We start from the raw sequence: 137,221 nt of genomic DNA on the forward strand, positions 1-137,221 counted from the left end.
TACCACCACTGCCAGGATGACACGCATGGCCTTGTGCTTCTGGAAGCCCTGGGTCTTGAGCAGCGTGGTCACAATGACACTGTAGCAGAATGCCATGACGATGAAGGGCAGGCAGAAGCCCATGCTCACCTGCAGTGACAGCACCAGGATTTTGGTGTTGTTTCCCAGTTGAGCCGGGAACACCATCCGGCAGTATTCCTGCGATTCCACCTTGGCGGGCTCAGCGAACACCAACTCGGGCGTGGCGAGCAGCAGTGCCAGCAGCCACACCCCTGTGCACACTATCCGGCTGCAGCGGAGGCGCTCCATCTGCGAGTTGTGCGCCTTGGTGGTCTGCACGATGGCAATGTAGCGGTCAACACTGATGCAGGTGAGCAGCAGCATGCTGCTAAACAGGTTCACCTTGTAGAGGGCGGAGTTTATTTTGCAGAGGGGGGTGCCGAAGATCCAGCTGTGCGATGCCTCGGCCGCCCACAGAGGCAGCGTGACCAGGAACAGCAGGTCAGCCACTGCCAGGTTCAGCAGATACACGTCAGTCATCGTCTTCAGCCGGCGCCTGTAGTTCAGGTAGATCCACACCACGGCCAGGTTCCCGGCTCCGCCCACCAGGGAAATTAGCCAGAAGAGTGGTGGCTCATAGTGACTCCTGAATTCCCGCACCGACTGCCGGTCACACAGGAAGCTGTCTCCATAGTCATAGTTGTCGTAGTCGTCAGGGGTAGTCGAGGGGCCGAAGTAGGATGAATCCTGATGGGAAGACACAGTACACCTGAGCACACCTGAAAACACCTCTGATAAATAATCTGATAATCAATAATCAGGGCTAGTTACCTCTGTGATCATTGTTGTGATGATGTCATCCATGGAGGTCACGTTCACACTGAAGAGGTTGTCCATCTACAAACACAGGTGTGCAGGTTTAGAACAGGTGAAACGAGTTCCCAGAAAACAAACAAAACCTCCAAAAAGCAAAAGAAGAAAAAGGAAATAAAATCAAAAACAACAGAACAAAAAGCTGAAGGTGAAGCACCGCGCCGCGCCGCCCCTGTCTAGGCTCCGCCCCTGTCTAGGCTCCGCCCTCCAACTCTCAGTCACATGGTTTTGCGGTTTGTGGCATGTTGTTGCTGTTGCTCTGACTCAGGCTGTGTTGCTTCACTTGCTGCACGTTGTTTTTAGTCAAATTCAAGTAAAGGACATTTTCTCACACACAGACACATTTTTACTCTCTTTGAAGTATTTTCCCTGTGTTTGAAGTATTTTCACTGTGTTTGAAGTATTTTTACTGTGTTTGAAGCATTTTCACTGTGTTTGAAGTATTTTTACTGTGTTTGAAGTATTTTCCCTGTGTTTGAAGTATTTTTACTGTGTTTGAAGTATTTTCCCTGTGTTTGAAATATTTTTACTATGTCTGAAGTATTTTTACTGTGTTTGAAGCATTTTCACTGTTTGAAGCAGTTTTACACTGTGAAAAGTATTACTACTACTAAGTACTACTACTGCCACTAAGCACCGATCCCACACTGTAAAAATACTCCAGTACAGTAAAACATACTGCATCCTCACCAAAACAAAAGCCCTGACTGGAATATGGTGAACAAATTGCTGTTAAACTTTCAGTTTCTGTAACTCATTTTCATAAATTCAGATGTTTTCAGACACACAGACATCAAATTAAATTCATTTGATGACGATCAGGATTAAAGAAACAGCGTCTAGCTGAACTGGTTTCATCACACTGAGCTTCAAACTACAACTTGTTTGAATGTTTCAGTGATTACGAAAATGAAACTTTTACCAGATTAAATTTACTGAACATCACTAAAATCAAGCGCTTTGTATATATCGTATGTAAATCTGCCTACAGAGTACTTTCACCTTTAAGTATTTCAACACTGTGGTAGTACTACTTTTACTGACCGCAGAGTACTTCTTTAACTTCTGCTGAAGCATCTGTGAGTAACAAACCTCCTCTATGTTGTTATGCAGTAAAATCCTGAAGTGCAGGTATCTAATAGTTATTTACTGCCATGTTTCTGGTAAAACTAATAACTCGATCAGAGGAAATCTCAGACTTTGTGGCGATCTGACCTCAGATCTGCTCACAGCTGCATTATCACAGGATGGTTAATGAAGAAAAATCTGTTTAAGATCTGTTCAGAAATCTGAGTGAAAGCCTGCAGCTTTCCCCGTGAAATAAAGAACAAAGACAGACGGACAGACAGATGTGGACTCACCGTTATGCGTCTGTTCGTCTTAGCTGCGTCTCACAGTTTGCCGCTTTTTTCACTTTGAGTCCGTTAAACCACAAACTGACGTACAAAGACAGAAGTTACATCAGCTGTCAGAGGAGGGGCTGCAGACAGTTTGGCAAGAGGCAGAGCTGAAAACAGAGTGCTCAAACACCTGAACAGCACAAAAAAAAACCCCCAAATCTAAAACCCCCTGAGTCCTAAACACTAAAACCCCCTTAATTCAAAACCCTCTGAATCCAAAACCCCTTGAATCCCAACCCCCCTGAATGTGAAAGACCTGACACAGGACCTGAGAGATGCATCTGGACCTTTAGCTGATCCATCTACTCTTCACTGAAGCTTCATCAGAAATGGTCCCAGTGGAAGGGCGGCTGTCAGGAAGCCATTCTTAAGGAAGGAAAACAGGGAGGAAAGACTGAGGTGTGCCACATTACACACTGAACATCAGTGGCGGCAGGTATTATAAGGGGAGGGCATACTGCAGCAATGTCTGGACTGAGAACAGAACAAAAGGCAGAAACATCCAAAGAAGAACTTTGAATGTCCTTCAAGAAGCCCTGAGAACTGTTCCTGAAGACTACTGAAAGCCGCCGCAGAGAGTTCAGGCTGAGCTGAAGAATAAAGATCACACCAAATACTGACTTTCAGGCAGGTTAGAAGTGTACAAACTCTGTTTTTGCTCATATCCTGTATTTCCATGTGTGTTTGTGCATGTTTCAATAAATCACTCCACCCATTTTCCATTTTCATTGCAACATGTAAACAGATGAAAGCTGGCTCAAGACTTTTGCACAGTACTGTTGGTAAAAAAGAAGACCTTTCCTTGGTTCTAACTTGTTTTGATGGGTTCGAGAGGGTATATGGGTGAAAGGCCTGTTGGGAAACAAAGGCTTCATGACCTGAAAAACAGAGAAGCTCCAACACCACAAACACCAAAGAGGAAGTGCGGGAAAGCCAGTGAGTCTGGCACATGGTGGAAAATCAGCCCACTGCGCCGATCAGAGGTCTGTGTCACACACCAGGACTCACCCTGTCCCACATGCTGATACTAGCCTGAAGGTTTACCCAGAATGCCCTTTGTGACGTTTCCTGCAGTGAATAATCCGAACCTGGTCAAACATCCAGGGTACCAGTGCTGGTTCCTGCTGCGGGTTAACACCCTGAGACTGTTTGAGTGGGTTGGGTGTGAAACTGATTTGGAAGCAGTTTCTAACACAGCTTAAACATGTTTTCTCCCTGAAGTGCTCCTGTGGAGACCTGCTGCACTGATGAAGTTATGAAAAATGCTGAAAAAAGTCATTAAAATGTCTCTCTGTGCACGTGGTAGGCCTGAAACTGAAAATATTCACAGTATGAAGGTGAAACCTTGCATGGCCTCTAAGAACCAGCTAATAGTGGTGTGGGTGTGTGTGTGTCTGTGTGTCTGTGTGTGTGTGTGGGGGGGGGTGTCTGGTGTCTGGTGACAGATCTGAAGAAATTTGTATGAACTCACTCTGCTGCACTGCTGCACTGAAGGGAAATCATAGAAACTATTTAAATTCAAACTGTTTCCTGTTTGAAAGATCACCTTTACTTTTACCATTGTAACCATGACAGCAAACATTCACTAACATCATGCGAGACCTGATTGTTTTTGTTTTACAGATTTTCCCCAGTCTAAACCGAAACTGCCCCTGGCATTGTTACAGGGGGCTGTTCATCGTTTCTGCAGTGATGAATGTACCAGCTGTTATGATAGTATTAGTGAGTATCACTGAGGTCTGTGGTCACACACATAGAACATGTTGTTCTTCTTCTCTGCTCATCTCTACTTCCTGTTTAAGGTGACAAACAGACTGGCAGCCGTTTCCATGAGGATGTTACAGACACTCACCTTAAAGAACTTCTGCATAGCTTATCAGAGTTCACTGATAAAATCACACCAACTGGTGCTTCATACTGAGAGGTAAAGGCCCTATCAGAGAGAAGACCCCAACATCCACAGGGCCCCCTAAACACTTGGTGACAGTGAGGAGGAAGAACTCACTTTAACAGGATAAATCCAACAGAACCAGGACCAGGGAAGGGGTGGGAGGGGGAGGAGAGAAGAAAAGAGAAAAAGGAGAGCAAAGAGAGAGATGGGAAAACACAGGTTCTAAGATAATGACACGATGAGAGGGAACTAGGAAAGAAATACTCAGTGAGTGCATCATGGGAATCCCCAGCAGTCTAGGCCTATAGCAGCATAACTAAGGGATGGTTCAGGGTCACCTGATCCAGCCCTAACTATAAGCTTGATCACAAAGGAAAGTTTTGAGCCTAATCTTAAAAATAGAGAGGGTGTCTGTCTCCTGAATCCAAGCTGGGAGCTGGTTCCACAGAAGAGGGGCCTGAAAGCTGTAGGCTCTGCCTCCCATTCTACTCTTAAGTATCCTAGGAACCACAAGTAAGCCAGCAGGCTGAGAGCGAAGTGCTCTGACAGGGACTAGATACAGGACTATGCCTGTATCTAGTCCCTGTCAGTACTCTAGCTGCAGCATTTTGGATCAGCTGAAGGCTTTTCAGGGAGCTTTTAGGACAGCCTGATAATAATGAATTACAGTAGTCGAGCCTAGAAGTAATAAATGCATAAATTAGCTTTTCAGCATCACTCTGAGAACGGATGTTTCTAATATTAGAAATACTACACAAATGCAAGAAAGCGGTCCTACGTATTTGTTTAATATGTGCATTGAAGGACATATCCTGCTCAAAAATGACTCCAAGATTTCTCACAGTGTTACTGGAGGCCAAAGTAATGCCATCCAGAGTAAGTATCTGGTTAGACACCATGTTTCTAAGATTTGTGGGGCCGAGAACAAGAACTTCAGTTTTATCTGAATTTAGAAGCAGGAAATTAAAGGTCATCCAGGCCTTAATGTCTTTAAGACATTCCTGCAGTTTAACTAATAATTTAAGATAAACTTATGTAACAGAGACTGAAGCAGTTTGTGGACCACCAACGTGGGCAAACACGTGCCTGTGTGTGCCAGTGTGTGCGGTCACAGCTTGTCACGCAAAGCTGCACAGCGTGAACTCGCTGTCACGCTATGTGGCTGATTCCTGTTTCACTGACGTCTGTCACGAACTTCCTGTGAGACAGGAAAAAACAGCAGGGTCACATGACACGAGTTTCTCCTCCTTCCTCTTCTGTTATCACAGCCAGTCACACGTGTGATAACATAGGGACATGCGTTTTATTGACGACTGATTAGCTAACAGGAAGTGACTTATATTTTTAATATTATTAATAGTACCTGAACTTGTACATTTGGTTTGCAGTTTGTTGCAGGTCGATTAAATTGTATTCATGTGACGTAAATTCAAATAATCAATCAATCAATCAATCAATCAATCAATCAATCAATCAATCAATCAGTCAGCCAATCAGAAATTTAAATTTGTATTAACTGAAAGATTTTTGTTTTAAAATTCAGCTTTAAACTAAAAACAAAAGAATTTGGAGCTTTTATTGTGAAAGTGTCTAACAACAATGGATATTTTCTGTTGCTGTCAGAAAGTTAGTTAGAAAGTCAGATTAATCAGATCCGTGTGCCAATCTGTTTCCTGTACGGATAATAAAATCCCCTGAAAGAACCACCTTCTGCTTAACATCAGCAAAACAAAGGAACTGACTGTGGACTTCAGCAGGAAGCAGCAGAGGGACTACTATCCACTTCCCATCGATGGTGCTGAGGTGGAAAGAGTGGACACTTTCAAATACGTTGGAGTGACCTGTGCTGGACTCGTCACATCAGTGGCGGCTCTGCAGGTGCTAAGGGGGGACTAAGCATTTTACTGAGGGTGCTATGAAGGATCATTTGTTCTTTCAGTTCTCAACACACACAGACACAAGCTATTTTCTTGGGAGTGCTACGGGGGTGCTATAGCACCCCCTGGCGCCGCCACTTTATCACAACATCACTGTGAAGAAGGACAGACAGCATCTCTACCTCCTCAGGCAGCTGAGAGACTTGAAGCTCCCACTCATGGTGCTTAGGAACTTTTACACCTGCACCATCGAGAGCATCATGCGTGGGAGCATCACCACCTGGATGGGAAACTGCACCAAGCAGGACTTCATGGCCCTGAAAAGAGTGATTCGTTCAGCTGAGCGGACCATCAGAACCACCCTCCCCAACCTGCAGGACATCTACACCAAGCAGTGCAGGTCGAGGGCTATGAAGAACCTTAAACAGCCCGGCCACCCCGGACACTCTCTCTTCGCCCTGCTCCCATCAGGCCGGCGTTACCGCTGCCTGAGGACTAAGACTGAAAGGCTGAAGAAGAGTTTTTATCCACAGGCCAGCTGTCTGCTCAACTCTGAGCCCTAAAATGCACTATTATGTGCAATGTAAATTATTCTATTATTCTATGTATAGTGTGTATAATGTATAGTGAATTACTTATTTTATACTTCTTATTTATATATTTTTTTACTACTTATTTTCAGCTGCAGGTACAAAACACATTTCACTGTGCATTGTACTGTGTATAACTGCGCATGTGACGAATAAACATTATCTATCTAGAAAGAGAATCGTTCCACAGTGGGTTCTTCATTACACGAAGATGAACTAGAGAATCGTTCCAGACGCGCTTTTTAAAGCGTCCTCTGGGAGGCAGCAGAGGGACCGGTGGACTCTGAGGAGAGGAAAAGAAGTAGGAGAAGAAGCAGGAGCGGATGTAAACAGAGAGAAGCAGGTGAGTTTCAGTGAAGCTCCGGTCTCACCTGTGAGCTGATTTAATGACGTATTAGTGACGCATCGATCGGTTCCTGCGCTGAATCAGCTGGTAGCTCCGCTTCTTGACCCTCCCGCGCCTGCCTGTAACAACTACGCATGAACCCCAGGCGTGTGAAGACCCGTTTATGCTCGCCGTTCAACAAACGTGACGTCACATCCGTTTTGGTGGCGTTTGGGCCGCGCGGGCACCTCCCGACCCTGGTCGGACCGGATTACAGACAGATTTACAGCCGGTAGAGTACCGGCCTGATGGTTCTACCCGCCATTAAGTAATACATCAGCACAGAAGCTGCGACACTCACACAGAGTACACACATTATAGACTCTCCGCATCCCCCCGGCCTTCTGGAGGCTATCATTATGCAAACCCATTAACATCGTTTGAGAAGTGTGTATACGTACGTCCATACGCGCACACACACACACACACACACACACAGTCTGTAAATAGCTCAGTCCAAATATCCAATACTCTGACATCCAGTCTTACTGCATGTGTGTGTGTGTGTGTGTGTGTGTGTGTGTACCTGAGGGCTGTAAATATGTGGAGCTGAAAAATAATGTACTTTACAGCAGTTATTTACAGATTATGACATGTACGTAAGTAGGCTTTGGTTATAAATGTGTGTGTGTATATATGTATGTGTTTGTATCTGGGTAGAAGAATATGGTACATAAGTCAGAGTTCAGCAGTGGTACAGGCTTCAGGAAAGAAGCTGTGTGTGTGTGTGTGTGTGTGTGCGTGTGTGTGTGTATGGACCCCTCTAAAGTGCCTGTCTGATGGAATCAGCTTGAACAGGTGGTGTTGAAGGTGTGTGGAGTCTTTATGGATAGCGTTGTCACCCTCTTCACACAACAGTGTTAATTTTGCCAGCAAATTTTGATTTAGTTTTTGTCATAATTTAGTATCTGAATAGTTTTAGTTTTAGTCGACAAAATTATCCTAAGAATATAGTCGACTAAATCTGCAGTCGATTTAGTCGACTAAAATATAAAGGGTGTAATGCTTTTTCTTCAGTTCCCTTGAATTAGTCATTATACACACTTACACAAAATTAAACATTTATTAAAAGTTATGGAATATTATTAATAATATTAACATTAGCGTTTCACCTGATCATTAACACCACCTTACTGAGATAATAGGAGCGTTTTACAGCAGGACGCTCTGAAAGGTACAGGGCAGTGTTCAGGACTAAGATCAGGAAAGGCTAATCCACCGCGGTGTCAAGATTTTCTCTAAACACAAACACTAAACTGGGAAAAACACTTTACCCTGCGTGACATTAAAATGCTGACCTTTGCATGGAGATCTGGGTGACTGGTTTGCAGATGTTGTTTAAGATTTGTCGTATTTTTACCCGAGATAGTCGACCCAGGTGGTTTACACATTGTTTTGTTTGTCATGGCATCAAAGGACAAATGTGTCCATACATCGGCTCTTCTCTTTCTCCCTGCTCACATTGTTTACATAACTTAGTTCTATCGGAAGTAACGACAAATCACAGGCTAGTTTGTCCTTCCCGGGTTTAGAGCAAATTTGCGCAACGGTGCGTTTGATTGGATGTTTTCCTAACTTGTTCCACCCTGTCACAAAATTAAATAAGTTCTAATTGGATGTTTTCTAACTTGTGCCCTTTGACAAAATTAAATATGTTCTGATTGGATTTCGTCCCCACCAAGCAATTTCATCTTGTTTTCATTCGTTGACGAAAGTGTCAATTAATTTCGTTATCGTTTTTATCCTTTTAGGTAGTTTTTATTTAGTTATCGTCTCGTTATCGTCATGAAAAAAATGGTCGTTGACGAAAACTATGACGAAAATATTTCGTCAACGAAATTAACACTCTGAGTGGTGTAAAGGTGATCTGGAGACAGTGGATCTGTGCCGGTGATGTTTTGTGCTGTTCTCACAACACACTGAAGACCTTTTTGTCACCTTTGGTGCAGCTACGACACCAGGCTGTCCTGCAGGTTGTGAGGATGCTCTCTGTTGTGTATCTGTAGAGGTTGAAGAGCAGTTTTGGGGGACCCCAGTGCTTAGAGTGAGGGTGGAGGACGTGTGCTTGTGGAGTTCAGTTGATGAGAAAATCTAAAATCCAGTGACATGCAGGTGGGGGTGGGGGTATTGGAGGTGGGAGTGGTAGTGGGGGTGGGGGTCAGCATGAGTGTGAGAAGTTTCTCAATGATCTTACTTGGAATGATGGTGTTACTGGTGAGCTGTAGTCCACCCTAACATGCATGTTTGTGGCAGTGAGCGACGGCACCTTCAGCTGATCTGTTCGCTTGGCAGGCAAATTGGAGTTGATCCTGATCAGCTGGGATGGATTTCTCCATGTGAGGGAGTATCAGGCATCAGTCAGTCGGCCTGTAGCGCATGTCGTACACAAAGTCAGAGCCGGCTGCTTTCCTTGTGTTGTCCCTGATGGGTGAGTAGGAAAGGGGACCCTGGGTTGTCATCTGTGGGCTCATGCCTAGTGTGTGGTTGTTTCTTGCACCTATGAAAGAAGAGAAGCAGCTGAGTTCCTCTGCTGTGCTGGCAGAGTTGTTGGTTTGTGTGAACTGTGTGCTGTTTTCCTCAGCTCTGCCCTGCTGGAAGCTGAGGTGTCTCCTAATTTAAACGCACCTCCTGAGCAGCCGTCTGAGTTCACTGCTCAGCCGTGGTTTCTAAACTTTTTTTGTTGGGTGCCCGGGTAGTTCAGTGGTGGAGCAGGTGATCACATGTATATACCGCTTTGCGGTGTGGGCGGTGTGGGTTCAAGTCCCAGCCTGTCGCTGATTTGCCCGCGTGTCTTCCAAGTATCTTTCCCTCGTCTGTCCAGACTGCAAATAAAGCCAAAAAAAAAAATAAAATAAACTCTTTTTTGTTGACGTGACTTTGTCCACACAGAGGTTAATGTAGGACAGCACAGATGCTGTGTGTTCCTTCAGGTAAGAGAAGATTTTCGGCTCGATGTTTTTGTGTGCAGGGAAGAGGAGTGGGCGCATAAGGTGGGGCGCTCCCAGGTGGGGGAGGGTCGTGACCCTGTAAGCATCCTTTTTGATGAGGTAAACACGGCCCACATTACTTTACTGAGATGTGTTTGAAGTCACAGCGATGGAGGAAGCTCTGTCAGAATGAGCTCCCACAGGCGTCCCGGCGCTGCTGTGGGAGCTGCGAGCTCCACAGGCAGACGCAGCGGTCGCTGGGCGGACTCTCTGATTCGTGGTTGTGTTCGTGCACCGGCCCCGTGCAGCGTGCGGTCTCTGTGAATATCTGTTTTGAGCTCATACTTGATTTTCCTCACACTGATTGGTCCACTTACTGACTTTAGTGTTTGAGTTCTTCCTTTTCAGGGATTATTTTGAAAGAAACTTTATTTAAACAGACTCTGTTTCCTGGCTGCAGGGGTCAAAGGTCGGCGCCTCTGATTGTGATGTCATGGTGATGTCACAGTGATGTCGTGGGTGAAGCAGCGGTACCGTGACATCAGCCCCATGACCCTGCAGGTGGTGGGCGGGGATGTGAGCTCCAGCCTGTACTGCGCTGAGGTGGAGGGTGTGGCGGGGGGGCTGGTGGAGTCCTTCCTGGTAGAGCTTTATCGCTGTAAACTCTGCCAGTTCACCTGCGGCCTCAAAGCCACCATCAGCAGCCACCTGCTGCTCAGGCACCGCCCCACCACCTACATGGGTGGGGCCGAGGGTGGGGACGGGACCGAGGCAGGGCTCCAGCAGGGGGCGTCGCCCTATCAGCTGAAGCCAAGTGACGAGGACGAGGACTTTCTGCTCTACAACATGCTGGACAACATTAGCCCGCCTACCTGTGACATCAGCAGCGAGGGAGGGCTGCAAGTGGCCCACACCTGTGAGGTGATGATCACACACACACACATACACAACAAAATGATTTGGAGCTTTTATTTTGGAAGTTGTGAAGTTATTCTAATAAATTAATGCTCTGAGAAATACTGTGATAATCTGAGAAATTAATACTGTGATAATCAGAAAATTTAATAATCAGAGAATTTAACACTAGAACTGCTGAGGGGGGTCACGATGAGCCCTCTGCTGAGCGGTGAACGGCTGCTCAGCAGCTGCATTTAAATCAGGAGACCTCAGCTTCCAGCAGGTTCCTAAAATTCATTTTGACCGCACAGAAATTCATGTAAAACCACTATTGGCGTGCCAGGTTGCCCACCAACACTTAGTATTTCCACATATTTTGACACAAAGGCTGCTGCTGTGTGAGTGATAAATAAATATGCAGGAGACAACAGGAGCTGAAAAATGAATAATTACTGCAGGCTGTGCCAAATACTGATTTCTGGTTTTTAAACTTTTGTGAATGACTTGTTGGCCTATAAGCTGCCAGACATAAATCAAACGTCTCTGTCCTGAATGGTATCAGTTCATTCTGAGCCAGAGGTCTGTCCAGCGCACAGCTTTATAAAGATATCCCCCAAACAGCTCATTTCTTTATTTTACATATAAAGAAATTGGAGAGTCGCTGGTTTGAGCGCATGCTGTCGTTGTGTCCCTAGGCAAGACACTTAACCCACATTGTCTAAGTGTGAATGTGGTTGTGTGGTTGGCGTTTGGTGGTGGTCGGAGGGGCCGTAGGCGCGAATTGGCAGCCATGCTTCTGTCAGACTGCCACAGGGCAGCTGTGGCTACATTAGTAGCTTACCACCACCAAGTATGATTGAGGTGTGAATCAATAGTGCATGAAAATGTAAAGCGTCTTTGAGTATCTTGAAAAGCACTGTATAAGTCTAATGCATTATTATTATTATTATATAAACTCTACAAGCTATTTACCAGCTAAGAAAAGATATTAGAAATAAAAAAAAAAAAAACACACAGAAACATGGGAAATCACTCTGTGGCACAACACGGAGTGATGGAGAACCGGGCGGCTTTCCGGCTGTGCCGAGCAGCACGGGAAGCTGAACTGAGCATCCAGAGCATGGAGGAGTGATCCAAGCCGACAGAGTAAAATCAGATGGGTCTCAGTGAGCGTCTGAGGAGGAGCTGACAAACTGACTGTTGTAATTTTACAATTAATTTAGAATAAATTACTTTAAAAAGTGTTTCTTATGTTTTTATAAGAAATACATTTCAGGTTCATCTCCTGCAGTTTCAAATGCAGCCAATCAGCTCTCTGCTTTATACCAGGGCACGGCTGATCCACATTTCATCATAAAGTTCTGTTCTTCTCTAATAATTATTCATGTGTCACTGTTATTTGTTTATTAGTTGATTCTAATGTGCTTTTTAACTTTACAATCTTTTAGTATTGGGGGGGGGCTTTATTCGATAGTGTGGATAGTGTATTCGATAATGGAGAGAGCGACAGGAAAGGGGGATAGAAAGAGATGGGGGAAGACACGCAGCAATGCACCACAGGTCGGGACCGCCTGCCCCACCACGCAGCATACATGTTCAGCTTTACAATCTTTAATGAAATGAGTCATCATTAAAATCATTAAAATTAGTAAAACCTCTAAAATTGAATCTTAAATACTTGTTTTGTCAAATCTCCCTTAAAACGAGGAAAATTAGATGAAAATTTAAACTTCTTTGAGAAATGACATCACTGCTGTTGCTGCAGGACGGGCCCAGATGGACCCCTGTTGGCCACTCTGGTGTTAATAACGTGACGTGCTTATGATTTTGGCCTTTCAAATTAAAGTGAAAAATATTTTTATTTCAGTTTTATTTTGAAGGTGTTTTTAAAGCTTTTATAGTCCTTACTCCTCATAGCCCCATCTCCTGTCTCAGTGCTGTTTTCCTCCATTGTGTTGCTTGTCTGCAGGTCACCACGCTGTTTGAGGAAGAGGAGGAGGAAGAGGAGCAAGAGGAAGAGGTCTCCTCCATTTTCCCTCTGAAGGGGGGCTCCATGTCCTGTCCCTCTGACAGCCCCGCCTCCCAGGAGGAGACAGCGCAGTCCGCGCACCTCATGACTCTAGGGCTGTGTCGGATCTCTGCAGTCAGACCTCCTCCTCCTCTTCCTCCCTCCTCCTCACCACGCACACAGTCCCCGACTCCACCCGATAACCCCACACACCTGCAGGACAGCGGGGCTGACGATAGAGTGAAGGTTCCACCCCCCAACCTGCTGTGTCTACTTTGTCCACTGACGCTGCCGTCACAGCGCCTGCTCAACATCCACATCAGGTCTCACCGCGCCTCCGGCGGCTTCAGCTGCGTCCGCTGCAGCTGGACAGCCGACAGCTGGGAGGAACTGGAACATCACTGGAGGAGCCACTCCAGCCGGAGAAGGAAGAGGAGGAGGGAATGGGAGCAGCAGGAAAAGAAGGACAAGAAGAAAAAGAAGACGATGGCAGCCTGTCAGAGGACGTTCAGGAGCTCCACCCTGCAGAACGCTCCTGAAAAATCACAGAAACACGGTGAATATTCAGCTCAGCATCAGCTTATCGATCAGTAATCAGTCAGGACGTTAACAATGATCGGTTTTCTTCAGATGGATGGAGGAGCCAGCGGATTGGACAAGGAAAACAGAAGGAGGTGGAGCTTCCTGACAGGTAGATTTTTATTTTGAACCACAAAGGACTGAAAAGCAACTTTAAAAGGTTTAAAAACAAGTTTGAGTCTGAACGGCGTCCAGATGTTCCAAGAACAAGTCCACGGTGTCACGACTCACGACTGTCAGCCAATCAGAACGCAGCTTGTGTGTGTGTATGTTGGTTTCCAGACGGAGCAGCAGACCTCAGGCTGGATCACAGCCTGGCGCCACGGAGACCGCGAAGAAAGCCATAAGGATGAAGAACAGAGATCGCAAGGAAACGACGGCAGAGAACGGGAAGCAGACGGGTTTCAGTTGCTCGCTGTGTCACAGGTAATCATGTTACCCGTGGTCCCTCACTACACAGCTGCTGAGGTCATGTTAGCTGCTGAGGTCACGGCGTTTCTTCTCTGCAGGAAGTTCTCGTCTAAACTGACTCTGAGGCGTCACCTGGGCATTCACAAGGGAGAGAAACCGTTCACCTGTCCTCACTGCTCTTACAGCAGCCGCCTGAAGGCTTCACTACTGCAACACCTGAGGACTCACACAGGTAAAACTCACACACACACGCCTGAGGGCTCACACAAGCAACACACACAGTACTGAGACCCTGTGTCAGGTGACTGTCAGGTGATGGTGTGTGTCCTGCGTCTGTCTCCGCAGGTGAGAAGCCATACAGGTGTGCCGAGTGTCCGTATGCATCCATCGATCGCAGCTCTCTGCTCCGACACTGCAGGACTCACAGTCAGGAGAAACCCTACAGGTGTCAGCATTGTGACTACAGCAGGTAACACACCTGACACATACCTGTCCTCCCACCAACTCAGCTCTACTTAAACCTTGAACTGTGCGTTTGTGCTTTGATTGGACAGTGAGTTCTGGGTTGGTGCTCTGATGTTTTCATATCTGAATGCGTTTATTGTTAGTATGAGTAAACATTTGATGTTTTTTTGTTTTTTTTTTGCACATTTAAATTTTCTATTTAAATTTATGTCTGATTCTGATTGCTTGTGATGGTAGATGTCACTCTGACAGCTGTGGTTGCCACAGTAACAAGGTTGTTTTGTTTTCACGACAGTATCCAGAAGAAGAGTCTGGATCTCCACGCTCGCCGCCATCACACAGGCGAGGTGTTTCCATGCCAGCATTGTGACTACTCGAGCCCAGACCGCCAACTGCTGCTGAGACACATTCGCAGACACCATGCCCCCTCCCAGCATGCTGCTTTCTTAACATGAACTGGGAGGCGGGGCTCGATGACATCATTGTCCATGGTGATTATGTCGCAGGTTTATGACTGTTTTTATTTGTGGGTGTTTTTTAAAATGAAAATTAAAGCGTGTGAAAAATATTGTTTGTGTTCTGATTCATTCGCCATCATTGGACCTTTGACAGTGTGTGAAGGCTCTACTCGGAAAATGTCTTAATGAGTGTGTGCAATGATCATGTGACTTGACCCTGACAGTTGACAATCAGCTGATTATTGATCAGCAATACTAATTCCAATTGAAATAGTTGGCAAAGAGGAGCACTGGGAAATGCTGAATCTGATGCGTTTCCAGTTTGATTGTTTTGTGGTGATGTGCATTTGACTTGAAGCAGCGTGTACCTGCATCACCTGCTCGGACCTGATGTCGGACCCGCTGCTCACCTGGATGCAGGAGACCAACATCCTGGACTGAAACCTCAAATCAGAGAAGAAGAAGGAGATAGATTGTGCAGCCCTGTTGTTGTGGTGACCTGGTCACTGAATGATTGATCCATCGATGGATGGAAATCTCTTTAGGCTGATGGACTCCTGGTGCATTGTGGGAGGAAAAGCAGCTTCCTGTGTTAGAGGGTCGATACCTGCTGCTCTACACTTCATCTGCTTCACCTCAGAAGACTCATCACCTGTGTGTCACCTGTCTGTAGAAGACCTGTCATCTGTCACGTGTGTGTCACCTGTCTACCGTTCACCATCGTATTTATTAATGCGCTCAGAGAGCATTTCAAAGTTCTGAAGCTCGTTTAAACCTAAGAACTGGAACATGGAGTCCTGATAACTTTGATAACTATTTTCTGAATCACAAAAAATCTGAAAACAGAAGAAGACGTATTTTTCAGCCCAATTTGAAAAATGACCCGATAGAGCTCTGTGAGTGTAAACTGTCTCATCTAAATTCCTGTCCTTTTTTTTAACAAAAAAGGTACAAAAATAAAGCTTTGCGTCGACTTTTGCGTCTGTGTAGCTTCTCAGTCATCCAGGTCATGGTAGTCTCTGGAGCTTAAAAAAGGGCGACTGGACTTCTTTAAGTTTCTTGAAGATGTTTCACCTCTCATCTGAAAGGCTTCTTCAGCTCTAAATCCAAAAAGCTCTAAAAGACCCATGTACAGTGGGTCACCACTGTTGTTCATATGAATAATCACATGCACCAAGGTGTGAAAGAAGTCAGTGAAGCGTTGCTTTTGGTATCTGCTGGGACCTCTTCGTGGTTCTGTCCTTTCAGTCAGCTCTGAGGAGTCCTACAGAACAGCTTCAGCTGTGGATGCTGGTGGTTTCCTTATATGATCATTTATGATGGATGAAGTTGAACAGTGTGGCGGCAGGGTGTGGTTCAGGGCACAGCTGCAGGGGAGAGGTGGGGCATTGGGTTCTAAGAGGGGCGTCAGGGGGGATTAATTGTGTGTTTTTGTCTTGTTACGCAGTAGCTGCGAGGAGGAGAGAGGACTGAGTTGAGCTGAGGCGGATTCCTGCCACGCATGTAAAAGCTACAGAAAAAGAACACAATAAAAAGAGTACTGCGACATAGATTCTTGTTGTGTGTGTGTTTTGGGACTGACTGTAGGTTTAGTACTACAAACCGTTTGTAAACTCAAGGTTGTTGTCTCACTATGTGACCCACTTTCTCTGTTTAAGCAGTAGGATAACCACCAACAGAATGTCTCATAGTTCCTTTTAACTGTTGGATGAAGTTTCTTATTGTGTCCGTATTGCAGGAAGTGAGAACTAGCAAAGTTCTTAGGACCTGCTTTTGGTTCTTCAGCTCCTACTACAGGGTACTGTACAGCACAAGAGGAACCACTGAGTGATCTAAGTACACTATGACTGGTGCATGACCAGCAACCACCATATTAAAAAACACAAGTAAACACCTGTTGGATCAAAAATGTTGAAAAACACGAAGAAATGGATGTGACTTTGAGCCGCGCAGGTTTACTCATTCAGATCTCGAGATGGTTATTCATGCATTTATATCCTCACGTTTGGACTATTGTAATGCATTGTTTACCTGTTTTAGCAAACATTCCCTGGAGCGCTTACAGGCCATTCAGAATGCTGCTGCTAGGCTTCTGACTAAATCTTCCAAATATTCTCACATTACCCCGATTCTGATCCAGTTACACTGGCTCCCCGTGAAATTTAGAATACAGTTTAAGATTTTAGTCCTTACTTTTAGAGAGCTACATGGGCAAACCCCAGTTTATATCAGTGAACTCCTTCATCCAAATACCCCTTCTTGATCACTGCGATCATGTGATCAGGGACTACTGGCTGTACATTTTACAAGACTGAAAACGAAAGGAGACAGAGCATTTGCCTCAGTGGCTCCCATCTCTGGAACTCTCTCCCTGCCCATCTTTGAGCGACAGACTCATTGATGTGTTTTAAAGGTCTTTTAAAAACTCATCTTTTTAGCTTGGCATTTGTTTAATTGCTTTTATCATTCTATGTCCTGTTGTGAAGCACTTCGTGTGACACCTGTCTTGAGAGGTGCTATATAAATAAAGTTTTACTTACTTACTTATTCCCTCTGTCCTGTTCATGGTCTTTTCTTTGAGCAGTTTGGATGTAAAAACAAGCTGACCCACTGAGCTCTGAACACAAAAATCTAACCTGAAAAACAAAAAGATCAGTTTTTCCCTCTACCCCAAACTAATGAGGTGATTTAATGATTTGAGTTCAGTTCTAGGACTCAGCCAGGAAACAAAGTGGCCTATAAACAAACATCTGACCGTGTTTTCACTAAAAGCTCATTAACCTCAGTGAGGGCCCACATTAACCTGCAGCAATCAGGTCACATCTGATTCAGATGTTTATTTCTTCTCTAAGTGTAGAAAGTTAATGGATCATTCGACTCAATAATGCGCCGTCATCCATCGATCAGGCCAACATAAAGAGCTGCAGCCGGACCAAGCCAGGACAGAGAGCCAGCAGAGAGAGCTGGAGCCGACATCCTGCCAGCGTTCAGTGGACGTGCATCTGAAATTGTGCCATCATCTGACCGGCATCCTGCCAGCATTCAGCCAACGTTTGGCCAAAATCGTGCCATCATCCAGCTGGTACCCTGCCAACACCGAGTCATCACATCACACATCACAATGAGTCATGTTCACTCGAGCAGGACGTCGCCTCTCTGTTCGCTGGGAGGAAACTGCACTGACCATCATCACCATGTTAGGATGTCTAAACTGCTCCACCTGCCTGACCACTACCCCCCCACACACAGCACTCATGTGGAACCTCAACTGTTCCCCACCGTGGACGTCCCTGACCATGCCCACTACATCATTGGCTCAGTCATCCTGTTGGTTGGGGTAACAGGCATGCTGGGAAATGCTCTGGTCATCTACGTGTTCTGTCGCAGTCGGACACTGAGGTCACCCAGCAACCTGCTAGTGGTCAACCTGGCAGCTGCCGACTTCCTGATGTCCTTGACGCAATCTCCGGTCTTCTTCGTGGCCAGTCTGCACCGCCGCTGGGTGTTCGGGGAGCTGGCCTGTGAGCTGTATGCCTTCTGTGGCGCGCTCTTTGGCATCACCTCCATGATGACACTGACTGCAATAGCAGTGGACCGCTGTCTTGCTATCACGCAGCCGCTAGCGATGCTGGGTCGGGTAAGTCATCACAGAGTGTTGGCAGTGGTGGCGGGGGTGTGGCTGTATTCTCTGGGCTGGAGTCTGCCGCCATTCTTCGGGTGGAGTGCATATGTCCCTGAAGGCCTCCAAACATCCTGCAGCTGGGACTACATGAGCTTCACAGCCGCTGTGCGCACCTACACCCTTCTGCTGTTCTCTTTCGTCTTCTTCATCCCGCTCGCCCTCATCGCCGGTTGCTACTTTGCTATATTCCGTGCAGTGCGGCAGGCGGGGCAGGAGATGGAGCAGCTGAACTGCGGTGAGGTCAATAAGGCATACGAGCGTCTGCGCAGTGAGTGGCGGATGGCTAAGGTGGCTCTGGGGGTGATCCTTCTCTTCATTGTTTCCTGGTCACCATACTCTGCAGTTGCTCTCACCGCCACTGCCGGCTATGCCCACTTGCTGACTCCATACATGAACTCAGTGCCTGCTCTCATTGCCAAGGCTTCAGCCATCCACAATCCCATCATTTATGCCATCACACACCCAAAATACCGTGCTGCCATTGGCCACTATATCCCTCTTCTACGTGGCGTACTGCGACTGCAGGAGAAGGACCTGCGCTCCTCTTTCAGCTCCAGTGCCACGTCGTCTCGTTGTACCACTTTTACCAGCTCGCCAAAAGTCAGGCTCAACGCTGGCGTCCAGACTGGCCACTGGGGTAAGGACCATGACTCCTCTGTGTCTGACAGCGAGCCGTGCTGGACGGACATTGAAGCTGATGGCTTGAGTGGAAGATCAAAGAGGCAGGCATCCACAGAGGTCACCGCTGAGCCCTCTGGCTCTGCCCCACCAAGTCAGCACGGGGGGCAGACCGACACCAATTCACCTGACGGCGTCGTGATAGAGGCTAAACCTCTGTTGCTTCCCCTGTGATGCTGCTCACATGGCTCCATCCCCACTGGTTCAAGATTTTGATTGGATGGACTGAAAACATGATGACAGTGTGATGAGGGCCTTTTACAATGATGACATCACTGCATTGCTCAGAGTTATTATGCTGCTGATTGGAAAGTTGAGCTTAATGTGAAAATTAATTGATTTCCTTGTGATGTGATCAATCAGTTTTTCCCAATTGTTTGTTTTTGTGACTGAAGTTTAGGTCAAACTTTACTTCATCAGGAGTGTCAAACACTTCTCCCAGAAACTGTCATGACTGATTTATCATTGAGATTCAGCATTCACATTAATTATCAGGGGTGCTCACATGATGATGTATGAGCTGTGAAGTGTCACTTCCTGTTATGCTGAGTCTTTATTCCTTCAGCTCTCAGCAGTAATGACTTCATTAACTTCTTTACAAATAAGTTTTTTAAAGAAAATTAACTCCCCCACTCTGAGGTCACTTCCTGTTAAAGGGGAGTTCTTCCTTCCCACTGTCGCTGAGTACTGATTGGTGCTTTTTTTTCTCTCTGATGATGCAGATACAAATACATTTAATTTCAGATGGATCTGATTTATTGATAACTGTCTCTGGTCTGTAATGTTTGTAAATAAAGTTCAATTTAAACTTTATTACCTTCCTCCTCTGTTCTTTTCATTCTTCAAATATACTGAATTAAATCATATCAGTAAATCATATTTAATTAAATAAGTTTAAACTGCTTTTCATTATTAAACCTTTATCCCTCTTGGTTCTTTCCCCTTTCTTTTCTTACTCCTACTGCTTTCCTTTTCTCTATACAGTGATCCCTCACCTATTGCGGGGGTTACCTTCCAGAGACCCCCGCAATAGGTGAAAATCTGAAAAGTAGCAGCATTATACTATATATTATATATTTATATATTTTAAAGCTTTATAAACCCTTCCCACACTCCTATAAACCTTTCCTACTCTCTTACTACAACTTGAATGATGACGATGAAGAATTATGTAGCTGTGCAGTACTGATGGCGATGATGGCGATGAAGGTGATGACGATGACATGAATGTACAGTACTGCACAGCCAAGAAGAGCATTACAGCTCTTCTGAAGGCACCACTTCATCAGGTGCTTCATCAGGTGGTGCAGTATCTTTGCCCTCGGCCGTAACTTCTATTTCCGCTGAAGGCGTAGGCATAACTGATCTCTTTGTCCAGTGATGAACATAGTTATGGGGAGTTACATAAATACCTATATACCGCAAAATCCCACGATATAGCGAAAACTTCACAATACAGAATTAAATATATATTTTTAAAATCTACGATACAGTGAAGCCACAATAAGGGAACTGAGATAGAGTGAGGGACGACTGTATTCACTTAATTTTCTTTCCTCCTCTATCTTTATTTCCCCTTATCTTTTATTTTCCCTTTTTCCCTCCTCACTCTTTTCCTTACACCTTCCCTTTCCTCCCCTCTCTCCTTCCCTCCTTATTCTTCTATTTTTGTTTTGCTGGCCCCTGGTGGTCTCTTTGCTCTTCCTGCAGCTTTAATTCAGCTGTATGTTTAGTATCAGCTGTGCTGTTGTTGTACACATTAGTAGGTGCTAAACATATACAATTGTGGCCGGAAAAGGCACAGGAGGCAATGGGCTAATCAGACGGACTCAAATGCCAGTTAGTGAAAATGAGTTTTAGGTCTAGTTTTAAAAGACTCAGTAGATGGAGCAGATTGATTGTGAGAGGAATGCTGTTCCACAGCTGGGGGGTAAACACAGAAAATGCACAGCCTCCTCTGAGTTTAAATCTAGAGCTGGAGACAGTTAGAAGCATCCAGAGGGTCAGCTGAGGGGGTATAGGAGGTCAGAGGAAGGAGCCAAACCATGAAGGGCTTTGTACACAAACAGGAGGATCTTGAACCAGTTGAGAGAAGCTAAAATGGGTGTATTATGATCTATTTTTCAGGGGCCTGTAAGGAGCCTCACAGCAGCATTTTGGACAAGCTGGAGACAGGACAGAGAGGACTGACTGAGACCAGTGTAAAGGGAATTACTGTAGTCCAAGAGCGAGGAAATGAGAGCATGAATGACGATTTTGTGAGACTTAATTTTTGTTATGGACTGGAGAAGTTAATTTGTTTGTCAAACTTAATATTAGTCCAATATCACATCCTATGCTTGGCATAGGTGGATAGATTGCCAAGCTGATTAGAAACCCCGTGATGGAATTGGGGGAGCCAAAAAAGACAGTTTCTCTTTTATCGTCGTTTAGCTGAAACAATTTCTTTGCCATCCAGTTCTTAATGTCCTCAATGCATATGATGATACTATCCAGCCTGGACTAGTTGGAACTGAGGGGGAGACAGAGCTGAGGAATGGGAGTTTAGCAATCGGCCTGTAGTTATTTGGTAAAGTGGGTTCTAGGTTGTTCTTCCTCTGCAGGGGTTGAATAACTGCCTGCTTGATAAAAGATAAAAACAGTACCAGTAGACACAGAACTGCTAATGATGCTGAGCATGCTTGGCTCAGTAGTGTGACATCTTTCAGTCATCCAGGTCAGAGTAGTCACTGGAGCTTGAAAAAAAAAAAGGGTAACTGGACTTCTTTTTGTTTCTTGAAGACGTTTCATCTCTCATCCGAAAGGCTTCTTCAGTTCTAAAACCAAAAGGTGGAGAGACCCAGGTATTTAAACCCCAGTGGGCGTGGTCCCCTGGAGGTGGTTATGACCCGCTGTTGTTCATGTGGATAATCACATGCGCCAAAGTGTGAAAGGAGGCGTGGGTCATTACAATCAGTGGTTTCAGGTGAAACCAATCTGGGACTTCACGTCATTGTATCAAGTGACCTTATGAGGTCACCAGAACAAAAGTGTGAATGGGGGGGGCTCAGGACAGCATTGTCAAAATTATCAAAAGCCCACTGACATTAACTGTAAAGTAGCTATGAATAAAGTTTGAGTGGATTGAATGCAGCCTGCTAATCTGTCAGATTAGCAGTGTGTTCAGTGTGTTAGCAGTTAGCAGATTAGCTCTGTGCTGTTAATCCAGCTTCAGTCGCCATGGCGGACAGGAGGACCACAGTCCTGCTCTCAGGTATGTCCAAACTCGTGTTCCTCTTCAGCCTCAGAGTGTGAGGACATACAGTTGGATTAATGTCAGATTTATGAGCCGGTAATCTGGAAGCACTCGGCTGGTTCAAACATTTGAAATTGATTCTGTTTTCAGCTGAAATCAGACTTTGTGTTTAAAAATAATCTGACCAGAGTTTGGTGTTTCTCAGATTAAACTTTAATCCGACAGCTTTAATTCAAATGTGGAGGCGTTCATACTCCACCTGTGCTGGGATCATGTGATTCTCATTGATTTGTCAACTGACTGTATGGCTAACCCTAACCCTCTGGTCTTCATCTCTGCATAAAAACTAAATGAATGAATTCATGTTTGCGCCTCTGTTTGTTGTCAGTGCTGCTGTTCTTGTCAGTGGCAGCAGCGTTTGTGGAGGAGCTCGATGATTCGTGAGTTCAAGCTGAAAATTGAATTAAATTTAGATTGAAGGTGATACTTTTAACAATCTATAATCATTAATCAGTCTGATCGATCATGTTTTCAGCTTCATGGAGACAAAAGGAGATGATGAAATCTGGCTCATCAAGGTACAGACGCTCTCTGATATTACACTGAGTGTTTCATGCACTCTGTACCATGTGTAAACTGTATTTTATCTGTACCTCAACTTAACGATATTAGTAATCATACTATAATTTTATTATAATCTTTTGAATACATTTCATGCATTTGTGTATTTTCTGTCCCTGCTGTGTCTCACTGCAGTTTTACGCCCCCTGGTGTACATTCTGTAAACAGTTGGATCCGGTTTGGCATCAGATCGGATCAGAATTCAGGAGTCTCGGCTCTCCGGTCCACGTCGGCAAATCAGACGCCACTGCCAACACCGGTCAGTCACCGTCACAATAAAAGCACTAAACTGCCAACAAACTGTGATTAGAGGTCACACGTGTTGTTTCTGTCTGAAGGTTTGGCCAAAGAGTTTCGGGTCAAAACTTATCCAGCCATCCTCATGTAAGTTCTCACTGTGACATCACACACACATGAACCAATCAGATCCAGTGTCTGAAACTGCAGTTCCTCTAATGAACACAAGGTGCTACTTGATTACTGTGAATGCTTTGCAGCATTCTCCAAAACCGAAGGTTTTTGGAGTCTTCGGTCGCTAAAAACTCAAGCAGCGTTTGGGCTACAGACACCGTTCTGGAGATTTGTGCTATTACTTTTCTTTTTTGTAACCTTTATACTTTTTAAGATATTGAACTTTTTATAATCTTCATTTTTGCCATTCAAAATGAATGGGGAAGTTTCAAATCCTTTTCAAATCCTTTCAGGCTTTAAAAGCTAATAACTTCAGCATACTTTCAGCTAGAAAAACCATTTAAGCTTTAAAATGAAGCCAAGCCTTTCAGCTATTCAGGTATTACTTGGTGTTTCAAAATCTTTTACGGTTTAAGCACAGTGAGCATTTAAGTTTAAGGTGTTTTTTTCAGCCGTTTCAGAGTTTATAATGGTTGTGTATTGCGTTTGCTAGAGTGGGAGCCTGATTAGTAGAGTGGGAGGCTTCAAAACTTTCAGGTGGAAAATTTATTTTTAAACTGCCACTGTGTCCATACGCTTTGCGCTACAGCCATCATTTTATGCTCAAAATGTAGAGCTGCTTCTCTTCTTTCAAACAATGTGTCTCTAAACCCTGTCAAATGTACACTTTATAAACTGTAAGGGTTCAAACAGAGGGAGTACCTTCCAACTCCTTCATTAACATCCATAGTAATTTCAGAGAGGTGATTTTCTCCAAACCAGAAATGAGCACCTTTTTTAAACTGCTCCCACGGCCACACTTTTGAGCCCAGGAAAATAAAACTTACACCACTCCTTAGAGCAGGTCCTTGTGACGCTCAGTTCAAAAATGATTTTGATAGGAGCTACGGTTTTTGACTTAGAAGCAGTTATTTGACAGGTGCGCCGAGGCAAATTTGACAGAGTGCATGCATCTCAGCAGGTAAGCAGTGCACCTGGCAGGTGTTTTCAACTGGCGCATTTACAAGCATTCAGCTTGGCAGAGCTCTCCAATATGTATGCTTGCAAACCTCACAGCTTGTGTGACACTACTGTTGGCTCAGTGGTAGAAAAGGGGACCATCAATGCACAAGAAGCAGACAGAGCAGGTTCAAGTCCCACTTTACTCCAAACTTTAAAAATTTTCCATTGAGCATTCATTCACCAGCTTAAACTCTTTCAGCCAGATTTAAGCTCTTTGGAGCATTTCCTGGCATTTCAGCTAGAGACACCATTTAGGCTTTAAAATAAAGCCAAGCCTTTCAGCTATTCAGCTGTTCAGCTGTTGAAGCTCATTCATCAAATAAAGTTTCAGCTCTTTGGAGCATTTCTTAGCATTTCAGCTGCAATCTTTCAGCTTGCAGCATTCACAGTGCATTTTCTTCAGGAAATGCTTTTTCTAGTTTTAAACCATCCGGCTGTCTAATGGTAAATAAGGCTGTACTACAGGTGTTTTACCAGCTGTTTCATGTTTCCAGGTTAAAGAAAAATGTGAAATATAATTATTCGGGAGCGAGAACCAAAGAGGGAATAATGGACTTTGCTAATCGGATTGCAGGGTGAGTTCAGAGAGCTGACGTGAAAAAAGGTGATGTTTATCATGGCTGTGACGTCACAGTGATGTCACACAAACATTCTGTGTTTGTTGCTCAGGCCATTGGTTCGATCACTGAGTAGTGTGCAGCTCTTCCAGCATGCCATGAGCCGCCATGATGTCATGTTTGTTTATGTAGGAGCCACATCCCCACTGAAGGTACATGCACGCGCACACACACACACACACACACACACACACACACACACTTACACAAACACACACACAGAGCTGACTTGTGGTGTGTTTCAGGGAAACTACACGTCAGTTGCTGAGGAGCTGATCGTCCAAACCTACTTCTTCTCAGCCACCAGAGACATCCTGCCAAAGGTCAAAAACCTCTGACACTGCAGAAAAATTTAAATCACCTGGCTGAGCTGATCTGATTTACACACCTGGATTTCCCCTTTATAATAATATTCATACATTGTCCACTAGATGTCGTAATGATGTGGGCATCAGAGAGCACGTGCAACATTTTCAAGGGACACCAATTTGTTCCCTTCTGAGAGCATGTTTATGCTTGCAGTAACCGCCTGGTGAACAGCGCTGTGCAGCAAAAGCAAAAGGAAATCTGCTGGACTTTGGTGTCATTGTGTCTGTGTTTGTGTTTCAGGCAGTGTCTCTGGCCTCTCTGCCAGCTGTGGTGGTTTTTAAAGACGGGACCTACTTCACCTACAGCGGTGAGTTCATCTGAACCGTCGGATTAACAGAACTTGTTCTCTGGAACATTTGAATATTAAATAACTTCAAAAAATACAATACTGTGCACATGTCTTGAGCCACCCTTAATTTATTTATACTTTACAGGAAAATGGGGAAATAGGTGCAGAGATATATAAGTGCAGGCTATAAGGCAAAAACCGAGTTTGAAGCCAGTGAAGGGAAGAATAGATCAATGGTTCAGTTGGTCTTAAATGCTTCGTGGAGCAGGTGATAATGGGATGACAAGAACATGAAAAGTGAGTTACAATTAAGACATGAGAACATTAAAGTGTATACTAACAGTTAAGATTATTAGATGACAGTGAAAGTGAAAGACTTTTGAGATGAATTAACACCAAGGTTCTTAGCAGAAAATTAGAAATTCTTGGTGACCAGGCTGATGTAATGACCTCATCAAAGATGATGTCAGGGCTCAACACCAGAACCTCCATTTACCAGGATGGAGGTGGAGGAAATCTGAAGACATCTAATCATTAATGGCAGTGAAGTGTGCATTGAGGTGGGTGAGGCTGCTGACATTGTTTGGCTTGACAGATAAACACAGCTGTATGTTATCATCATAGCAATGGTAGGCGCTGCCTCTGAAGCTGTTTAGTAGATCCAGGGGTAAAGGACAGCAGGATTCAGGATTAACCAAACCAGTGAAATAAAACATTTTCACATCTTTTGTGAGGTGGTTGATGTGGTTAGTAACTCCTTTATGTGGAGCTTGTGAACATGGAGCTTTATGTCTTATCTGCCTTCAGCTCTTCTTTTCTTTCCTACAATGATGGATATGATCACTGTTCTAGGGTAACAAGTGACCACTGGAACTAATCTGGCTTTTAACAGGGCTACACTACTAAGACTTGATGCGCCTACACTAATTAACCAATTCACTAAGCCACTGATATCTAAAAAATGAGATACTGACACAGGCACATTAGAAAGGAGAACTGAAACCAGCTGCTGAGTTCCCATTAATGAACAGTGTGACTGTGGGAGGAGGTCACCAGCTGACAGCAGGGTCAGAAATGACACGTCTGTGATCAGGCAGGAAATCAGACTGATGCAGGGAGTTTATTCACAGGTCGAGAGTAGTTTCTCATTCACGAGTTGTAAAATCATTGTACCATCCAGTTTCATCTGCTCTTGATTATGGTGATACTGCATACAGTATATGCTTCTATATCCACCTCGAAGCCTCTTGATTCTGTGAATCACAGTTCGATTCATCACAGGTGATTCTTTTCACACTCACCATCGTATTTTATATAAAAGTGGGACAGTCCTCCCTCAGAAATCTTAGAGAGCAGCACTGTATGATGATTATTTACAGGCTCTGAATTTAAACCGTGCTTCACTGTCAGGTTGCAGGACATCTGAACATGAACTGAGCCTCTTGTTCACACTGAACTTGGAAAACTGGATTCAGATACTTTGCTGCTTACAAATGGAACGAGCTGCAATGAAACTGCATTCTGAGTTCACTGAAAGATTTTAAAAAGTTATATTTGTCTATTTGTAGCAACTCTCCCTGTTTTTCTTCATTAGTGTGTATAATTAAGGTGCTTATTTGCTGCTCTTCCTCGCCGCGGCCCAAGCAGCTTAGTGAGGCGCAGTCTGGTGTGGGTCTGGCTGAAGTAGATGGTGTGTGTTTGTAGCAGTAATGAGAGATGCCAGGTTTTCAGCCATCAGCTCTTTGAGACATTTGGCATTTTTTTATAGATTCAACTAAAGAAATGGATTTTTGTGACAGGCTGCTGGTAACAAAGAGCCTAAAGAGACAATGTAAAATGGGTTCTTTGCTCAGTTGTCTGTGATGCGCAGACACAACACTGTTCATCCCTGAGCTTGTAGCCTTTTTATACTTGAACATAAAGAAATAAGTGGCTCAAGACTTTTGCACAGTCCCATTCCTGTGTTAATTTGAGAGTCACATGATTGAAAGTCTGAGGATCTTGAAGGAGGCAGTCTGATGTGTTTCAGAGGAACGTGATGGGGACCTGAAGTCGTGGATCAACAGAGAACGTTTTCCAACCTTCTCCCAGATTGACAGCTACACTCTCTATGCCATGGGAGAGACAGGTAACGCAGTACACCTGAGTACTCTGTCACGTCATCAGGTAACTTCAGATGGAGCACTGAAGAGCAAAAACATCAGTACACTGACTCACCTGTTCATGATTTTTCATGTCAGGGAGACATTCACCTGAGCAATGATAAAAACCAGAAGCAGGCAGGTTTGTTTCAGGGTTGAGTCTGTTTGGGACGAAGTTCTGAAACACCTGGTTTTCATTCACTGGCTGCTGATTGGCTCAGGTGCAGTGACTCTACCTCTGTCCTGCAGGTAAACTGGTGCTGTTGGCACTGGTGGAGGAGAAGCACTTGTGTGAACAAAGTCTCAGGTAACCCCCATCTGTTATCATCTGTCAGGTAAATGTTCACTGCGAATATGCTGTGATGCTTTTCCTCTCACCGCTTCAGGTATAAGAGCCTGGTGGAGAATGTGGCTGCTGAACACAGAGAGACCTACACCAGGTTAGACTGTTATTCTGAAAAGTGCAGGAACCAGGAAAACAAAATCATGTGACTTCCCCTCTACCTTTCTCTCCTCCCTGCCTCCACCCCCTAATGCCTGACTCCACCCCCTCAGGAACATGTACTTTGGCTTCATGGCAGGCTCTGATTACATTAATGGCCTAGTGATGGGGTGAGTTTTTATCTCTGACATCAGCCTTATTGGCCTCCTGATTGGATGCCTCTGACTTGCTGTTGTTTCCATCAGTGAGGTCATCATTCCCTCATTCATTGTGGTCAATCTGTCCAATGACGGCTACTTCCTGCCCCCTGGTGCCGTGGAGACAGAGCGCCACCTGTTGGACTTCCTGGATGGTGTTCTGGACGGCAGTGTGGAGGTGAGTGAGGTGCGGTTCACCTGCAGAAAGGAAACAGGTGCTGGATTCTGAACATCTGTCTTTGTGCCTCAGAGTCATGGAGGAAATGGCGTCGTTCAGCGAGTCAGACGCCTCGTTTATGAAACCAGAATCACGCTCACGGTAAGTGACATCATCAGTCCCACATTCCATTTCCTGTCTGCGTGACTGTCCGGCCTCTCTGTCCACAGCCCATATTCAGCCAGGCGCCGCTGCTCGGCTGCTTTCTGGTTGGCTTCCCGCTTGCCATTGGCGCCTGCTTCTGTTACCTGTGCTGTAAGGCCCGCCCCACCATCGGTGGCGATGACGACGATGACTGTTTGCCGCTGTTAGTGCCTTCGCTGCAGGGCCCTAAAAAAACAAGCAAGAAGAAGTCAGACTGATTGTGAGGACCACCAGGAGGACCTCAGACCGATCCAGAGCTGCCCGTAGGCTGAGACTCACGGAGGAAGTTTTTCTTTGGTTGAATGTGAAATAAATCACAACTCTGTAAAGACATCTGCCTGAATCTGTCAATAACTGATCAATAGAGTTCTGTGCGGTGACTCAGAGTACCAATAAAATGGCTTCTATCAATAAAATAAAAGTAAAGCAAACTTTTTACATGAAACTTTTATTCCTTCATCTACAAATAGATCATTCATTATCAACAAAAAAGGAAGACGAGCGTGAGGAGAGACGATTCAAAAAATGAACCGGGTGCTCATTACTGAGCTGAAAACACAAGGTTGCTGTGTGACCATATAAGGACATCTCTTCTGTATGACATCATTCAGTTCCAGAGTATAAAAAAATGAGTGAAACCTACTCAGGAAGTACCGAACCCTACATTTCCTTTAATATCCACTGGAGAATCCAGCAGTGATTCAGTCCCCAGTAAACATGTTTACATATCAACGTTATCGGTTGCAAATGAGGAAAAATATAACAGGTCCACTTAAATGACTCAGAAAACTGCAGCCAACTTCCTGTTGATTCCTGCAGCCCTGAGAAACGGCGGCAGCCAGGGAAACTCTTATTTTGAAGGAGTCAGAGCGGAAGTTTGATACGCTGGGGTGCTAACAGCTAACACCGGAGCAGAGTTACCTGAGCGAACAGGAGTGGACACACCTGCACCACCGCCGCGGACGGACACCCACACATACGCACACACACACCGTCTCTCATGTTGCTGCGCCACTGAAGAAGCGTCTGGAAGCTGCCTGTGCACGCGCACAGTCTCCATGGCGACGGAGGAGCTCTATGAGGTGATGCGAGCTAATGCTAAAATGCTAACCGCTGCTAGCGGCGGAGTTTGTGAAGTTCCGAAAGTCGAACAAAAGTCGAACAAAGCGGGCAGGTACCGGCTGATCGAGTCCGAGGCAGACAGCCGGAGGGTTGTAGTCCAGAGGAAAAAAGTTAGCTGCTGGAGGGGCAGCACGTGAGCACAGTTAGCTTTCTGTTAGCTTCCCGGTAACCCCGCCGTGACCCTGCGGGGGCTCAAGGCTTCAGTCCGGCCACCGTGGATAAATGTTCTCCAGGGCATTTCTTATAAGTGTGATCCAGTTTAATCACTGCAGACGCGCTGATCAGTAATCAATAATCATAAATACTGTAACTTTTTATATTTTTTTATTGATCAGTGTGATGTCATCAAAGTATGTCTTATAGTGATCATTGATGGCTTCGCCCTCTGTGTGTCCTGCAGGTGGAGCGAATTGTTGACCGGCGCAGGAACAGGAAGGGGCGGGTGGAGTATCTGGTCAGGTGGCGAGGTTACGGCTCTGAGGGTGATACCTGGGAGCCAGAGAGTCACCTGTCCACCTGCATGGCGTATGTTCATGAGTTCAACCGCCAGCACGCTGAGCGCCACAGACATGGCACCCTACTGCGATCTACCCGCAGCACACCTAACCTACAGTGCAGCCCTGCCCACAGAGCACCCTGCAAGCCGCACACTGCTCGTAGTGACATCAGCACTGACATCAGAAGTGGGTCTGCTGACCGTATCCAGGTGAGAGCTCTTGTGAGCCCTGCTCAGCTGCTCCCCGCCAGCTCGCCCCGCCCCCTTCAGCCACCGCTGCCAGCTGACAGCTTCGGTCTGTTGTCGGCATCTCTGGCGGGCTCTGCCCGCCGCAGTGTGGATCTGTCCAAAACCGGCATCAAGATCTTGGTCCCGAAGAGCCCAATGAACGGCCGGCCGGACGCCGAGGAGTCGCCCAGCGAGGCTGCGCACAGCCTGGAGGCCGGTGAGGCTCACCTGGTTCCACCAGAGGTTGCTCTGCTAGAGAAGCCGCCGTCTGGAGTCCAGCTGGGTCCTGGAGAGGAGCGGGCCCGCATGGGGACCCGGCCCCGCAGCCAGAACCCATCGCCACCGCCACGAGCTCCCATCACACCAGCCGCCATGCGCTCGCTCAGTGGCAGGGGTGAGTCCTGCCCAGCTCTAATTAAGGGAAAATGTGACCACAGCATGTTGCTGTCATCAAAAAAATCAATAATTAGTCAATCAACCAATCAGTCATTATAGGGTATGATCAGTGAATCAGCATGTCTGACCGTCAGGATCAGTGATTGATCATTAGATCAGTTCAATCAGTTAATGAGGCCGCATCACGCTCAGGTGAGAACAGTCACAGGCATGTCTGTCCTAACCAATAGCAGAGCTCCATACATTCACAGTCTGACCAGTGAAATAAGAGAACAATTTCCTGATTTTACAGGAAATCACGTAACAGCAGGTTCTGCCTCGTTCCTGGTGATTGTTTTCCAACGTAGTCCCATTACTCATTAAAACCTCTCAGTAATAATGAGATGCTGCTTCTTCTACAGACAGGAAGTGGCTGTTCTGATGTTTCTGTGTTCTCTCTCCTCCAGTTAACTCGCCACTGATTGAGGGGGTTGCAGTTGGTGGGATGTCAGGGGCACAGAGCACTGTTGCCGGGGCAACCAGCTTGACGGGGAAGCGGCGCCTGGAGGACCGCTCTGCGTTTGACAAACGGCTTCGGTTCAGTGTGCGTCAGACAGAGAGCGCCTACCGTTACCGTGACATTGTGGTGAAGAAACAAGATGGTTTCACCCACATCCTGCTGTCAACCAAAAGCTCCGAGAACAACACGCTCAACCCGGAGGTGAGGCCCCGCCCCAACCATCAGACCACAAGTGCAGAAAGTCACGTGTAGAAAATCATGTCTGTCTCATCCCTCTCAGGTGATGAAGGAGATCCAGAGTGCCATGGCGACAGCAGCATCAGACGACAGTAAGCTGGTGTTACTTGGCGCCGTTGGCAGCGTCTTCTGCTGTGGTCTGGACTTCCTGTATTTCATCAGACGCCTGACAGATGACAGGAAGAAGGAGAGCATCAAGATGGCCGAAACCATCAGGTAACCTGTGGCGGCACTGTGTGATGTCATCAGAAAGCTGGCACTGTTGCGTTTTGAGTGCTCAACATAGAGTAGAAAAGTGCTATATAAAAACCAGTCCATTTACTGTTGACCTCTGACCTTTATGACCTTTTCCTCAGGACCTTCATCAACACCTTCATCCAGTTCAGGAAGCCCATCGTGGCAGCGGTGAACGGGCCGGCAGTCGGCCTTGGCGCCGCCATTCTGCCACTTTGTGATGTGGTGTGGGCCAACGAGAAGGCGTGGTTCCAGACACCATACACATCCTACGGCCAGACGCCCGACGCCTGCTCATCCTTCACTTTCCCACGCATCATGGGGCTTGCTGCAGTCAGTCTGCTGCTTCCTCCTCCTGCTTAATTTGCCACTTTGTTTGCCCTGGTCACACCACCTCACTTCTTGTGCTGTGTTTCAGGCAAACGAGCTGCTGCTCAGCGGCAGGAAGCTGACGGCTCAGGAGGCGTGTCTTAAAGGGCTGGTGTCTCAGGTTCTGTGGCCGGGAACCTTCACACAGGAAGTGATGCTACGGATCAAAGAGCTGGTTGGCGTTGACTCGCTGGTCAGTCTCATGCACAAACACATTTTCATTGTTAGTGTATTGATTCCTGATCAGATTTGATCCTCAGTCTGATTAAAAAAAGCAGTCAAACAGGAAGTGACCAGCAGCAGCGTGGTGATGACCACTAGTGAAGCAAAGTAGGGGGTCCTGAGTTAAAATTTTCTAAACTTGACAAAGAGATGACTGAAGCCCTCGGTGAGGTCACAGCGGCTCAAACTGAGCATCTGTTTGCAGCTGTTTATCTGATGGTCCCTGTAAGCGATGAGGCGGAGCTCAGTTCATTCATTTTGTGCAGAAGAAGCATGAAAGGACCTGTTGTAGTCCTCCTCATGTGAGCATGCTCAGATCCTGAAGGGTTCGCCGATAAACTCCATGGTGATGGCATCATACTGACCGAAGGTTTAAGTTTAGGTTAGCCAGCTAGTTCAGGGAAAACCTGAACTGTGCTGAAGCTGCTTCGTGGTAGCATCACGTCTCCAAATTATGACATGACAGTATTTCAAGGACAAGATATTTCTGATAATTTAAGCATAATATCCGATGACACACACACACACACCGCTACATCTGTGGATGAAATAGTCAGTACCATCTGTTAAAGAGAGAAAAACCCACACCAGTCACTGAAATAACTTTAAACTGACAAAAGTCACAATAAATAAACTAATGAAACTGGCCTGGACTGAAAATAAGCTGACTAGAGGGATGCACATGTATTAAACTTAAAGAACAGTGAATACCTTGAAATCTAGTGCACTTCTACAATCTCTTGAAAATAAATAATAAATTGAAAATAAAATGGAGTGTATAATTAAAATGCAAAAATATAAATAAAATAATAAAAATATAAATAAATATAATAAGGTAAACAAATAATAAATGGATAAATAAACAGAACGGTAATGCCAGTCATCACGACTAATAATTCAAGGAAGAAACAGGTCCAAGTTATTTAGACCAAATGTATTTGCTCACATTTTAGTGCCACAGCATCCTGACAGATCCTGTACAGCAGGGCTCTTCAACTCCAGGCCTCGAGAGCCCCTGTCCTGCAGGTTTTAGATGTGTCTCTGCTTCAACACACCTGAGTGTTTTGGACACATCTAAAACCTGCAGGACAGGGGCTCTCAAGGCCTGGAGTTGAAGAGCCCTGCTGTACATGTAGTCAGAGGTTTTGTATTAACATTGGTAGGGACATGAGTCAAATTGGTTTCCGGGGTTTTCAGTGATGAATTGGGGTCCCGTGTGGTGCTAATTACACCTGTGGAGCAAATATTGGTAGGAACTCCTTACCATTCCTTGGTAATCCTGCCCTGTGATTGGTAGAGACATAACAGACATTATTTGATATTGGTAGGGCCGTGTCCCTGTCTAATTCTACACCCCTGATTCTGGTCAGGGTGGCCCATTATAGCCCAGAACAAACAGAAAATATACTCAAAACTAAATGAGAATTATTCAGGCCGACACAGCAAATACTGGTTATATTGGTTACACTGGCAATGCTGTGGAGTTTGTGTTGTGGATGGTGCAGATCCCACCTTGCAGCAAATCTGTGTTAATTACCTTGCGGTTGTGTCCCGGTGTTTTACATTCGGTGCAGCCGACAGAAACGAATGAAATGCCGGGACTCTTATCCTCCTGGGTCAGTATTTCTTTTTTTTAGGTGTGAGAATATTTGTCCCTCTAGTTTTTCCACGTCTTTGCTCAGTCCCTAGAGGAATTTGCGGTCATTTGTAAGTTATTATATTGATGATATGATTATTATTGCTTATATTGAGACAATGATTGTTATTCTCTCACTAATAAATTTAAAAACTGCGGAGTGCTCTGCAGAGCTGACCCAGTGCTCCAAATGAAGGGTTTTATTAATGAGTGCTCAGGTAGTAGATCAGCTTTATCATCAGAATAAGCTGCAGCCCACATTCATCCACACACACACAAAAACACACACACACACGCAGTTTACCTGTTATTCCGGACAGGTATGCTGTGTGGACTCACTTCCAGTAGATGGAAAGCTGAGAGTTAAACTGTTCAGCCATTTGTCCACCCTGGGAATCTTCCAGGAGGAGCGTCTGCTCCTGATGAAGGATCTTCGTCATTTTACCTGACACCTGAGCTGCACCTTCACCTTCATGTTAACCATCTCGCCTGTTCCTCTATATGAACATATCTATAATTTGAATCGTAGAAGAAAGGCCAGATGTGCAGAGTCCTGCCTCAGGCCCGTTTCTGCCCTCTGCTTTAATCTGTCACCTGCTGACTGCAGGGGGCGCTTACACACAGCTGTTTCTGTTCCACTGTGGATCTGATGCTTTGGAGAACTGCTGGGTCAGGGATCAAAACATCAGGCTTGCTTGGGGTCAGGGGTCAGAACTCTGCTGCTGCAGACCCTCTGAGTGATCGATAAACACCTCCATTCAGGTTATCAGATTGATCAGTAATCAATACACAAACTCCACACAAGTATGTACCTCCTTCTACAGACGTGCCTCATTCACCTGTCTTCTCCTCCTCTCCGTGCGTCGGTGCTTTCACTTCCTTTCCTGCAGGTCCTACGAGAGTCCAAAGCGCTGATGAGGAACACGAGCCGCGGGGCTCTGGAGCAAGCTAATGAGCGCGAGTGCGAAGCCCTGAAGAGAGTCTGGGGCTCCTCGCAGGGAACTGACTCCATCCTGCAGTACCTGCAGAGGAGGACCGATCTGTTCTAGGATCCACTTTGTCCGAGGTCTGACTGAAGGATGACGGATCCTCCGGAAGCCGCCGCTGTGTCCACTGCTGTCTCTTAGGCTGGCCACGGCAGGTCAGCTGATCTGGGTCTGATTCGGCCGAGGTTCCTCAGAGCTTCATGCCGTCATCGCTCACCGTTCTTTTCTAAGCTCCTCCCACCAGACTGTCTGAAATGCTCCATTTATGTCCCGTCTCTGAGCCCTACCTCCCTGTGACATCACACCGTCTGGCCAAACTAAAAGGAAATAAAGATGGTGGGCAGACTCTGAGGGCTGTTTATGCATCATTTGTCACAGCAGCTCCGCCTCCTCACGCTAAAGGCTCATATTCAGCTCATGACAAATGACTTTTGTGACCGGGACGAGTTTTGTTTATTTTTACTGGCAAACTAAAAGCTTGCGGACGCTAATAGAAGCTAATGGATGCTAACAGACATTAAGAGATGCTAACAGGCATTAACAGATGCTCACAGACACTAACAGGATCCAGCAGATGCTAATAGATGTTAACAGATGCTAATAGTTGCTAAGGTATGCACACAGATACTAAGAGATCCTAACAGATGCTCATGGATGCTAAGAGATATTAATAGATGCTTACAGGAACTGACATTATCAGGCGCTAACAGATGCTAACAAGCGCTAACAGGCAGTAACGGTCGATAACCGCATTAGCCACAGAGCATGCTAATCATCATATAGATGTTTCTTTTGCAGTCAACAGAAATGTGGCGGCTGCATCTGGGCTCGTCGGTTTGTCACAGTGAGCCAGATTGCGAGGGGCGGGGTTATCCAGCGAGCGTAGAGGATAAACTGAGTATTTCGGGAAATAAATTTGAAGACTCCTAAACATCTCAGTTCAAACTTTTAAGGAAAGAGGTGCTTGTTAGCCTGCTTGTCAGACCAAGACGAAGGTTTTCCTGCAGGAGCCTGAACAGTTAACCTCAGGAGTAAACGTGGCTAACAGTTTTTCTACTCTAGCCTGTTAGCCTAAGCTGAGCAAGGCTAAGAGTTTTTTTGCTTCCAGCTTTTTTGCTAAGCTAATATAGGCTAACTGGTTCCCTGTTTCCCGCCTTTATGCTAAGCTAAGCTAACAGGCTGATGGAACAAATCTAGGGCTGTCTTTACCTGGGTAATTTTTACCTGGGGTCGGGTCAGGGTTAACCCTAAATTAAATGTTTCTGGTGCTGCAGTTATGTATCGTGGGCAAAACACCTGGCAGGTGGTCACTGTTTTTTGTGTGTGAGAATAAACTCAGATGTGTCATATGATTCTGCCTGGCTCTCTGCATCACCTGAACCCAGCATCACCACATAATGTAAATACAGATGGCTGTAAACACATGAGAAAATTACATTTGACCTCAGTAAACTCAGGTCTCAGCCACTGGTTTTAGTGAAGCTACTCTCCCATTAGAGTCACATGGGAGGGGCCTGCAGGTGTCATTGTGGCAGCTGCGTCCATCTTATATTTACAGTCTGTGGTTCGCAGTTGTGTTGGGTAACTCCAGGTGACATCACATCCTCACAGGAAGTCCCACCCATTGAGCTAACGAGACTTCCTGTGAGCAGTACCTTTACCAGGTGCATTCAGGGAGATTTGGAGCAGGTGGAGGAGAAGATGATGATGTCACAGACAGGTGTTACAGAGTGTTCGGATGGGGGCAGAGCCCAGTTTGGCTCGTTTTATCGGAGTTTACAGTGCAGTGGAGGAGCCATCGTCCTCCTGGTGTAAAAGTGGCAACGTGCTGTGAGAACAAGGAGATGTGATTGGCCGGTGATCACGGCTACCATGTGAAACATGTTTAATGAAGAGACTAATCAAAACCTGCAAAAACTATCATACAATTCAATTCAGACAAACATCATCACACGGCTCAGGGAATTCTGGGAACTTCAACTGGTCTGAGTTCACCTGAGTGAGATCACTTTCATCCTGCTCCTCAGCACTGAGAAGATTTACCCAGAGTGTTGCCTGCCAGGTGCTGTCTGAGTCAAAATGGCACTCTCTCTCCTCATTAAACTGAACAGTGTCTTCAGTTTCTTCCTTCCTGACCCACCTGTATCTCTCCTGCACCTGAGGGGTGTGGCTATGAAAGAAGTTCAACATATTCAGGCCTTCGCTCCGTTAGCTGGTTTAAGAAAACCTATAAGCCCACTCTTACAGGATACCATACTGACTTTAATAAATACCTGCAGCGTTACATGGTGTGCAGGAAACAACGGCGATTTGCGCATTTACTTGGTGTGCAGCGGTTCCTGTGTAAGCGGAGTACGTGGGTAGGATCAGACGCTGAATGTTTGTGTTGTGCAGGTCAGCCTTTTGTCTGGATGAGCTGTCAGATCTGTAACAATGACCCTGAGCTATGCAGAGAAGGGGGCAGGGGTGACTGGAGAGCAGTGACCCAAGCTGGTTCCCTGAGGAATATCACGCAGATCTGCACTGAAGCAGTCGACTGCCTCAAACTCACTTGTGCAGTTTTAAATAAAGTTTGAAGAAGAAACATTGTGCTGGACTTTGTGTTTTCAGCCTCACGGACTCTCTGTCGTCCTCACATCTCCGGCTGTTGTCAAATTCATGGCCCCGATGTGCCTGGAGCGCCACCTGGAGGCCACGGAGATCCTCAGTACCTGAATGCCTCACATGCCACAGCTTCACATTGTACTGTCAGATTTGATTCACTGTATTCATTGACTGTATACAACCTCCACTTTATTTCTCCAACTGAACCTAGAAGTTTCCAAACTCGAGCGAGACAAATAAAACGACTCGGTTAAAAATATGACCGAAATAAACTGCAGAGAAATATCCAACAACCAGGAAAACCCAAACATCCAAGGCAGTCAGTGGGTCCTTAAATGCATCCAGGGAAGAGACTTTTTGGGCATTTAAGAGTATTTAAGGTATTCAGCAATAAGGTTTAAGGGTTTTTAAGGGCTCAGTGGACCTTAAAGAAGTTTAAGGTACGATTAATTCTTAAAATTAAGGATTTTTTTTTTTGACAGCAGCAGCACTTTATTCTTTATTATTAACCATAAAATATCCAAATTCACCAAAACTCACTTCATTAATCAAAGTATCTGTGCTGCGTTCAGGTGCAGTTGCAGACTCTGTGCTGCGTTCAGGCGCAGTTACAGACTCTGTGCTGCGTTCAGGTGCCGTTATAGCCTCTGTGTTGCGTTCAGGCGCAATTACAGACACTGTGCTGCGTTTAGGTGCAGTTGCAGACTGCACTGCGTTACTGCACAGCCCCCAGAGGATGCTGCTCCCTGAGTATTAAACCCCTCCCAGCGTCCAGATCAGTTTGAGCTTTGATTGTAGTTTGATGGTGTGTTCTTCAGAGAATCATGAATTCGGTCAGGTTATAGTGCCGACAGCTTGCTGTATTAATCATGAGCTCATCCTTCAAACTCTTTGATCAGTGACTGAAAAATATTGAGTCTCTAATGTCTCATAACCAAACTCATTGTCTGGTTTTAAATGGAGAACTGAATGAAGACTTGATGGAAATAATGAAGATGAAAGAGTTTTTCTTATGTTTAATGTGTTCTAAACAAACAGAAATAATTTCGTAAGATCCAGCTTCACGGGAAAATATCAGTTGTGTTTTAGATGTACGATTGTGTGTTTCTGCCCCCAAAACTGATTCTCTCTTTTTTGAAATGTGATTAGGAGTCGTTATCATATCCTGATGAGTTGCTGGATTTGGAAGCAGTTTTTCAGCTCATGTTCAAATAAAGAATGAGGAGCAGCTTTGAACCTGTTTATGGTTTTATTTTTACTGATGATTAATGATGTAAGAGGCAGCTACATGTGGATCTGCCTCTTACCCACATCTGTGGCCAGTTTAGAGTCACCAGTTCACCTAACAAGCATGTCTGTATATATATAACAAGCATGTACTGAGAACACTGGGATTTTGTGAGCCCTCAAAGAAGAAGAGAAAGCCAACACACAGATTAAGGAGCAGTTTCAGAAGTTTCATCAGTTTCAGTTTCTAGCAGAGGAAGAGGAGGCCAGGCTGGCTGAGGGAGGAGGAGGAGGATGAAGGAGAAGATGGAGGCTCTCAGCAGAGAGAGAGCAGCTCTTTCACACAGTCAGAGCCACAGAGGGGGAACTGGCAATGTCTCATTTCTGCACAGCCACAACACTGTGCAGGAATGCTGCCCCCTGCTGAATGATCAAAAGCTGCCCTGAGGAGCTCTGACAGATCAGGCCGTACACCTGGGTAACATCTGGAACAACACTAAGGGTATGGTCTCCTGCGCTCCTCTGATCCTGGAGCAAAACCCTGCTGATCCAGAACTCCCCGTGTCTGAAGATGTGAGCAGCGAGGCAGCAGCTTCCTCACGTCTGAGGGCTTCAGCTCAGTGCCTTACAGCAGGGAGGATGGAGACGGTTCACAGTTGATTATTTTGGGATGGATGCAGCTCTCTCCATCACAACTATCCATGGATCTCAAGGCAGAAGAAGCCTCAGAGTGAGAGGAGAGTCGTGCTTCTCTGATCCAGATTCTGACACACACACCTTCACACATACATTCACACACACCTTCACTCACGCTGTGTTTCATTCATAAAAACTGAGGATTTTACCAGTGGATGTCTCTGTGTCTGCAGAATGATGATTTTTGAACATACAGATGTACTATAGAATACTACTGATATTACTGTGAAGGCACAGTGGCTGTAAGCACACAGAGTTTATAGTTAAATAACCTGAACTCTTTCACTTTGTGTGCTTTTAAGCTTTTTTCTTCTTCAGTTTGGTTTCATCTTTGTGTGCTCACATTCTCTGTTTCTAATATTTGATGTTGAGCACACTCCAACACAGCGCTCTTTGTTTTTGTTTGATTTGTTGTTTCATTGGGAAAAATGAATTTCTAGCTGGGAAAATATGGAAAATGTCCTGAATGGGATCTATGTGTCTGAGCCCTCTGTGCTGTGTGGAGCTGCGAAGAATTAAAATCATTATTTCTACAATAAATGTCCTTGTGCTTTTATTGTGATGGAGTGCCCTTTATTTTGAAAAGCATAGGCTCCAGCTGTGAGTCAGCACCCATGTTCAAATCTACAGTTTTTTTTAATTGGCTCACCTGTTTAAGCTTTATTGAGGCTCACAGTTCATACAAAGATGTGCTGATCTTGAACCGATCCACCCCTGTCTGTGTGTCCTGCATTAACTCAGGATAACTGACGTCTGATCTCCACCTACAGACCCATATTAATAGAATGACATTATAAATTTGGCTCTCTGATGGATCTGGATCTCCATGCTCAGCCTCCAGTGCTGTCTTGCAGGAAACACTGAAAGCTCTGCAGAGCAGGTCTCACAGTCCTCTGTGCCTCAGGGACAGATGGGAGGGAAGTCGCTGTGGAGTTTCTGTGCTTCATAAATCACAAATAGCCAGTTCTTCCAAATCCTGAAGATCTAGTGGAAGTGCGTCAGAAAAAAAGCTTAAAGGCACTCAGAGACTCTGATCCCATCAAAGTGTAAAGATGAATCAGGCTGAGTCTATGAGGCTCTAAGAAGAACAGCTGCACTCACTTCTCTGCTTGTTTCCTTCAGATGGCGAGCTCCAGCATGGCATGGTAACCCTCTTCATCACTCTTTCCTGTGTCAGCTGATGAAATCTGCTCTGATTGGTCAGATTAAAGTCGTGAAAAGCAGCTGGATTCCTGTCACAGCGGAGAAGGATTTATTAACCTGCTCATTCAGCAGCTTTCATTCTTGCATTTACCTATTAACTGGCAACGGCCCGCCCTCAAAAGCAGCTGAATGGTTCTCACTTTCTTCCAGATTCAGGCTGATGTTCCTCAGGTGTGACACCATGCAGCAGAACCATAAAGAGCAGGTTTCTGTGCATTTTCCCAGCAGGAATGTTTTAGAGACATCTGGGAGCCATTATTCCTGCTAGAATCAAGTACAAAGCCATCCGGGTTGAACTCCAAATGAGTCCGAGGAGGTCACTGTCACAGGTAACATCCTGCTCTGTGATTGGCTGTCAGGTGCAGAGGCAAAAACATGCTGTTGTGTCCAAAATGTCCCATCAGCATGACTGCAAAGGAAGTCCATCACAGCCACAACCTGAAACCCCAGTCAGAGATCACAGGTGGTTACCAGCTTCCTCTGTTTAACTGCGCTCTCTGCTTCACACTCTGAGTGCTCTCACATAAAAAGGGCATGAGCGCCGCCTCCTCCAATCAGAGATGTTATCAGATGATAAAATGAAGCTAAAATCTCTAAAGAACATAAAAATCTAGCAGTGAAATCTGAGAGATGAAGGCTGCAGAAACAGGTCCATCTGCTGGTTTCTGGCCCAGAAACAAAGATCTGAAGTGCAGCGAATGATTCTGTGTCTGAGTCGCTCTCAGTGCTGCTGTTGATGTCTGAGCTGACATTAAAGCTTCCTGTTCCACAGCCTGATGGAGACGTGGAAATTAGAGATCAGAGTGAGATGAATAAATAAATGAAAGACTAGTTCTTATATAGCGTTTTTCTACTCTGAGCACTCAAAACGCTTACACATTTACCCATTCACACAAGCACTTCCATATGTATCTAAGCTAAGTGCTCTCACTGTCTAACATTCACACACATTCATACTCCAACATGTGTGTTGGAGAGCAACTTGGGGTTCAGTATCTTGCCCAAGGATACAGCCAGGAATCAAACCGCCAACCTTCCGATTGGTAGGTGACCTGCGCTACCTCCTGAGCTACAGCCACCCCATGGCTGTAATGTGACTGAACAGGTATGAACAGGTGTTGTGTGACTCAGCAGGTTAGAATCAAGCAGAACAACATTTAGACGTTTCCTGCATCACCACATGAATCTGTGCACGCTCAGTCTGAGCTGCTGTAACCTCACAGCTTCAGTTTCAGTAATGAGTGGCTCATAGAAACGTGCTCCCAGCTGAGTCTGCATCATGAGAGCATGCTGGAAGTAAACGTGGAGCTTCAGCTGAACATCACCTGCTGCTGACAGGTAAGGTGTTCAGCAGCAGTTACCATGGCGATTTAGCAGGTAGAAAGAGTAAATTCTTGATTTTAAGCTCGTTAAGACGTTAATCTTTGTAGAACAGCTCTCTGATCAGTCCAGTCCTCACCTGAACGATCACCTGATGTCATTGTTTAAACATCCACACTTTATCAATCAGTAAGTGGCAGGATGCGTCACCATCACAGGAACTTGTTAATAATCAATATCCCGTTCCTAACTTCTCTAATTAAAAAAAAATTATAAGACACAGGGACTTCAAACTAAACTTTATTCAGACACATTTTATCAACATTGTATTTCTCAGTCTGAGGCTCGGCGTCCCACAGGGGTCATGCTAATGCACAGTGGGCATGGCCTCACTCAGCTCAGTTGCGAAGCTGAATCTGATTTTTTTTAAACCAAAGTTTGTTTATCAAAATGTTTCTACAACGAAACCAATCACAGTGGAGGAAATGCTGCCCGCAGACAGGTACACAGCTGCGTCAGGGCGGGCAGGCATCGTGCGCTCCCGTGGCTAGGTGGAGCTGGTAGGTGTGGTCGTGAAACATCATCAGCGTGTAGAAGTTCTCTCCACCCCTCAAGAAGCCGTGCTCGCGGTCCCCCCAAGATACTGGACTGTCAACAAATCCATGAACCGTCATGGAGACCCAGGACTCCAGCCGAGGCTGCTCCAGGTAACACCTGCAGGACAGTGAGCACAGGTGAGTCAGTACACTCCGAAAAAGGTCAGTACAATCACAGGGTCTGACAGGTGAGTCACCTGAGCTCCTGCAGCAGCTGGTGGATGTCGTGTGGCAGCAGCAGACCTCTCACAGACACGCTCAGAGCGTGGCGAAGCGTCGTCTTCGGGTCGGGACAGGTGAACGATGACAGGAAGCTGCTGGACGAGTTCTCACTGAAACCACAGAAGAAGAACCATCAACACGGATCTTGTGACACTGCAGGGATGATGTCCAGCCCCTCCGGGTGTCCTACCAGCTGACGCCAGCATCCACGGCTCCCAGCCACTCCAGCAAGCTGTGTGGGTCACATGAGCGGAGGGCGGGGCAGGACAGGTCACTCAGAACACGGCAGCTAACCTCCGGTCTGTGCTCCGACCAATCATATCGAGACAGGAGGGATTGCAGAGAGGCCCCGCTCCCTGCAGGACACGACATTGTTATCAGAGTATTGTGGGTAACACAGGACAGTCTCACCTGGGTGAAGATATCACTTACCTGGATGATGTGATAACAGGAAGTCGGTCTGCAGCTGAAGGCGGGATGTAAGACCTGTGAGGAGCCTCAGGTAGTCCCGCCCACCAGGAGCCATGCTACTGTCAGTCAGGTCCACTGATACCACTGCAGTAGACAGAGTAATCAGATTACAACACACAAAGCAGTCACATTATGGCATACAAAGTAATCAGATTACAGTCAGATGGTAATCAGAGAACTGAGATTACAAACAGGAGGCGGACTCAGACCGAATCTGGTGGCGGTTCTGTGGTTGAATCTGGACGGTTTCCCTTCAAAGCCCAACAGCTCAAATGAGTCTTTATCCAGAGAGAGAGTCAGGTGACCTGCAGACACACAGGAAGTGATGTCACATCCCCTGCAGCAGAGCAGATGATGCAGTTTCTGTGTTGAGTGAAAACGTGCTGGACGGCGCCATCAGATTAACATTACTCTGTAATCAGATTACTGTTTATGGTTAATCAAATCACATTTTAACAGTAATCTGATTACTGTCAGATTACTGCTAGTTGGTATTCAGATTACCATTGTTCTTCGTTTTCCTGGAGTTTATGCCATTTCTTCCCAACAAAACAAAAGCAGCTGTAAATGTTTGTGAGCTTTCAGACATCTTCAGGTGCGTGTACTCATGCTGTCCCAGTTTCCTCTTTCCTCCTTTGACCCACCCTCCCACCACACGTGACGTTTCCTATTACATTCTTTGTTACCGGATGGTTTGAAATAAAGGTTAGTTTAAAAGAAAAAAAAAAAGTTTTACCATTTGGGGTCAGAGCGATGGAGTTATCTTCATCTATCCGAGTCCGGTAGGAGAGACCATATACTGCACCTGAAACACAGTCACCACAGGAGGACAGGTGAGGGCACGTGCGGATAGGAGTGTATGGACAGGTGAGTGCATGGACAGGTGTGTTACCGTGGTACACGGCCGCCTCCAGGAAGTGTCGGTCCAGCAGCTCATACACCGGCAGCTTCCTGATTAGGTAGAAGCTGCTGAAGCTGTTCAACACGGAATCCAGGTGAGAGGGGGCGGAGCTACACTCAGGAAGCAGCACAGACACCTGCACAGTTGAAACAAGCCCTTCAAATAGCTGACCAGGTGTTTGTTTATATCAGATATCAAACATTCAGGTAAATAAACAGGATGCACCTCAATCAGGTCACATTCGACTGGTTTAATCAAACAGACTTTTACTCTGAAAGCATGTCCATCCACACTTGGGTGGGAGCACATCACGTGTGTCACACGTTCTCACTTGCAGACTAGTGAGGACAGCGCGAAAATTAAGCTTCAAAACCTGAACTCCACAGAAGCTGGTTCATTCCCCGAACGAGTCACCTGACTGGTTCGTGGTCCAATCAGGTGATTCACTCACTCTGCCTGTAACCCGCCTCACCTTGTTATTAGAAAAGAAGAAACCACCGAAATACAATAATCTTAGTGTCCCCCCCTACCAGTTACAGCCAGCATGATTTCACAGCACCCTGCTTAATAACACACACACACACACACACACACACACACACACACACACACACACACACACACACACACACACACACACACACTCTTCAGCCTTTGTTTGTAAACAGAACATGATGTCATGATATCCGGTGACGCGTGCCTCCAAGAACGCAAAGCTACTTCAGAACAAAAGCTGCTCATTAGGCGTGCGCGCGTATTCAGCTGTCTCCTTTGACTGCACTTCTCCAGGACAGGGCGCTTGAAGGACTAGTTCTTATATAGTTTGAAGGATGAGCTCATGATTAAGCATCCAGACTGACGCTTCAATTTCACTAACAGAGCAGCTAGCAGCTAACCGGAAACATGGAAGAGCTCACCTGGTGGTTGAAGCGCAGCTGCTCCACCTGTGCGCTGACTCGGTTCTTCGGGTCCAGGAAGCTGGAGCTCTCAGAGACCAGCAGAGTCCGAGGTGTCTGATCCAGATCTGAGGACGTCATCTTCTCCAGGACCGACTAACGATACCACGCGAACCACACGTGCTTCCGGCCGCGACTTTTCAACTTAAGGCTCCTGAAAGTAAACCGGAAGTGTTATTCAGTTTATTTAGAGGAATTTTCCGTTTACTCGGCGAATGTCTTCATTATCACCCACTAATTGATCATCAATAACGTTATTGATAAGGATCAGATGGCTTCCGTAATCAATAAAATTATGAGCTGATTACAGATCAATAAACGAACACTCTTCCTTTCTGACCCGCGCCGTTCGCCGTAGTCACGTGGTCACAACCGGAAGTGAACCAAACACGAGGAGCGGCGCAGGGGAGTCGGTCCCGACTTTTTAGGGCTGATCTGTGTTTGTATGAGGGTGCTTTGACGACATGGCGGCGTGTGTACCTGGACAGTTTGATGACGCGGAGGAGGACAGGTGAGTTTATTTATTTGTTTGTTTGTTTGTTTTGATGCTGCTCTGTAAACGGTGAGCAGAGGGCTGTGATTGCGGACCTGGCTCTCTTTTTACCTGGCTAAATCACCATGGTAACAGTAGTGATGGGAAAAGCGAGTCTTTGTGAAACACTGAAGCGTTCGAAGCATTTGTGCCGGAATTGTATCGAAGCTTCGAAACAATCTGAAACCCATCTGCACAGTGACACCTGCTAGCCAATTTGGTTATTCCCACGTCTTGGTAATGCTGCCTGATCAAACACTGACAGAGACGCGCCCGGCACAAGTCCAAACAAAGCTGCTGATTATACCTGAGTATCAGTAATCATGATCAGCACATGTTTTGGAGAAACAAGGAGACTGTTAAAGACGGCGAGCTGCAGTCCTTCACCAAACACTATTTTCTCTCTGTTGACATTTGTGAGGCTGTTTCAGCTGCTTAGTAATTCAGTGGAACACAAACCAATTTATAAAATATAAAATACTGAGAAAAGATGCTGTGTTTACTGTGGTAACCACACAGCTGTCTTTGGGCTCATTGAAAAAATAAATAAAAGTTTGGGTGTTTTCGGTCGACTTTTAAGCTTTCTGGAAGTTTGTATCATCAGTTAAACTAAGCTAGAAGCTGGTGTAGCTTGTGGCTTTGTTTTCTATTCATTCAAAAATAAATGCTAAAGAAAAACACAAAATCTTAAACTTAAAATTAAGTTTTCACAGGCTCATCCTGGCCAGTCTCAGCAGTCATTTTCACATCTTCACACTGACCGATACCTTTATAAATCTGAGGAAACATGTCATCCTCCACTGAGCGACCTCTGAACCATGAAGAAGCTTTCCTTTACTTTTCCCACCTGCACTGGTGTAGATATCATATCTATGACATGGCCATGATGTTTTCCTCAGTCTGAGGCTTTGAACCTGCAGCCTGTTTGTGAGATATTTACACCAGAAGCTGCAGTGGACATCAAAAAGAGAAAAACCTCATTTGTCATGAGAATTATTAAAAAATAGTTTGCCTGGACGTGTTTTTTCTTGATTTAAAAATAAATTATTTATTTACAGCAGGTATCTCCTGCTGTGCAGTGTGTGGGTCGCAGGTTGCAGCATCAGTGTTATGGACGGATTTCGGAGGTCCAGGCCCGTCCAGTCAAGTCACTGTGACCCCTCAGCTGAATTCTACTGATACATTGCAACTATAAATTATACAAATTCATACAATATGGTAATGAAAAACTTAAATACTGATGTCACTAGTAAATTATTTGGTTCATCGCTTCTGTAACGATCGTGGTGACCAACATGACTGAGGAGGACACTGAGCAGAGGGTGGATACAGGTCAGACTTTGGGAAGTTCCTCTAATGTCTGAAAATAAATAGGTCATTTCAGCGCGTGCAGAAACAAATGGAGGATGGAGGATTTTCAGATCACAGTCAGCTGTTCCAGCATGTGCTGAGTTTGTTGATCCACTTTTACACTGAAAGAAATGTTTCTCCTGTCTGTAAATGGATCGCCTGTGTCGTTCTTCACAGTCCGCAGAAACAATAATGAGTTATAGGTGCGTGTGTCTGCTTGTATTAAATAGAAGTGTTGATATTAAAAAAATAATTCAGCAATTACAAGGCCCACCTCAAAAAAAAAAAAAAAAGACAGATTCATTAAATTAAAAAAAAAATAAATAAGAAAAAACAAATAAATCCTGGTGCCTCGGCCGCCTGGAAACAGAAGGAGTGAAATGCACCAAAGTCTCACTTAGCTACGATCACCTGATGTGGGTGTTTTGAACCAAGTTTCAGAGCAGTGTTTCAAAACACCTGCGCTTTGGAAGCTCGACACAGTGTCGAAACTTCAGTGTCGAGCTTCCCATCCCTAGATAACACGTCTCCTAAGGCCTGTACTACGAAGCAGGGGTCATCCTGTCCAGGTAACCTCAGATAACCTGAAATAGTTTCTGTATGACCAGGGTGTATCACCATTGTAACCTGAACCTCTCGGATTAGAGAGGTTGAGAGACTTACTTGAGAGATCCACAAGTATGAAATCCCCACCTTCTGACCAATCAAATCTCCAGGAAACAGCGCCATCCTTCCTGCAGGTCCCTCAGAGCCGTGTGTGGGCAGCAGGAGGTCTTTTAACCCCTGGAATAACTTATCTGGCTGAAAAGCAGCTTCCTGTGAGCACTGATGTTAGGATGAATGAATCCAGAGAGAGAGACGCTGGTTTTCTTCAATCAAATTTGTAGTGCGGGGCTCAGGTGGGAGACAGATGATGTTCAGAGTTTGGAAGCGCAGCATTTTCATTGGTGGTTATAGTGACGCTGAAGGAACACCTCAGTCACACATGCACCTGTGTGTGACTTCACTGAAGGAGCCCAGCTGGAAAGCTAAATTTTGCTTTTCAGAAAGTGTGAAAGTTTGGCTCTAATCTGCTTATTGATCAGATCATTGATCAGAAAATGAATCAGTCACATCTGCAGGTTCTTGATCAGCAAGAACACCTTCAGTCCATAGCATGATGTTCATTCTGATCTGACCAGGTCTCCTTCATTGGGCACTGGGTTAGACTCAGCTGAGCACCCTGAGGAACCCTTACAGCGGGGAACGTCAACTGGCGGCCCGCCAGAGCTTTCCGCACCGTATAGTACTGCCATAGGTACTATATGCCAATCATGTTGCATCATAACACATTAAATACCCCTCTCTGACTAGTCTGAATTATCATAAGCCTGCGATCACCACTTCCCATTGCCCTTACATACCTTCATGTCCCTAGAACAAATCGGAATGCAAGATCCGACCGTGTGACCTTGTCACTGTTTTTAGCACAGCGCTCCACTGAGGAGCCAGCTTTTGCTGGTGTTGATCAGATTGTAAACACAGTTGAATGTGAGTCTAACCTTGTTTTGTGTAGAAAGAATGTTTGACAATAAAACTTGTCTAACTAAAGGAAGTAAAAGTCGTAACGAGATCTCCGTCAGTGAACCTGCAGAGGGATTGTTGCTGGCTGCCGAGCGTGCTCCCCGGGGTGCGGAGCTCTTGTCCCCTTTGCTGCTCGATGTGTACCCACATGTGGTCACAGCCCTCGTATGTGTCCGTCCCTCCGTTGTCCCGAACCCCCCACCCTAGTATCTACTACTCTGTTATTGTTAAAGTAAATGTGCTGCCATTTTGTATCATACCAAATGTTTTTATCATAGTCTAATAATTGTGCCTTTTGCCTTCATTCACACTGTGCAGACTGAAGATTTTGCTGGCTTTGCCTCAAAACAAAATATTACTTATTAAAAAGTAGGTAAATTACTATATTTACATTTTTGAAAAAAAGATTTAAAAAAATGCTCTTTTAAAAGAAAATTATCAGCAGATTTAGAAGGTTTTGCATCTGAACTCTTCATTTTATTGTTTCCTGTTCTCATCATATCTATAATGAGAACAACTGTGGCGCCTCCATAACAGCTGTCAACATAACAGATGTTGCACGTCACGTCATTAAAAATAGAATAAATTTGAAAGGAAAATTGATATATCAAATCCTAATATATTACTTAGGCTACAATATTAATTTTATTTTACTTTACGAGAGCATCTGACCCTCACACTGTCTGCCAGGAAAAATTCCGGCCCTTGGACAAATGTAGTTGATGACCCCCGCCTTATGGTCAGGGGTCAGGTTAGAGCTCTGATGTTAGAAATAAGCAGCAGCCATGTCATATCTGAGCAAACACACACACACACACACTGTGTGAGTGCCAATATAACATCAAGCAGCAGTAATATATAGCATGATATGAGTAGCATCAGTCCAGCTTTTGATCAGCACCATGGACAGCGCCTGCAGTCAAAGGGTGGGGGAGGGGGTAGGCCGGGTCATCAGGCTGTCAGAAGGTTGGTGGATCCATGTATGGTGAACCCCGAGTCACCCTGACTGTCGCAGTGTGAACAGATCAAAGTACTGTATGAATGTGTGCATGCAATTGGAAGAATGAGACTTAAGATAATGTTCATTCGTCACATGCACAGTTATACACAGTACAGTACACAGTGAAATGTGTTTTGTACCTGCAGCTGAAAATAAGTAGTAAAAAATATATAAATAAGAAGAACAAAAATAAGTAATTCACTGTACATTATACACACTATACATAGAATAGTAGAATATAATAATTTACATTGTGAAAAATAGTTCCAGTTTTGGGCTCAGAGTTGAGCAGACAGCTGGCCTGTGGATAAAAACTCTTCTTCAAACTTTCAGTCTTACTCCTCAGGCAGCGGTAACGCCGGCCTGATGGGAGCAGGGCGCAGAGAGAGTGTCCGGGGTGGCCGGGCTGTTTAAGGATCTTTATAGTCTTTAACCTGCACTGCTTGGTGTAAATGTCCTGCAGGTTGGGGAGGGTGGTTCTGATGGTCCGTTCAGTTAAACAGACCACCCTTTTAAAGGCCATGAAGTCCTGTTTAGTGCAGTTTCCCATCCAGGTGGTGATGCTCCCACGCGAAGATGCTCTCTATGCGTTTTTCAACCCAAACATCTCATAGACATACAAGCTGTTCTCACACCATGACAGCACAATAGCTGTTCCCACAAATACATGGACTTAAGACCTGAAAAATAAGCAGTTGGATATCATCTGATAATATGTTCAGGAATACTTTCGTGTCCTGCAACACCCAAACCGAGCACATTCGGCTTGAGGTTCTACACAAAATATACAGCAACACTAACACATACATAATGGTTTTAGTAAAACCAGTATTTGTTCACTCTGTTAAGGTTCTTTGTTTAGGTCCTGGTCCAGGTTTGGTCTCCTGGTTCTGGTTCAGGTTCCTGGTGGATCATTAAATCTTCATCTCCTGAATGTTTGAGTGCATTTCTTGGAGAGTTCAGCAGCTGTTTGTTTTGTTCTGCAGCGTCCAATCAGTGGAGCAGACTCTCATCAGTGTTGTCACTGGGCCATCTTCATCAGCGTGGCGGGATGACAGTGAGGAGGTGGAGGAGGAGGAGGAGGAGGAGGAAGAGGAGGATGAAGAGGAGGATGACTGGGCATGGAGCTCAGCAGCAGACCTAACTAAAAGATATAACCAGGTGGCAGACGGCTCTCAGGTGAGACATTAACCTTTCAAACAGGAAGTGAGCTGAGGAGCAAGAACCATCAGAGTCTTGTTGCAGGTGTAACAGGAAATCAACTGATGATCTGTGTGTCATGGGGGTCAGGTGCAGTGTGTGTCAGGCAGCAGAGGCACTGGCGGATCGATCCCCAGCTATCGAGGATGGCTATTATGACATGGAACGTCACCTTTCTGGTGGTGAAGGAGCCTGAACTACTGAGTGAGGTTGAGAGATACTGGCTAGATATAGTCAGGCTCACCTCAATGCATGGCCTGGGCACTGGAACCAGTCTCCTGCAGAGGGGCTGGACTCTGTTTCAGTCTGGAGTTGCCCTTAATGAGAGGTGGCAAACTGGGGTGGATTTATTTGCATCCGCTCGGCTTACTGCCTGTACGTTTTCACCAGTGGATAAGAGGGTCGCTTCCCTGTGCCTACGGGTCAGGTGACAGGGCCAACAGGACTGCATCATCCGCAAAAAGCAGAGAGGGCGTCCGCCTTGGTGGCCTCAGAGTCTCATCTCTGCTTTTTGCGGATGATGCGGTCCTGTTGGCTTCATCAGGTGGTGGCCTCCAGCTCATAGTGGAGCAGTTCACAGCTGAGTGTGAAGTGGCTGGTATGAAAATTAGTACCTCCAAGTCTGAGGCCATGGTCCTTAGCCAGAAAAGGAAAAGGTTGGAATGTCCACTCCAGGTCAGGGATGAGTTGCTGCCCCAAGTGGAGGAGTTTAAGTATCTCCGGGTCTTGTTCATGAATGATGGGAGAAGGGAGCAGGAGATTAACAGACGGATTGAGGCTATGCCTGCAGTGATGCGGATGCTGCACGATCGTGTGAAGAGAGAGTTGAGCATAAAAGTAAAGCTGTTGATTTATCAGTCAATCTATGTCCCTAACCTCACCTATGGTCATGGGCTTTGGATAGTGACCAAAAGAGGCTGGCCTCTTTTGGTCACTATTCATGTGTGTGTAGAGCTGCTGCTCCTCCACATCGAAAAGAGACAGTTGAGGTGGTTCAGGCATCTGACTAGAGTGCCTCCTGGGTGCATCCTGGGTGGGGTGTTCCAGGCATGTCCTACCTGGAGGAGGCCTCAGAGCATACCCAGGACATGCTATAGAAATTATCTCTCTCAGCTGGCCTCGGGCGGCCTCGGTGTTCCCCTGGGTGAGCTGGATGAGGTGGCTGGGCAGAGTGAGGTCTGGGCTTCTCTGCTCAGGCTGCTGCCCCTGCAACCTGGCCCCAGATAAGTCATAGAACATGGATGGATGTGTGGAACACCTCAGTGTGCAGCAGAGAAGCTAACAAACGGATTATCTGGACGGGATGAAAGAAACGGCACCAAAAATCCCAACCAGGTTTCAGGTGACCCAAACCTGAAGCACAGAACCTGAGCAGCTCCTCTGACAGCTGAAACCAATCAGTGTGGGCCTTCATGAGAACATCACCGAGCTTTGTGGAAAAAAATAAAAAAAGAACCAATTGGAGAGCAGCTCAGTGAAAACACTCAGCCTGTTCTTCAGTGTGTGTGTGTGTGTGTGTGTGTGTGTGTGTGTGTGCGTTCATGTGTGTCTTTCTAATCTGGCTTATTTCCACTCACAGCGTTTCCATCTATTTGCAGTCCAACAGACAGAATCCATCCAGTAAGAAGTTCTCATCCTCAACGCCGTCTGACAAAGCTCTGAGGAAATATGAAAACAAGATCAACCTGGGTAATACACACACTCACACACACTAACCCAGAGCTTTCACTGCTGAGTTTATTGAAGATATTAAGACCTGTTTAAGTTCATCATGATGAGAATGTTCTAAAATGTGTTGGTTCCATCAGACATGATGAGCAGTTTGTGGAGCTCCATTCAGTGTTTATTTCATCGTCTTTCAGAGACGACTGACTTTAAAACACGGCGACCTTTAAATCGAGCTGGAAACAGGTGATCACCCATATTGGCCTTCATACTGGCTTCCTGTCCATTTCAGGATCCAGTTTAAAATCTTAATACTTGCTCTCTCAGTGGTTTGGCGCTGGTTATTTAACTGAACTTTTGAAACCCTGTCTACCAGAGCCCTGAGGCCTACAAACCAACTGCTCTCGATGCCTAGATCCAGGCTGAAAAGCAGAGGCAATAGGACCTTTTCAGTGGTGGCACCTAATCTCTGGAGTAATTTACCCTTTCATATAGGAGCAGTCCACACTCTCAATCATTTTGAATCACTTTTAAAAACACATTTATATTTGCCTTAGTACGGGTCTAGTTGAGCTGAGTACCCTGGTTTTATTGTGCAACCGCAGCTTTTTTTGTTTTTAGTATATATTTATTGTTGATTTAGTGACTGATGGATAGTATATGTTTGTATTCCCTGTACAGCACTTTGGCCAAATGAGGTTGTTTTAATGTGCTATAGAAATAAACTTTGACTTGACTTCATGTTGGTCGTATCGATCACTTTGATCAGATGAAAGTCAGTGAGGGGCTTTTTAGTCTGCGTATTTGATCTGAATCAAAGTTATTCTGAGCTTTGTATTGACGATCAGAAATCGATCACATTAATTGATCCTTTGTTTTTCCTGCAGATAAACTGAACTATGCAGACTCAGTGATCAATAAAGTGACGACGATGCAGAAACAGAGAGAAGCCGACAAGTATGTCTGAGCACAGCTGATGATGCTTACATCACAGGTCATGTGAGTGCTGTGACTAATGTTCTCATTGGCTGCTCTCTGCAGGTACAGAGTGAAGGATAAATCAGATCGAGCGACAGTAGAACAGGTGATCCTTTCTTTAGAAAAGAACTACAGGAAGTCAAAGATAATCAATAAAGTGGAGCTCAATAAGCAACTGGCGGTTTCTTCTTCTCCAGGTTTTAGATCCTCGAACTCGAATGATTCTCTTCAAGATGCTGAGTCGAGGAATCATCTCTGAGATCAACGGCTGCATCAGCACCGGGAAGGAGGTCAGACTGTCCACCAGTCACTTGATCAATACATTTAGTACGTGTCCATGTGTGCTGATCAATATTTATCCCTCTGAATTTCTCAGGCAAATGTTTATCATGCCAGCACGGCGGCCGGAGACAGCAGAGCGATTAAGATTTATAAGACGTCCATCCTGCTGTTCAAGGACCGCGACAAATACGTCAGCGGGGAGTTCAGGTGAGTCAGGCACCACAGAAGAAGAGAGCTCAGGCACAGACACCCGCTCTGCAGGCTGCATTCATTTCCTGTTGCCTGCAAAATAAAGGCTGATCACGCGTAGATCAGGCTTTTACATTAATGTCCAAAAAGACACTCAGGAACAGAACCTCCAGAAACAGTTTGTCCTGTTGTTCTGCAGGTTCCGTCATGGATACTGTAAAGGAAACCCAAGGAAGATGGTGAGAACATGGGCAGAGAAAGAGATGAGGAACCTCATCAGGTCAGAACCTTTTGAAAACCCAAGTGCCCTATCTGTTAGGTCTTGTTCCGACTGCTGGAACCCAGTAGAACGTGAGGGTTTGTGTGTTTCAGACTGCAGATGGCGGGAATCCCGAGTCCAGAACCTCTCCTGCTCAGAAGTCATGTTCTCCTGATGGGATTCATTGGAAAAGACAACATGTGAGAACCAATCACTAATCAATCATATCATCATACCAAATATTTAAATTGATTTATTCCAGGAAACACGAAGACTTTAAACAGATTTTACAGTTTAACATGTTTCAGTTCAAGCTGCTGCCGTAAAAACACACAAATTTGTGTTCACTCAGCTTTAGTCCAACTGTGGAAGCTTAACTAAACTAAACTGAATCCTTATCAGTCCCTCTCTCCTGTCTCTATGTGTCAGTCCGGCCCCTCTGCTGAAGAACGCCTCACTTTCAGAGTCGAAGGCGCGAGAACTCTACCTGCAACTCATACAGAACATGAGAAAAATGTTTCAGGACGCCCGACTCGTCCATGCCGACCTCAGCGAGTTCAACATACTGTAAGATGACTCTTTCACAGTAAACTTCCTGTGGACTTTTTGAGACTTTTTTGTTTACGTATTTCCGGCTGTGTGTAGGTATCACAATGGAGACGCTTACATCATCGATGTGTCACAGTCAGTGGAGCACGATCATCCTCACGCCCTCGAGTTCCTCAGGAAGGACTGCAGCAACATCAACGGTGAGAGGGGATTCTTTCACAATACAAGCCTCAGGTTAAACTGAACAGCAGATTCTTTCAGAATAAAAGCCTCAGAGGTGTGTGATGAAGATGTCCTGCTCTGCCTTCTGACCTCACCTTTTTTGTCTTCTTTCCCAGAGTTCTTTGTGAAGCACGGTGTGGCCGTGATGACGGTCAGGGAGCTCTTTGACTTCATCACTGACCCGTCCATCACCTGCCAGAACATCGACCAGTACCTGGACAAGGTCCCAAAACCTGCGTCAGTATTTTATTTAAAAAAAACATCCAGAACTTTATTTATAAACACCTTGCTGTGCACTTGTCTCTGATTGGTTGTTCAGGCGATGGTGATCGCATCTGAGAGGACGTCGGAGCAGCGATCGGATCAGGACCACGTGGATGAGGAGGTGACACCTCACGGCTGCTTACACTGATGAGCTTACCCTTTCTGAGCTAGTCTCACCTCTGACCTCTGACCCCTCAGGTGTTTAAGAAAGCCTACATCCCCCGTACACTGACTGAGGTGAGTCACTATGAGCGTGACATTGACGTGATGAGGACACAGGAGGAAGAGTTGGCCATCAGTGGACAAAATGACAATGTAAGAACCCCAAACACACAAACTGAGGCGAGCGAATGCGCTCATTGTTCAGAGAAATGAGATGATGATGATGGTAATGGTGACGAAGGCGTTCTGTGTCGCTCAGATTCTGTACCAGACGTTGACCGGGCTGAAGAAGGATCTCTCTGGAGTTCAGACGGTACGTCACCTCTCAGACTGCTCTTCGCTTAGCATGGACAGAGTCTTGCTCCTTGGCTGCCACCTTAAAACCCCTCTGGGCAGTTATTTCCACAGCTATTTTGAAGTATTCTCTGAACAAACTTTCATTTAAATAACGTGAGTCCTGACCTCTGACCCCTGAGCAGGTCCACAGAGAAAAGATCTACCTGTCAGACCCCTGCAGCACCTAAAACTACAAACTCTTCCTCACAGAGAACCAGACGTATGTTTTTGGTGATCTGAGAGGAACCAGACATCTCGGGCAATCTCACCTGTCTGCTGTCCCCTCAGGTTCCTGCTCTCCTGGAGGATGACTGCTCCTCCTCACAGGAAGAGGAGGAAGAAGAGGAGGAGGTAGAGGATGAAGAGCAGCAGCAGCAGAGTGAGGATGTGCCGATGGACAGAAAGGTGAAGCAGCAGCTGATTCTACACAACATTCAGAGTTCATCTGTTTGATTTTGAACGTTTCCCAATGTTTTTCTGATCGATCAGTTCCGATATGACGAGTTAGTTTTCGTTCATGAAGATAAACACATCTATAAATGTGTGATTCTAAAGTGTTTACAGGCGAATCGGTCATATGAACATTTTCAAGTTACTGCAAGTTACCCCCTATGAGCAAACACTTGGCAACAGAGGAGAGAAGCTGCAGAGAGGCGTGTAAGACTGCACCTCTGCTTCCTGGTCTCAACCCTGGGTAGTCAGGTTTGAGGAAGGTTAATAAATTTGGCCAGATTTCTAGAGATGAGAGCTGCTCCATCCAAAGTGGGATGGATGGCGTCTCTCCTAACAAGACCCGGTTTTCCTCAGAAAGTTTCCCAGTTATCTATGAAGCCCACGACGTTTTTTTGGACACCATTCAGACAGACGGCGATTCAAGGAGAACATGCGGCCAAACATGTCGCTCCCGATGGGGGAGGGGCCCAGAGAAAAGTACACTAAATACTACAGAATACTACAAAGTGTTAATGACAGCGTTCACACAGTTCAAATGAAAAATGATATTAATAAGCCAGAGAGACCCCCCCCCCCGAATTCTATTCAGTAACTTTCCTCGAGCGTGATATTTAAAACGGCTACATTATTCATCTGGCTCCTGCAGCAGTTTGTGAACAACACTTTGACCTCTGACCTCTGAGTGTCTGTTTTGTCCCTGGTGTGATGTCTCACCATGTTTCTTTTCAGGAGAGGAAGAAGATAGTGAAGGAGGCTCAGCGAGAGAAACGACGAACCAAAGTACCCAAACACGTGAAGAAGAGGAAGGAGAAGGTGGCAAAGATGAAGAAGGGCAGATGATGACCACTTCCTGTCTCCATCTTCCCTAACAGCCAATCACCAGTGAGCAGAGAGCTGCTGCAGTTGGACTTTATTAATACAGAGATGGACAGAAACTTTATTCACACCTTTCTGTTTCTGTACAAATAAAGTGCATTCACATGATGCAAGAGTCATGTGACCAAACTCTGTTTCTCCTCTGATTATTGATTGTTGAAGCTCCGCCCCCTCACTAAGTTTGATTGCTTGATGAAACCCTCCCCATCCTTTCTTTAGATTAACCTGTGGTCACTACTGCACATGTTCAGGTGGTAAATGTCCAAGTAAACAGCACCCAAGCCACAGGTTTATCCAGTTCCTAAAATTCCTGCTCTACCTGAATGCAGCACTACTTAGTGACCTCAGACCAGTGGTTCTCAAATCCAGGCCTCGTGGTCCAGTGTCCTGCAGGTTTTAGATGTCTCTGCTTCAACATACCTGAGTTAACTCTTTCTGGAACAGAAAGCTACCTCCTGTCTCCTTTTCTTATCCACTTTTCCTTAACAGGTGAAGGAAAGGTGGGTAGGAGAAGAGAAGCAGCACCAACACAGGCTTATTAACACCCTGATGTCTTCCATGATGAAACTACAATGTTCAGCAAAGAACACAGAACGCTCCTCTGAGCATAAAATAACAGTGAGCCTGTTCTCACTGTTATTTTATGCAGATCATATAAACGAGAACATCCTGTGAAAAATATCCCCTCATTACAAAGGCTGGAGTTTTAAAGAAGGCGCATACAGGGCCAGTCCTCACACTGCATGTTTAGAGATCCATGTCTGTACATCTGTATGATCTGCGCCACTTTAGGTGATTGTATTCATGAGCAGTCTGACCCTAACCCTCCACTGCTGTTTCATAAGAGATGCTCCAGTGTCATCTCTGCTGGCTGCAGACCCCCTAACCCCTAACCCTAACCTGGGTCACGTCCGTCAGTCGGGAACCTTCCTGAGATCAGAGCCCTCCCCTCAGGCTTAAAAGTCAGAGTTCTCACTAAACCTGCTTCCTGGATGTGAGCCAGAGGTCATGAAGGGCCACTGTGACAGAGGATGAGTCAGTGAAATGAACTGAAGAGCCTGAGGCTGCTTAATTAGGCCCCAACCACACACACCTGGATCCCAAACACAGCAGCAGACATAGTGATGACCTGTACCAAAGAAGAAGAAAAGAGAAACAGAACAGGTGTATTTCTTAGTGAATGATGACATCACAGCATCCACCTGGCAGCAGCAGAAACCGCCGCAGGAGCTGAGCAGACTTCCTGCTCCTGTCACAGAAGGGTCAGCTCATTATCGCAGAGAGGAGGGGTAGGGGCCCGAGCAGAACCAGTCCTGTCAGGTGAGGCTGTGTGAGTGAAATGCATTCTGGGAGTTGTAGGCAGCGTCTCCTGAACCCCAGAGTCCTTCTGTTCTTGTTCAGAGACACACACACAGATAAACCCACATGCTGATAGAGTGTACTGTACTCTGTTCTTGACGCTGGTTCTGAGCACGCTCACATGAACTCTGAGTGACCTGCGGAGGAAGCTGGTGTGAGTGGGAGGAGCCTGCTGCTCCCAGCACGGCTGGCATTGGCCGGCTGTGTAGTGGGGGCTAAGCTCTGATTGGCTGTTTGTAGCATAAAAGAGGAAAAAATTGAGGAGTATTCTCCTTCAGTTCACAAGTGTGAACACTCCTCCTCCTGTTGGGTTCTACTGAGTTCTACTCTTCATCTGTTTTCTTATTTCTTCTTTCGTCCTTTGATTCGTTCTTCCTACTTTTCTCTCTGGTTTCCTGATTTTTCTTGACCTTCTTCACATTCTCAGTATTGCTCCTCATCCTCGCTCGTCATGGCCGACTGGACAGAATATCTGAACTTTGGGATCTCTGTTGCTAAACAGGCTGGGGAGGTAAGAGACGCAAGTGTGATTTAAACAGATGTTCCAGGTGTGAATCCTGAATGAGCAGCCATCCAATCAGCTGCAGGTGGAGGTGATGATATCACTGAGGTTCAGAGAGGGGTCAGGTTTGATTAAAAACAAGAATGTCACGGAGTATTTACACACACACACACACACACACAACCAGGACGCGAGGGTTTGGAAGCAGCAGCAGGTGAATCTGTTGGTCTCTGGTTGTCTTTCTGCCTTCAGGTGGTCCTGACAGCATTCCAGCAGCAGAAGGAAGTGAAGCTCAAAAGTTCTCCGGCTGATTTGGTGACAGAAACAGATCAAAGAGTTGAGAAGATCCTCATCGCTGCCATCAGGAACCAGTATCCGCAGCACAGGTTCTACTCTCCTCTACTGGATTCTAGTGTCATATTTTTTCTTTATTTTGTTTCTTTGTATTGAAGGTCCAGCTTGATGAATCCAGCTACCTGTCAGTGGAACCAGCACTGTGGAGTAACCCTTAATGCAAAACTTCTGATTGGACAGCCAGGCTGTAGACTGTTTAAAGTCTGCCTGGTAACAGCAGACAGGAAGTGAGCAGGTAGATGATGATATGTACCTGTGACCTCAGGTTCATTGGGGAGGAGTCTGTGGCTGCAGGTGAGCGGGTAGAGCTGACAGACCACCCCACCTGGATCATCGACCCCATTGATGGAACTGTGAACTTCGTCCACAGGTGAGAAGCCACACAGGTGGTCTCATCAGCTGACAGGGTACAACACACACACACATCAGTTTAAAGACCCTACAACAGGGATCCTCAAATCCAGGCCTCGTGGCCCGGTGTCCTGCAGGTTTTAGATGTGTCTCTGCTTCAACACACCCGAGTCAAATCTAGAAGTCATTAGCAGGACTCTGGAAAACTTGACTGAGGAGGTGATTCAGCCATTTGATTCAGGTGTGTTGGATCAGGGACACATCTAAAACCTGCAGGACACCGGACCCCGAGGCCTGGATTTGAGGATCCTTGCACTACAAGGTGGTTTGAGTTCACTTGAAAACTGGCAAAATACCCCCCAGAAAACAACCATAGTTACCCACTGAGAACCGCTCTTACATTAGAGAACTGCCGTTAATGTCAGAGAGCTGGCGGTTAATGTCAGTTCAATTTTATTTACATGGCGCCAAATCTCAAGTTACCATTGTACAGTAGTAGTAGTAGTAGTAGTAGTAATAGTAGTTCTATGATACATCAGAGAAGTACGGTTAGTCCCAGAGAACCATGGTTATCTTAACTGTGGAACCTGAGTCAGTCTGTAACAGAACCTTTACTGTGTCTCCCGTTAGGTTTCCATTTGTTGCCATCTCCATTGCCTTCACCGTCAATAAGCAGGTAGGCCGAGCCATTTGTCTCAGGGGTCAGAGGTCACAGGCATCCGGGTGACTCGTTCTGCTGCTGTTCTCAGGTGGAGTTTGGGATCGTGTACAGCTGTGTGGATGACAAACTGTTCCACGCTCAGAGAGGAAGAGGAGCGTTCCTGAATGGAGAACCACTGCGCGTCTCTGGACAGGAAGGTGACATCACATGTGACGTCATATTTGTCATCACATTGTGCACTGTTGAGTTAAGGTGGATGTGGGTTCATTCTGACCGTCCTGTCTCCAATCAGATATCAACCAGTGTGTGGTGGTGACAGAGATCGGGGCAGAGCGTGATGATCTCGCGTTGTCCACCATGACATCCAACATCTTCAGACTCCTGAAACTTCCTGTACATGGGTGAGGGCAGACGCTAACCTCAGTCTGACCTCGCTTTGAGGTCATTTTGACCTCTTATTGGTTGAACTGATTTTTCTGAGCATGCTCAGTGCACCTGCGGTCAATTTGAGGTTTGAATTCTGACTGTTTTGACGGTTTCATTTGTTTGCTGATTCAAACTTTATTTGTGCGGCACCTCTTGTGTAGCTCAAAGTGCTTTACTGATTACTGATCAGCTGATAATTAAGAGACAGCAAATTTTAAAGATAGGAAACTTAAAGATCATGAATTACAATAAAATAAAAGCCTGGAGTGGAATGAAGACAAAGGAAAGAAGAAAACTGAAAAGGGTTAGAAAAAAACAGCAGTGTTGACACACAGCCCAGAGTCTGACGAGGTTTTCGCTGAAAGATTTCAAAGCTCCAGCTGCTAACATCTGGCTCCACCTGAGGAGCACCTGAAGGTGTTACTGATTCAAATGCCAAGAGATGCTTCAAAGTCTTTAAACAGCAGTAAAAAGTTTTAAAACCAGTAAACTGACAGGAGAGCAGTGACTTTAAACATGCGATGGGTTCTCTGATTAGCACTTTAAGACTGTTTAACATATTTTTATTCCTTCACTGCCAGATTACTGAAGCTTTCCTTAGAAAAACATCTGAATGGACCTCAGCCGTCAGATGTGGGATCACCTGATCTTTATATATTTATTGATCACTTTAAGGCCTCATTCCAAGCCCTCTGACATCTTAGGACACCTGTACACACCTGGAGATCCGTTGGGCAGAGCTGAAAACTAAAGGGGTCGCAGGGTGGGCGGAGTCAGTCACCTCATTTAACTCAAGCTTTAATTCTGCTGCTCTTGCGAAGCTCTTTGTGACCTTTGAACTTTCTCTTAAAATGTTGCTGACATGTTTTTCACGTTTTTGCGCTGACATGTTTCAGAGTGCGTGCACTGGGCACAGCGGCGGTTGACATGTGCCAGGTGGCGGCGGGTGGCGCTGACGCCTACTATCACATCGGGATGCACTGCTGGGATATCGCCGCCTCCGCCATCATCATCCAGGAAGCCGGAGGAGTCGTCATAGATACGGACGGTCTGTATCTAGCGTATGATGTCATCCAGTACACTGCCAAAAGTGTTTGCTCGTCTGCCCTCACACGTGTATGATCCCATTCTGGAAGATTTAGTAGTGAGGAAATTTCACAGTAATCTTTCAGTAATGTTTGTAGAAGCAGTCTGCATGCCCATGCGCTCGGTTTGTACACCTGTGGCCGTGGAAGTGACTGAAACACCTGAATTTAGTGATTTGGATGAGTGAGTGAAAACTTTTGGCAATATAGTTTATGTCATGTCTGTGTGTGTCCCACAGGTATGCGTGCATGTGCGCATGCATACCTGTGGTGCTGTGGGCCTTGTCTCACTGGTCTGCGTCCCCTCAGGCTCAGAGTTCGATATGATGTCCAGGAGAGTCATCGCTGCCAGCTCCGCCGCCGTGGCCAGTCGCATCGCTCAAGTGATCTGGCCCTTCCCCTGTCGCCGTGACGACGAGGTTCACCACAAGTGTGTGCACGGAGAGACGGGTGTGGACAGACTGTAGGCCGGCTGATGTGAAGTGTGCTGCTTGAGACGATTTCACTGTAAAATACTGAAAGTGATCATTGATATGCTGCTGTAACCAAAGAATCAATAACGTAATGTATCAGAAGGCGGGGTGCCCCACAGTTTTTGGTGTGCTGAAATTTTCTGATCACAACTGATTTTTATGATTGTGAAAACGAACGCATGAAAATAAAGAGACGTGAACGCTCAGGTAACCATGGTGACAGACCTCATTGATCCTGCTGCCAATCATCAAACTGAAGGAGAAGCTGGAGACAAGGACAGGTGAACGTTGTCCAACAGTGTCTCTGCGTCACGTTGAACTTTGTACAGACAGAAGGCATCCTGGAAGGGTCTCAGAGGCTTCTTTTTTTGATCAATAAATCAGATTAAATGATGGCTGCACTCAGACAGCAGGCAGTGATGTTAGGGGTCAAACGTCCGAGAAAAGCGATCAGCTGATTAAAGAAGAACGATCTATCAGAACAGAGTAAACTGCAGAGACAATCCTGAGCACAGCATGAAGGTTTCACTGTGACATCACACCTCAAAGGGTGGAGGGCGGGGCAATGAAGGCGTTTTAACACTTTTTTTTTTCTGTTTCCCGGATTCATCCACCTGAATGTCAGCGATCAGGGTCAGCGCTCACCGTTAACCCAGGGTTTAACCTGCGTGCACACAATCAGACAGCTGAGCAACTGATTTTACAAAGAAAGACAAAACTGTGATTTTAGAAAAAAGAAGAAATTAAACTCAGAATACAGACTGAAGGTTACAGCAGTGAGTGTGTGTGTGTAAGTATATGTGTGCCAAAGAGTGTGAGTGAGTGTGTGTGTGTGTGTGTGTGTGGTTCCAGGCTGTGTGCAGCGGTGAAATGGCGCCTGTTTTTGTGTTGAAGGTGATCTGAGTTCAGGTGCTGCCTCATCTTCATCATCAGTAGTAGTGTAGTTGTTGTCGGTGCAGCGTCAGCCAGTGTCCAGCAGGAGGCGGCTGCTGCACAAAGCAATCGTAGAACGTAGAAGAAGAAACACGGAAGTTGAGTCGCTGACCCGCAGCGGACTAATTTAAGACCGAGCGCGAGAGACTCAGGTGAGTTTGTTTACCGGGCTCACTTTGTTGTGGTTTACTTGTTGTCGAAACATCACGTTGATCCCCCGTCTTACTTCCGGTTTTGGCGTTTCTTTGGGGCGGGAATCAGCCGTGTTGAACTTCCGCCGCACCAGATTCCTTGCAGAAATCAGCTGATTTAATGCCGCGCGGTAGTACGGGCACGCGCACGGAAAGGTGACGGCGCTGTGACACGTCTTCACGTACCGCCATGTACGGCTCATTTTTAATCAATAAATATCGATTAGTGACCGTAAACATGACAGGATGCGCTGAGCCACGCCCCCCAGCGGCTACCTGTCGTCACCGCGGGAGCAGCCGAGATTGATTATTGATGATCAGTTTGTTTACATAATCAGCAGAGGTGGCAAAAGTACTGACATTTTGTACTTAAGTAGAAGTACAAGTACTTGTGTTAAAAAATACTTTGGTAAAAGTCGAAGTACTGGTTCAACTTCTTTACTTAAGTAAAAGTAAAAAAGTACAGGCTCTGAGATGTACTCAAAGTAAGAAAGTAAAAGTAGCTCTTTGGAGGACGTTTCTACCTGCTATTTTTCTGTAAAGCTAACTGAACCTCCTTATATATTATTGTAATAATATAAAATAATAATGAGAACACAAACGTTATTCCAATCTAAATTTTAATTCTAATGAATGCACTCAGCTTGAATCTGTTATGTAGGACACAAACAGTTAAAGGGAATTTAAACACAGCTCTGTTCTCTGTGTCCTCCATAGTAGAGGGTGACTGTGCCTCCACCTAAACACCAACATGAGGATACTCAGGGGTTACAGTGGGATTCAGAAGGTGGAGGAACCCTAAGATCAGCTGTAGTGGCTCTGCATGGGGAGAAGAATCACAGCTTTCTGTTGTAGCTGCAGTAAATGATGTTGGTGTGCAGGCTGTGATCAGCTGACCTGCTGCTGCTGCTCTGAGGTTTACTGCTCTGTGTGGATGAACTGAACTCACAAAGATGTAACCCAGTATTTCACAGCTATCTGAGCTGATCTCCATCCCCTACACTGACAGCATACAGGCTGTAGAAATGTTGGATTCAGTGAATGAATCTCAGCATCAGCAGCTTTGATTCAAACTCATCTCTGCTGCACTGATGTAACCTGTAACTCTGACCATGAACACAAACACTGTGCTCCAGTCCAACACAGAGCTTTACTGTAAATACAGTACAACAAGCTAACCTGTTTATCACGTACTAAACTGCAGTATTTTCATACAATCTTTGAATAACAAAGTCAGCATACCTCAGTTTGTTTTGCAGTCCTTACCTTTAAATCTAACCTCTCTTCTTTGATCCTCCTTTGACTGATTAATTGGATCAAGGACATGTCATCACTTCACTGATTGATTGATTATTGATCAATAATAGGTGTTTCAGATTATCAGGAACCGGAACTATGGCTCAGGTGTGCTCTTCTCTACAGCAAGCTCCTCCTCCAACATGGCTGACCCCTGGGAGAGCACCATGGACCATGCCGTTGCCATAGCACGCAAAGCCGGAGAGGTCAGTGACATTCCTGTTTCTCACCTTCAGGTGCTGCACACCTGAGGCTCACCTGGCAGGGCCTCTGGGAATGAGGTGACATCATCAAAGAGGAGGAGTCTCAGGAAGTTGATTCTGTTCATCTGGATGCACCGTTTTCATCACTCACCCACGTGACCTTCAGTGTCAGCTGACTGACCACCTAACGACGTGCAGCGAGCTTCACAGTCGTCACGGCTGCTGAACGATGGCCAGAATCCACTTCCTGCGATTTCCTCACCTGGATTATTGAGCACGCACCAATCAGAGGAGGAGGAGTCAGTTTCTTCTTCTCTGAACCTCACTGAGTTCAAACAGGAAACAGAGGCTTTTATTTTGAAATCTGAGGATTAATCTCTAAGTATGGGATAATTGGCTTCAGACTGATCACTTATTGGTGCATTGATCAGGTGGTGTGTGACGCTCTGCGTGGCGACAGGATGGTGACGACGAAGAGTTCGGCAGTGGATTTGGTGACGCAGACTGACCAGAAGGTGGAGCAGCTCATCATCCAATCAGTGAAGGAGAAGTTCCCCACCCACAGGTAGGTGGCTCCGACCCCTCTGTGTTAAACCGTCTGTGCTGATAATGTTTACCAGCCGGATTCTCTCCTTCAGATTTTCATTCAGGCAGGACGCCGTGTCCATCACCGCTGACCTCGGTTATCGTTCAGACCGAACCAAAGCTTGGCGACACAGAAAAGAAGAGCTGCTGAAGACTCTGAAAGCACCTTCGACACGTTAAAAACGCATCGCCATCAGAGGGCAGTGCCCCCTGACTGCGACGCGGCTGCAGCTCTGATCAGAGTTCAGCTTAAACGCCTCTCTGACGTCCTCATTAATGCTCATTAATGTGCATGAGTGTAACTCAGTGTTAAAGTGCAGCTGGTTTGATGATCAGAGAGGTTCCAGATGTTCCTCAGCTCGCTGCGTTTGTGCTGCTGAGAAGAAAAATGACTTCAGCTGTCAGAGTTTCATGTTTCCAGCTGCAGAGACAGATGTTCACACCAGAGTCACAGCTTATGGGTTTGAGGCCTTGGCTGCTAAATGTTGCCTAAATATTCAAATACGTCATTTTGCTGAACACTGCCTCCTGCTGGTGGCAGGTTTTAGGGCTCAGACTCTGTCCTGCTTCACAGAGCTCAATGAACCCCGTGGCCTGATGGGATTTATGTCTGCCGTCCAATCAGAAACTAGCATGAGAAATAGGCGTGATCATAACTAAAACTCGCTGCATCGCATGATCGGTTCTGATTCTGAAGTAGAGAAAAGATTAAATTTTCTCTAGCGACAAATGAACGAAAGCCGTCTGCAGGTTTTCTCCTCGCTGTGATGTCAGAGCTGCTCGGTCTCAAACTTGTTTCAGAATAAAAGACATCGCTGCTCGACGTTCCACAGATGTCAGTTTGAACCCGAGCAGCTTCGGGAGTCGTGAGGTGGTTTCTCTGTGTGCCCACTCAAAAGACACCTTCCCATGTTCGTGTGTGTTTCAGGTTCATAGGGGAGGAGTCAGTGGCTGCAGGCGAGTCCTGCATCCTGTCTGACTCACCCACCTGGATCATTGACCCCATCGATGGAACGACCAACTTTGTTCACGCGTGAGTTCAGACACTCTGACATCATCACCAGATTACATCTGGTTTTGAGCTTTATTTGGTCCAGCTAACCCAGAGGTAATCGATCAGAGGTAACTGATCAGGGGAACAGCTGACAGATCTGCAGGAACACGTATGATGTCATGAAGACGTTAACATCCTGCGTTTGTTTCTCCTTCACAGGTTTCCTTTTGTTGCCGTTTGCATCGGATTTGCTGTCAACAAACAGGTCAGAGTTCACATCAGCACCAACCTCCTGACCTATGGCATCAGCAGGGGCCAGGCTGGATTTTGATAATAATCTCTCTCTCACGCACGCATTCGCACACACACAGTGTGTAATCCACCTGAACGTTACCTTTCAGTCCAGGTCTAACACCACGGTGCTTTACAGAAGAAGTGGATCAATAAACTAATGAGAAGAGCACAAATGTGATGTACTGACATAAATGGATAAAAGGCAGCGCTCTGTGGAAATAGCCACGTTCCCTTGAGACTCGCTGTGACTACAGTAAAAAGTGGGGATGTTCCTGGCGACTAACTTATTAGTCAACTAAACAAGGAAAAAAAATTAGACTGACTAGCCTAAAACTAAAACACTCCTATGAAATTAAATTTTATGCCTGTTAAATGGACAATGTCTAAAACTGTCTAAACAAAGGCATCTGAAACCATTGATCATGTTCTTCTATAATGAATCACACTTTAAATGCTGCTTAACTGTGCTGCACCGCGCATTATGAACACTGCACATCATATTAAAAAATTTAAATCAATTGATGTTAAATATATGAAAACGCATTACTACAAACGATTTTTACTCAACATTGAATATGAGAAAATAACATCCAAAAAATGAAGAAAAAAGAAGATAAAATTCAACTTAAAAGTGCGGCGCATTATCAACAATGCTCATTTTACAATTCATGACACAATTAAAACAATACAAACATCCATCAATGTTCTTCCGCTTATCCGGGGCCGGGTTACGGGGTCCGCATCCTGAGCAGTGGAGCCCAGACCTCCCTCTTCCCCTCCCCCAGCCTCCTCCTCCAGCTTACCCCTGATTCTGACTTCAGTGCTGGGTCTTTGTAGAGCTACAACCTACATTAGTGGCTGATGTTGTTGCTGTGTTTATACCTGTGCGTGTGTTAATTACCTTTCGGTCGTGTCCGGGTGTTTTACGTGCAGTCGTGGCCAAAAGAAATATAAAATGCTGGGACTTTTTCCCTCTGGGGTCCTACTCTTTGCTGCGGTCAGTTTTTTTTTTAAGGTGCAAACACATTTGTCCCTCTAGTTTTTTTCATGTCTTTGTACAAACTTGGGGGAAGTAGCTGGAAATGCAGGGAAGGAAGGGTGTTTCTCCGGAGGTGCGCTTCAGGTTACGTTATAAAACTAACGATATTAGATCTAATTAAAGTATCAGACCAGGATTAACAGAGTTATGGCATTTTTCTATAATGATGTCAGGGCTGCATAACATTTGGGACAAACATTAACTGGCAACTATAAGCTTAATAATTAGGCTAACCAACTAGTACATCTGGTACCGACTAGTGACAATAGCGACAATTAGTTGCCCAGTCGACTGGTTGTGCACATCCATAGTAAAAACGGAAGCGAAGGCTGAGGAACCCGGATCTGTGAGCCCGAGACAAGAAACTCGCTGCAATGAAATCAAAATCCAGAGTTGGACAAGAAATCAGCCCGGGGAGATCCGGCAGTGATGGATGAATTAGGAATTCTGGGATGTTTTAAAATCTATGTAAACAATGACCCAATAATAACAACAGTAATAATAGTAATATAATAATCTAAAGTACATATAAAGAAAACAAAACGCTAAAATGTGTAGGGATCATTTGATTAACCCATTTTGAACTAACCTGGCAGAGGAAACCTACCTGAGACTCACCTCACAGTGACCTCCACTCTCGACCTTCAGGTGGAGTTCGGCGTGGTCTACAGCTGCATCGAGGATAAGATGTTCACGGCGAGGCGCGGGAGGGGAGCCTTTTGTAACGGCGAGCCGCTGCAGGTGTCCCAGCAGAAAGGTCGGTAAATCAGTAACTGATTAGTGAGGTTAACAGGCCGACGGTTTATGTCGTTTATCTTTTGTGTTTGTGATGCCATCAGCTGTGGAGCAGGCGATCGTGGCCACAGAGTTCGGATCGGACCGAGACCCCGAGGTTGTCGATAAAATCTTCCAGAGCCTCAGGAACGTCCTGTGCCTCCCGGTTCACGGGTAATGCCGCTGCTCTGACATCACTGCGTGCTCCTGTTTTCACACAGCTGACGTTTCCGTCTGTCTCAGGGTGCGTGGGGCGGGCTCTGCCGCCATGAACATGTGTCTGGTGGCGTCGGGCTGTGTGGAGGCGTACTACGAGATCGGGGTGCACGTTTGGGATGTTGCTGCCGCATCACTGATTGTGTCCGAGGCCGGTGGGGTGCTGATGGACGTCGAAGGTAAGCTAGTCCACCGGTAACACGTTTCCCGCTCAGGTGTTTCCAGCTAACGGCATCTCCGTGTTTAGGCGGTGAAGTGGACCTGATGTCCAGGAGGATCATTGCTGCCAACAGCAAAACTGTCGCAGAGCGACTTGTAAAAACGATCGTCGCCTTCAGCCCTCCCAGAGATGACGCCGCACCAAGTGACAGGTGTGAGGACAGCACACACCTTTCTGCTCGGAAAGTTTAAATAAAGTTTGTTAAAAGCCCAGCGTGTCTGCCTGTGACTAAGCAGGAAGTCTACAGCAGGTTGTCATGGAAACAGAAGCAAGGATGCCGAGTGTGTGTTAGGATATAATTTATTCATAAAACTTGGTTCAACAGGTAAACTGCAACAAACAAGAATTTCACAAACTCCGCCTCCCAGAACCTGCTGAACGCACGCTAACATCCGCTAACAGATGCTAGCTCTCAGTAACACATGCTAACAGTTGTTAGTTACTGTTAACAGATCCTAGCTCTCAGTAACACATGCAAACACCGGCTAATAGATGCTAGCTCTCAATAACACATGCTAACAGTTGTTAGCTACTGTTAACAGATGCTAGCTGTCGATAACATTAAAACTGACAGGTGGCTAGTTAGCATCATTAGCTTGTTAAAGTTGTGATTTGATTGGCTGCTCATATTTGGTCCCTTATTAGTCTATTTATGCTGCTAGGTTTCCACAGCAACCAGTGAGCCAATCAGAAGGTCCAGCTGAAGCAGGATAGACCTGCCCTGTGATATCATAGCAGCTGATGGGGGTGTGATCAGCAGTCGCACTTTAAATAAGAATCTTTGGAGTGGGTGGAGTCATTCACTTAGCAGCAGGTGAGGGGGTGGGGCTCCAGCAGGCACAGATATGGGCAGAGGGGAGAGGTCGTTAATGCGTTTAACCGGGGAGTTGCGTTGTTTCCTGAGAGGCACGCTATTGGTCAGCGTCTGCAGAGAGACAAGAGTTCTGCACTGTGTTTGGCTGAAAAGAATATACATGGTTTAGACCAGAGGTCCCCAACCCAGGGCCACGGACTGCTACCGGGCCATGGCTCATTTGGTACCGGGCCGCACTGAAAGAATAAATAACTTACATTCATTCCCTTTTGTTCATTATCTAACCATCTATGTCAGCCCAACCGGTCTTGGCAGATGGCTGCCCCTCCCTGAGCCTGCCCCTCAGGGAGGTTTCTTCCTGTTAAAAGGGAGTTTTTCCTTCCCAATGTCACCAAATGCTGCTCATAGGGGGCGCCTTCAGGTGACTGTTTGTTGTGATTTGCCGCTATATAAATAAAATTGAATTGAATTAAATATGAACGATGTTTTATTTTGAAAAATGGGCAGATTCTTTCCGTTACATCCATCTATAACTCACTCTTGACGCGTGTCAAGACGCTTGTCTCGGTCACATGATATGTTACCGCTAAAATTAAACCCACAAGCTTCACTGGTTCCCGTGCCTGTCTAACGAACTAGGTTGGTTGACCCACATAACGCTCGTATAAAGTGCTCTGAGTGCTTAACTACAGTAGAAAAGCACCATGTAAGAACTGGTCCATTTACCATTTATATTTAGCAACACCGGGGATAGCAGTGGACCCGGCCAGTTAAGCTGACACTCTCCGGTGCTCGACACAGCAGCTCTGCAGTCTCTCAGTGTGAAATCAAAAAGCTAGCAAAAATGAGTTGCAGAGAAACAAGCTCAGGGCTCGCACTGATTCAGCGTTATGGTGAGTTGTATTTTTCATGCTCTTTGTATTTGCAGTAAATCTTATTTTGAAGGCATGTTTAAATGTTACTCATGTTTTAGTTGCGATGTTACGAGGACACTGCTGATGAAGTTGCATAGGAGTACACAGTGGATTCACATTTAATATTATATTTAGAAAATATCACAGTTTTGATTACGATCGTTATCATTTATTTTGTTGGATACCTTAAAGGGCGGCCAGTGAAAATATTAACATTAACATTAAACTGGTCTGTGGCTCAAAAAAGGTTGGGGACCACTGGTTTAGACAGCAGGGGCATCAGATTTTATTTTGAAAGTGTGTGATGATGTCACTGACCAGGCGAAGGCGATGTGTGAACAGTGGCTCCGGCTCATTGGGATTCCTGGTTGGCATGGTAATATGCCAACGCTGAAGCTCCACCTTTATTTCTGCCAGACTGAAGAGGACCGCTGGATCGGCACGGCAACGGTTGATCAGCTCCACCAGACGCTCCTTATAGTGTGACCTGCCGGGAGAAGGGGGCGAAGCCTCAGAGACAGAACACCTGGACCTGTACTGGGAGCTGTTACTGGGAGCTGTGGGCTATGAAGATAAACATGTTGCAAAATGTGAGAACTTATCAAATGAAATGTGAGAATGTGTAGAAAAAAAACTGATCTTGTATTTTGAAATTTTCACTCAAATTTGTTTGTATAAGTGTGTGAAAATTTCAGTTTTTCCCTACACATTCTCACATTTCATTTTACAAGTTCTCACATTTTGCACCACATTGACCTTCATAGTGGTCTGACTGAGAGCTGATACTGGGAGCTGTGGTCTTACTGGCAGTATCCTCGGTGTTCAGGTAATGCAGGTCGACCGCAGGGCTCCTCCCTCCGGCTGCTGTCATCTCTCAGCTCCAACACAGGGCAGGATGCTGAAATAGGAACACACCTGTTAGACTGGTGGACAGGTGGAGAGCTCACCCAACATGATGTCACGGCAGAGCGCGTAATGGACATGCTGGTCCAAGACATGTCACACGTTGCCTGTCTTAGGTGTGAAATGGACACGCATGCAGTTTGCATGGTTATATTGCAGTACCAGCAGGGGGCCATATTTTTTTTTAAAGTTAACAAGTTGCTACCACCGTTTTCTTGATTAGCAGTTACTTTAACAATACTACACCACCAAGATTACTGAAGAAGAGATGAGACAAACGGGACAGCAGGTAAGGGAGGCCAAATGTGTATCTGCCATCTAGATTGTTCGTGGACTTCTGGCAACAGTTACCGTAATAACCCTACATTGGCTGTGAAGTGCAATTTTCTCAGCTTTCAGAAACTATTTGATTTTTCCACATTTTTTCAATAATTCAAAGCACGTTTGATCAAACTTTTCAGCGGTGATACACTCGGCGTTAGCCAGCTGTTCATGGCAAGTGAGGGCAGGTAACAGCTGCGATCGCTGCTGTTAAAGGGTTAAATAAAATATGGCTGCTGCTGGTACTGCAACATAACCATGCAAACTGCATACGAGTCCATTTCACGCCTAAGACAGGCGAAAGCGTGCCATCATCGCGTCTTTACAAGCTTGGGTGTGATATTGGGTTACCTGGCAGAGTGGTGTCAGGTGAGCCACTTTTGGCCGGTTCCAACCAGGAGGGAGACACTCTGTAATGCTGAGACAGGAGACACAACACACCTGTTCAATACTGACCACACAACACTTGGGAACACCTGAGGTTGACCTGCTGGGTCTCACATGGAGCAGCAGGTGGAGGCGGGTCATGTTCCAGTCCCTGAGGTAATACAGGCAGTCTCTGGGGTGGTGAGCATGAAGACCTTTGGTTGCACATTCTGCAGAGAAGCCACAGGCCTGGGGAGGTTTAAAAAAAAAAAAAATACAGGCATCAATCTCTAGTACACCTGTCTGATGCACCTGAGGTCGGACACTTTGGTGCTAGAAGCTGAACCATTTTTTCATTAACATCAAAAACATTTAAGAGCTCAAATGATCTGCATGATGAATAAGCAGACCAGGTAACTGCAGGTTGTTTTGTTTATTCCATTTATTAATTAAACAGTTTGATGATGAATAAATCTCGGAAAGCTGTGATTGGCTGGTTGATGAACAGTGATGACGAGCAATAATCGTATGTGACACAATTATGAAGCTGATTCCTGAACCTGATCAACAGGTGAAACATTCAGTCTCTCTCTCAAGAACCTGCCTCACTTCCCCCTGATGAACTGAAGTCCACCTGCATGAACACAGAGCCCACCTGGACCTGCAGCTGGACCACATCATGCAGATGTGAGCAGAACCTGAAGAGAGAAGAAGAACTCACAGAGCCCATAGCAAACCGCTGACTACAGCCACCACAGAACTGATAACCACACTGACTGCAGGTGAAGTGAAGACACCCTCCTTTGGACAGGCTGAAGACCAGCTGGCAGTTTGGACACTCTGAGGACACAGAGAGACCAGATCAGATCAGACCCTCACTAACCCTCCAATTAATTAATATTACAGCTTTGTTTCTGTCCAAGGTTAAAACAGAGCTCTGCGTTATTTATTTAGAAATCCTTTAGTCAGAACACGGTACAGCATCTTCAGATGAAAACAGCAAGCTAACTTCCTGCAAACTTCTAACTCAGCTAAACCTCGTAAATCCTCTTTTTCATAAACGTTAAAATTTATTTTAACAGCTGAGAGATCAGCTATGGCGATCATTATTGGCACAGACTACGTGATGACGAGCAGATGAACCCAAAAACAGGAAAAGGTGGGGCCTCACTGAGTATTTTATTTTGTAAAGAGCAGGAATAAAAAGAGCCGTCAGTCACCTCCTGATTGGTTCATTTCTACCTGCCTACATACTCATGACCACCTGTGTGATCTGGTGAAACAGTAGGTTCAGGTCCTGGACCTGGTTCTGGGTTCGTACCGATGCTGTTGTAGAGCAGGGCGGCGGTGTGGAGGTTTGGCTGGTTCTCCTGCTGCCACACTCTGAACTGCTCACAGGACAGACCCTGATGCTGGGGGGACCACTGCAGAGCACAGGAACTGTGGTCAGGACCTGACACAGACGTGTGCCTGTGTGTGTTTGTGTGTTTCTTACAGGTGATCTGCACTGAGAACAGGTGCTCTTCTTACAGCTTGGACAGTCCATCCTGAGTCGCTGGGCCTCATGCAGCATCCCGAATGAGCACTTAAACACAAAAAGTCAGTTTTCAAAGTCATGAAACTCTACAGGTACTTACCTGGGCAATTACTCTGTAGCACAAATAACCTTTCAAAGGTCACAGACATAAAAAACTGCAGAAATCTGCAGTTCACTCTGATTAAAAACAAACTTTTAAAATGAGAGCTGCTCCATCAAAGTGAGATGGATGCTGTCTCTCCTAACAAGACCAGGTTTCCCCAGATACATTCCCAATTCATTTCTTGGACACCCCTCAGACAGCCAGCAATTTAAGGAGAACACGGGGCCAAACATGTCGCTCCTGGTGCGATTGGGGAGGGTGCCAGAGAATTAGAATCAAAACTACACAGTTCAACATTGTTTTTGCAAAGTTAAGTCATACAGACACCCTGGGCACCCCAACAGAAAAATGACATCAATATTTAGTAGATCCTCCTTTTGCAGAAATAACAGCCTCTAAATGCTTCCTATAGCTTCCAATGAGAGTCTGGATTCTGGTTGAAGGTATTTTGGACCATTCTTCTTTCCAAAACATCTCCAGTTCAGTCAGGTTTGATGGTTTCTGAGCATGAGCAGCCCACTTTAAATCCCAGCACAGATTTTCAATAATATTCAGGTCTGGGACTGAGATGGCCGTTCCAGAACGTTGTACTTGTTCCTCTGCATGAACGCCTCAGTAGATTTTGAGCAGTGTTTGGGGTCGTTGTCTTGTTGAAGTATCCAGCCCCGGTGCAACTTCAACTTTGTCACTGATATTTGAACATTGTTCTCAAGAATCTGCTGATATTGACTGGAATCCATGTTAACCCCGTTTAACCCTCAACTGTAAAGATTCCCAGTACCTGCACTGGCCACACAGCCCCACAGCATGATGGAACCACCACCAAATTTCATTGTGGGTACAAGTGTTTGTCTTGGAATGCTGTGTTCTTTTTCCACCATGCATACCACCCCTTGTTATGTCCAAAGAACTCAGTTTTAGTTTCATCAGCTTATTCCAAAATCAAGCTGGCTTGCCCAAATGTGCTTTAGCATATCTCAATCGACTTTGTGTGTGGCATGTGTGCAGAAAAGGCTTCTTCTGCATTACTCTCCCATACAGCCTCTCCTTGTGCAAAGTGTGCTGAATAGTTGAACGATGCACAGTGACACCATCTGCAGCAAGATGATGTTGTAGGTCTTTGGAGCTGCTCTGTGGGTTGACTATGACTGTTCTCACCATCCTTCTCTGCCTATCTGAGAGTTTTTCTTGGCCTGCCACTTCGGGCCTTAACTAGAACTGTGCCTGTGGTCTTCCATTTCCTCACTATGTTCCTCACAGTGGAAACTGACAGCTGAAATCTCAGAGAGCTTTTTGGATCCTTCCCCTAAACCATGATGTTGAACAATCTTTGTTTTCAGGCCATCTGAGAGTTGTTTTGAGGCTCCCATGTTGCCACTCTTCAGAGAAGATGCAAAGAGGAGAAACACTTGCAATTGGCCACCTTAGCCCTTTCTAATAATTGGATTCACCTGTGTATGTAGGTCAAGGGTCAATGAGCTTACAAAACAAATTTTGTGTTCCAGTAATTAGTGCTAAAGGTATTCAAATCAATAAAACAACAAGGGTGCCCAAACTTATGCACCTGCCTAATTTGGTTTAAATAATTATTGCACACTTTCTGTAAATCCTATAAACTTCATTTCACTTCTCAAATATCACTGTGTTCATCTGCTATATGATAGATTTAACTGAAACTGCTGATCCGAACAACCAGTGATTTATAAAGGAAAATCATGAAAATTATCGGGGTGCCCAAACTTATGCATACCACTGTGAGTCATTACTAGTTAAGGTACAGAAGAGCTCTGCCAGCCTGGCTGTAGAGACAAAACGTTGGCCCCTTCACAGAACCAGGCAAGAGTTCTGCAGGTCTGAAAACCAAACGTCACATAGCAGAAATCAAGGTAACGTCTGTCATAATAAAATAATCACAGTTAATACCAGCGCGAGTGTTTATCAGGTGATACCAATTCATACTGTGCACCAGCACCATGTCAGGGGAACGAGGTAACTGAGGTTCTCATCTGGGTCTGTGTGAAGTTCTTGTTTCTGTGTAGTTCTGAGAGGGTCTGATCTATATAGTGCTGGTTCTTACGTGGGCACACCAGCAGAAGTTGGGCATCTCTTGCAGAGCTCGGTCTCTGAGTTTCCTCTGGAACAGTTCATGGATGTCAGCTGGAAGGAAGTGACGGATCTACACCAGCAAAATAGAGACGGGTCAGAACTGGCCATTGGCGCACTGACACAAACTTGGTGAGAACAAGCCTCACCTGTGTGTCCAGCAGGTTGAAGTAGTCCATGGACTCTTCCAGCCCCCCCTGACCTCTGACCTCCGGTCGGCCACACTGAGGACAGACTAGCTGATCAACACTACGCTCCTTAATGGCCGTCATGAAGAACGTCTTGAAGCATGTCTGACACAGGAAGCAGGAACAGTGTGTCATCGTGATGATCTGTAGGAAATAGAGTGATAAGATCAGATGGCTGTGTCTCCTCTGATTGGTCAGCTTTGGAGCTGTGGCTCACCTTGCTAAAAGACACCTGCTCCTGACAGATGGGGCAGTTGTGACTCAGGAACTTGAGGGCTGATGGGAAGTCTCTGTTGATCTGGACCGCCTCCAAGACATCAGCCGAACTGAAGTTCCGCCCCTCCATCGTCATTAGAGACAGGAAGACTGTTGCCTGGTCCGGAGGGAGCCTTGCAGCCATCTGAGAGATGGACTCAAGGCGCTGCCGAGAACCCCGAGTTCGGCTCACCCGGTCTGCTTCTGACTGAGATCTCTGGGGACATTGTAGGCCAGATGCTGGGACTGGTGATGGCCCAGGTGCTGGTCCCACACGTGTGATGTTTCTGGCTGCTTCTGACACGACAGTTCGTACAGGTGAGGCAAGTGAGTCTCCATCTAGACTCAGCACCCCCATCATCCTGCTGAGGGGGACTGTACCTGCAGGAACCAAAACCAGCACCAGATGGGTTCATAAGTTCAACAGGGCTGAAGTTCACCCTGAAGTTTGTTCAGGTGATGTTTACAAGGTTCCATGAGATTGAAAAAAATGTACTTCCTTTAAATTTGACTGGCATCACCTTTGAACTCACTGCTCAGCAGACTACCTTCTGTGTTTCCTATTGGCCAATCTGAGCCTTTAAATGCTGTTTAAGGGGGCAGGGTTTACATACAGCTCCATCCTCAAACAGAGCTCATTTCACACCTTAGCAGAGTGCTGCTCAGTGTTATCTGACTGTTACCTGTCCAGGTATTCCAGGGTCCAGTCTGGACTCACCTGAGGAGGAGTGTAGGAAGGGGTTGGTGTGGTTGCTGGAGGTGGGAGGCGGAGCACTAAAGTCAATCCCCAGCAGTTCATCAGTGTACGACCTTACTGCCCTCACCTCCCTGCTTTGCTCACATTGACTGGCTGCAACAGAGGGCATGGGGCTTAGGCAGGTGACTTCAGAGAGATGGCTGCTCTGTGAGGAGGTGCAGGAGTGCAGATGACTCTGGCTGCTGCAGGAGAATACAGATCTTCATCAGTCTGTTTAATTAAATACAGACAAAAGGACAGGGACAGAGAGACTGACCTTTCAGCTGACACTGACACTGGGGGCGGAACTTGCACAGGGCACTTGGTATAAAGGGGTGTATGCTTTTGGAAGGCCCCCCTCATCTCTGACATAAGCAGTGACAGGTTGGACACGCCCTAATAGGAAATGACAAAAACATAATGTTTATATTGGTTTTCATTATTTCACTCACAACCCAAGCTCTGCATAGCTCTGCCCTCTCATTGTGTGGAGGCTCCACTTTGTTAAATGTGTGTTTTCAGGTATTTTATCACGAATATCTGAAAATATTAGTTAATTTTCAAACAGCTGCATCAGAGCAGATCTGGATCTAGAACTATTCCCTGCCCACCTCTACTTGCAGTCACTTGGACATGTGCTCTCACAAAGTTTCTGTTTTTAATAACAGAAGCTTCAAAACCTGATGAGGAATCAAAACGATCCAGCAGAGAGGAGGAACTCACCTGATCACTTGACTGAACACCTGCACACTCAGCTCTACAGTCAGCTGACTCAGCATGGAGGGACAGGATCCCAAAGCTTGCTGCTCTGAGACCTGAGATTGAGCATGCTCAGTGCATCTTACCTGTGTCCAGTTTGTGAGTGTGTCCAGTCTTATGTTCCCAACAGCGTCCACACACGGACAGGCTGGGTTTATCACCATGGAGACAGATGGACAGACGTAACATCGAGGCCGTGACGCTGGATGAGTCTCATGGAGCCAGATGCATACTGGGATATTATACTCACTTCCTGTGTTAAAAGCAAACCACCGGTAACCCTCATGATGTCACTACAAACAGTAAACAGAGAACGTTTCTGACAGCAGGCAAGCTGACCTTCATACTGAACAGGAAGCGTCCCGGACAGAAACACCAACTTCTTCTTTTCTTTGTTCGGGAAACCTGTAATGCAAGCTTTTACTTTGAAACAGGAAGTAACTCTGCTATACTGAGTCTGACAAAATAAAACATAACATGCAGTTGATTCTGAGGTACTCACAGTAAAAATCGACGTAGAGACGAAGATCAGAGAACAGAGACTGAACTGTGTGAAGGTCTGACAGGGTCTCTGCTGGATGGAGGTACCCACACTGAGGAAGAGGAGGATAAGAAAGGAAATGTCAGCTGCACTGAGGAAGAGCGGATAAGAAAGGAGATGTCAGCTGCACCGAGGAAGTGGAGATATGAAAGGAGATGACAGCTGCACTGAGGAAGAGCGGATAAGAAAGGAGATATCAGCTGCACTGAGGAAGAGCGGATAAGAAAGGAGATATCAGCTGCACTGAGGAAGAGCGGATAAGAAAGGAGATGTCAACCACACCGAGGAAGTGGAGATATGAAAGGAGATGACAGCTGCACTGAGGAAGAGCGGATAAGAAAGGAGATATCAGCTGCACTGAGGAAGAGCGGATAAGAAAGGAGATATCAGCTGCACTGAGGAAGAGCGGATAAGAAAGGAGATGTCAACCGCACTGAGGAAGTGGAGATATGAAAGATGACAGCTGCACTGAGGAAGAGCGGATAAGAAAGGAGATGTCAACCGCACTGAGGAAGTGGAGATAAGAAAGGAGATGACAGCTGCACTGAGGAAGAGGAGATATAAACCGTACTGAAGAGGAGGATATAAGGAGAGGTCAGCCGCTCTGAGGAAGAGCAGCTTGTTTTTAGCATGTAGCCGCTGAGCTAATTGCTGCTAACCGGCTAGCAGCAGCAGGTCAACAGAAACTTGTTTTCAGACTAATAAAGTTTGATTTCGAAGCTCCGGAGCAGCTTTACGGTCTCGTTCTCACCTCCGTCAGAGTGCGGAGCTCCGCCTCCGGCCCGACCTGCGGCATCTCCCCCCCAAACGGCTCTCAGAAGCGAGGAATGCCCGGGACATTCAGCCGCTCCCCGAGCTACATGCTAACAAGCCAACAGGACTAACTGGAAAACAGACACGCCCATTTACGCCCACAGATTTCACAGTAAAAGCACAGCGGTACTTTATTAGGTGTTTATTTATCAGCAGATACATTTACAGAAGTTTAAGCACCTGACCCCACAAATACTCAAACTTTACATTTTATTTCAGGTTCTCTTCCTGTTTCTTGTGAACTAACCCCCACCCCCCACTGTGATAAACTCAAATTCAAACCAAAGATTTACTGACACAGAATCTCCCATTTTCATACATCAAAGTGACTGATTAGCATCTGCGATGGCTTGAACAGGAAGTGCCTAAGGCACTGTGCTGATCTGATCTACTGATCAGAGAAAAAAAAAAAAAAAAAAAGTCAGCTGATCACTTAAGTCTGTAGGTGTGGCCTCAAACGGGCGTGGCCCTCCACTCTTTGCCCTCTGTCAGTGCTCTCGGCTGGTGGATGAACACGCTGTAGTGGACACCCTGATTGGCTGCCGCCCGAACAAAACGGCTGTTCGCCGTCATGGTAACAGCCCTCAGCGAGTCTCCTGTGCCGAAGATCATAAGCGAGCGGTGGTTGATCTTGGCGCTGGGCGTGAGGCGCTGCGTGCGCTCTGATGGCTGATCATCCACCAAGTGGAGGCGGGCCAGCAGCTTCTCAGCACGCTCCTTCTCGCCGGGCCCACCCAGCGTGTCCAGAATGACCTGGAAGTCGTGGACAGCAGCGCGACAGGCAAACAACTCCTTGCCTTCCATAAAGGCATTGAGCTGCGGCAGCACCTGCTGGCGGCGTTCCTGGGCGGCCTGCTCAGTCAGCACGTGCTCCCTGAAGGCGAGGTGGCAGCGGCCATGGCTCAGCGATGAGACGTAAGTGATGAGCGTTGTGATGTCCAGGTTCAGCCGCCGGCACTCCTCCACCTGGACCTGCGCCGGAAATGCGAGGCTGGCCACCACTGTGCCACGGTCCACACGTGTCAGCTCCGATGCGTCGTCCTCATTGTCATCGTCCTCCTCCTCCTCTTCCTCCTTGTCCTCTTCTTCATCATCCTCAGCTGATTCCTCTTCCTCTGTTGCCATGGTGTTCACAGCCACAATGTCGCCGCGGACAGACACGCCCATGTCCCGCAGTCGGTCAGCCATAGGGCTGGAGACGCCGTTGTAGAAGGCGAAGACGACGTGCGGGTGGCGATAGTGGACGGGCTGCTGGCGGCTCGCCTGCAGGAAGTCCTCAGCTTGCCGCATGATGCTCTTGTCGCCGTACTGGCCCCTGCCCTGCCAGATGTTGTGAAGTGCCTCCGCCTTCCTGCCCACCGCCTTCACCCAGGTGTGCCCCCCATTAGCCACCACGTCCACCACCAGCGTGCAGCGGCGCCCAGCAGCATCCTGGTAAGTGAAGACGTGCAGGAGTGCCGTGATGTCCTCCAGACTCTGCGCCGCGTCCACGATGGCGGTCAGGTGGGTCAGATTGGTGCTGTGCAGGTGAGACTCCTTCACCTGCAGCTCTCCCGCCTCCACCCGCCGCAGAAAGCGCAGCTCGGCTCGCAGCTTCCCACAAAGCTTCTGGTGACCCTCGACGCCTGGACACAGTGTCTCCGCCCGCTGCAGCAGCTGCTGGGCGGAGCTGATCCTCTGCTGCAGCACTGCCTGCAGGGACATGGCATCTGCATCACACCTGAGGACAGAGAGTACATCAGAGAGGTCACTTCCTGTTTGTAGCTGTGGTAATGGCTCCAAACACGTCATTCAAACTGTGTCTTCCTGTTTCACCTGTGCAGGTGAAGAGGCTGGTTCACCTGCTCAGGTGAAGTGGTGGCTGACAGTAAACAGTAACTAAAACAGCCTCTCCCATTTTTTCATCTTAACACCACCCCACTTTACTCTCAGTTTACCTGTTACACCAAAAACCTTTGTGTGGTGCCGGTCCAACAGGATACTCCCTTCCACGCCTCGTTTCGGTTACAGAAGAGTTCCTTTCAAACTTACAAGCTGAACTTATTGATCACCTGTCACTGATGATGACCTCCAGAGTCTGCCTTAAATCTAAAGGTTTTTACACAAGCCCTGGCTTGAGCCCAAGTTAATGTTGTCAGACTCAGCAGAGATGCTGCTTGCTGCGTGCTGAGATAAACACAGCTCAGCTCTACTCTGTTTTAAAGTCACAGCATTACTGAGGTGCAGAATAAATACTCAGCATAAGGACTCTGAAGTTTTAGGACAGAAGGTTTTGGGACTGCACTCACAGCTTTGAGTCGATTAGACTCGTTCTGATTACATCTCCCCTCCCATTCAAATTAATCAACACTCCTAGACGCCCTTTTTTTTGGCTTCTGTTCAATTTGCAGTAAACCTACTGATGATGTATTTCGTGATTCATATTTCATGATTCATTGAAATATTCTGCTCCTGACACATGCCAGAAAAAACACAAATTGGCACTGAGCCTGAGTGGATCGAGTAAGTTTTAAAAGTTAACAGACGGTCAGTAAATGTGATCCGGTATGTTTAGAACTCCAGCCTTTGTTCCAAAGGGAGTTTCACCACAATGGACCTCCAGCTCACACTGTTAATGAGATGAGTCTAAGACTGTTTGGATCCTCGGCACTCTGTTCTTCTAAGTCCTGAGCTGTTCGCTGACCCACCTTTCCTCACACCACTTTACGTTTTCCAACAAGTCAAGGAAAAGGGTAAAGGAAAAGGAGATATGAGGTACTTTTTGAATGCACTTCGAGTTTAACAACAAACTCGGAGCTTCCTGTTCCAGACCAGCTGATCAGAGCTGGTCCAATCACCTCTGAGTATGTTCACCCTGAGTTACTGACAGAAAGCCATTATCAGTGGAGCTCAGATACCAAGATTCAGGGAAACAAAGAGGAGCAGGAACACGAATAGGTGTCAGTGAGCGTGATACCGATCTCAGAGGCAGGAGGAACCAGCTCGGTCGCTCTGACATCGTCACAGACTTAATAAGGTTGATTCTGTCTGCAGTTGTCATTCAGAAGCTGAACTGGATCAAGCTGATTCTGATGTTGAATCGAATGATTCAGCTGTGAGGTGCCAGGACAGGATGTGGAGAAACTCAGACTCTGTTTACTGATGGATGCTGATATCAGAGACTGAGATAGCAGCAGACTCTGGGTCAGTTTGATCTAGTTAAAACTGGCTGAGCAGCAGTTTCAGTATTTCATTGTGATGGTTCAGTAACTCTCAATGTCTTGATGGGCTGAAACAGCCTCAGGATTTCATAATTTCTGCCATAAACTCTGCTTTCATGTTCCACTGTGATCTAATGTCAGCGTCACTGATAGATGACAGCTCTCTGAGCTCCTGTGAAAGGTCACAGGTCAGTTTGAGCTGTCTCCATGCTGCTTACACTAATTGGACACATTTCAAGATCGAATGACGAGACATTTGAAATCAGGAATCCAGATCGAAGCGGGACAGAATGAGTCGCTCTTAATGGATCCAAGACAGATCAGGACGGGGTGAGCCGGAAATGACCGGAGCTGAACTCGATATAGGTCTGATCCGTTTTGTATCCTCCGCCCTTACAAGTTCTTCTGCAGACTGTATGAAGCGGTTCCTAAATGCAGGTACCACATGCGCTCATTAACGGTTTCTCTGCTGTTTGATTGGCTGATTGGAGGCTGATTGGAGACTGATGGGAGGTGTTTGCAGAGGGAAGTTCTGTCAGCTTTGGTGAAACCAGAGATGCTATAATCTGAGGCTCCTGCTGACCCGGATTACCTGTCTCTATGAACTGGATCCAGATGACCCAGAGTCCAGAGTTTTTACAATTTTTCGCTTGGCCTCCGACAGCTGAACCTTAGCGCGTTAGCTCTGAAGCTAACGTGATGTCAGCCAGGTATTTACAGTAACTCTCTGATGGGATTCATGTTTGTTCTAAATCTTTTTTGAAACGTCCACAAGTTAAAAAAATAAAAATTAAGGGTGACGTTACTTACAGCAGCAGTGAAGTGTGCGTGGCAAAAATTTGCTACCCGTTAGGCTAATGCTAAAGTTCACTGAGCTGCTTCTTCTCCGGCTCTGCTCAGCTGGCAGGAAGAACACGGCCGCACGGGATTTTCAGAATAAAAACGGAAGAGTTAAAATCTTAAATACAAAATAAGAGCTCGTATTCAGGGAGGCTTGTGTTGCAGATCAGAGTCTGATGATCCGTTAAGTGTCGACAGGTGATCAACTGAGGAGGAGGGTCACAGGTGTTATCCTGCGCCCCGCTAAGAGCACGTGAACTTCACGGTAGTGATGGCAGTCCGACTCTGCAGCTTCGATACGTGCTTCTAATCCTGAGCTTACAGTTAAATAGAATTTAAAAAAACAGTAAAAATGTACTTAAATCAAATTCTTCGCGTGTTCCCATCCCCCCAAATTACCCCCTGCCATAGTTACACAAGCACATCCAATTTATGCCATGTTTTCCCAGCACTCTCCTCAATAACACAACACACACATTCATCCATCTTTATTTGTAAATATCATGATATCCAGTCATAATATGTGTACCTCAAAGAATGCAAAGATGCTTCACAACAAAAGGTATTTTCTGCAAAAGTAATGTAGACCATTGAGGTGCGCATGCGTGTGTAATTAAAAGCATCGCACTTCTCCAGGAGAGGGCGCTGTAATTGAAGCTTCGACTAATGAACCTATTTTTGAAACAACTGGCTCAAAATGGTTCACAAAAGCTTCATTTGCCGATAACTACTTCATGGCTCACCAGACACAAACTGGACCCACCTGAGTGAGAATACCACACCTGTCTGACCTGAGTGCAGGTGGAAAAGGATACAGACTAACACCTGGAACAAGCTGTGGAAAACATTTCTACGTTGAACTGACGCAGGGGGAGGAGCCTCGCGCTTTAAGCAGCTCACCTGGACACCTTTAAAGTTTTCACCTGCCATTACGCTGTATTTGTGTGTAAGGATTTAAACAGGTGGTTCCTGTAGCTGCTCAGGTTTAAAGGTGGGTGTCACACCTGTGCAGGTTTGTTTTACCTGCTCAGGTGATGCCTGGTTCTGTTCTGAAATTTCAGAAAGGTGTTTAAAAAAAAAAATCAAACCAAACTAATTAATGTGGTTACCATGGAAACAGTTTTATTAAATAAAAATGTAGCCTTATTGATCAGCGTTAAGCTGCTATCAGGTTATTGATCTGTGAAACTGATCAACAAAAACATTTTAACAGAAAATGATCAATAACTTTTCTCTGTGATTCTGATCAATATTTAAAACAAACAGGAAATAAAGGTCACATTTATTTCATGTGTAAAATGAGCTGATCAATAATCAATACTAAACATCATGGCTCTATCATAAATATTTCAGTCAGGCTCTCTCTGAAAAACAAACACAGCAGGTAATAAATACTGTTTATTGATCAGTGAACACGTTGATTGGCTGAACGGAGATTAAGGCACGTCAAACTGAGGTCACTTCCTGTTTCACACATAACAGAGGGCGGGGCCATGAGGCAAAAGCGTGATGGGTTGATGTCATCGGTATTGCTGTTTTTCCTCTGTTGACTGATCACAGATTAGTATATTGATCAGTCAACTGAGATCACACAGATTTCTAATCAGTAACTCAAAAACATTTTAATATGAGCATTCTCAGTCTGGGAGAACCTCTGATCGATTCTCTAATCTGTGAGTCGCTTCATGGTCTGGCCCTCTGAGCGCTGTGATTCTGTCCAATCAGGAGGCAGGGCACATGTCACCTGATCAGAGGGGGCGGAGTCTTCAGAATCTTTCATCAGCTCTTGGCGTGTTTCCTTTTCTGAACGAGTTCGGCCAGCATCTTATACCGGATCATGCACTCCTCCTGCAATCGACACACAATCCATCACTTATTGATCACGTATCAATCACCCATCGAACAGTCGCTCCTCCCTGCCTCACCTTGCTCTTTCCTGGGACCACCTTGGCGATGCGGTCCCAGCGTTCGGCGGTCCCTCTGGGGAACTGCTGCAGAGCGAGTTCCAGCAGCTTCTGCTGGTTTTGAGTCCACACGGCGGGCTCCGGCTGAGGTTCCGGCCTCTCTTCTTCCTCTGCTGTTGCTGGGTCAAAATCTCTTTGCCGACGACCTCTGACCTTCGCCTCCCCCCCGTCCGAGGACTTCCTGTTCCTCCTCCGTACCATTGGAGCCTCTCCCTCCTCCTCCTGTTCCTCCTCACAAGCTCCGCCTACCCTCTGAGTCATTATACTGTCATCCACAGGATGTGACCTCACAGGAAGAGGAGGCGCCTTTAGCTCTGACAGCTTCACCAGACCTGAAACACAAGAGAATCGCAGTACGGCTGGTTACATGCAGAACTCGGGTTATGCTGTAGGGTTCCACTGAGGTTGCACTAACAGTAGAGCCTGACAGTAGAACCTGGAACTGGCACTAATGGATAAAATGAGGACAGCGATGACTGAAAGTAGTCTGAAGGGATCACAGATGAACTTATGATCTGGTGTCAAAATGAAATGTACAAATATTTGTACAGCTCAGTTTTTGCCTGAACAAAAGTCTCGCCACAATGAGATGCTCTAATGAACCTCAGATATGTTTGACTTCAGCTGTAGAAACAGAACCAAGACCTCAGTTCAGGTGCAACACCTGTCCTGAGATCTACCTGCCACTGGAACAAAATCGGCCTTCCTGGACTGTCTGGAGGATGTTGAGACATGAATAGCTTTAAATTTCCTAAACTTAAACAAACAGATTACAGGTTGTGTTGGTGCTCCTGACCTCTACGATCTTGGATCTTGGACATATCATGCTTTTAAATCCTTCCAAGGCATTACAATGCATTGGTCTGAATTCCTTGTTATTGTAGCTCCACAGACCCATTTTACACCTTTTCTGAAGCACGTCTTAGAGCAGCTCGTTTTGGTGCGGTCTCTTTAAATGTGAATAAAACCACTGGTTTTTCTGACCATTAGTTGAGTGTTTCTCCACCTGAAGATGATCAAAGCCCTTCAGGCCAGCACCTTTAAAGGAAGATGGCTTCCTTTAGTCTGATATATTTATGTTTAAACTGTGATGAAACTGTTTGTTAATGTACTTATGGTAACAAAAAGACCAAATTTATTGGCTGTACGATTGATTACAAGATGCAACAAAACTTGTTCCGCTAAAAACTGTTTATCAATAAAAATGTATGAAATGAATTTGATTTTGGTAGCATTTAAATAAACTTCAGACCCTTCACATTAAGATACCACAGACGGAAAATTAGGAGTGAATTACCGGCTCTAATGTTAAACTGTGTAAGGACTTTTGTCAGATCAGTACGAGGTGGGCGGAGTTACCTGAGGTGTGGCTCACGTTGTCTTTCACTTGTTTCACTTTAGTTGTCACCTGCAGAACAAAGACTCAGTTTGAGATGTTACAGTCTTTAACAGGTCCTGGACCCGAACCAAAACAATCCGTCACTCACTGATTCCTGACCGGTGCCGGCCCGGACCAAACGGACTTACATCAGTGACAGATCGACCCAGTTCGTGAGCGATCTTCTCCCAGCGGCCTGGAGTTCCTCCTGGGAATTTAACCATCAACCTGCTGAGGAGACTCAGCTCATCCTCAGTCCAGTCAGCAGCCTAAGGACAGACAGATAGAGAGGGTTCAAAGGGGCTGGATCACATTTAACAGAACTAGAACCAGTCCTCTTAAAAAAAGAACTAGAACCAGTCCTCACATCATGTGACCAATCAATAGGGGATCAATAACCTTCTTCTTGGCGGCTCTGCGGTCCTGCAGCCAATCGTCCATCTGCTCCTCAATGTCCTCGATGGATGTGGCCTGGTCATAGTTCTGGGTCTGTGTCTGGTTCTCTGCTAATGGCTCATAAACAGGAAACTCCACCTTGGGCTTCTTCACCTTTGGCCGCTTCTCTCCTATGAGGACGGAGTTGCTGATTATTGATCAGTGAATAAACAGTCTAATTACTGATTAAAAAACATGAGCCTAAAAGGTGATTGCTGATCAGGTGTACTTACGTGGAGCTGCTTCCTGCTCAGCTTCAGCTTCTCTCTGCTGCTGCTTCATCTGCTGATAGTCCTCATAATACTGCTTCACCTCCTGCAGCACAGAGACCAGATCAGAACCAGGCCCAGAGGCCTGAACAACGAAGCAGGATTTGGGCTTATCCAGAGGGCCATACTACAAAGTCTGAGTGAGCTAAACTGAGCTTAAAGTTTTCTGTGTCACAGAGGTGGCTCTCTGTTTATCTGATCACCACAGTAACTTATACTGAACACGTCACCCGGTCAGGAGCAGGTGACGCTCAGAGATTTGGTTTAAAATCGGCTGCAAATGTTTTCACTGACTCTTTTATTTCCAGCATGTTTTAAGAGCAATTCTCTGCTGGGGGAACACATTTTAGAGGTGGAAGTTGTTAAGCTGTACTGAAACCACTGAATGAAGCTCAAACTGTGTCTCACTGTCATTGAGCGTGCACGGATTCACGTGGCAATGCAGGAAATGTCAACATGTTATTCTGCTTGATTCTAACCTGCTGCTGAGTCTCACACCAAGAACACCTGTTCATACTAGGGATGGCACGATACCACTTTTTTATGTCCGATACCGATATTTTACATTTGGATATCGGCCGATACCGATATAAATCCGATATTTAAAATTGATCCAGGCATTTAAAAACATAAAAAAAAAGAAGAAGAAAAAAAAGAAGTCAACAGTCTCTCACACAACAAAATCAAAGTCTTTTAGTTGTCCCACATACAAGACTAAGGACCAGGGCGGGCAGAGCTTTTTAGGCAGTGGCACCAAAGCTCTGGAACTGTTTACCACTCCAGCACCATTTAGCTGACTCTGTGGCATCATTTAAAAAATAGTTGAAAACTTTTCTGTTTAACCAGGCTTTCTGATTTCTGACTTTATTCTTTTTCTTTTAAAATGGTAATGTTATTATGTTTTTAACATAGTGTTTTCTGGGGTGGGGGGGTGCTATTGTGTTTTAATTATTGCACAGCACTGTTCTGTCTGTGAAAAACGCTATATAAATAAATTTTACTTACTTACAACAGTAACTATCACCTGAATCCTGTTGCTTCTGTGTGAGAAGGTGATGCTTATGGCATGTTGCAAATTTCATTAGGGATGCAACTATTGATTATTTTAGCAATTGTGTCTTCTATTTATATTGATTACCCAAGTAACTGGATAAGAAATACTTTTTTTTCATATTAACAGTTCATCTGCATATTTTAACTTCCGTACTGCAGTTTTTCCCTGTGTGAAACAAACAGGGTGGATGGAGCAGCTACAAAGTTCTCTTTTCTTCACTTACTGATCAGGTGGTTGATGAAGGACCTCCAGCTGTTTCCCAGTAAAGGTTTAATGGAGGTTACAGGGATGAAAAGGCTTCTTTTGGACACTAGAAAAACATTTCCTTCTGCTCCATCTGAGCGCGCCGGCTCCGCCTCTTTGCGCTTGTGCAGACAGACTGCACGTAAATCAGCTGACTGCTGCTGTTGTGTCATCAGTGTTCACGTGAAAAACTAGGGGCTGCGTGAGCGCAATCTTGTAATGCTTTATATTTACAAGCATTCTTCTAAATAGGTTTCTACTGCAGGTCTATATTTAGTCACAAATCAGGGATTAAAGTATCAAAAATATTTTGACGAGGAAGGGGCAGACCGGGGTGGTGGTCCTCATCTTTAAGAAGGGAGACCGGAGGGTGTGCTCCAACTTTCGGGGGATCACACTACTCAGCCTCCCCGGTAAGGTCTATGCCAGGGTGCTGGAAAGGAGGGTGCGTCCGTTAGTCGAACCTCGGATTCAGGAGGAACAATGCGGTTTTCGTCCTGGTCGTGGAACGCTGGACCAGCTCTTTATCCTCTCAAGGATATTCGAGTGTGCGTGGGAGTTTGCCCAACCAGTCTACATGTGCTTTGTGGACTTGGAGAAGGCATTCGACCGTGTTCCTCGGGGTGTTCTTTGGGAGGTTCTGCGGGAGTATGGGGTGTCTGGCCCATTGTTGCGGGCCATTCAGTCCTTGTACAACCACAGTGAGAGCTTGGTCCGTATAGCCGGTAATAAGTCGGATTTGTTTCCTGTGGGTGTTGGACTCCGTCAGGGCTGCCCTTTGTCACCGATTCTGACAGAATTTCTAGGCGTAGCCAGGTGGCGGAAGGCTTCCTCCTTGGTGGCCTCAGAATCTCATCTCTGCTTTTCGCAGATGATGCGGTTCTGTTGGCTTCATCAGGGGGGGGCCTCCAGCTCGCAGTGGAACAGTTCGCAGCCGAGTGTGAAGCGGCTGGCATGAGAATCAGCACCTCTAAGTCTGAGGCCATGGTCCTCAGCCAGAAAAGGGTGGAGTGCCATCTCCGGCTCAGGAACGAGTTCTTGCCTCAAGTGGAGGAGTTTAAGTATCTCGGGGTCTTGTTCACGAGTGATGGGAGAAGGGAACGGGAGATCGACAGGCGGATCGGGGCTGCTTCTGCAGTGATGCGGACGCTGCACCGGTCCGTCGTGGTGAAGAGGGAGCTTAGCGTAAAAGCGAAGCTCTCGATTTACCGGTCGATCTACGTTCCTACCCTCACCTATGGTCACGAGCTTTGGGTAGTGACCGAAAGAATAAGATCACGAATACAAGCGGCAGAAATGAGTTTCCTTCGAAGGGTGGCTGGCCTCTCCCTTAGAGATAAGGTGAGGAGTGCGGCCATCCGGGAGGGGCTCAGAGTAGAGCCGCTGCTCCTCCACATCGAAAGGAGCCAGTTGAGGTGGCTCGGGCATCTGATTAGGATGCCTCCTGGCCGCCTCCTGGGTGAGGTGTTCCGGGCATATCCCACCGGGAAGAGGCCCCGTGGTAGACCCAGGACACGCTGGAGAGATTATATATCTCGGCTGGCCTGGGAACGCCTTGGGGTCCCTCCGGATGAGCTGGAGAAGGTGGCTGGGGAGAGGGAAGCCTGGGCTTCTCTGCTTAGGCTTCTGCCCCCGCGACCCGGCCCCGGATAAGCGGAAGAAAATGGATGGATGGATGGATGGATGGAAGGGGTTCTTCCGGTACCGGACGGTCACCAGTGTTAATAGCTGCGCTCGCTAGCAGTATGTCCGGGAGCTGAAGTAGAGAAAAAAATAACCGCTGATACTCAGCAGAGCGAGCACAACACACAAACAAGACAGAGAGCGGCGGAGGCGGAAATACATGTCAGCGATGATCGCTCAGTGTCAAAGGGAATCCGTCGCAGCGACGGAGGATCTGGGGGGGTTGTTTTCTAACTCCTGATCCCCCACTCCATTCCAGTAGGTGGCGGTAATGCAGCTCTAAGCTGGTTTGGTCAACCGCAAACCCACAAGAAGAAGAAGACGACTGAGCCCTGTAATGCAGCTAATGTGAGCGAAACGTTATTTAATGTATCGGATTACATTTTTTTATTTCTTTCCGATATCCGATCCAGTAATTTAGGCCAGTATCGGACCGATACTGAATATCGGATCGGCACATCCCTAGTTCATACCTGTTCAATCAATCACATTCATCTCTGATTTCCACGTCTCCTTCATCAGGCTGTGGAACAGGAAGCTTTAATGTCAGCTTAGAAATCAGCAGCAGCACTGAGAGCGACTCAGACACAGAATCATTCACTGCACTTCAGATCTTTGTTTCTGGGCCAGAAACCAGCAGATGAGCCTTCATCTATCAGATTATTTCACTGCTAGATTTTTATATTCTTTAGAGATTTTAGCATCATTTTATCATCATCTGATAACATCTCTGATTGGAGGAGGCGGTGCTCACAGCAGTCATTCTGTGTGCAGATAGCAGGAGGCTCTGAAGTCTCGTGTTTTCCTGATGAGCATCAGTAATAATTCCAGATTCTTAGACGCAGCTTTATTCCTGATTGTTTTCCTGCTGGCTGTGAACAGTTTTATTATTCTATAAGCATTAATATCTGATCCTAAAACAGCACAACTGTGGACAGGGAGACTAATTCTACATTTGAATCCTGTTTTTATTATTTCCTGTAAGAGCGTTAAACTCTGCAGGCTGCAGCTGATTATAATCCACCTGATTCTGTCAGAGCTGTGAAAGTGATGATCTGTTCTCTCACAGTCTTCAAACAGGTTAAACATTATTAGTATAGCAGCCCTTTTACTGACCAAAGCACTCACTGTTAATATGATATGCCTCTACAGAGCCTTTCAGGTTAAACTGCTTGTCCTAATGTCAATGTTACGGTAACAGAGATACCCCGGGTATGCTGAACTCCCCCTCCTACCTGCACGGCCTGAGGCAGGTTCTTGATGGACAGGTAGATCCAGATGCTGAGCTTCAGAGGAAGGATGTCCTGCCAGTGTGGTCGCTCCTGGACTCTGAAACAAACAACCATGAAAGAAAAACAAACAAACACACAAACAATCAGGAACTCCACAGATGATGATGTCATACTATACCTGTCGGGCCGCTCCTGACCGATACACCTGAGCTCCTCTGCAGGTTTGGAGTTCAACTTCTTCTTCTTCTCCCTCTTCTTCTTACTCAGCAGCTCGTCCTGTAAGCAGAAGACTGGCCCTCATTGGCTGTTTCTATCTACATCTGCACCCCTCTGATTGGCTCACTCATTCTGTTCTCCTCTGATTGGCTGGCTGAACTTCCCGCACTGTGATTGGTTGTCTGAGCCTCATCCACTCTTATCAGCCAACTCACCAGCTGTTTCTCCAGGTAGATGGACCAGATGACTGCGTAGTGTCCCACGGTAAGGATGAGGAAGAGGAGGAAGCCCAGCTCGGCATTGCTCATCTTCCTCACTCGTCTGTAGTAAAACACCGGCTGCCTCCAATCAGGGAGTCCGTTCAGCAGGATGTCATCATACCTGAAAAAAGACACACACCTGTCAGAACTCTGAGCTCTGATTGGCTGACTGATGTAAACAGATGTAAACGCTCACTTTTGCCGCCGCTCTTCATCCTTGAGGACTTCATAGATGGCTACCAGCTGCAAACACACAAACACGGTGATTAGTTCTCAGCTGCTGTTTGTTTTGACAGCAGTTTTTGTTGTTTGTGTGTTTGTTGTTCCCACCTGTCTGAACTGAGTCTCTGCATCTTTGTCTTTGTTCTTATCAGGATGCAGAATCAGGGACAGGCGGCGGTACGCCTTCTTTATCTCTGCTGCCGATGCCTCCTGAAGAGAGAGGTCAGAGGTCAGCCTTAGAGACCCGTGCCCTGCGCTACGAAGCGGGTTTAGCGTTCAGCTTCTAGCAGCAGGTTACAATCAACATGGTAGAACAGCGTGTAGACATTTCCTGCGTCACCACATGAATCCGCACACAGGTCCCAGTTTGGCTGCAGCGTCTCCAGCAGCCTGAACTTATTTAGCAGAGAAACATTTTTATGGTGACGGGTGCATCATCCTGCTGCCTCCTGCTCACTCGGCCAGGCCCGCCAGCCCTCAACTAAACCACACGATCCTCTGACTAACCAGGACTTCCCGTTTGATGAGGGTCCTGAATGGTGGTTGAGGTCACACCTGACAGATAAATTTATAGTTTAAATTGTGTTGCAGGTGGTACTGGGGGCAGAGCTCAGGACTATGGGGCTAAGCAGTCTCTGTGGAGACCTATCCTTTATTGATCCACATCTTTAGATTTTAAATTAATCAGTAACTGAGCATCCAGCAGTTGGCGGTGGTCATTAGGGCAGCCAGGAACGGTCCACATGTGATACAAATCTGTGACACGTCCTCTTGATTCCAAACATTTAGTCTAAGCCTACATTTGAATTGTATTTATTCTTTACTAAAAACCTTTAAACTCCATCGAGGCAGCAGCTGAAAGATCTGATTCTCATGCTTAACAAGGTTTAACGGAGTGAACCTATTTATGTGTGACAGAGTGCACACTGTCCTGTCTCCTCATCTTCATCATCTTCTATCTACTACAGAGACAGGCCTCAGAGGTCAAAGGTCAAACCAGATCACCATACCTGTAAATAACGTCATTATCTTGATAATTGTTTAAATAAGAGTGTAGACATATTTATGTTTCTGAAGCTGTAATCTATGATGAGCAGGTCGTGAGCAGAGTGTTAAAATGCATGAGATGGAATTAATGATGGGACATGTAACACAAACAGCCACTTCCTGTCAGTGCTTCTGTGAAGTCATAGGTGTCACATACATCAGTCTGCTGGTGCTGTAGATTAACTAGGAGGCGAGAGCTGAATAAACGTACCCACTGACCAATCAGGGATCACCTACAGCTGTTATTATAAATGCAGAAGCAGAGTCATCGTGGTTTATTTCATCAGTCTGTAATACACACAGCCTTCTCCAGAGCGCCCTACCCCCACCGCTGCGTGGCGCCTGAAGCGCCCTCCTCCTCGCCTGAAGCCCCCTCATCCCCATGTGGCTGAAGCCAGAAGCCCCCTCTTCCCCACCTCAGCATGCACCTGAAGCCCCCCTCCTCCCCGCCTAAGTGTGTGGCCTGAAGCCCCCTCCTCCCAGCCTCAGTGTGCAGCTGTTATTGAGACAAGCTTTTGGTCTTGGCTGTACGTGGCGTTTCATGGCGTTAAGCTGTGTGGTTCACAGAGCTCCACTTCCCTTTTCGCTTTGTGGTCCATCAACAATCAATAACTGATCAATAACTAGCCTCCACTTGCTGCTCTGAGTGACCCTCCAGACCCGAACCAGGACCACCAGAGGTCAGTATTAAGAAACCTTGCTCAGGTGTGACTGACAAATTACTGAACGATACTCTGATCTGCGATCTGTGGTATGAGCGGATTGTTCAGTGACGTCACTAGGTAACAGATGTGGCTGTGAGATTGTGACGTCACTGATCACCGATCATCATCTCAATAATCAATAATTAGCCGTCCCCTCCTTTCAACCCCCAACCAGTCCCCGGTCGGCACGGACCTGCTCCACGTTCAGGAACTTGTAGAAGGTCTGCGGGATCTCCTCCACCAGGTCCAGCAGCTCCAGGTCCGCGTCCCAGGCGTTCAGAGGGGGAACCGCAGAGACCAGCAGGGACAGGCAGAGCAGCAAGACCCCCATCACTGAGGACCCACGCCTCGATCCGGACCACGGAAACCACAAAGTCCGGGACCTGCACGGCCCGACAGCCACCTCATAGACTCCGGAACATCCGGCTTTTCTTCTTCTGTGGTGCCCATGGCTGTGAGGAGCAGCGGCACCCCCGCGTGGTCCCTTTAGAAAATAGCCCGACCCAGTGACAGCTCCTCTCCTCTCCTGCTGCTCCCACGCTGCTCCTCAGTCACGTGATTATGTATATGTTTATTCTTTTCTTTTCTTTTTTTTTTAAAGGTAAAATAATAAGGTCACATCCGGTTCTAACTGCGCGGTCACAATAAGAGTCCTCTGTGAGAGTGAAGGTTAGGCTACAGCGACACCCGCAGGAGGAGCTCGGAAGTACCAGTATGGATCCAAACAAGGATCAGGTTCAACAGAATCAGTGATGAGGAGAGAAAGCCATCATCAATGGATACCAGGATTCACCATGGCAACGGGTAAATACAGAGCCTCCATCTGAACCCGTGTCAGTGCTGAGTGTTTACATTAGAAACGAGAGGAAAGAGTCATTAATCAGCTCGGTCCCTCTGTCGTCATCACAGACTGAACAAAGGTTACACGAGCACTTTTTCTCTGCTTTCTATCTAACGTTCACACATACTCAAATGAACACAGGAGTTATCTGGGGTTCAGCATCTTGTCCAAGATGCTGATACGTTGGCACGCAGATGGAGCAACCAGGAATTGAACCACCAACCCTCTGATTAGTAGGTGACCTGCTCTGCCTCCTGAGCCACAGCCATCCTTTAGTGGCAATATATTTGTTGAATTCCATCATAAAAGTGAAAAAATATAGTTTTCTGTTTACAGCCTCATACGAAATGCGGCCAAAAAAGGGACCAAATTCATCAAAAAGAGTTTGCATTATTATGTTGGAGTCCAAATAATAAATCTGATAAATCTGTCTAAAACAATCAGAAATCTCACACAACAGAAAACATGCTTGGAGTGCTTCTGGCAGCCAAAATCAGTGAACAGACTCGTGTAAGATTACCAAAAGAGCCATTTGTATCAGTTTGAGTGTGATAAGTCACCAGTCACATACTCTCTCTCTCACACTCACACACGGATACATACATGGCCACCTAGTGTGGGAGAGCGGGTACCAGCACAGAGCCAGTGGCAACCCAGGGAAGCAGGCAACCCAGCCCTGAACACCTTCTCCTTAAATGTTCACTCTCTCACTAACTTTTCAAAATCGTTTTCCAAAAAAATTAAAAACTAAACATTTATTCCTAAAATGTTTTTTTTTTTCAATAACCTTAGCATTACGGTTACTAAACATGATGACAAAAACAGGAAGTGAATGAAGACAAAACTGGAAAATGTCTGAGATTGTTTTTATAACATTTTTAATAACATTCAAAACAATAAAAACAACAGCTACAGTAAAAGCTCCAGACTGTTTTTCTGCTGTTCCAATGAAGACCTTCAAAATAAAAGCATCAGCTTTAATTGTGAAGCAGCAACAGCAGGAAATATTTCACAGCAACTTCATGCAGGTCCAGGTCCAGGTCCAGATCTTTTGCCCAGTTCCAGGTCCAGTCAGGCAGCTCAAGGGACTGACCGGGTTCAGGTCTGAGTTCTGACCCTGGCAAAGCTCCAGGTCCAAATCCAGAACCAGCTGCCAGCAGTTCTCCAGGTTTTGTTCTTTTTCAGGCCCAGGTCCAGGTCCTGCTCCAGGTTGAGTTCCAGGTCCAGAACCAGCTCTCCAGATTCCACTCTGGTTCAGGGAGCTCAGAGGTGCTGATCTGAGGACTTGATTTTCATTCAGTTCAGCTGGGCTGATACAGGTTAAAGAGGCGGTTCCCACGAACCGCACTCCCCTTTACCTGTATGTCTACACACCTGTAACAGCAACACATGCACTCTATGAGGCAACGCCTCCCTCGTGGTCTCCGTAGAGCTCTGCGAGTTTGCGAAACCTCGGCCCCCATTCGCTCAGAAAGCGGTAGCTTTGCTCTGACTCTACCGAGCTTAATGAGCTAAACGAGCTCAATGACTCAGCGGCCGACCCGCTGCCCTCAAAAGCATACGTCTGCAGAGAGTCGAAGGGCGGCGCCGTCAGGTCCAGGTTGGCCTCCAGGAGCCGGTTCCGAATGAACTCCTGGAACAGCTGGTTTTTATCTTTGATGGCTGGCAGGGGCTCAGCGGTGGTGGCGTGGCAGCTCCGTTTGGCTTGGTTCAGGTGTCTCAGCGTGAACATGTCAAAGGCCTCGGTGTCCGCCTCGCCACCACCCTCATCATCATAACAAACAATGTTCTCACGAACGTCTCGCTCATCGTCCGTGATCAGAGGCTCCCTCCTCCTGCGCCTGATGGCACCTGTTACCATGACAACACCTGTGGACACAGGAAGGGGCCAAGTCAGCATAACAAGGTGACAAGCAAGGCAGGTGATGGCAGTTATTTTAAAATGACTGAAATTCCATTGAAGTTCTCAAGGAAAACCCTGAATGTGGCAGAGAGATGACACTCGAGACCAAGTCTGAGTCTCACCCCTGAGCAGACTTTCTGAAAAACACCTGGAGTCCTGGAGCTCTCTGATGGTGCAAAGACTCACGGGACCCGAAACACTGAAGAATCTGACACTCACACTGAATTAAAGGACATCTGTTTTTTGAATTGGCTCATTTTGTGGAAGAAGAGCTTTATTTCATCACATACCCGTGCAGGTCTCTGCATCACACATGTAGTGCATATCACACACAGTACACACAGCTGGGGAGCAACTGCAGGGGGTTAAGAGCCTTGCTCAAGGGCCCACAGTGAAGCTAATGAGAGAGTAATGAAAGAGTCAATCAATTTATCCACTGTAGACATGAGGTGCTGAACCTCATGTCTTCGATGGAGCAGCTCTCATTACTAGAAATCTGGTCGAATTTATTAAAAACCCTAAAACGTGACTACCCAGGGTTGAGACCAGGGAACAGAGTTGCAGTCTTACATGCCTCTCTGCAGCTTCTCTCCTCCTGCCATCCCCATATAGATGTATTATCAAACAGCTATGTGATCATCTGCAAAAGAATAATTTGTTTGAAGAGCTTCAGCAGGGATTTATGGTCATGTAATGGCTGTGTTGCAAGTAGGAAGGAAGACCCCAATGCAGGATACACCAGGCAGAGATCAGACTTAAAATCCAACAACAGGCACTGGAAACACAGGACTTAAATACACAGGAGGGCTAATGAGGGAGGTGGAAACAGGTGGTAACACAGGTGGTAACACAGGTGACACTAATAACACTGACGAGACCAGGGGGAGCAAAACTGAACACAACAGACAGGGACTGGACAACTATCAAAATAAAACAGGAAGTAAGACTAGGGAACAGAGACGCAGACCTAACACAGAATACAGGGAGAACACCAGGGACTAGAAATAACAATTAAACCCCACAACCAAAAGAAACCCAGAACAGAACAGCCAAAATGAAGCAAAACAAAACACACTGGGTCAAAAGGACCCTGGACCATGACATTTATTGCCTGATTGTTGGGGTTAGTTTCTAATACTGTAGGAGCTTGACTTTACAGTATAAAACACCTTGAGGTGACTGTTCTTGTGAACTGGTGCTGTGTATATAAAGTTGAACTGAATTGAAGTGATGTTGTTTCCATGTAAAACAAAGGTCTAGTCAAATGTATGGATCAGCTCAAATGTGTCTTTGGGTTTTTTTTTGAACAGTGTTTGAACAGTGTGTGGAAAAACAGTTTGTTGCTCTATAAAAAAAAAAGCTAGGACATCTTACTACTCATCATTAATTGAAGAAAATAAGAACAACCCCAGGTTTCTTTTCAGCACTGTAGCCAAACTGGCAAAGAGTCAGAGCTCTGTTGAGTCGAGTATTCCTTTCACTTTAACGTCATGAATTTCTTCACAAATGAACATTTAACCATTAGAAAAAAAAATGTTCACAGCCATCTCACAGATGTATCTTTGTGTACAGCTGCTTTCAGCACTGCTGATATTTGTTCAGACTCTCTCTGATCACTCTTTCTGGGTTAACTTAGGTACTTAGTTACAATAGTTACTTCCTCCAAACCAGCAACATGTTTATTAGATCCCATTCCTACTAGACTGTTCAAAGAAGTCTTTCCAGTTATTGATGCTTCAATCTTAAAAATTATCAATCTGTCTTTATTAGTTGGCTATGTACCACAGACCTTCAAGGTGGCTGTAATTAAACCTCTACTTAAAAAGCCATCACTGACCCAGCTGTCTTAGCTAATTATAGGCCAATCTCCAACCTTCCTTTTCTCTCAAAGATTCTTGAAAGAGTAGTTGTAAAACAGCTAACTGATCATCTGCAGAGGAACGGTTTATTTGAAGAGTTTCAGTCAGGTTTCAGAATTCATCACAGTACAGAAACAGCATTAGTGAAGGTTACAAATGATCTTCTTACAGCCTCTGACAGTGGACTCATCTCTGTTCTTGTCCTGTTGGACCTCAGTGCAGCTTTTGATACTGTTGACCATAACATTTTATTACAGAGATTAGAGCTTGCTATAGGTATTAAAGGTACTGCACTGCAGTGGTTTGAATCATATTTATCTAATAGACTCCAATTTGTTCATGTAAATGGGGAGTCTTCTTCACACACTAAGGTTAATTATGGAGTTCCACAGGGTTCTGTGCTAGGACCAATTTTATTTACACTATATATTATTAGAAAGCATTGCATATGTGTAAACAGGGACTAGAAAGAGAGAGCAGATTTCTCCCATATTGGCTTCTCTTCATTGGCTCCCTGTTAAATCTAGAATAGAATTTAAAATCCTTTTCCTCACCTACAAGGTCTTGAATAATCAGGCCCCATCTTATCTCAAAGACCTCATAGTCCCATATCACCCCAACAGAGCACTTTGCTCTCAGACTGCTGGCTTACTTGTGGTTCCTCGGATACTTAAGAGTAGAATGGGAGGCAGAGCCTTCAGCTTTCAGGCCCCTCTTCTGTGGAACCAGCTTCCAGCTTGGATTCAGGAGACAGACACCCTCTCTATTTTTAAGATTAGGCTTAAAACTTTCATTTTTGATCAAGCTTATAGTTAGGGCTGGATCAGGTGACCCTGAACCCTTTCTTAGTTATGCTGCAATAGGACTAGGCTGCTGGGGGGTTCACATAATGCACTGTTTCTTTTCATTCAGCTCTTTTTACTCTGTTCATACACCACTCTGCATTTAATCATTAGTTATTAATAATCTCTGGCTCTCTTCCACAGTGTATCTTCTGTCCTGTTTCCCTCGCTTCACCTCCAACCAGTCACAGCAGATGGCTGCCCCTCTCTGAGCCTGGTTCTGCTGGAGGTTTCTTCCTGTTAAAAGGAAGTTTTTCCTTCTCACTGTGGCCAAATGCTGCTCATAGGGGGTCAATTTGACTGTTGGGTTTTCTCTGTATTATTGCAGGGTTTTTACCTTACAATATAAAGCGCCTTGAGGCGACTGTTTATTGTGATTTGGTGCTATATAAATAAAATGTAATTGGTTCTAGATCAGCTCTAAGTGGACTGGGTCCTGCAGCTTCTACTTCCTGTTTATGGCTTTCCCCTGAAGGGGTGGGGCTTTTTCTCAGGACATACCCAGCAGTGTGAGGAGACAGGTGAGGAGGATGGCAGTGGTGAGGGCGAGACCGTCTAGCAGCAGCGGTGACACCCTCTGGCTACAGCTGCGATGGTTTCCATGGAGGTCGCAGTCGCAGACGGTAATGGTCAGCGTGTTGGTGCTGCTGAGAGATGGACTGTCGCTGTCCGAGATCACCACCGGCAAGAAGTGAAACAGCTGTTCCCGCTGCAGGAACCCAGCCCGCCGCGTCAGGACGGACGCTGTGTTATCTATGGACAGATGAACATCATCAGCCAAGAGTTGCTTTTAAGGTAGCACACAGAAAGGAGGAGCTGGTCCCTGATTCAGAACCAGAAACACATTTCCACCAGTAAAACCTGGTACCAACACAGAACCACAACACTCCTGGGTCCAAAGGTGGAACATCTGAGGCTGTGGGAGGGGCTACAGCAAGAATCTCATGGATGATTGGCAGACAGAGCCCCCGGATTTTGTACGCCATGAAATTAAATATTTTTATTTTGTGATAATCGATTCTTAAACCTGTGGAAATGTGGGCTGGTTCTAAAATAAGCTCAGAAGCAGTGTTGGTGAAAATGAGTTAACAGATTACAGTTCAGTAAACTGCTCAGGTCACACCTGTACCTGTGCTAAGAACTAATCCAGATCCACACCGCTCCTCTACCGTCAGGCTCACAACTGCGCCCTGACCCTAACTCTCATCAGCAAACAGTCTGACCCGACCCACCGACCCGCTCGGTCACTCAGGAGGGGACAACGAGGTCCAGAACGGGAACCTGGAAACCACATCACAGACTCCTCCCACCTTTCATTAATGAGAGTGCGTGGAATGTAGAGACCTTGTCTCCAAACACCACATCACCAGAGTCTGCAAAACCTGAGGAGAAACAGCCTGAACTATAGTATGCTGGTGCCTGGTGACCTCTGACCTTTGAATCCTCCACTCTGTGGGATTCTCACTGTTCACCTGCAGAAAAAGGCTTTACAGTGACTCTTCTTGCTCTGATAGGCAAAACCGGGCATGCCTTGTGTGACCTGCTGTCCTCTGGGGGCGCTACAGGTCATTAGAAGGAGCAGGTGTTTGATTCTGTGACTCACAGTTCTCACTGTTCTGCTTTGTTCTGCTCCACACCACCACCACAACTCATTTAAAGGCTTTATAGCAGTTTGTTGGTTTCAACAATAAAGGCTGATTTCTGTTTTTAAGGTGAACTACACAGTTCTTCTGTTTAATGAGTTAAGGTGGCCCATACCATTGTTGTCTCTCAGGATGAAGCTGAGGTTCCCAGCTGCCTTGGCAGGCACAGAAAAAAGGAAGTGATGTCCGTTCTTGGGTTCGTCTGGATCCACAGCGCTCAGAGTTTCAATGATCTAAACATCAAATACAGATAGAAACTCAGAGGCACATTCAGTCGCTTCTGCTCGTGTCCTGAGATTAGGGGCTGATGGGACTTTTGGATCCGGCTCAGTAACAGATTAAACAGATTTCAGAGATCATGCGATTCATTTGGAGTAAATAACTCCGAATATTGATGTCAGGGATATCACAGCCATAGCTGCACACACTCACCTGCCTGTGCACACACTCACATGCTCACCTGTCAGTGAACACTTGCCTGTAAGCCATAGGCGAGCCTCACCTGTCCAGGCTGGGCGTTCTCACAGACGAATGTTTGGTACTCGATGGCAAAGCTCGGAGCGTTGTCATTAACGTCCATCACAGAGATCAGAACCAGAGCTTTTCCCACCTGAGAGTGATCCACTGACACAGAGACACACCTGTCAGGTATACCTGCCACTCACAGGAAGATAAAGGGATGTCATGTGACTTACAGCTTTCTGTGGCAAGCACGGTGATGTTGTGCAGAGTGCTGAGCTCTCTGTCCAGACGTCTGCTTGTCCTGATCACACCTGATTGGCTATCAATGTCGAAGTAATGCTCTATGTCTGACTTCCTGTCGATGGTGTACCTGCAGACAGGCACAGATGTTTTCTTTGTGTTTGGGATAAAGATGTTTGCAGTGATTTTACTGACTCACCGCTTTACCTGATGGGACTCTTGGAGAAGTCAGGGTCGTTAGCTGAAACCAATCCCACCTCAGTCCCCACCGGTGCTGCCTCTGAGACCGACATCCGGCTGAAGGGGGAGGAGAAGCGCGGAGGCTCATCCACGTTCTCCACCAACAGCCGAACTGTTGCCAAGTCACTGAAAGGCCCAACCGACAGGAAACGAGTGTCCACGTAGCGATTGGACGCCTCGATACGTAAAGTGTAGCTGGACTTGGTCTCAAAGTCAAGAGTCTGAGGAGGAGAGAGGACATGACATCACACATGCATTTGAGTGCAGGCTGGAGTTCTTCTGACTATTTACCAGAATTAATGTTGTTAATCGTGGTCTACAGACTACAAAATACCACATCAATGAAGTCTTTGAAACGCTGTCAATTGTTTCTACAGATCTGATGTTCACATTTATTATCCTGCTGACAGCGATGTTTGATCACATGGTCATACGCTGGTTTGGTGATCAGTAAGGGGCTCGATGTTCCAACTGTCAGTGTTTTGGCTGTGTTTACTTTGATGGTCTGATCACTCCAATCACCCAACCCAGATCTGAAACTTTCATAAAGAGGACATTAATGAGAACACTAGCACTTCATTTATGGAGGCCATAGCTACAACACTTAGTACAGTATAACAGCAGAGTCTGTGGATGGCCGGCTCAGTCAGTTCTCGGGGTTGCTGAAGATATTACACCTGTCGAAGTTAAAGCTGGAGAAAAGTCAGAAGACAAACTGCAGGAAGGCTGAGCGTAAATGGGGGAAGATAATAATTATTGGCCTATTTCTAAGCTTCCTGTTATTGATAAGATTATTGAGAAAATTGTTTTATTTAAATTATGAACTATTTGAATATTAACTGCTACTGTGACATGTTTAAATCAGGCTTTGGTCAGCACCACAGCACAGAAACTGCTCTTATGAAGGAGCAGTAACATCTACCTGGTTACTGTTAGGTCTTAGTGCAGTGTTTGATGCTACAGTCATAATATACTACTAGTATACTACTTGGCTGTCACTATATGACTTTGGTTCTACTGATTCATGATGTTTGTGGACAGCTGGGTGCAGCAGAATGTCCTTCAGTTAAACAGAGACAAGGCTGAGATGATTGCATCGTATCCCAGCAAATTCTACAGAGGCTTGTTCATGTCTTCATCTCCTGTATTGATGACTGCTGCAATGATCTCCTCACTGGCTTCATAAAAGGCTGGTGACTATTAGACAGCTGCAGTTAGTTCAGAATGCTGCTGCTAGATTTCGAAGCACTCCAGCTCTCGCCTCCCTGCATCGGCTTCCAGAAAGATACAGATTTAAATTCAAAGTACTGCTTTTTGTTTGCAAGTCACAGAATGGTTTGGGTTCTAGATACGTTTGACATGTTCAATGAACCTTAACCTGACAGGTCTCTGAGATCTGCAGGAGCTTTTCAGTTAGTGGTGAACTAAACAGGGTGAAAAGACTTTTAGCTGATATTCTGCTGGAACCAGCGCCCCCTGGAGGTCAGACTCTAAACTGAACAGGCAGCTAAAAAGCACTGCTCTGTCTCTTCCACTCCATTAAATATACTGCTGTTATTCTGTTTTGTAAATCATGTTGCAGTATTTAAAACGTGCCAATTGGTAAACTTGTGTGGCCATCAGAAAACCAGGTAAAGTGTGGTCATGTGATCATCTGAAGGTGACACCTGCTGCTTACAGCTGGACTCATCGTGCAGGTAAAGACACGACTGCTGACGGAGGGAGAAAACATTTATTTAAATGAGCTGAATATAAATCAGAACCAGAAATCCAAAAACGGTTTTCTCTGCATCACACACAGCGAGCTAAATTTAAACAGCTGTGAGCAGCTGCTGAGCAGCAGGGACCTCCTCTGGGACACCGCAGACACACGAGGCAGACGCTAACGCAATGATGCAATGATCACTGAGAGCTGGATCACAGGGGGTGGAGAAAACCTGAAACATCAGAACCTAACTGGAAGAGTTCTGTGACCTACAAAGAACCCAGAGCCTGCTCTGAGAACCCCTTTGAGAAATCAGTACCTTTAACAGGGTGACCAGTCCTTCCTGCGTGTGGGGATCTGTGAGGATCCTGAAGGTTCCCAGTCCATCTCCATCCAGGATCCTGTAGTCCATTTCAGCATTCGGACCAACATCCACATCCAGAGCTTTGATCTTAGCAACCACAGCTGACACCAGTGCGGATTCTGGGATGCTGAACTGGTAGCTCTCTGTGGGACACAGAAGATGGAGCCTGGATGAGCACCTGCAGCCCCCACTCAGGACAGAAACATGTTAGGTTATTGTACAGACGTTTCAGAGCAGCTGAATGGGTCAGCCGAGGACAGTTGAATAAGTTTGAATAAGTTTATGAACCTCTTGCAGGTTCACTGTTAGAATAAAAGTCCAGCAGACAGGTGGAGGAGATGCTCAGATGCTGAAGGAGCTGTTTCACTGAGTATGGCACAAAGATTCAAATATTTTGGGAAGAACGCAGAGTGACAGGACAGGAAATGATTTCTAAAGAAACTCCACTGAACCCAATGAACAGGTGTTATCAGGATACCCTCAGGTGAGACTCACTGCGGGGGAATCGAGGTGGATTGTCATTGACATCGGTCAGCATCACAGTGACTGACGTAGTTCCTGACAGACCTCCCATCTGACCAATCATATCTTTGGCCTGGATAACCAGCAGGTAACGGTCCCGCAGCTCCCGGTCCATGTCAGGCAAAGCTGTCCGCACCACACCTGCAGACAGGTGAGACTGAGGCTGAGTACAGTCTGAAGGTGAGGATGAGGAGAAGCGTTCAGGTGAGAAATGTGAGGTGAAGCATTTTACTGTGACAGAATCAACATGAAACACTCGTCTTTGATTAACACGCTAACATCCAGCCTGATATTTGCAATTTGTATACTTGTATATTGTCTTATAGTTTTTATACTTATTTGTTTTTTTCTGTAAGCACGAAGTACCGCAGCAATTTCCTAATGCTGTGAACCTGTTCACCCATATGGCAATAAAACCTTCTGATTCTGATTCTGATTCTGATTCTGATCGCCTCCCACATACTGATGTCACAAATAAGGTCACACGCGTGTTCTGCAGGACGGAGACAAACTGATGTGAAAGTGACATCATGTGACCTCGTTTACAAATGGCAAATAAAGCAGCTTCAGAGGAAGAGGAGGCTGTTTTAATCAGATTTAATCTGCTGTAATCTGATTACATCTGATCTGTGAGTCAGAGAGGAGGAGTCAGAGAGTGGGTGACAGTGGCGCAGCGGGCAGTGGCACAGCGGGCAGGTGCTCACAATGCAACCGGAGGGTTGCTGGTTCAAGTCCCCATCTGAGTGCATGCACTTGCAGCCTAATACAGCCATACCTCTGTTAGACAGCTGTGGCTACATTAGTAACTTACCACCACCAGGTGTGAATGAATAGTGCATGAAATTGTAAAGCGTCTTTGGATGTCTAGAAAAGCGCTATATAAGACTAATGCATTATTATTTATTATTATAGGAGGTGAACTTTTACTTTTGACCTTCTCCATTCTGATTTAATTTAACATGAAGGTGATTATGCAGTCATGTTGGCACTTCAGGCACTTTTAGGTGTTCAGGTCTGTATTAAATGTTAAAGCAGACCTCCTGGAGCACTTTTCTCCTCACACATGACAGTATTATCAATCACTGTTCATTTCCTGGTCCAAAATTCTGCTTCAGTCCCCAAAATCAAACCAACTACAAGAGTTAAAACAGTCCAATAAATAATCAATGTAGTTGTTCTCCAGCTGTTACAATAAAGTTTAATGTGTATAAAACGGAGGATTTCCGAGAGAAGTTGGCAGGAAGTTAGCTCGCTAGTTTCCATCTGGCTGAAGGATTTATAAAAACCTAAAATAAGGAGCTTTGCATGAAAGTTTTGGATTCCATGCAAAGCTCGTGAAGTCGTTTTGGATTACTCACTGTGCAAAAGTCCTGATCCTAAGCTTCATGTGCACACTGAGGGATGGTAGCTACAGAATGAGTTTTTAAAAATTGAGCTTAAAGATGTGCTGCACATGAATAGAGCTCATTAAAAAGCCAGAGAGGTTGAGAACGACCGCTGAAGAATTTATTCAAAAACCCACAAAAACCTGCAGCAGGTTAAAAAGCCTCGTCCTACACAGGAGACATGGAGGACAGACAAATCGAGGTTTATTTACATTTAATGTCAGTTAAATAGAGCTCACTTCTTTGGCACGCTCACTCATCTAAAGTGTTTTACACATAAATTATTCACAGTTTAGAATCTTTTCTGAGGGAACTTGTTGTATTGTGCAGCTAATGAACTCATTTCAGAGAACGAACAGAGAACAGGTGTACAGGAACCTCTCATTGCTCTTCGTCTCCTCTTCCCTCCCAGGCCCAGAAAGGAAGTACACACTGATGACCAAACACCCAGAAAAAGCACTAACTGACCAATACGATCAATACTTCTGACTATGTCTACTTTTAAGATCAGACTTAAAACTTTCCTTTGTGATAAAGCTTATAGTTAGGCCTGGATCAGGTGACCCTGAACCCTCCCTTAGTTATGCTGCGATAGGCCTAGGCTGCTGGGGGGTTCCCATGATGCACTGGGTGTTTCTTCTTCATTCACCTCTTTTCTCTCTGTTTATACCCCACTCTGCATTTAATCATTAGTTATTATTAATCTCTGTCTCTCCCCCCTCAGCCCCAACCGGTCACAGCAGATGACTGCCCCTCCCTGAGCCTGGTTCTGTTGGAGGTTTCTTCCTGTTAAAAGGGAGTTTTTTCTTCCCACTGTCACCAAGTGCTGCTCATAGGGGGTCGTTTTGATTGTTGGGTTTTCTCTGTATTATTGTAGGGTTTTTACCTTACAATATAAAGCACCTTGAGGGAACTGTTGCTGTAATTTGGTGTTATATAAATAAAATTGAACTGAAATGAAGTGAATTGTGTCTGTGGTGTTGGTGCTCACCTGTCTTTGGCTCCACAGAGAAATATGGCTGCCCCTGCAGGATGCTGTAAACCAGACGGGCAGAGTTTCCGTAGGTTGGATCATCAGCGTCTGTCGCCACCACAGTGACCACAGATGTACCTGTGTAAAATCAAACTTTGTTCATACAGGGACTGCTGACAGTGCTGGGCTTTGGTTCTGGTCCCAGTGGACTCGAGCAACAATAAAATCAGAATCAGGACAGTTTATCATGAGTAATTCTGCATCTTGTTTTCGCTTCATAAAGTGTGTTCACGGCAAAGGATTTGAGTGAAATCTTAACGTAAAGTTTCAAGGTCAACAGAGAAACACTAGTGAGCATGTGCAATGGGACCAACAACGGGAGACTCACCTGCAGGACAGAAAACACCTCATCCAGGTGTTTACCCATCCAGGTTATCTTTGTATTGGCAAGGCTCTCTGTAAGTTTCACAATAAGAACTTGCTCAGCTGTGGTTTGTACATTAACAGCCTATTTGCCCTCAGACTTTCCCATTAAAAGCCTGTCTGACATCCGATTTTCAGACTAAAGTGCTCTTTAAGTTCTGTTTTTCACATTTGAAAGCAGCAGCCTGTGAAGGTGGGCTGATTTCTGCTTGCTGAATCACTGCTGATCTAATTCATATCCAGCAGAAGTGACTTCAGTTTCTGGACGACAGATTCTGTCGGAACAGAAACGAATCAGCTGTAAAAATCCATCAGACAGAAAAAAATCTGCAGCTGAAGCTCAGCCTGAGTTCACTGTGTTTCACTTACTGAACTGACTTCAATCACATATTATCTGTTCAAATGGGACTAAATGATGACAAAGTTGTTTCAGACCAGATAAAAGCTCTTTCAGGTCACTGATCAGGACAGAATGGACCTGTGTCCGGTCTGGACTCACCTATAGGTGACCTCTCAGCCACCTGGGCGGTGTACGGTCCATCCAGGAACTTGGGCTCGTTGTCGTTGATGTCCTGGACCTTGATGATGAACTGGGACTCGGGTTCCAGAGGCAGGTTGGTTTTTCGGTCCCGAGCTTGAGCTCGCATGGTGTAGTACGCCTGCTGTTCGCGATCCAACCTTTTGGTGGCGTGTATGTCTCCTGTGTCTTCATCAATGGAGAAGATGGACCTTGCGCCTTCGCCACTCAGGACGTACCTCACCTGTCCATCACCTTTATCCAGGTCAGAGTGGAGCTGCAGGAATGAGTGGAGGAAACTGGTAAATCAGTTTCTTATTGATGTAACTGAGAAGATGACACTTCAGAGATTCGGCAAACCCTGAAACACTCAAAGCAAATGTGACTGATTCATTTTAATGAAACTTCACTTGTTTCATTTCTGAAACAGTGTCACTAAACTTTGTGTATAATTGCTCGATCGTCTTTGCCTCAGCAATGGTGAATGAACTGCTGCTTACACAGCATTTTTCTACTTTATTTAAGCACTCAGAGTGCTTTCTTACTACAAGCCTCATTCACCCATGCACAAGTGCAGTTAACCTAACATTCACACACACTCAGATGGATGCATCAGGGGAAACTCAGGGCTCAGTATTTTATATGCCAGGGATTAAACCACCAACCTTCCAGATAGCAGACGTCTTACCTCCCGAGCCACAGCGGCCTCACGAGAAAAAAACGAGTCTGGGCTCAAGCTCAGTTATACTTGTGCTCGTCTGACCTGATTTAGTTCACAGAGGTCTAAAAAGTGAATCCCTGACACTAAACTCTTGTTCATCAGGTCCGTCTGTCCACATCAGAACGAACACCCTGCCCAGCGTGGAGTCTTTTCTGAAGTCTTCTATTTCCCTCACCTGTGTCCGTTCATCTTTGGTGTGCGAATGTTTCCAAATACCAGTTTCATATCCAGGACTCTGCATAGTCTTTGGAAAAGTCCTCATCCAGTCCTCATTAGAAGTTCCTGCTTAAAATATGTCATATCTTCAAACCACTTAGAAAGATTCAATAGAACTTTGGTGTCTATCAAAGTGAATTCTTCACATTTCTATTGCTCTTTTTATGTTTCTCCTTTTCCTTCCCATCTTTTTTCCCTTTATTTTTTCCCTGAGGAATTTTATTTTGTAGGACGTGGAAAATTTGGAGGATGGATCAGGTGTGGTGTGCTTTCGCAGTTTCTGTTTGTAGTTCTGTTTCTGCAGACATGTTTCAAAGTTTGATATCAGAAGAGACTCCCTGAGGTGCTGACAGGAAATAAAAACAAATTTTTGTTCTGTTTCAGAGAAAATTTAAATCTGCTTCAGGTTCACACACTCGGACTCACACCAACCCCACGTCTACAACACAGACAGATCCGGGATCAGTAAATTTACAGTTTGTACCTTTCCGACATAGAGCGGCTCGTCTCCCGTGTACTCCTCCAGGACGAAGAACTGGTTCCACACCCAGCTCCTCCTCCTCCTGCTTTGGGAGGAGTAGACACTGGCTCCTCCTCCTAGTGCTCCTCCTGATACCTGAGGGAGGGCGACTGAGTTCAGTGTCATCGCCCCACAACCGGACTGTTCCCACAGGGAAAGGATGAACACAGTGAGCACGCTCAGGAAACACAGAAAGTTCATCCCTGAGGGGCCAGATGCTGTCCAACAAAGAGATGTCAGAGGGTCCGAACTGTCCAGCGAGGAGGAGACGAACACTCCCAGAGAGGAGGGACAGGAGAAGCCTGCTGGGATCCTTTGAGACAAACAAAATCAAAATTTACTGTAAAGATGGTCTCAGATTTTCTGGAGTTGAGGCCAAACAGAGACCTGGCCTCAGGTGTGATCATTTGATTACTGATGACATCGTTAAAATGTATCTGAGTGACTTCTTATTTCATTTTGATTTTTCAACAAAAATCTGAATTCTGAGACAAATGAATCAAAGTATCATTGTCAGTGTCAGTGCCAATCATTTTCCAATAATCAGTTCAATAACATCACTGCAATGTAAATAAAGTTTCAATGAGTTTGAAGGATTTATTTGAGTGCTGCTGCAGAGGCTGATTCAGTCTTAATCTGTCTCTTCATTTCTGCTTTGACTGTCTGAACTTTTCATGAAACAAACATAAAACACAGCAGGAACCAGTATGAGGTGTGATTATAAAATATTTGAGTCCAGTTTAAAGGATTTTGTTAATCTGAAGCTGCTCTTCATCGCATTAAATCTGCTCCAGTAATCTGAAAACACTCTCCTCACTCTAAAATCTGCCATTTCTTTATTGGACATTGGCTCAAGACTTAAATACATAAACCAGCGCTCTTACCTTCCAGCTCCTGAGCTGAGAGTCCTCTGTGGCTCTGCAGGTTATTGATAGTAATCACATCAGATTACAAAGATTGATTATTGATGAAAGGAGGTTGAAACCAGCAGCAGCTGTGACACTCTCTCTGCTGCCGCTTGCCGTCTGTCACACAAACCCCATTCCCTCTGAGGAGGCTGTTAGGCTCCACCCCCCATTAGCAGGAAGGGAGGAGTCACATGAGACTGACTGAAGCTTCAGCTTCTTCATGTCTGAGGCTTCACATGTTGTTTTCAATGACCATCTTCTCAGAGCTCCTGAATTAGCCTGGGCACTTCTAACGAAGAGTTTCAGATTCAGGAAAGCTCTCAGAGGAAACCACAGAGAGGGACTGAAGCTGTTGGTTTAGCGCCTCGCTATTTAACTGAACATTTGAAACCCTATAATGCTACCAGAGCCCTGAGGTCTATGAACCAACTGAATATGCCTAGATCCAGGCTGAAAAGCAGAGGCGAAAGAGCCTTTTCAGTGGAGGCACCCAATCTCTGGAATAACTTACCCTTTCACATAAGAGCAGCACAGACTCTCATTTTAAACCACTTCTAAAAACACATTTATATTTGCTTGCATTCGGGGCTGGTTGAGCTGAGTACTCTGGTTTTATTATGCAAACACAGCTTGTATTTATTATTTTTATATTTCATTGTTAGTTAATATTTATTGTTGGTTTAATGACTGATGTATAGTATATGTTTTGTATAAACTGTACAGCACTGAAGTTGTTTTAATGTGCTATACAAATAAACTCTGACTTGACTTTTTTTTGCAAATCTTTTTCATTTTTGTCCAGTGTTCCTGTTTTTAACCCTGCTGTGTTTCTGTATTGGAGAGCGATAGAGCACAAACGTTTTCCCTGCAATATCTAACCTGCAGGATTTAATTAACTTATCATCATTCAGTTTTTGGACAACATCTTCCTCTTTGTCTTTCCAACACTTTCTCCTCTCATTACAAAAATTTTCATCTTCTTAAAGTCATCCATCCGCTTCCACGCGGTTTCTCACTGACATTTAAAGAGAAATTCTTAGAAGATTTCATTCTTTGTAGGGGAAAGCTTCTTGAATGTGAACCCCATTCAGGTTCTAGTTCAGTTTCAGGTTCAGTACTTTGCTGTAATCTCACCTTGACACACCTGTCTCAGCTTCAGCATGGACAAAACACAGCAAAACATTCATTTAACCTGTTCCTATTGTGTTCATTTCTGCACTGTATGTGTATTCCTTTATTTTCTTCTTTTTTTTCTCTCTTTTCTTTCTTTGCATGATTTACAGATCAAAATGATCCTTTTTTATCTGGGTCTCCATTCAGGTTTGGACAGGTGGGTGGGGGTGCTGTGCCTGAGATGGCCATATAAAGATGCTGTTTCTCTGTGACATCATACAGATCAAAAAATATTTAAAAAACTGTGTAAACAGAGTGTTTATATAAGTCTGAAGCCTGAGCTTTAACGTGTATATACAACCTTGAAATGCCGAATGAAGCACAATGAGGTCACTATGAACTGTGAACATCCACCACTGGAGCAGGAGCTAGATGACAGGAAGTGAGGAGAAGTTGAGCACCTGACAGGCTGCTGCCTCTCAGTGAGAATCACTTCCAAAATTAAACCCACAGAGGAGACATCAGGACACTAAAAATATTCTGATCAAAGAAACTTTCTGTAAACTCTGAGCTGAAACACATAAAAACATTCAGAGAGTCAGATTAAAAGCCATCAAGGGCTATTGTTGATTCCTGATCAGCCTTTGGAAGGGATCAAAAGACTTGACAGAGTCTTAAGGTGTGAACAGATAATTGATTAACAGTCCTCAGATCAATGAGAAACTCCTCAGAAATTCTTTACAAGAAAAATGAGGACAGACAAGAGAACAGGAAGTCAATCTCATGTGTTCAGAGGTAGCTTTGGAGGTAATGAGTCCTAAGATTAATTTTTTGTTTTACATTATGTAATGCATTTGTTTTACAAGTCAATTAATCAATTTGTTAATGTTAAAAAAAATATGGTCCTTTCTATTAGAACTGAGAATTTGGACTGACAAAGGCCTGAAGAAGGCAGAAGGAGGACTGATAAAGGACTGAAGAAGGACTAATGGAGGTCTGAAGGAGAACTAAAGAAGGTCTGAAGGAGCACTGGTGGAGCCCTGAAGGAGGACAGAAGGGGATCCGAACAAGGACTGAGAGGTCTGACTGATGACTGATGGAGAAAGGACAAAGGTCTTATGGAGGACTGGCAGAGGTTTGAAGGAGGACTGACGGCTGTAGGACATCCTACAGCAGGATGAATCAACACCCCCGAGTCACACTAACTGCGAGAATCCTTGAAGCACAGGTCGAGGAGGAGGAGTAGCAGCAATCTTCCATTCCAACTCATTAATCAATCAAAGACCCAGACAGAGTCAACACTACATTTAATCTATTATTAGATTCAGTTGGCTTCTCTCAAAATGTAAACGAGCCCACCCACCATGTCCTGACATATGGCATAAAAACTGAAAACTTAACAGTTTTCCCTGAAAGCCCCCTCCTGTCTGATCATTTCTTAGTAACATTTGCATTTACTTTAATGGATTACACAGCAGTGAGGAATAAGTTTTAATACAGTAGAAGTCTTTCTGAAAGTGCTGTAACTAAGTTCAAGGATCTAATTCCTTCATTATTATGCTCTTCAGTGCCAACACTGTGCAGTGCAGCTACCTAAACTCTGCTCCCAGCAGGGTTATTATAGTAAACTAAAACGAACGAAATAATGAAAACTGAAATTGAAAAAACATTGTTGCTAACTGAAATAAATAAAAACTAAAATTAAAAGGAAAAAACGATAAGTAGCTAAAACTGTACTGTGAGTTTAAAAAATAACTAAAACTAAAATTATAGATAAAATGACCTTCCTTTTCTTGTTTGTCATTTTATTTAAAAGCCTTGTGAACTGATCATTTTTCCACTCTCTGAGTTTAAGCTGGGAGCGCCGTCGGGCAGCTGTGTGCATGCGCGTGCTCACTGCGCTGGTCCGCAAAGTAATGGCAGCGGTCTGCCGAGAAAGCGGCAGAGTCCCATGTGGAGTTTCTTTGAGTCCGATAATACAGATAGAAGAGCGTCTTGTTGTGAATGATGAAAAATGTATGGAACACGTCTCAGTGAGGATAAAACACCAACATCAAAGTCCACCTGAGAAGCTACACAAGGCAACTACAGAAACCGCTCTGAACCGACGTAATCTGGCGTTCACCTCCGGAGAAATGAGACTACTCCTCGGGTCCACTCAGCCGCAACGTTGTGATGAACCTGTTCTGTCCTTGTGCGTTTCCGGCCACTTTATCAGTGAGAGAATAGCAATCAGGAACAATCAATAAAAGGACTCAAAAATGTCAGCAAATTCCTGGAGGGAGCTGCTAAAACTGTCGGAATGGACGAGAGGGAATGAAGAAAGTGAAAAAACAGGAACAAATATGTTTGCAGCCAAAAAAACTGAGCATAAAGAGGGAGGACCAAAAGAAGTCCCAGCCGGCACCGCATATAAAACACCAGCACACGACCGTAGGGTAATGAACACACACAATCCACCTACACAAGCAGAAATGCGACATGAGGTCTGCCACATATCGAGCATCTAACCAAGCTAGCTCCAAAACAGAAGCTGTTGTTAATCTGCTGCACTAACGCTGAACTTTATATTAGAGTTTATTGTAGATTTTATTGAGTTTGGGAGTTCATGCGTTTCTTTGTTTCTCCCTGTTGATGTTTATGGGTGTCCTTAATATTACACACAATTAGCACACAATGCTGCTGTATGTGAACAGTTAGTTGTTGAATATATTTCTTTAAACGGGATCTTTTGTTGAGTTTTTATTACACAAGAGTTACTCTTGTGCCTTGAATCTTGCACCTGACAAAGTATGAAAAACTAAAATTAATACTGAAACTAACGAAATTAAACTAAAACTAAGCAATAAACCAAAAATAAAAACTAATAAAAACGAGCAAAACCACTCTGAAAACTAATTAAAACTAACTAAATTAAGGAAAAAAAAGTGAAAACTAACTAAAACTAAACGATAATGTAAAATCCAAAACTATTATAACCCTGGCTCCCAGTGAGGTAGATTATTGCGTCAGTAGTTTTACGTCCTGCGTATGACTTTGGATACTGTGGCTCCTCTGAAAAAGAAAGTCTCAAATCAGAAGTGCCTGACTCCGTGGTATAACTCACAAATTCGCAGCTTAAAGCAGATAATAAGCTGGAGAGGAAATGTCATCTCACTAATTTAGAAGCTCTTCATTTAACCTGGAAAAAGAGTTTGTTGCTCTATTTTAAAAAAAGTCCTCCATAAAGCTAGGACATCTTACTACTCATCATTAATTAAAGACATTAAGAACCCCAGGTTTCTTTTCGTCACTGTAGCCAGGCTGACAAAGAGTCAGAGCTCTGTTGAGTTGAGTATTCCTTTCACTTTAACTTTTTGTTCATGTAAATGTGGAGTCTTCTTGACACTCTGGTTAATTATGGAGTTTAACAGGATTCTGTGCTAGGACCATTTCTATTTGCACTATACATGCTTCCCTTAGGCAGTGTTATTAGAAAGCATTGCATCAATTTTCATTGTTATGCAGATGATACCCAGCTTTATCTATCAATGAAGCCAGATGACACACATCAATTAGTTAAACTGCAGGAAAGTTACGGTACTTGGCCCCACAAATCTTAGAAACATGGTATCTAACCAGAAAGTCTGGATGGCATTACCTTGACCTCCAGTAACACTGGATAGGATATGTCCTTCAATGCACATATTAAAAAAATATATAGGACTGCTTTTTTTGGATTATTGCAATATTTCTAAAATTAGAAACATCCTTTCTCAGACTGATGCTGAAAAGCTAATTCATGCATTTATTACTTCTAGGCTGGACTATTGTAATTCATTATTATCAGGCTGTAGTAAAAGCTCCCTGAAAAGCCTTCAGCTGATCCAAAATGCTGCAGCTAGAGTACTGACAGGGACTAGAAAGAGAGAGCAGATTTCTCTCATATTGGCTTCTCTTCATTGGCTCCCTGTTAAATCTAGAATAGAATTTAAAAATTTTCTCCTCACATACAAGGTCTTGAATAATCAGGCACCATCTTATCTCAAAGACCTCATAGTACCATATCACCCCAACAGAGCACTTTGCTCTCAGACTGCTGGCTTACTTGTGGTTCCTAGGATACCTAAGAGTAGAATGGGAGGCAGAGCCTTCAGCTTTCAGGCGCCTCTTCTGTGGAACCAGCTTCCAGCTTGGATTCAGGAGACAGACACCCTCTCTATTTTTAAGATTAGGCTTAAAACTTTCCTTTTTGATCAATCTTATAGTTAGGGCTGGATCAGGTGACCCTGAACCCTCCCTTAGTTATGCTGCTATAGGCCCAGGCTGCTGAAGAAGGTCTGAAAAAGGACTGACAGAGGTCTGATGGAGGACTGAAACATATCTGAAGGAAGACTGTTAGAGGAGTGATGGAAGTCTGAAGGAGGAATGACAGAGGACTGACAGAGGAGTTAAGGAGGACTGAATGAGGTCTGAAGAAGGACTGAGAGGTCTGATGGAGGAATGGCAGAGATCTGAGGGACATCTGAAGCAGGACTGAAGCAGACCTGATGAAGGTCTGACAGAGGACTAAAGGACTGATGGAGGACTGATGAAGGTCTGAAGGAGGGCTGAGAGAGGTCTGATGGTTTCCTGCAGGGCTCAGTGTGAGAATGCATCCTCGACCTTTACGCCAGACAGCAGGAAATGAAAATAAATACCAGATAATCTGCAGGAAGTCCCACTCAGAGGTGAAGAAGAAAAGACCAGAAGGAAAGTCTCAGTTTGAGCTTTGTTTCCAAACTTTCTTCATAGATGCCTTCATCACCTGTCTGAATCAGACTGACATCACGACTCCCAGTCAGCTGACATGTTACTTGAAATGAGCCACTACATATTTGTTAACTGCTGGGGAGAAAGATGAGTCTCTGACTTTGTTTACAGAGTGTTAGTCTGCCTGCAGGAGCTGCTGCTGGATTTTATTAAGCACAAGTCAAACATCACAGGAATTGATGACACCCGTCACCTTCATCATCATCATTATCCTCTTTATCTCCTCAGGTAGGTCTCAGGAGGTTGACAGCAGATCAAACTGCTGTGGTTCATCTGCAGGTTTACAAGATGCAGTATGACAGGACAACTTTTTATATTTAGACTGAGAAAAATTCTACACGTCAACTGTGAGAGACAAAACACACAACAGAGGGGCAACCAGCAACCGAGGGCTGATGACCGACAACTGAGAGTGACAGATGACATCAGAGTGCATCAACTGACAACTGATGATGACCAACAACAACACATATAAAGCACATTTAGAGTGTTGCTAAGAACTGTGAAGACAAGTGAACAAACAACTGATGAGTTCATCTGGGACAGAAAACTGGCTCAGAGGTCAGAGGTCAGGGTGATGGCTCCTGATACAATCTTCTCTCTCATTGGACCAGAACGCAGCATGTCTGAAGGTGTGGGGGAAGGGAGGGCGGAGCCTCAGAGACCCATGAGTCTCAGGTGTTCTGATCTGTGACAGCCTGCAGCTTCTCTGAGCTCAGGTGTTCACAGGAAGTGAATCAGCTGCTGCTGGCAGTGAGACACACGAGCGCGCGCGCACACACATAAAGCTAAGAAAACACTAACGCATAAAAACACTAAGGAAATGAAAATCAGTGAGAGGACAGGCTCATCACACCAGGACAGTGTTAATTTTGACAGTAAATTTTGATTTAATTTTAGTCATAATTTAGTCATCTGAATAGTTTTAGGTTTAGTCTGGTTTTAGTCGACTAAATCTACAGCCGATTCAGTCGACTAAAACATAAAGGGGGTAAAATGTAAATGCTTTTTCTTCAGTTCCCTTGAATTAGTCATTATACACACTTATATGAAATTAGACATTTATTAAAAGTTATGGAATATTATTAATGCTTGACAGACCAATACACACACAAACGTATTGAACAAACAACACCTTTATTTACCCAAACTTGTTTATTGTGCATAACAATAAAATATTGATGAGTACGCCTGCTCTGCCTGAAAAATTCACAGGGTAGTTTGGCCTTCCCAGGTTTAGATCAGATTTGTGCATCTGATTGGATGTTGTCCCTGCCAAGCATTTTCATCTCATTTTCATTCAGTGACAAAAGTGTCAATTAATTTCATCATCGTTTTTATCCTTTTAGATAGTTTTTATTTAGTTATTGTCTCGTTTTCGTCATGAAAAAAAGGTCGTTGACCAAAACTATGATGAAAATAGTCCGTCAACAAAACTAACACTGCACCAGGACCAGCACCAGAACCTGGATCTGGATCAGGACCAGGACGAGGATCAGGAATGCCCAGTGCAGTCCTGATCCTCATTTCTTTGCTGTGTGAAGTGGAGCAGAGGATGAGCTGATTGTTTCCACAGATGAAGATGTCCTGCAGGAAAACAAAAACTCACAGCTGAGCTCTGCAGGTTTGGCTCAAGGACACTTCAGCAGAGAATGATTCTGATGATTTACAGGTGAGAACTCGGAGTCATGTGACTCAGATGTCTGCTTCAAGGTTAAGACTCTTCATCACTCCAACAATCTCACCATTTTCAATTCAGCTTCATTTAAAGAGCACCAGTTTGCATCAGGAATCCAGAGAAAGTACAAAGAGAACCAGACTGAGATGGGGCCAGATGAGAAGAGCAGAGATGAACAACACACTACAGCAACGAGAAAACAAAAGCGAAGCAGCGATGAAATAAATACAAAGGAAGTGGAGAAGAAATGCATCATGGGAGGTGGCAGCAGACTGACAACCAACAAAATCAAAGAAAATGGTAAAAAAAAAAAACTGGGACAGAGATTAAAACTAATGAGGTTAATCAGTTCCATGAGTGAGATCCTCTCAGAGAGGCTGGGGGGGTGACAGTGGCGAAAGGACACACAAGAGCTGTGACATACTGTTTGTTAGAGAGTCACATCCTGAGTTCATTGGGAACTAACTGCAGGTCGAAGACAAAACATATATAAACCAAATGTGTTTATATGAACAGAAATGTTTGCAACATATAAATATGCTGGCTGTTAAACACCTGCCCAGTGACACGTGATACACAGTGATGTGTGTTTGAACCCGAAACCTGTTCATGTCCGGCTTTAACAGCCGACTTCTCCACACGCAGACAAACTCCTGCCTCTGTCACACAAACAGTGGACAGTAAAAAATAAAATATTAAAGGAGCAAATATTTCCTAAGCATACAGACTTTTCTTCCTGCAGGTGCAGTGAGTCGTTCTGTTGTCTGGGTTATGAGATTACTGAGAACACTGGCAGGCGCACAAAATCGTTCATTTGGAAATATTTATTCAGTTCCATTAAAACGTAACAAATAAGCTGTTAACACTAAAGCTCGGACACTTTTCCTGTAAATCCAAGGATTTAATTACGCACATGTCACTGTGTTATAAACATGATTGCTGATCAATGCATTTGTTGAAAATGGCACTCTGGTCATTCCAGCTGCCCGTTCAGCACTTCCAACCTGAAGTCTCCACTAACCACGTGACGATCCTGAACCAGCGCTGATGCCTCTGAGGGTGCTGGGAACTTTACCAAGCTCAAAATAGCTTTTCAGCATCAACATCAGAGACGCCGTCTTTGTGCAGTCTTAATTAAATACAAAAATTTTGTCTTTAATTTTTTGTTTTGCTCGGAGTTCAACTCTTCAGTGTGACTGCAGATTAATAACAGATGGTGCAGAAAACATGCCTGAATATTTAAAATAAAAGCTCAGCACCCATGTGAACACACACACACACACACACACACACACACACACACACACACACACACACACACACACACACACACACACAGAGTAATATGAGGTGACAGTTTCGGAGGTTTGGCATTTCAAAGTGTCCTGCTTCAGCCTGAAGGCGGTGGTTGGGGGTGGCACACACACCATCAGCTAGTTACCAGCTGACAGGAAGTGACAGGGTTGAGTTGAGGTGGAACGCTAATCTGCTGGTTTCATGGTTCAGAACATACTGATATTGATCAATGTGTGATTTTATCTCTAAAACTGACTCATCAATCACAGCTCAACTGACTTCATCACTTCTTCAGAAACACACAGGTTAGCTCCCCTAAGAGAGACACACACACACACACACACACACACACACACACACACACACACACACACACACACACACACACACACACACACACACACACACACCCTGCAGGATGAGTATGATCACAGATGTGTCTTCAGGAGTTAATTAGACTTTAACGCCATTTGTCTGGAAACACCAGTGAGTGTGTTACTGTGTGTGTGTGTGTGTGTGTGTGTGTGTGTGTGTGTGTGCTGTTTCCGCTCTATTTCACAGCTACAAACCGGAGTGAATCATCCAGCGCGCCCTGCAGGCTGCAGGAGGAACTGATTTTAAACTAACTGAATAAAAGTGCAGCGTGAGTGTTTTGTTCTTGAGTCCTCGCTAAAATGAAGACAGCTGTCAGCAAATGAACACGAGGTGAAACCGTTAAAATGGCAGCAAACATTAAATAAAGGTTAAAATTTATCATCTGATGGGATCAAATCTGTTTTGGTGCTTTAGAAATCGAAATATTTTAAATCAGGTCAGCTTATTCCTGAGACCATTTAAAAACAGCTGCTGATTACCAAAGTGCTAAAATAATGAAATAAAGAATAAACAGATTTAAAACTGTCAAAGAGTAAAAACAGGTTTTATTAAAAATAAGTCCTGATGTGAAACAGCTGCTGTACAGACCTGATGGACCACTGATCTGAGATCAGAGAGGTGAGGAGACGCCACCCTGTGCAACGACCTAAAAAAACAATGAAATCTGAAAATCACACAGCCAGTGTGAGTCAGTCACAATGGAGTTTGAATAGAGACAAAGTTAAATTCACTCATGTCTCAGTTGTGGTATGGTTCTGGTAGATTAGGGGGTTGTTTTCTCCAATCACAGAATCTCAGGTGCAGCAGTGAACCAGCTTTCCTCAGCAGTCCAACTGTAGGCATGTGCATCTAAGCGCTTTTATTGTCTAACATTCACACACATTTACCCAGAGATACTTTGGCATGCAGCCCAGAACCGAACCACCAACCTTCTGGTTAGTAGGTGACCCGCTCGACCAACTGAGCCACAGCCACCTTTGCTTTCTGAATCCATTTGGAGGCAAAGCAGTTTTTTTTTTTCCTTCTGATATTTTTTCTGGTGTCCTGCTTTCACTTTTGCTCCCCTTCTGATGGGCTTAATCACCTTCACCTGTGTCTTGTTTCCACCTGTTTCCAAAATCCCAGTCAGTCCTGTATGCAGTCATTCCCACTTCCTCTTTGTCTGAAGTTCCTGGTCTTTCTCTCTCTCTTGGACTTTTCAGCCCCGATGAGTCCTTTCCATCCAGAGCAGACTGAGCAGGTCACAGGACCCAGATGAGCCAAACCTGCAGGCAGCATCCAGATCTTTGGTACCGAGTCCTGGTTTCTGTTTCATCTGATGATTTACATTTAAAAACTTTATTTAAATGCGTACCAGTACAGGAAGACTTCCTGTCAGTGTGATTAAACATATTTATCCTCAGACTGCGTGAGGCTGTGAGTCTGAGCCTCACAACGCCAACCCAGATACTACTATTACTGCAGTATTATTTCAGTATTACAGCTGCAGTAGCACTGCAGTACCTCATCCTGCAGGGCAGAGTCACACTGACATCTAGTGGTGGCTCAGGGCTGCACCGCAGGCTTTAACATGCTTTTGAAGGACGTGAGAGGAGAACATGGAGATAAAGCTCTGATGAACTTTACCAGCAGTTCTAACATGTTTCCCAGCTTTTACTGTTTGCTTAAACTCTGATGTGTGGATGTTTCTTGAAGGAAGGAGTGTAAATGAGCTGCACAGTAGACATACCATAAATATAACAATTTAAATAGAGCATCAAGTAGCATATCACAGCATTAATCTTCACAACAAGGTGAAGGTGTTGAAATAACACTGCACAGGAGACAGAAATAAGATTTTCTTTTTCTCTCCTAGAGAGGCAAGAAAACACGAGTTACTGGAAGAGAATGAGTGTTTTGGTCTGATGTTTTGTGTCTACAGGACCCAGATGAGGCCGTTTACTGGTGACAGTGAGGGGCACAGAAGAAGGAACTGATAAACATGGTACACATCTCCCGCAAGGCAACATCTTACATATTTTAATAACTGTGTTACTGTGTCTGTGTATAAAAGTTGGACTGAGATGGAGAGCGGTGTCAGACTTGTGTGAAGCTGCACTGACTGACTGTATTAGGCAGCTTTGTGTGACGTGTGTGTGTATTAAACATCTCCTTGATTGTGATCCAGCATCTGACAAGTGAATCTTTCCCAATTAACGAACACGCAGGGTCGCAGGGAGATTCAGGAAGTACGTTTTGTCCCTTCAAATGGTGACACCCCCCCCCCCGACGTGATTGGGGAATTCTTCAGGAAAGACGATGGAAAATTTGATAATAAATTTCGCCTACTTGCGAACCAGTACCGACTCCTAGATTCCAGTCAGTGACCAGGACATGTCCACCTAACAGGTAAGCAGAGACCTTTCCTTAAACGTCTGCATATTGACTTTGTTACAAATTTAATGGTCACTGACGGAGGAAGGGAGGAAGTGTAAGTCGACACATACAGTCACACAAAATAAAGGTTTAAAGAATAAAAGAGTAAGAGTTAAACCGGCAGAGAAAAGAGAAGAGAAGAATATTGTAACAATAATTCGATTAAAATTATTTTGGGTGTGCCGGTGCGAGTCCGGGTGGACCTGATCACTTTACTAAAGGATGCCCGCCCTCGGGGTTCAACAGGTTTAGTGATGCTTCGGTTTGTCCAGATATAAGAGTAATCATTTGCCTTTGAAAGTAGAAAATTATTTGTGGGTCTCTTTCTTTTTAGAGGTTGATGAAAGCAAATAATCGTGTTCTGCTGGTCCCTCTGATCGGCTGATGAAAGCAATTACTTGTGATTTACATGTCAATCTTCAGGGTGACTCTTATTTCAGGACCAGTCGTAAAATCAATCAACTCTTCAAAGTCAAAGACTGTTGGCGGAACAGCAGATTAGAGACAAAAGAATAGAATAACAAAAGTTCCAACGTCCATCAGCACCTAAAGATCGTTCAGGGCATAATTGATTTATTGAACTGTGTTTGAATAATTGGCTGCTGATCATTGTGTTTACTGATAATATGGTGACTGAATGACTGACAAAATGACTGACGACACTAGTTGTGTGGAAAATGGGCTGCAAATCAAAACTAGGGTGAACTCTTCAAAATAACCAGTGATGAAAAATTGATGATGTGTTACGTCCCAAGCACAGATATTGAGGCTATAGCAAAATGAAAAGGAGAGACGTCTCCATCTTAATTAGGTAAAGGTTGATGTTTGGGTCAGATACTTTATTTGATTTACCCATCTGACAACAGAAGGTCAGAAAGTTCAGCATCATTTGGAACGCTTATTTTATTTGCTTTATTTTTTCCAATATTGACAAAAAGAGTGAAAATAAATGGCTGGTTCAGGAATGTCAAACATAAGGCTTGGGGGCCAGACTTCACCTGCAAAAAGGTCTCAAATTTGACTTACTGGGTGTCTTTGGAAAGCTCAAAGGAGGGTATAAATTTTGAAGCCTAAGCTATATTTACTGTCATAAATTTTACAACTTGTCCCAGAGATGAAGACCTTACCAAAGGCCACTAATACTAGAACAAAATAAGATAGTAATAGATTAAATAATATAGAGTTCATTTTTGTTTTTTTAACTGAATCGTGCATAGAAATTTCTGTTTTACAATGTGCCCAAAGCAAAATGAATAAATACATAAAAAATGAAATTTTGGTGGGATGAATAAAACTTTCTGTTACATTTTAACAGGGCAATTTGGGAAATGAGTTACCAGGAGTTTGTCAGTGATTTTAGATGTTTACTTGTTGCAATTTAAGCTTAGAGTTATGCAAATGATCTTCCTTAAATACCTGAAACAGCATTTCTTTATCATGGAGAAAAACTGAGCTGTAGGGTTGCGCTTTTTTTTTTTTTTTTTTGAGATATTGTAGGGTTCAAATGTACAGATAAAATTGTCCTTAACAGGAAAGGGTTTTTCACCAATCCGGTCATTTAGAGTCAGCGTGGTCAAATGAGTTCAAATCCCTCAGCTCGTCCAAGGTCTCAGTAAAAGTGAAGCAAGATGACAAAGCTCAACCAAACCGGGGTCAGAAGAGTGTGGTCAGCACTCTGAGGTGTGCAAAGACCCGTGAAAAATTTGGGTCTATTACAATATGTTTTGAAATGATTTTCCTTTTAAATTAGATCCTTTACTTTTTCCTGAAGCAGTTTAACTGCCTGAATTCTCACAGTCAGTGTATTTATGTTCCTTTGAGCTTTTTGCGTATGTCTGGGAAGTCTTTATTATTTTGTTTTTGTTTTTATTTTATTTCATAGGGGTAACACTTGTACGCATGACCCATTTAGGGTTCTAGGATGTCTAATTATAGACTGGTGTGAGCTTTAGCATGTTTTTCCTTTCCCATCAGTGCTGACTTAAAGTTTGTATGGAACTTCATGGAAAACAACCTGGCTCTTAACACCACCAAGACTAAAGAGCGGATCATAGACTTCAGGAGGAAGAAAATGGCCATCTAGCCACTCTACATCAATGGGACTGCATGGAGACGGTACCATCTTTTAAGTTCGTGGGCATGCGGGAACTTAAAAGATGGCCTGTGGTACCAACTAATAAAGACAGATTGATCATATTTATGATTGAAGCATTAATTAATAGTAAAACTTCTTATAAGTGGGCTGCTTTATGGTATTGGCTCAGTCACGGCTTTGTTCTGGCGACTCAACCATGCAGCCCATTTTTCAAGTGCCTCCTTATTGTGCATCTTGAAACAGCCTCACCACTTCCTGTATGTCAGCTGAAGTTATTTGTGGGGTTTTCTTTGCATCATGAACAATTTTTCTGGCAGTCGTGGCTGAAATTCTCGTTGGTCTACCCGACCGTGGTTTGGTTTCAATTTTCCACTTTGTAATTAAGAGTTTGAACACATTCTCAATACCTTGGATATGTTTTTAAATCATTTTCCTGTATTATAAAGTTCAACTATCTTCCCTGCAGATCCTTTGATAATTCTTCAGCTTTCCTCACAGCTTGGAATCTAAATTTATTTATCAGTGCAACACTGGAGGAAAAATGCAGGCCTGTCAGGAGCCCATGAACTGACTACCTTTTTAAACACACACAATTACAAACATCACAGGTGAGGACGGTTACCTTTAGTCATCATTTAAACCTGTGTGTCAACTTGTGTGTAAAGGGTATGAAAACTTTTGATCAGGGTCATTTGAGTAGTTTCTGTTGTCATTTTGATGAAACACAACTGTTTGAAAATAAATGGCTTCTCTGAAAAAATTTTGCCATGGTATGCAAATATTTGAGCAGGCTGTCTATCTATCTATCTATCTATCTATCTATCTATCTATCTATCTATCTATCTATCTATCTATCTATGCCAATGATGACCCTTTCCTCTTCCTTTCAAAGTAAAAGGGAAATAAAGAAAAAAACACAATTTAAAACAGAATACAAACTTTTTATATTTGAAAAAGCTTAAAACTTTTTTTACAAACAGATTAAAACATCAAGTTTTAAAAACATTTACAACATCTAATTAAAAACTTCAGTTTATCTGATCACAGTTATTGATCCCTGCTGGTGATGTCATGTAGTCACTGCTGGTGCTGTTTCCTGTCACGTGCTCCTCCTGGCAGCAGCAGCGTCCGTGGTGGTAACGGGCTGCAGATTTTTCCATGGATCCTGCATCATGGACGGGTTGAAGTATTTCTGCACAGGAGCGTCTGAAGACTGAAAGCAGAAAGCAGTCTGGTTAAATATGACCTCACAAAAACCTCAATAACTAAGATATAAACGTCACTTCCTGATTCTGAATCAGTTTCTGTTTAAATGTTCTCATTTCTGTCATCAGCTGAATGTGGAAATGAACAGACTCCTATTTCAAAAGAATTCTCACATGTTAGAGACAGGTTTAAAACACCTTAGCGACACATCTGGAACGGCTTTAATGTGATGTAAAGAAGAGGCTCAGCTGTTCGTGAGCACTGCTGATGCCATTGTGTTGTTTTGGTCAGGATATAAATATTTTAATAGGATCAAACTGTTCTTTCAGTTTTCAGGAAGTTTTTACTGATATTTTTTGTCTAATAGCTGTTTAATAAACACTGACTTGTCACATCTGTTAAACATCTGCTTCTCTCTGTGGTGGCATTAACCTCAGAGTAAACCCCGCTCAAATCCTCCACCTATTCTCAGGTGTCCGCCCTCCTGCTGATTAGCTCGTGGCTTCTTGATGGCCCCTGAACCTCATGCTACGAAACCGTCATTTACGTTATAACACCCCCCCCTCCCCCACACTAAGAGAAAGAAGAGTCTGCAGTTCACCTGATTAACTGATCAGTCAGACTGTTAATTCATCAATAACTTTGCGTATCGATGAGTTCTGATCCAAGTTCCGACTGTCAGCTGATTCACAGAACATGAACAGCTCTGATCGAACCAGTTCGGATTCACAGAGTCTCTTTGATCACAGTCGAAACCTTACCTTGAAGTTCGGAGCTGAGGTGGGATTGTAGGACTGAGGCCGCCGGAAGCCATTTCCCCTTTGTCGCATCGGACCCCCGAACCCCCGCGATCCGCTGCCAAACCCGGCTGCAGAGCCGTCCCTGTAACCCCGGTTAGAACCCGGAGAGTAGCCCGGAGAGCACGGGGAGTAGGGGGAGTAGCCCCGCGGGAAGCCTCCGTGCGGGGAGCCTCCGTACGGGGAGCCTCTGTACGGGGAGCCCCCGTAAGGGGAGCCTCCGTAGGGGGAGCGGGGGAAGCCCCAGCCGGACGACGGGGAACAGAAACTCCCAGCCGGCCGCGGAGCTCCAGGACTCCGCTGAGGTCTGTCCGGAGCGCGGAACATGTGAGCGGCTAAAAAAGGACAAACCAAAGAGGAGCGCCGAAACAATCTGCTGCCGGAGGACGAGAAGCGCCACAGCAAAACACTGAGCAGACCGGAACCGGAAACACACAGCGGAGCTCCTCCCACAGACTGCAGCGCCGCCCAGCGGACACCCAGATGACTGCAGGCACAGCAAGCCAAAGCCAACTTTATTCACACTTTAAAACAGCAGATACTGACCAAAGAGGTGAAGAACAAAACAAAAATACAAAAACTACTGACAAAAGCAGAGCTCCAGCTTTCTGCACTTTGATTTGTGGACTGACAGACTGAAGATCTGTATTTATATTTGTACATTTGTACACTTTGTACATGAAATAAACTGTAAAAATAAACCACAGATTTGATTTAAAAAAGACTTTTACAGTCTGTTTAACAGAGCTTATAAATGACTTCATGCTTAAACTGGTAAAAGTTACACGATCATTAATTAAACTGTGCAGAAAACTGCTATAATAAGACTGTGGCCTTCAGTCAGCCAATAAACTCTAAACATTTATTAATGACAACCAATACCTTACTGATGACAATGTTTCACCTACTGATAATTGAATAAACTTCATTGTGAATATGAATGAAGTCAGATGATGAGGAAGCTGCTGTAAACTGTTTCTTCATGTTTAGAAAATAACTCATGAACTCCAACCTAATGATGACAAACCCAGCATACAGTGTGGTGTGACTGCCTCCATTATCTCAAAATGACTCTCTGTACAGACAGAAGCCCAGAGAAAGAGCACTACAGGTGAGATGTCTGCTCCGAGAGTGTTGATGGAGAAGTTAGAGAAGGTCAGCAGCTCCCTCTGACCTTCTCTAACTTCTCCATCACTGTGTCTTTGTGGATCCAGAGAAAGCAGATGACAGGGTGCTGAGAGAGGAGCTGTGGTACTCCTTGAGGAAGTCAGGAGAGACAGAGAAGTATGTGAGGGTGGTGCAGAGGACAGAGAGACAGTGGTGAGCTGTGTGGCAGGAGTGACAGATGGGTTGAAGGTGGATGTGGGACTACATCAGGGATCTGGTCTGAGCAGTGGTGATGGACAGACTGACAGATGAGGTCAAGCAGGAGTCTCAGAGGGCTATGATGTTTGCAGACAACACTGTGATCTGTAGTGAGAGCAGGGAGCAGGTGGAGGTATGCTCTGAGGAGAAGAGGAATGAAGGTCAGTACATGTGTGTGAATGAGAGGGAGATAGGTGGCCATGCAAGGAGCAGAGGGAGTGAAAAATTCCTGATGTAACAGACAGTAAGAAGAGAGGTGAAGAAGAGTGCAGCAGGGTGGAGTGGGTGGACACGAGCGTCAGGGGTGACCTGTGACAGAAGGAGAACAGCAATAGTGAAAGGGAAGATTTACAAGATGGTAATGAGACCTGCTACTGATAGATGGTTTGGAGATGGTGGCTCTGACACAGGCAGGAGGCTGAGCTGAAGATGCTCAGATGTTCATTGAAAAGGACCAGGATGGACTGGATTAGAAATGAGTTCATCAGAGGGACAGAAGAGCAGAGAGCCTGGCTCATGGAAGCTGCAGACTGAGGCGAGGTCACGTCTCAGTGAGCTGCAGAAACAATAAAATTGTATTTTATTCTGTTTGTTGTAATAAGCTGGTTTGTCCTCTGGGTGGTGCTCACGCTGTTTCGGTGCTGATGTGGAGCCTTGGCCACATCAACTCAGGAACCTCTCGGCTTCATAAAGTTCTTCTAGAAGAAACTCTTAACCCCCCCCCCCCCCCGTGGTATTTGGGCAGTTATTTTGAAGCCTGATGTAAATTTCACAAAGTAAGAATTTCATTGCTCAGCATAACCACCGTGTTTTGCAGCATATGTGACAATAAACTGCTCAATTCTTGACTCTAAATGGAGCAGCGTGCTCACTGGCACATTAAAACTGCACGTGCAAAATCAGCAGTGAAATCTGAAAAAAAAGTTTGAGTTTGTCCTAAAAAGCTTTTCTCCCCTGAAGTTAGACTACTTTCTCCATCCGTCCATTCTCTTCCACTTTCCCTGTTCAGGGTCGCTGGGGGGCTCTAGCCTATCCCAGCTGACATAGGGTGAGAGGCAGGGTACACCCTGTATGGGTTGCCAGCCTGTCACAGGACCAACACAGAGAGGCAAACAACCCTTCACACCTATGGACAATTTAGAATCACTACTTTCTATGTCTGTGTTTTTTTTTAACCTCTAACAGATTTAAATTCAGGACTCTTGGTTTCAGGGAAAAAAAAGCATTTGGCAGCAGTTCAGTTCAGGCTTCATCGCTCTTCCGACAATTTGAGTGAGGTCCACTTTACCCTGAGCTCGTCACTGTTTGCAGGGGGACGTATATGGATGGGGGACAGCAGGTGACGTCGATATGTGTCCCCTCTCTCTGTGTTTGTGCTCAGTGAGATTCACCCCAAACTCAAGCTGGTCAGAAGACTCCAACAGCTTCCCCTCCTCAGACTGCTCCACAGATGTGTTGATGTTATTAACACTATTATTTATTATTATTGTTCTTGTATGTTAAATGCATTAACAGAATAGTCCACTAAATATACCTGAATTTGAAACATCTGCTGAAGGTTCTACTTCAGAAGAAACTTTGAAGCAGATGTGGTCTCCATCTGCTCTCCGTTCCTATCTAAAGCCATGACTTCTGGACCTGCTGATAACATCTTTGTCTCCGGGTTTGGGGATCCTCTCACCTTTGGTGCCCGGGGTGCCCTCTGTGATGCTGCTCTTCATCTCCTCTGTGTCTGCAGCAGGAATCCTGTTGATCCTGAATCTGTAAAGCTGAAGGTGTTACAGAGGTTCCTGGTTAATGCTGAAAAACTAACAATACTCATTCAGTCTGCTACACACCAGGGAGCCCGTTTTAGCTTTAAGGTGTGTTTGATATAACCACCTTTTCCCAAACTTTGGTGCTTCCTGTGTGGTCCCAGCAGACAAAAAAAATGGAGCTGAGGAGGAACTCGTCTTTGTCCTAATCTGAGTGTCGTGAACCCTGCGGTTTGCGCCTGACTTTGAATTTTGGATTCTTGTTTCTGTGGTATTTTGAGTTTTCTTTTACTTTCAGCAGTTGTTCCTGGATGGTTTCTTTTCATTTATATCATCAGGCCTTCTTAGTTTTCTGATTTCTGCTCATGGATATAACTTATATTGAAATCCTTGAGTTTTCAGTTAGTTTTATCTGCCCTTTGTTCCCTGCACCATGTTCTCCATGGTAGGTGTTTTTCTGTCTTGTTACTTCCTGTTTTATTTTGATAGTCATTTGTCTCTGGTGCCATGTTTTAGTTTTACAATCCTGTTACTCTGATTTTGTCTCAGCCATGTCTCTCAGGTGTCTCCGCTCTGCCCCATTCACTCCTCTGTGTATTTCTAGTCGCTGTCTCACTTTGACTTTGGTCAGATCAGCCATGTTAGCTCATGTGATCTTTGCTTATTCAGTATCTTGTTGAATTCATTTAAATCCACAGAGCAGTAACCCTCAGAGCAGCCTGAACACGCTGATCCTCAGCCCCACTGTTCTGCTATACCAGACCTTAGGGTTCCTTCACCCCCCAATTTAACTGCTGTGTAATGTGTGACCCTTGCTTCTGGTTCAGCTTCAGCAGGCTGCAGAGGAGTGGGAGGAGCTGACCTCCTGGTTGATGTGTGCTGAGGACTTCAGGGTTCTGATGTATTTCCTTTCTCCTGAATTGGAAGAACAAATTGTAGAACAAGTTTTTTTCTTGGTGGTGGTACAGCTCTTTATACCTTCATCTGATGTTCCTGCAGCACACATTTTCTGAGAGCCCACACTAGGCTGCAGTACTCCCAGTGTTTTTTAAAACGCTTATTTCACCAGGAAGTGAAACTCTTCAGATTGAGAGTGCCCTGGGCCACCATAAGCAGCATAAATATGGCATGTTTTTAAGACAAAAGAGCTACCAGCAAACTTCATCCACGAGGGCTGTCCATGGGTTTGAACCTGAGGCAACAGTGCTACCTACTGAACCACTGTGTGCACTTTTATACAAAGTAACCAATTCACTGCTGTGAAACACCCAGATGCAAAGATCAGTGAGAAACACGAGAGACTGGGGAGTTTTTCACTGGGGTACATCACCTCTGGCAACATCTTCCCTTTTTCAGAGACGAGCAGAGGCCAAGTCTGCACGTGCAGCATGCTTGGAGCTTTTTCACGGCGAGTGCTCTGTTCTTCCTTTTCTGATGTTTAATCCAACCTCAGGCTGATTAAAGGCTCATTCTGCAGAATTTAAAACATCTCTGGTGTGAAACGTGCTGCTGAAGTCAGACTGCGCCTCTCCTCCTCCTGACGATCATGAGTCATCTGTCACTCTGTTCTGTGGGCGTCTGAACAAACTGACTCGCTGCTGAAGCCAAAATAAGGCGAGAAGAAAGATTCTCACCATCTGAATGAAAACACAGATCTGAGCCGAGTCAAGGAGCAAATCAGTGAGTGTGTGAACAGGAGACCCTGCACACCAGCCCCCAGACGGCTAAGTCAAATCGAATGGATTTGTGTAGCATTATTCACACACAGGGTAACTCAGAGTGCCTTACAGAGGGACAGAACGAGACATTAAAGACATGTAAACATATATGTATGCAAGTCATGATACAAGGCATACACATACAAGCCTGATAACAATAGAACAGTATTAAAATGGAAAAACAGACTAGAGTCCTTTCCCGTGGTCAAGAGAGACACAGAGTCTCAGTGGGACTACCTGGATAAATAAAGAAAAAGAAATATTAAAAAAATAGTGGTAAAACTGTGGGAGGAGCCAGTCTGCTGTTTGAGTCCTGTGAATTTCCGGCTACTTTTTTGCCACAGTTTTTGAATTTATCAGTGAGAGAATAACAATCAGGAATAATAATCAAAGCATCAAAATAAGGACTCACAAATTCCTGGAGGGAGACTGCTGAAACTATTGGAATGGACGTGAGGGAATGAAGAAGAATGTGGAAAAATAAAACTGACCACAAAGAGCGAGGACCACGGAGGGGAAATGTCCCAGCATACTTTGTTTCTGTCGGCCAGCATATAAAACACCAGCACACAACCAATTAACCAATTAACACACATAATGCAGCTCACACAAGCATAAATGCTGCTGGGTTGCGTACCTAGGCTCCACAAAGACCCAGTGCAGAAGTCTAATTAGTAAAATTAGTGAAAGGTAAACTGCATCCCTGTGCCTTCCTGTCTTGCCATCTCTCTCCAGCATTGCTTGCAGACCTGGCTCCCGCAATGTTAAACTGGATGCTATTTCCCATCAATTCGCCTCTTCTGAGGTTGTTCCTGAGCATACCACCATCCTTCCTCCATCCTGCATCATTGGCTCACTCACCTGGGTGATCAAGTCCTTGGTCTGAAATGCCCAAAAAGATCCCAAGTCATTCACTGGGCTCATACCTCAAAGTTCACCTGTCATCCTGGTAAGAACCGCATAATCTCAGTCCTTCAGTGCATGTTTTGGTAGCCATGTTTATTCAAGGACATTAGCCTGTACTGTACTGTCTTCCCAGCTGTTCTCCAGCTATTTATTGAGTGCTTTTCCAAGGCTACACTTTGTTGCTCTTTTGAAACTTCCTTCTGCAGTTGCTGATAGACCATGTTTTCCACCTTCACAAGATTCCCCTAGATATTATTTCTGACCGGGGGCCTCAATTCACATCCAGAGTCTGGAGGGAGTTCTGTTCCATCCTCGGTGCCCAGTTTGTCTTTAAGGGATGCCCTTTGTCACCGATTCTGTTCATAATTTTCATGGACAGAATTTCCTGGTGTAGCCAAATGCTGGAAGGCTTCCACCTTGATGGCCTCAGAATCTCATCTCTGCTTTATGTGGATGGTATGGTCCTGGTGGCCTCCAGCTCACTCTGGAGCAGTTTGCAGCCGAGTATGAAGCAGCAAGTATGACAGTTAGCACGTCTAAGTCTGAGGCCATGGTCCTCAGCTGGAAAAGAGTGGAGTGCCCTCTTTGGGTCAGGGACGAGTTGCTGTCTCAGGTCTAGGACTTGTTGACAAGTGAGGGAAGAGGGGAGTGGGAGATTGACAGATGGATTCAGGCCACAGCTGCAGTGATGCAGATGCTGCATCGGTCCGTCGTGGTGAAGAGAGTGAAGCTGTTGAATTATTGGTCAATTTATGTCCCTACCCTCGCCTATGGCCACAAGCTTGGTGTAGTAACTGAAAGAATGAGATGAACTTGCTCTGAAGGATGGCTGGCCTCTCCCTTAGAGACAGAGTGAAGAGTGCAGTCATTTGAGAGGGGCTCAGATTAGAGCTGCTCCTGGCTATAGCTTAGGAGGTAAAGCAGGTCATTCACTAATTGGAGGGTTGGTGGTTCACTGGCTTCTCCAGTCTGCATGCCAAAGTATCCTTGGGCAAGATATTGCTCTCCGATGTTCATCGCAGTGTGAATGTGTGTGAATGTTAGACAGAAAGCACTTAGAAAGAAGTGCTTAAATGTGTGTGAATAGGTGAAAGAGGTATGCTGTAGAAAGCATTTTGAGTGCTCAAAAGTAGAGTAGAAAAGTGCTATATATAAAAACCAGTCTGTTTACCATTTACACATTGAAAGGAGCCAGTTGAAGCAGGCACCTAACTAGGATGCTTCCTGGGCGCCTCCTGGGTGAGGTGTTCCAGGCATGTCCTACTGGGAGGAGGCCCCGGGATAGACCCAGGACATGCTGGAGGGATTATCTCTCTCGGCTGGCCTGGGAATGCCTCGGTGTTCCCCTGGATGAGCTGGAGAAGGTGGCTGGGGAGAGAGAGATCTGGGTTTCTCTGCTTAGGCTGCCGGCCCTGTGACCCGGCCCTGAATAAGCCAAAGAAAGTGGATGAATGGATAGAAATTGTAGTAATAGCTATAAAAGGTACAGTTAATTTTCTTATGGCGATCGTGTGTATTGCCAAGCTAAAACTCTAATTTTATGAGTGATTGTTATTGGAGCTGACTTGCTAGGAATTTGCTTGATGTATTATATTCAAAGTTGTTATATGTAAAGTTGTTGTATTAGAAAGTATTTTTTTAAAAAGTTTGTAATTGAGCATTTTGTAATTATTTCCATATGTTTGGGTTTGTTGTGTGTCCATCTTCTGGTTTAATTTTTCCCTCAATATCACATTCCAAGTTTTTGTTCCTGTTTTTGTATGTTTCTTGTATGAGGAGAATATGATTTTTCTCCTAATTAGTGTTTTTTCTGGTTTCCCAAAGTAAAGTGGGAGCTGTGTTATGAAAATCATTTGTTTCTATAAAGTCTGCCCACTCTTTGAATCTGTCAAATTATTTTCATTAGAGTGCATTAATGGGGATATATTAAATGTGGGAGATGATTTAAAAATGGGTTCAGTTTGAACATATTGGTGTGTGATCACTTATAGTGATCGGATATGTTCTGGAAGTAGTTTTTTCCATAATAGAATCACTTATAAGGAAAAAAAACCTGTTTTTGAAACATGATTGTAGTGGAGAGAAAAAAATTTAATTCCCTATTTATCACATTTTTGAGTCTCCAGATATTTCCAGGACCAAAATCCTTCATCTTATATATTTCTTTATTATTTTAGATGCCTTACATTTGCTGATGTGATCTATTAAAGGGTTTAATATACTGTTAAAATCTCCTCCAGTAATCATTTTTGAATCTGCAGTAAGATCAGATATTCACAAGAAATCTGTTGGGGAAAAAAACTAGATCATCATTATTAGGAGCACATAGATTGACGATTGTAAAATAGCTGCCTGAATTATGGCACATTGACCTTGTCATGTTCAATAAATGACAGACTGCTCTTTTATCGTGGTCCTAGGTTTTTGACCCAGCATTCTGAGTTTCAGTCTTTCACTTTGCTTTTGTATGTTTTCTTGGTTTGTTGTAGTTTTGAATTCTGGACCTTATTCCTGGTTGGTTTCCTTATCTTTATCCTCAGGCTGGTGCCCAGTCCTCCCGGGCCGACTCGCCCTTTCTCTCTCTCTTACCTCTCTTTCTCTCTTCTGTCAGTGTGAATGGGTGTGTGTATGTTTGTCTCTGCTCTTCCTCCAGAGGTGGGGTCTTGTGGGGAGCTCCGCCCTGTTGATTACTCACCTGGAATGCATTCCTTATTACCCACCTTATTACCCATCATTGGCATGATGACGAGCTTCTCTAATAGAAGCTGCTGCTTTCACTCAGTTGATGCCAGACTGCTTGGCTCAACTAACATTTGTATGCAATCTGCCAAACTTTTGTCTCCTTTCTTCAGAATCGTATCATCACAGAGGGAAGCTGTGGAGGGGAGAGCGAGGAGGAAAAAAAGGAACTCATTGAGACTGCATATTGCTACTTTTTGTGACTGAACCAGAAAGACTTTTTAATAAAACTTATTTAACCATACCATTGTTATTTGTGAATGTGTCCAGATAACCCCTACTCACATCAAGCCAGGTGGGCCCCCTTTTCTCGATTCAGTTTCACCATAACATACTGTTCAGGACCAAAGAACAACAAACATGACGCCTTTTCCCATCAATTCCCACCTCCAATTCCTCTGAGGAACCAGAACCCATCCTGCCCCCCTCCTTTGTGTGGGGGGTGCAGTGTCCTGGGAGATAAAGTCTCTGGTCAGAATGGCTCAGAGGGCAGAGCCTGATCCCAGGAATGGGCCCCCAGTAAGCTCTATGTGCCATCTGAATACACTGGGCCTGTGCCTGGATGTACTTGGTCTCACATTGCCTTGGACTTTGTCACCGGTTTGCCCTCATCCGAAGGTAATCCAACTATTCTCACAATAATCGATTGTTCCTCCAAGGCAGCTCACTTTGTGCCCCTCCCAATGTTCCCTTCCACCCTGGAAACAGCCCAGCTTTTGACCAACCATGTCTTCAGACTGCATGGGATTCCAGCAGACATTGTGTTGGACCGCAGCCCCCAGTTCACCTCTCACATCTGGAAGGCGTTCTCCACCACTCTTGAAGCCAACATCAATTTCTGCTCTGGTTTCCACCCTCAGACTAATGGACATGAAGGGGTTAACCAAGAGCTGGAGGCAGCTCTTTGTTGTGTGGTCTGGGACAGAACACCTGGAGCTCGCACTTGACATATGCTGAATATGCTCACAATTCCCTGACATCCTTGGCCACGGGGCTGTCCCAGTCTGAATACTCCCTGGAGTACCAGCCGCCACTCCTTCCTAGCCAGGAGGCCGAACTCTCCGTCCAGCATCATCTTTGTCGCTGTCATCGCCTAGGGCGGGTCCACAAAAGCAGCTTTGCTAACAGAATAAGTGGCTAGCAGATCAGCATTGAACTCCAGCTCCCGTCTATTTCCCAGGTCAGAGAGTTTGGCTTTCCTCTAAAAACATTCCATTACGCCCAATTATATCAGGCCATTTCTGATCCATTCTCTGGTTTATCCTGTTTCTGTCCACTTCAAGCTTCCCAGGAGGAGGCGGATTCATAACACTTTACACATCTCTCAGTTGAATCCTATGCAAACCAGTGCATTGTGCCCTCTAACTGATCCCCCACCACCTGCCTGATTATTAATGATGGAACCACGTATATGATCTGGAGGCTCCTGGATGTGAGAGGCTGGCGCCGTAACAATAACTTGTAGCCTGGGAAGGATATGGCCCAGAGGATATGTGTATTGGCTATTTGATTTTTACCTGTACAGCACTTTGTTGCATCTGCTGTTGGTTTTAAAGTGCTTTATAAATAAAGTAGTAGTAGTAGTAGTAGTAGTAGTAGTAGTAGTAGTAAAAGGTCTTGGGCTTGAGATCTGGATATGTATCTGTGTAACCTATGGACTCTGAATGTGTGTGAAAGAATTACTTTCATGTGGGGAGCTGCTATGCATGTGTAGCAGCTGTCATGGGGGTGAAGTGTTGGGTTATAGATGTAAGATACAGATGACAAGGATATACACAAGAAAACAAATAACTAGAACAAAGAGAGAGGAGACAAAATAGATGGAGATGTTACTGTATGTGTGTGTGTGTGTGAGGTGAGGTGAGAGTGAGGAGTGGAAATAATAATAGAAATAATGTCATGGTCCTGGGTCAGTTGTTATTAATTATTCAATGAGGTTCTTGGTTTGCCTTGTGCTTATATTGTTTCTTGTACATTTTCGTTTTAAGTATATTTAATCATGTTCTCGGTGCTTTAGTTTAGTTCCTCCCTCACTGTTTCTTCCTCATGTGTATGCTTTGTGAATGGTTGGTTTTATTGTGAGCAATAAAACCAATAAAGCAATAAAGCTGCCTTTTTGAATTTATTCCAATTTCCTGCATTTAGGTCCAAATCCTGTCTGCCACATTGCTGTACCTTGACAGATAAGAACTAAAGAATGAGTGAGACTGACAGTTTCCACTGGGATCATTAATGTAGATTGCATAAAGTTTTAAATTAGTGTTTCCAGATTGCCTCTCAAATGTTCAGGGTTGCCTCTCAAAAATCAAGTTATGTTGCACACTTG

The 137,221-nt window shown here is 45.2% G+C and overlaps 14 protein-coding genes across 19 annotated transcripts in view; 7 read left to right on the forward strand and 7 right to left on the reverse strand.

Moving 5' to 3' along the window:
* The window catches only part of ccr9a (chemokine (C-C motif) receptor 9a), a 3,371-nt gene extending 1,008 nt beyond the window's left edge, over positions 1-2,363 (reverse strand). Inside the window, exons 1-3 of the mRNA XM_030751504.1 lie at positions 2,235-2,363; positions 832-897; positions 1-747 (exon numbers count right to left, since the gene is read on the reverse strand). The exon at positions 1-747 is cut by the window's left edge and continues 1,008 nt beyond it. Coding sequence (XP_030607364.1) covers positions 1-747; positions 832-897 — 813 coding nt within the window. The 5' untranslated portion in view covers positions 2,235-2,363. The remainder of the gene's footprint in view (positions 748-831; positions 898-2,234) is intronic.
* Positions 2,364-6,894: 4,531 nt separating this feature from the next.
* On the forward strand, positions 6,895-14,859 carry LOC115795533 (oocyte zinc finger protein XlCOF6). 3 transcript variants are annotated; one of them, XM_030751501.1, is made up of 8 exons: positions 6,895-6,974; positions 10,404-10,864; positions 12,810-13,404; positions 13,479-13,539; positions 13,710-13,853; positions 13,937-14,070; positions 14,184-14,307; positions 14,599-14,859. In XM_030751501.1, exons 2-8 carry the CDS (start codon positions 10,454-10,456, stop codon positions 14,756-14,758), a joined length of 1,629 nt encoding a protein of 542 aa, XP_030607361.1. In that variant the 5' UTR covers positions 6,895-6,974; positions 10,404-10,453; the 3' UTR covers positions 14,759-14,859. The 3 variants fall into 3 exon arrangements, with proteins under 3 accessions (XP_030607361.1, XP_030607362.1, XP_030607363.1); XM_030751502.1 differs by having other exon boundaries at positions 6,964-7,413; XM_030751503.1 differs by having other exon boundaries at positions 6,964-7,403.
* A 2,859-nt stretch (positions 14,860-17,718) lies between these two features.
* On the forward strand, positions 17,719-19,891 carry opn4.1 (opsin 4.1). Its single transcript, XM_030752799.1, has one exon. It carries the CDS (start codon positions 17,883-17,885, stop codon positions 19,293-19,295), a length of 1,413 nt encoding a protein of 470 aa, XP_030608659.1. The 5' UTR covers positions 17,719-17,882; the 3' UTR covers positions 19,296-19,891.
* Positions 19,892-22,201: 2,310 nt separating this feature from the next.
* On the forward strand, positions 22,202-29,237 carry LOC115796398 (protein disulfide-isomerase TMX3-like). 2 transcript variants are annotated; one of them, XM_030752800.1, is made up of 16 exons: positions 22,202-22,374; positions 22,745-22,796; positions 22,892-22,934; positions 23,113-23,236; positions 23,316-23,361; positions 24,885-24,965; positions 25,060-25,159; positions 25,253-25,330; positions 25,617-25,683; positions 27,695-27,793; positions 28,056-28,113; positions 28,193-28,246; positions 28,362-28,418; positions 28,494-28,623; positions 28,696-28,764; positions 28,833-29,237. In XM_030752800.1, exons 1-16 carry the CDS (start codon positions 22,341-22,343, stop codon positions 29,022-29,024), a joined length of 1,284 nt encoding a protein of 427 aa, XP_030608660.1. In that variant the 5' UTR covers positions 22,202-22,340; the 3' UTR covers positions 29,025-29,237. The 2 variants fall into 2 exon arrangements, with proteins under 2 accessions (XP_030608660.1, XP_030608661.1); XM_030752801.1 differs by lacking the exon at positions 22,745-22,796.
* Positions 29,238-29,631: 394 nt separating this feature from the next.
* Positions 29,632-36,583, forward strand: cdyl (chromodomain protein, Y-like). 2 transcript variants are annotated; one of them, XM_030752797.1, is made up of 7 exons: positions 29,632-29,888; positions 30,329-31,046; positions 31,495-31,748; positions 31,828-32,000; positions 32,141-32,351; positions 32,437-32,580; positions 35,136-36,583. In XM_030752797.1, the coding sequence occupies exons 1-7, from the start codon at positions 29,865-29,867 to the stop codon at positions 35,292-35,294; spliced, it is 1,683 nt and encodes a 560-aa protein (XP_030608657.1). In that variant the 5' UTR covers positions 29,632-29,864; the 3' UTR covers positions 35,295-36,583. The 2 variants fall into 2 exon arrangements, with proteins under 2 accessions (XP_030608657.1, XP_030608658.1); XM_030752798.1 differs by lacking the exon at positions 29,632-29,888 and adding an exon at positions 29,901-30,212.
* A 6,027-nt stretch (positions 36,584-42,610) lies between these two features.
* rpp40 (ribonuclease P/MRP 40 subunit) lies at positions 42,611-45,559 on the reverse strand. Its single transcript, XM_030752828.1, has 8 exons — positions 45,389-45,559; positions 44,463-44,607; positions 44,307-44,375; positions 43,780-43,875; positions 43,532-43,654; positions 43,290-43,455; positions 43,075-43,209; positions 42,611-42,995 (listed from the first exon to the last, which is right to left on the reverse strand). The coding sequence occupies exons 1-8, from the start codon at positions 45,506-45,508 to the stop codon at positions 42,797-42,799; spliced, it is 1,053 nt and encodes a 350-aa protein (XP_030608688.1). The 5' UTR covers positions 45,509-45,559; the 3' UTR covers positions 42,611-42,796.
* A 193-nt stretch (positions 45,560-45,752) lies between these two features.
* riok1 (RIO kinase 1 (yeast)) lies at positions 45,753-57,413 on the forward strand. Its single transcript, XM_030752826.1, has 17 exons — positions 45,753-45,938; positions 50,859-51,051; positions 52,671-52,761; positions 53,625-53,694; positions 53,779-53,821; positions 53,913-54,005; positions 54,092-54,204; positions 54,386-54,466; positions 54,559-54,645; positions 54,875-55,012; positions 55,091-55,194; positions 55,333-55,439; positions 55,536-55,601; positions 55,679-55,795; positions 55,902-55,955; positions 56,267-56,383; positions 57,161-57,413. Exons 1-17 carry the CDS (start codon positions 45,892-45,894, stop codon positions 57,269-57,271), a joined length of 1,632 nt encoding a protein of 543 aa, XP_030608686.1. The 5' UTR covers positions 45,753-45,891; the 3' UTR covers positions 57,272-57,413.
* A 1,538-nt stretch (positions 57,414-58,951) lies between these two features.
* LOC115795902 (inositol monophosphatase 1-like) lies at positions 58,952-62,695 on the forward strand. Its single transcript, XM_030752033.1, has 8 exons — positions 58,952-59,177; positions 59,421-59,554; positions 59,788-59,892; positions 60,504-60,549; positions 60,623-60,731; positions 60,827-60,935; positions 61,857-62,008; positions 62,355-62,695. The coding sequence occupies exons 1-8, from the start codon at positions 59,118-59,120 to the stop codon at positions 62,510-62,512; spliced, it is 873 nt and encodes a 290-aa protein (XP_030607893.1). The 5' UTR covers positions 58,952-59,117; the 3' UTR covers positions 62,513-62,695.
* An 828-nt stretch (positions 62,696-63,523) lies between these two features.
* On the forward strand, positions 63,524-69,494 carry LOC115795498 (inositol monophosphatase 1-like). 2 transcript variants are annotated; one of them, XM_030751446.1, is made up of 9 exons: positions 63,524-63,603; positions 65,065-65,144; positions 65,573-65,706; positions 66,655-66,759; positions 66,940-66,985; positions 68,702-68,810; positions 68,893-69,001; positions 69,071-69,222; positions 69,291-69,494. In XM_030751446.1, the coding sequence occupies exons 2-9, from the start codon at positions 65,082-65,084 to the stop codon at positions 69,452-69,454; spliced, it is 882 nt and encodes a 293-aa protein (XP_030607306.1). In that variant the 5' UTR covers positions 63,524-63,603; positions 65,065-65,081; the 3' UTR covers positions 69,455-69,494. The 2 variants fall into 2 exon arrangements, with proteins under 2 accessions (XP_030607306.1, XP_030607307.1); XM_030751447.1 differs by having other exon boundaries at positions 63,561-63,603; positions 65,010-65,144.
* A 52-nt stretch (positions 69,495-69,546) lies between these two features.
* On the reverse strand, positions 69,547-79,702 carry LOC115795496 (E3 ubiquitin-protein ligase RNF31). The gene is made up of 17 exons (XM_030751444.1): positions 79,555-79,702; positions 78,765-78,855; positions 78,602-78,667; positions 78,349-78,515; positions 77,781-77,899; positions 77,486-77,706; positions 76,730-77,148; positions 76,474-76,656; positions 76,299-76,397; positions 74,077-74,166; positions 73,903-74,005; positions 73,303-73,421; positions 72,717-72,830; positions 72,567-72,633; positions 71,796-71,889; positions 71,310-71,478; positions 69,547-70,188 (listed from the first exon to the last, which is right to left on the reverse strand). Exons 1-17 carry the CDS (start codon positions 79,597-79,599, stop codon positions 70,060-70,062), a joined length of 2,295 nt encoding a protein of 764 aa, XP_030607304.1. The 5' UTR covers positions 79,600-79,702; the 3' UTR covers positions 69,547-70,059.
* Positions 79,703-79,743: 41 nt separating this feature from the next.
* Positions 79,744-83,751, reverse strand: c17h7orf25 (chromosome 17 C7orf25 homolog). Its single transcript, XM_030751445.1, has 2 exons — positions 83,627-83,751; positions 79,744-81,336 (listed from the first exon to the last, which is right to left on the reverse strand). The coding sequence occupies exon 2, from the start codon at positions 81,318-81,320 to the stop codon at positions 80,070-80,072; it is 1,251 nt and encodes a 416-aa protein (XP_030607305.1). The 5' UTR covers positions 81,321-81,336; positions 83,627-83,751; the 3' UTR covers positions 79,744-80,069.
* A 1,005-nt stretch (positions 83,752-84,756) lies between these two features.
* On the reverse strand, positions 84,757-94,812 carry dnajc1 (DnaJ (Hsp40) homolog, subfamily C, member 1). The gene is made up of 12 exons (XM_030752808.1): positions 94,557-94,812; positions 92,721-92,822; positions 92,587-92,633; positions 92,346-92,511; positions 92,093-92,190; positions 91,918-92,011; positions 87,667-87,748; positions 87,398-87,564; positions 87,148-87,267; positions 86,980-87,028; positions 85,582-85,952; positions 84,757-85,504 (listed from the first exon to the last, which is right to left on the reverse strand). The coding sequence occupies exons 1-12, from the start codon at positions 94,692-94,694 to the stop codon at positions 85,436-85,438; spliced, it is 1,503 nt and encodes a 500-aa protein (XP_030608668.1). The 5' UTR covers positions 94,695-94,812; the 3' UTR covers positions 84,757-85,435.
* A 1,580-nt stretch (positions 94,813-96,392) lies between these two features.
* LOC115795506 (cadherin-7-like) lies at positions 96,393-110,757 on the reverse strand. The gene is made up of 12 exons (XM_030751467.1): positions 110,624-110,757; positions 109,704-110,052; positions 108,265-108,559; positions 107,361-107,480; positions 104,958-105,125; positions 104,418-104,605; positions 102,361-102,614; positions 102,147-102,283; positions 101,954-102,075; positions 101,567-101,684; positions 100,310-100,561; positions 96,393-97,073 (listed from the first exon to the last, which is right to left on the reverse strand). The coding sequence occupies exons 2-12, from the start codon at positions 109,938-109,940 to the stop codon at positions 96,601-96,603; spliced, it is 2,364 nt and encodes a 787-aa protein (XP_030607327.1). The 5' UTR covers positions 109,941-110,052; positions 110,624-110,757; the 3' UTR covers positions 96,393-96,600.
* Positions 110,758-125,330: 14,573 nt separating this feature from the next.
* mplkip (M-phase specific PLK1 interacting protein) lies at positions 125,331-126,842 on the reverse strand. Its single transcript, XM_030752554.1, has 2 exons — positions 126,378-126,842; positions 125,331-125,623 (listed from the first exon to the last, which is right to left on the reverse strand). The coding sequence occupies exons 1-2, from the start codon at positions 126,738-126,740 to the stop codon at positions 125,510-125,512; spliced, it is 477 nt and encodes a 158-aa protein (XP_030608414.1). The 5' UTR covers positions 126,741-126,842; the 3' UTR covers positions 125,331-125,509.
* Positions 126,843-137,221: the final 10,379 nt, after the last annotated feature.

The sequence above is a fragment of the Archocentrus centrarchus genome, chromosome 17 (assembly GCF_007364275.1).
Source record: "Archocentrus centrarchus isolate MPI-CPG fArcCen1 chromosome 17, fArcCen1, whole genome shotgun sequence".
NCBI classification, from domain to species: Eukaryota; Metazoa; Chordata; class Actinopteri; order Cichliformes; family Cichlidae; genus Archocentrus; species Archocentrus centrarchus.

What these genes read in the sequence shown, in the direction of transcription:
- LOC115795533 (XM_030751501.1), top strand. Translation starts at nt 10,454, where the DNA reads ATGTCGTGGGTGAAGCAGCGGTACCGTGACATCAGCCCCATGACCCTG. An exon ending in AAGTGGCCCACACCTGTGAG is followed by an intron (nt 10,865 to 12,809) that starts GTGATGATCACA and finishes GCTTGTCTGCAG; the next exon opens with GTCACCACGCTGTTTGAGGA. An exon ending in AGTTGCTCGCTGTGTCACAG is followed by an intron (nt 13,854 to 13,936) that starts GTAATCATGTTA and finishes TCTTCTCTGCAG; the next exon opens with GAAGTTCTCGTCTAAACTGA.
- opn4.1 (XM_030752799.1), top strand. Translation starts at nt 17,883, where the DNA reads ATGAGTCATGTTCACTCGAGCAGGACGTCGCCTCTCTGTTCGCTGGGA.
- LOC115796398 (XM_030752800.1), top strand. Translation starts at nt 22,341, where the DNA reads ATGGCGGACAGGAGGACCACAGTCCTGCTCTCAG. An exon ending in GACCTACTTCACCTACAGCG is followed by an intron (nt 25,684 to 27,694) that starts GTGAGTTCATCT and finishes GATGTGTTTCAG; the next exon opens with AGGAACGTGATGGGGACCTG. An exon ending in AAACCAGAATCACGCTCACG is followed by an intron (nt 28,765 to 28,832) that starts GTAAGTGACATC and finishes CTCTGTCCACAG; the next exon opens with CCCATATTCAGCCAGGCGCC.
- cdyl (XM_030752797.1), top strand. Translation starts at nt 29,865, where the DNA reads ATGGCGACGGAGGAGCTCTATGAG. An exon ending in ACAACACGCTCAACCCGGAG is followed by an intron (nt 31,749 to 31,827) that starts GTGAGGCCCCGC and finishes CATCCCTCTCAG; the next exon opens with GTGATGAAGGAGATCCAGAG. An exon ending in AAGATGGCCGAAACCATCAG is followed by an intron (nt 32,001 to 32,140) that starts GTAACCTGTGGC and finishes CCTTTTCCTCAG; the next exon opens with GACCTTCATCAACACCTTCA.
- rpp40 (XM_030752828.1), bottom strand. Translation starts at nt 45,508, where the DNA reads ATGACGTCCTCAGATCTGGATCAGACACCTCGGACTCTGCTGGTCTCT. An exon ending in GGAGGCGGCCGTGTACCACG is followed by an intron (nt 44,376 to 44,462) that starts GTAACACACCTG and finishes ACTGTGTTTCAG; the next exon opens with GTGCAGTATATGGTCTCTCC. An exon ending in CAGAACCGCCACCAGATTCG is followed by an intron (nt 43,655 to 43,779) that starts GTCTGAGTCCGC and finishes TGTCTACTGCAG; the next exon opens with TGGTATCAGTGGACCTGACT.
- riok1 (XM_030752826.1), top strand. Translation starts at nt 45,892, where the DNA reads ATGGCGGCGTGTGTACCTGGACAGTTTGATGACGCGGAGGAGGACAG. An exon ending in GATGACGCGGAGGAGGACAG is followed by an intron (nt 45,939 to 50,858) that starts GTGAGTTTATTT and finishes TTTGTTCTGCAG; the next exon opens with CGTCCAATCAGTGGAGCAGA. An exon ending in TCGACCAGTACCTGGACAAG is followed by an intron (nt 55,440 to 55,535) that starts GTCCCAAAACCT and finishes TTGGTTGTTCAG; the next exon opens with GCGATGGTGATCGCATCTGA.
- LOC115795902 (XM_030752033.1), top strand. Translation starts at nt 59,118, where the DNA reads ATGGCCGACTGGACAGAATATCTGAACTTTGGGATCTCTGTTGCTAAA. An exon ending in ACTGTGAACTTCGTCCACAG is followed by an intron (nt 59,893 to 60,503) that starts GTGAGAAGCCAC and finishes GTCTCCCGTTAG; the next exon opens with GTTTCCATTTGTTGCCATCT. An exon ending in CTGAAACTTCCTGTACATGG is followed by an intron (nt 60,936 to 61,856) that starts GTGAGGGCAGAC and finishes GACATGTTTCAG; the next exon opens with AGTGCGTGCACTGGGCACAG.
- LOC115795498 (XM_030751446.1), top strand. Translation starts at nt 65,082, where the DNA reads ATGGCTGACCCCTGGGAGAGCACCATGGACCATGCCGTTGCCATAGCA. An exon ending in TAGCACGCAAAGCCGGAGAG is followed by an intron (nt 65,145 to 65,572) that starts GTCAGTGACATT and finishes TGCATTGATCAG; the next exon opens with GTGGTGTGTGACGCTCTGCG. An exon ending in GATTTGCTGTCAACAAACAG is followed by an intron (nt 66,986 to 68,701) that starts GTCAGAGTTCAC and finishes CTCGACCTTCAG; the next exon opens with GTGGAGTTCGGCGTGGTCTA.
- LOC115795496 (XM_030751444.1), bottom strand. Translation starts at nt 79,599, where the DNA reads ATGCCGCAGGTCGGGCCGGAGGCGGAGCTCCGCACTCTGACGGAG. An exon ending in TCTCTACGTCGATTTTTACT is followed by an intron (nt 78,668 to 78,764) that starts GTGAGTACCTCA and finishes CTTGCATTACAG; the next exon opens with GTTTCCCGAACAAAGAAAAG. An exon ending in GCCTCCACCTGCTGCTCCAT is followed by an intron (nt 72,634 to 72,716) that starts GTGAGACCCAGC and finishes CTCCTGTCTCAG; the next exon opens with CATTACAGAGTGTCTCCCTC.
- c17h7orf25 (XM_030751445.1), bottom strand. Translation starts at nt 81,320, where the DNA reads ATGTCCCTGCAGGCAGTGCTGCAGCAGAGGATCAGCTCCGCCCAGCAG.
- dnajc1 (XM_030752808.1), bottom strand. Translation starts at nt 94,694, where the DNA reads ATGGGGGTCTTGCTGCTCTGCCTGTCCCTGCTGGTCTCTGCGGTTCCC. An exon ending in TCTACCTGGAGAAACAGCTG is followed by an intron (nt 92,191 to 92,345) that starts GTGAGTTGGCTG and finishes TTCTGCTTACAG; the next exon opens with GACGAGCTGCTGAGTAAGAA. An exon ending in TGGGTCGATCTGTCACTGAT is followed by an intron (nt 87,029 to 87,147) that starts GTAAGTCCGTTT and finishes TTTGTTCTGCAG; the next exon opens with GTGACAACTAAAGTGAAACA.
- LOC115795506 (XM_030751467.1), bottom strand. Translation starts at nt 109,940, where the DNA reads ATGAACTTTCTGTGTTTCCTGAGCGTGCTCACTGTGTTCATCCTTTCC. An exon ending in TCCACCTCGATTCCCCCGCA is followed by an intron (nt 104,606 to 104,957) that starts GTGAGTCTCACC and finishes TGTGTCCCACAG; the next exon opens with AGAGCTACCAGTTCAGCATC. An exon ending in CTGTCTCCTCACACTGCTGG is followed by an intron (nt 97,074 to 100,309) that starts GTATGTCCTGAG and finishes CTGTGTCCACAG; the next exon opens with GTGTTGTCATGGTAACAGGT.
- mplkip (XM_030752554.1), bottom strand. Translation starts at nt 126,740, where the DNA reads ATGTTCCGCGCTCCGGACAGACCTCAGCGGAGTCCTGGAGCTCCGCGG. An exon ending in CCTCAGCTCCGAACTTCAAG is followed by an intron (nt 125,624 to 126,377) that starts GTAAGGTTTCGA and finishes TTCTGCTTTCAG; the next exon opens with TCTTCAGACGCTCCTGTGCA.